This window comes from Colossoma macropomum, unplaced genomic scaffold, assembly GCF_904425465.1.
Source record: "Colossoma macropomum unplaced genomic scaffold, Colossoma_macropomum, whole genome shotgun sequence".
Taxonomy (NCBI): domain Eukaryota; kingdom Metazoa; phylum Chordata; class Actinopteri; order Characiformes; family Serrasalmidae; genus Colossoma; species Colossoma macropomum.
Window position 1 is genome coordinate 7404387 of NW_023494797.1, and position 144179 is coordinate 7548565.

At 38.8% G+C, this 144179-nt stretch overlaps 1 protein-coding gene across 2 annotated transcripts; it reads right to left on the bottom strand.

Annotated features, from left to right (window-relative positions):
* Window positions 1-7578: 7578 nt before the first annotated feature.
* On the bottom strand, window positions 7579-100589 carry plekhg4 (pleckstrin homology domain containing, family G (with RhoGef domain) member 4). 2 transcript variants are annotated; one of them, XM_036584168.1, is made up of 24 exons: window positions 100459-100589; window positions 77505-77702; window positions 70369-71320; window positions 62020-62223; window positions 61210-61333; window positions 60366-60459; window positions 54897-54983; window positions 54082-54198; window positions 53858-53956; window positions 50933-51081; window positions 44855-44993; window positions 42741-42863; window positions 40903-41094; window positions 20187-21106; window positions 16179-16428; window positions 15156-15245; window positions 14720-14944; window positions 13945-14115; window positions 12981-13161; window positions 12415-12531; window positions 11038-11286; window positions 10156-10352; window positions 8752-8814; window positions 7579-8606 (listed from the first exon to the last, which is right to left on the bottom strand). In XM_036584168.1, the coding sequence occupies exons 1-23, from the start codon at window positions 100459-100461 to the stop codon at window positions 8776-8778; spliced, it is 4920 nt and encodes a 1639-aa protein (XP_036440061.1). In that variant the 5' UTR covers window positions 100462-100589; the 3' UTR covers window positions 7579-8606; window positions 8752-8775. The 2 variants fall into 2 exon arrangements, with proteins under 2 accessions (XP_036440061.1, XP_036440060.1); XM_036584167.1 differs by lacking the exons at window positions 70369-71320; window positions 77505-77702; window positions 100459-100589 and adding an exon at window positions 69007-70361.
* Window positions 100590-144179: the final 43590 nt, after the last annotated feature.

Below are 144179 nucleotides of genomic sequence, written 5' to 3' on the forward strand. Positions count from 1 at the left end.
GTCTGCTTTCAACTTTCAGCTTGTGTTTAACAGTGGCTAAAACACAAGATGTCTTCAAAGTAGACTAAATAGTCAGCTGCTTCATTAAGTGTACAAATTTAACTGTTTTGTTGATGCAACTCTTAAATATTTTACCTTCCACCACATACACATGCATAAAGTTTATGTTTTTATGGAAGTCACCTCTCCACAGGAGCCAGTGGATGATGGTGAGCATCTGTCAAATCAGGAAGAAAAACCAGACAACACACAGCACACACTAAGAGAAGGACAGTGTATGTGCTTCTGTCAATCCATCTTTCTTGGGCACATCAGTTATAAAGGAACGGATACCTATGAGTGAAGAAAAAAGACAGAAAACAGAGCTCTCACCAGTATCCCTCGTACACCACTCATCTAAACCCTCTGTGAAGCCTGTATCAGTTTCCAGTCCCCCATCACCATGTGAGAAGCTGAGGAAACAGAATAAACATAGGCTTCCATCTGAGAAGACCACACCTCTGGAAGCCTAGGAGACAATAAGGTCAGTAGGGGTGCACAAAATGATGATTTATTATCATTATAAAGTACAACCCCATTTCTAGAAAAGTTGGGACGCTGTGCAAAATGTAAATAAAAATAGAATGCAATGATACGCAAATCATGCAAACCATATTTTTAAAGGAAAATACTACAAAGACAACATATCAAATGTTGAAACTGAGAAATTTTATTGTTAAATTTTTGAAAAATATCTGCCCATATTGAATTTGATGCCAACAACACATTCTAAAAATGTTGGGACTGGGGCATGTTTACTACTGTGTTTCATCACCTCTTCTTTTAACAACACTCTGCAAGCATTTAGGAACTGAGGAGACACTGCTGAAGTTTTGAAAGTGAAATGTTTCCTGTTCTTATTTGATGTGGGATTTCACTTGTCAACAGTTCGGGGTCTCCTTCGTCGTATTTTTCATTTCATAATGCGCCAAATGTTTTCAGTGGTGACAGGTCTGGACTGCAGGCAGGCCAGTTTAGCACCAGGACTCTTTTACTACAGAGCCATACTGTTGTAATACATGCAGAATGTGGTTTGACGTTATCTTGCTGAAATAATCAAGGCCTTCCCTGAAAAAGACGTCTGGATGGCAGCATATGTCGCCAAAACATGTATATATTGTTCAGCATTAATAGTGCCTTCACAGATGTGCACATCACCCATGCCATGTGCACTAATGCACTCCTATACCATCATCCTATACCAACTGTGTACTGATAACAAGCCTGATGGTCTTCAGCCCAGAGGATGCAGAGTCCATGATTTCCAAAAAGAATTTCAAATTTAGATCTGTTGGACCATCTTCTCAAATGAACTCTGGCCCAGAGAAGGTGGCGGCATTTCTGGATCCTGTTTATGTACGATTTCTTTTTTGCATTTTAAAGTTTTAACTTTAGTTAAAACTTTGACAAACTGTGTTCACAGACAGTGGTTTTCAGAAGTGTTTCTTCTGTTCATGTCTGTTTTTATTGCAGTGCCGCCAGAGGGCCTAAAGTTCACGGCCAGCCAATACTGGTTTTTGGCCTTGTTCCTTACATACAGAGATTTCTCCAGATTCTCTGAATATTTTAATGACATTATGTACCGTAGATAATGAAAAGTTCTTTGCTATTTTATGTTGAGAAACGTTATTCTTGAATTGTTGCGGTATTTGCTCGTGCAGTCTTATACAGAGTGGTGAACCCCTCCTCATTTTTACTTCTGAAAGACTCTCTGACATGCTCTTTGTATACCCAATCATGTTACTGACCTGTTGCCAGTCAACCACCAAGTTTTTTTTAGCATTACACAACTTTACCAGCCTTTTGTTGCCCTGTGTTGTTGGCATCAAATTCAAAATGGGCATATATTTTTCAAAAAATAATACAATTTCTCGGTTTTAACATTTGACATGTTGTCTTTGTACTATTTTCAATTAAATATATGTTTAAGTGATTTGCACATCATTGCATTTTGTTTTTATTTGCATTTTTCACAGCATCCCAAGTTTTTTGGAAATGGGGTTGTAAGTACATAAAACACAATTTTCTGTGTATCATGGGTGTTGTTAGTAGTTGTATTTCACTAAACAACTGCATGTATCATATAAACACCAGTGTTAGAGTCTGTAAAGAAAACAACTAGTGTATAGTAACTGCTTAAACTGCATAGTAACAAGATGCTAACTGGATGTCAGCCCTGTATGCCTTGATCTATATTGCATTCATTTATTTTGAAGAATTGTTTCATGTGGCCCTTCTGTTACTTCTTAGTTTATTTTTGCAAATGTTGATTTAAAACAATCTTAGCATTTTTAGATGCGAAACATCTCATGGATGTAGCTTATAACTCACTCACTCACATTTAGCATGCAGAGAATTCACCACAAGGAGCAGTGTTAGCACTCAAATAGTTTTTTAAAGATAACAGTGTATGCTATATAGTATGCTATACAGTGTAGAAAACAGCTCGTGACTTAGTCATGCAGTTTGCACAATGTTAATAAGCGCGTATAAGCTTTTTCTACTTGTTAGCTACATTTGACTCTTGGCTTCAGAATAAAACTTTTTAGACATTAAGTATGTCTTAGCTCATCACCTACATATCGTTGCTGTCCAAAGAAAACCGTGTATCTCCATTTTTTTTTGTCGAGAATATTTTTCTACATCCTTTCAACATACCAGCTGTCCTTTACGTTGTGTGAAAATTTCACGATGAATGGACCAATAGAAATGCTCCAGAATCACTTGGAATAAAATCTCTTTACATTACCTTACATTAAAAGGTAAGCGTGTTTTTGTGTTCTCCTGTAAAGTTGCTATTTTGGAGATGGTTGTTTTTCTTGGGACAGCAACGATATGTGGTTAGAGGAAAAATGTCTAAATATCTTTCTTTTTGTCTTTACAGCTCTCTGACTGCCTGACTGTGTATATTTGGTGCAGGTCAGAGGTATATGAGAGAGAGTGTGTTTCCTGTCAGTAGCTGCATGTTCTCTGTCCAAGGCTGCATGTTTAAGGTGGATAATCCTCCTGTCCTGGCGAAAGAAGAGGCACAAGGATACTTTATTTAAAGTGCCATCTATACAGGTCTGCTACATGTCTCATTCCACTCAGGACATATAGTTGTATGGTCAGAAAGTGCATGCTTCAGTTCATTTCATTAACAGAACACAATCTAATCTCAGAAGTGTAAGCACTTATTTATTATTTATACAGTATTGTGCAAAAGTCAGAGAGCACCCTTTATTTCATTCCTAGTTATTTAATAACTGAATTAATCATTTCTAATTATTTAATTTCTCTGGAAATATATATATATATATATATATAGATAGATAGATAGATAGATAGATAGATAGACAATCTACTTGCATAGGGAAGGGGGTAATTAAAGAAAAATAAGAGATAAATAAAATAAAAAAATTATGAAAATATATAGAGAAAATGGGACCCCTAACAACCATGCAAGACCTGGTAGACCACCAAAACTGTCACCAAGCCCCACTCTTGCTTCAGATCTGAAAAAATTCATGTGTCTGTCCATAATGGAAGCTGTAATAAAGACAAAGGGTGAACACTAAGTGCTGGAAATGCTTCTGTGTAATGGTCTGTTAAATGTATGTTTTATGCTTTTTTTCTGACGCTGAAAAATGAGTTGCACTCATTGGCTTTTGACTAAAAATGAAATAAGTGAAGGGTGGTCTCTGACCTTTGCACAGCAAGATATATATTTATTCATTTTAGAGATTGAAAGGCTGTCCAGAATGGGAGAGAGTGTTAATGTTCAGTTTCTTTCTGCTGGGGTTAGATTTGATTTTCTTCCCTTTGAACTCAAACTCTATAATTTTTTTACCAGGCGAGCCTAAACCGTTGCATATGACTATACCTTACATAGCTATAGCAAAACACATATTTTACTTATATTTATTTTATCTTATATTTATTTTGGTACCATAGCAATTACATAAAACAATGACAAACTTAATCTTTCCACAGAATGACTGTTGAAGATTTATGGCTGTAGATTGTAATTACTTTAGTATTTCTCCAACAGCTGAACAAATTTAGATGGTGCAGCCTGTCAGGAGAGAAAACAAAGGTGAGATTCTGCTTTCCTTACTGAGCTCATTCAGATGCAGATTTTATTATCTCAGAGTTCAGTTCAGTCGTAAGGTTCTGTTTGACCTTTGACATTAATGGAATTTTATTCCCGCATGACAGACACAAGGGGGCAATATAGCTATTCTCTTCAGCAGTCATCCTCTGTGGTATGTTTCCACCCTCATACATTGTACCATGTTTGGCTGCATTGTCGTTTAAGACTGATAGCGTCAAAGCTTTCCTGGTGATAGAGAAAAAAACAAACTGTAAAGGAACTGCAGAATCGTGCAAATGTTGGTGTGTTTACCCTCCAGCTCCGAAACAAATAGTAGTCCATCATTCTCACTCGCCCCATGCATAATTCAGTCCGTCAATTAGAACTCACTCTGGCTCTTGTTTCCCTGTTTGATTTGAGGTTTCTGCCTTTTCTCCAGAAAAAGGAAGATCAAACTTAAACTCTGGAGGAATTCTGTGGTATTTCCTCTAACGCTTCTGGCAGTGGTTCATGAGCTGATTTGTTATCTTCTTCTCCAGATGTTGCATTTGCATATTTCAGCTTGTCTTTTCAAGAGATGGTACCCTCACGAATGTCCTGTCTTCCTCACTGGCACCACCTTAGACTCCAGAGAGTAGTAAACCTAGTCTTCTACCTCTGGGTGAGACTGCAGGCTTCTTCATAAAGGTGGTAAAATATAAGCTAGGTAACACTTTACTTTGATAGTCCATTGTGGGTGCTTTATAGGTGCTCGCCTTGTCTGTAAATGACATTCAACAAAATATGACTATACTTATGATGTTCATTTAATACATTTACACTTTTACATGATGGCTGTGACCAAATAGGCCACACTGCCTTAGTGTCCCTTTGGGTGTGCTGCAGACAAGTCATGCTGCTGTGGAGGAACGGCTGACAGTGTTGTGTTGAAACAGAAAAGCAGCTGGAAAAGCAAGAGACGTTACTGCAGGGGTTAAAAAGGTAACTGACTATTCAGTATGTGTTACAAGCGTGTCTAAAGTAATGCACACTCGACCCTTTGTGTGCCAGGCTCTTTAACTGAGCACTTTCAAAGGTGCTGCAACCTTTGAGACAGTTTAGCAGCATCTTTTATTTACTTCTGAGGGTCTCTGCTGGGGCAGCATGCATATATCTAGCTCCTTTATAGCTGCGGAAATGTGCTTGTCCTACACAGAGTATTATACATGATTGCTTTGTTCATGTCCCCTGTGAAGTTCACTCTGCTGTTGGAAAAGAGGTACGCAGAGTATGTAAGCGACGTATTGAGGAAGTCTTCACTACAGACACATACTTTTTCCTCTGGACCACCATACAGAAGCAGCAGGGGCAAGTATATGAATCAACATTTAGACTGTGCTAATTAACAGGACATTTTTGACGCAGGAGTTGCACCACACCATAGTTTGCTTCAGAAAAAAAAACTTTCTCATCTGTTTCTCTTTCTCTGACTCAATTCACTCAACTGAGACGCTCTCTATAGCGTCCAGTGACTAACTAAACTCACTTTCAGCCCTGCATAAGGCCTAGATCAGGGGTGCACAAATCCGCTCCTGGAGGGCTGGTGTCCAGCACAGTTTGGTGACTTGACCTGCTTAAATACATCTGATTCAACTGATCTGTTAATTGCCAGGTTTAGTGGATGTGTTTAAGTAGGGCAACTACCAAACTGTGCTGGACACCGGCCCTCCAAGACCAAAGTTGTGCACCTCTGGCCTAGGTCAAAGATACCATGTAATGCAGTGTCAAAAAACATTTTCATGACCAGTGTCAGTTTTTATTTTAACCCTGCACAGTTCACATAATATGTTAACATTGAAGAGCTCGTACCCTACATCAGTGGTTCCCAACCCTGGTCCTGGAGGACCAAAACACACCCACTTCACCCACACCCAGGGCAGGGGGGTCCTCCAGGACCAGGGTTAGGAACCACTGCCCTACATTTTTCTTGTATTTTATTTATTTCCATGAGGTCCACTTATCATGTTGGTGTAGTTTTATGTACCAAAAATGGTGATAATTAATTTTTACTTCACCATTTTTTAACCTTTCTTTCTCCCTTAAAATTAAACAGGCAGTGCCTTTAAGACTGATACACAGTTGTAACACTCTGGTCAAATTATGTTTTGTTGATTTTCCAAGTAAAAAAATAAGTTAACACTTCCTCTACATGGAACAAATTCAAATATTGATTTTCTGTAAATTTTAGTGCATAATTTCTGTTAAACATATTGGAAAAAAAAATACACGTAAAATATAAATTGTGCCATAACTTGTGTTGTTAGCACATTTGATGTTTTTTTTTTCCTATATGTTAAATTTAGTAAATAAACAGTAATTGTGTATTAAAATGTGCAGAAGTGTGTTCTCTGCAGAGCACATGTTCCCAGCCTTGGTCCTGCAGAACCCCCTGCCCTGCGCAATTTAGTTTTTTCCCAGCTCCCAGCACACCCACCTCCAAGTGAAGAAGAGCTTAATGAGCTGATTAGTTGGATCCCGTGTGTTAGGCTTGTTCAGACTGCCAGCTCAAGTCCGATTTTTGGCATATCCACATTGCATCTGCAGTGATTTTTGACAGTCTGGGCAGCAAAAAACTACATGAAATCCGTTTTTTGTAAATTGGATCCAAATCACATTTGGAGGTGGTTTATTATATGATTTCAGTCGGACCTTTACAGATGGCCGCCCAAATCGGATTTGAAAGTATCTTTTGTGTCACTTGTGACACGACCTACAACGACAATGTCAAATCCAGAATGACGGAAGTGTTGGGATTCAAGAAGAGCACCAAAGGGAAACAGTAAAATGTGCAGGGCAGGGGATGCTGCAAGACCAGGGTTGAGAACTACTGCTGTGGAAAATGTGTAGCTGTTTTCACTTAGTAAAAACCAGGGGTGGCCAAACTTTTCTATATATCTTTATGTAAATGACCTCTGTTCTGATTGGATGTCCTGTATTGTGCCTCATTCAGAATGCATTCCAGGCTGAAACACTCCTTATAACTTAAGTGTGACTAAGTGGGGCTGCACTGCTGTGGGCTGACAAGGGTAAATTTACTGGTTGTTGTGACAGCAATGTAATGGACTGTATGGACTGGGGAGTGAACGTTTTGAAACATTAACAATGTTTACATACTACATGAAACTTTTGTATTAAAAAGGGAGAAAAGATCGGTTTTGCATTATATAGCCCCTTTAACAGCGAGCCATTGCTGGAGTTGCTGAAACTCTCCTCAATTCCTGTTTGGGGTCAGAGTGCAGTTTAGGCCAGCTAAGCAATTAGTAAATCCAATTTTGGGTTCCAGGTTTGAATGTCCAAGCCGCCAAAACATATCTGAAATAAAACTCACTCCCATTATGGATACAAAGCAATCCATTTTTATTAAATATGTATGAACTTGTTAGGAAATATGACACTTCTGAGTACACATTCACACTCCAGCTGTAAGTGGAAATCCAACATCTATCCCTTTTTTTTTTTTAGTCTTTCTTCTTTTTGAAGTCTGAATTGTTTTTTTAGCGATGATGAGAATGGCACTTTAGTGATTCCCTGGCTGGCTGACTAATGCATAATGCATGTACAAAGTTATCACAGTCCTTACCCTCCTACTTGCTATGTACTCAAAGCACCACTGGTGCAAGTATTTACAGGCAATGTACATTTTTTTATTTGTCTGTTATTGCTGTTATATCTGAAACACAAACAAGACAACTGAAATGAAAACTCCTGCCTCTCCTTCTTCAAACAGGGCCCAGCAGCACGACAAGGCATGACTGACCTGAGGTCAGTGGAAATTTCCCTCAGTTCTTCAAACTGCTGACTCTACAGGAACACTGTAGGAACAGGCCTGACTATCAAAGGTGGAGGTGACCACAGAAAGTAGCAAACAGCATTCAAACTAAAAATACTGGCCACAGGTCAGCTTCAAGGATATCAATAATAATAAACGAATAACGACTAAACAGTACACAGTCATTATAACAGAATGCTGGTGTAAGAGAAAAGGAAAGCAGACTGCTTTTGAACCTTTCGAGGAGCAGAGTGCTACTCATAGCCACAGGTTCTAGCTATACCTTCTGGTACCAAGGTATTTTTGAGCCAACTTGTTTGCAGTCCACAGCAAAGTAAATAGCCAACAGACAAACGAGAGAGAAGAAAAAACAAACAGTTCATAACTGCATTATAAACTAAAACGAGTTATTTACAGCTGTAAGAGTATAGAAAACTACTGTACCAGGACTTTTGAAAAGATAAATACAAGAATATTTAAATCAACTTCCTTAAAAACAATAAAACAAAAACTATATAAGCTATGCTCACAAGTGGCTTTTTTTTTAACAGTGCTATTTTCCAGCCCTTTCCAAAGTCCACAAGATGAGATTTGCTGGTGTTTCAGAGGAAAAATAAATACTGGCTTGAGTCCTCTTCTGCATGTGGTAACATTGTCTTCTCTTAAGGGAGCAGCTGGACTTTAAACCTGTGAAACAGAACAGAATTACATACACAGTATATGCATATGAACACGCCAAATACTTTTCACTAATGGTGAGGACACTGTTATGCATGCAGGTGCTTTGGCTGGGTGGTGGGAGCAGTCATATGAGAGCAGAAGCAGAACTTACGGCAGCAGTGGTTACAGCGAGCGCTCACACTATAGTGGATGGGCCTATAACCTGAGCACCTTTCTGTTGGGGAAGGAGATGGGGAGTGTGTATTATTACAGTGTTATAGGCTATTTTTTAGTGGTCTATGATAGTGTTTAACTGCTTATTAGGATCGTATGAGCTCATAGTATCATCATAAATGTTAGATATAAGGCAGATTTTGCAGAAACAGATTAAGCCTAATACAAACAGAATTTGCAATAGAAAGACCTATAGCCATATAAATTTACTCGGCTTAATACTGTGTTTGGAAAACCAGCCATTAGGTTTCTGTAGGTGAGTGACATTAAGCTTCAGAAAAGATAGCATAGTTTATGCAAATGCCCCAGATACACATTGTGTGAACTTAAGACTTAAATTGACTTTTTTGTACAAAGTTTAAAGTCCAAACTAAATTTCCAGTTGACACAGATTGTCTGATAGCAGGCAGTCATTTATCTTTGTCTTCCAAATGTACAGTACTGTGCCAAAGTCAGAGAACACCATCATTTATTTAGTTTCCAGACAGTCAGTAACCACTAGCTGTTCATTCAAAAGCAGAAAACACTTTAAACAGAAAATGTCACAGAAGCCGACTAAAAATAATTTTACGCTTTAAGTATTTAATGTGTCTACCATTTGCCTTTCTTACAGCTTTGTGTAATGAATTTCCCTTCAATTCCTTTTCAGTTTTTCAAAGAAATCTGCAGGGAATGGGTTCTTCACAGCTACTTAACCTTTCAGACTGTCTTCTCACAGTAGAAGGAGTTTGATTTTCTCCTGTCTCGCAAAGAAGAAAGCTTTACATACTGTTTGCCTGATGGTGACAGTTTTGGTGGTCTAGCAGGTCTTGCATGGTTGTCAGGAGTCTAATTTTCTATATATCAATCATTTTTGAACTCTAATTTGGGAACTCCTGTATTTTCACTTATTTTCCTTATGCAACTGAAATGTCTCTGAAAAATGAATGTTTTACTTAATGGCTGTTTTGACTGGAAATCAAATAAATGAAGGGTGGTCTCTGATGTTTATGCAGTTCTGTAAGTATTTACTGAGATGTTTAAAAAGAAGAGATGCAGAGGGAGAACTTCAGACAACCCACCACAGCAGGCGCTCACTGTGTGGGGGAAAAACATCCAACGGAATTCAACGGAAAAAAGTTGTACTTCTAATTCTGAATGGCTTAAAATTCAAGATTCAGTCAGAATGGTGTGTTTTATATTAACATGTTTCAGAGCAGAGATCCAGCTAATAAAGAAACACTTAAGAAACAGGAGAAGTACAGTTCTTGCCATCATCTTCTGTTGGATCTGGAACAGTTGGACTGTATTTCAAAGTCTTAAAAGGTGTCCTTGACAAATAAAAACGCACACAGATACTGACCGCTGAAATGTACTGGCTGTTAAAGTGTGGTTTGAGATCGGAGGGGGAGGCAATGGAGGAGTAGCAGGAGGTGTCACAAGGAGAGCTGGGCTCCTCAGATAGAGCCTCAGGGAGGTGACTGGACACACAGCCGCTATCTGAACCACTTGAGCCACTGCCCGACAGACAGTGTGAGGAAGATCCTGAGCTCTCAGTAGCTAAAAAAAACACAGTCAACACTATTCATTTTCAATATATAAATTATACTGGAACTGTAATATACCAAAAACGCTCTTCATATTTTTACGCTCTTGTATTTAATACACACTCTGCAAGCTATCCTGCTTCCTAGCTGACGATACCTACCATTCAAAAGATAGTCTCAGTAAATTTGTTTTCTGTGTTCTTTTATTTACATGACAAAATCCCAAATATGGTCAGAATTCCAACTATGTTATGTCCCTTGGTCATGTCTCATTTGAGAATGGTCAAAAAAATTCATTTTACAAATTCTCTCTCAACTCCCCTGATAAAATAATATAAAGTAAAATAAAAAAGAAAGTATGTAGACTGACTCTGCTTGGTGACAGGGTCTACATGGTGACCCTCACTTTACACTTTTACACAGTCCACTGTTATAAATTTCCAGGAAATTTGTATTTTTTTCCAGGACATTTTAGCAATTTTCCCATTTTCCATGTGTTTTCCAAGACTGGAAGACTAGTATGTATATATAAGTCTTATATACTTGCTGTATATAAGACTAGTATGTATATATTTTCTAGGACATGTTGAAACCCTTTCTGTTATTATACTAAATGGGTTAAATGTATTGGCATAGAGGTAGACACTCAGCGGACCAAGTACTCTGTTGCCATATTGCTAAGATACTAAAGTACCTACTCATAGAGGGCTGACTGCTGGTCTCGTGCTCCAGCTCGTCCTCCTCGATGCAGGGACTGATGAGGGGTCTGTCCCCTGGCAGCAGTGTCTGACTGCTGTACATGTGGAGGTTCAGGGGCCCCAGCAGCGTGGAAGAGGAAGGCCCACTTGCCACTGGGGGGCCACTTACAGGCGCGCTGACAGGAGCTCTTTTAAACGGATTGGAGTGATCAAACAGGGAGACGGCAATGGAAGCCCTCGTCCTGGCTCCTGCAGCAATGAAGAGTGAGTGTTTGTATATGTGGATCATAAGCATTGCTTGATGTGGTCAGAATTGTAGGCCTTGTGGTATCGTAAATGTTAGTTACAGGGCAGCCTGCCCAGAAACAGATTAAGCCTAGTTGCAGACAATAAAAAAAAGAGTCTGCAATAAAGTATTTACCAAAAGTAAAATGTATGATATTGTGTCTGGAAAACAGGAAAGAATAAGAATTCTATCAGCCAAAATTCTTTAAAAGCTCTAATTACAACTAAACATACGCTTACAAGCAGATGAGCTGGACAGACTTTGAATCATGTATCTTAAAGTAATTGGGTAAAAAAAAACCAAAACTAAATTTGCACAAATTTCCACTTGCCTCAAATGTAGTTATGGAGACCAACATTGACAAACACTGGAAGTCAATAGTCACTAATATTTTCCTTATAACTTCTCTCAACTAGCTCAACCTGCATCTGTGTCAGCATCAAGGTAGCACAGATTTGTCATTGTGGTTCAGGGCCCAATATTACTTACTGTGAACTATAAAAATGAACAAAACTTCACAGTGTATCTGAAAACTGTGGACAGTTATTTTAGGTAACTGGTGTTGAGCAAAAATCGGACTCTGTTTCGTGTAAATGTGCATAAATGTATCTTCTGTTAGAAAATTAAAATTTAAGTTATTTATAAACAGAAACTGTGAACATAATTTGTATCCTCCATATGCCTGCGAAAATGCAAAGGGGAGTCAGATTATAGCACATCTGTTGTCTAAAATCGCTGCCCCAGTGTGTAGCTACACTGTGATGTTTTATTCATTTTTTATGGTTCACTTCATCACACTGTGCTCCAAACCATATCAAGTCCATCTGATCTTAATGAAGAATGACAAAAGGATGACAAAAGTTTTAGTGATGTATTTACAAAAAAGATTTGCGTGACTATTGACTTCTAGTGTTAGCAACTTTTCCCTAGTAGCTAAACTAAAGATGCAAAATGTTACACTGAACATGTCTTGGCAGATGGACTACATCTAGGGTAAGTGTGTAATTTTGATTTTTTATGTCTTTAAATGATATAACGCAGTCTTAAAATGAACTGATTCTTTTGGCTGGCTTGTTTATTTCTGGACATACCTCTTCCCTTCATGATGTAATCAATGGCCCGATCATTGATGGCAGCATCGCTGGGTTTGATATCCAGAAAGGGCTTATTGCCCACTCCCATGGACACCATCTCCTGCATACGGATCTCTACACACACAAATTGAAAATCACACAAACTTGGCCAGCAAACTTGAAAAAAGAAGTGACTCCTATCAGCTTTCAGAAATCAGTCATTTATTACATAAAATATACTGTGCTAAGCCAGATTGTGAACTCGAGATGCTTTCAAAGGCCTAATGATTTAGATTTCCTTGACTCTTACAGATGCCACATCAAGCTGTAGTAAGACAATACAGGTGTGATTTCAATGAGGAGTGTTTTTAAAAGCCCGTTCCTGCAGGCCTGGAGTGACTACAGCTACAAACACAGAATTAATTATTACCAAACCTGCTGAGGTGCTAGGAAACAGGAGACCTCCTACACAAGACTCTCTCTCTTTTATTCATTCATTCTTTTCATTTGATGACTTGACAAAACCTCCACACACATGACAGCTCAACTCTTTTTCACACATGTACAAACACACACACACACACCTTTGTTCCGTGTGGCCTGTTGCCACAGTATACGGGCGATGTCTGAGGTCCAGGCTTGTTTGACTTCGGCCGTAGCAGCCTGGAGGATGTAGGTTTGGTTTTTTGATGTTCTCCTGCGGAACCAGACCTCGAAGCGCAGCCCACTTTCACCTGAGGTCTCGGTCATCCCCACATCTGCAGTCTACAGCAGTAGGAGAAACATATTCATGAAATATCAGGAGAAATGGTCACTGTGTGTCTCGTCACAGAAGGTTATTTTTGGTTTGGGGTTTGTAAAAACAAAACTACTACCTTTCTGAGCTCTCGGACTGTTAAGATAATCTACACAATATTAAGCATTTGGGAAGCTAGGCCCCAGGTAAGAAGCAAGCGTGAACAAAAATTCCACTCGGACCTAGATAAAGTTAATGAATCTTGTGGCCAAAATGTAAAAGTTTATGACCACAATAATAGAAACATGTTTACCAAATATACATTGTATTTACAAGCATGTTGTTTCATTACCCAGAAATAGTCAGGTGGTGTTTTGAAAAAGAAACATTATTTAGAACTATGCTGTGGTGACCATGGTGGTCCTCCCTGCCAATCTGATCTAGGTAATGTCAGCTCATTTTATATGAATCTGATCTCAGCGGTTATAGTTAAAGAATTCTGACAAAATCTGAATTGTCTAATCAATTTTGTATCCAACTAAACAAGTTTGTTAAAATGAAAAATGCAAAGAAAAAAAAAAGAATGCATCTTTAAAGCAAGTGGCCACTCAGGCTACAGGCTCTGCATTCTAAGATGCCAAATATGCATACAGGGCCAGCGGGCAATGGGCAACATCTGCCCCTGCTAAGCCAATTCCAGTCCTAAAGTCTGCAGGCCGCACAAATTTTCCAGATCACACGACCACTAAACCTGATAACTAACTGCCTATTTGCGCAAATACATCACACAGAAACATACAGGCATAGTTTACCTTAAATGAGTGTTTGTATATGTACACGTCAAGGCCTCCCTCGATGCGTTTGGGTTTGCTAAACAGCACCAGGTCCTCAAACAGAAATACGTGTCTCTGGCATTTCTTCCTTCCGTACCAGATGGTGAACTCATCCTGCCGCACCAACTGCCCCTGTTCCTTCAGATTCACCTGAGACAGAGAGAAGAGTTATATCAACAAATTTCAGAATAATGTAGATTTCGATAAAAAAAAAAAAAGTACCCTGCGTGTAGACCACGTTATTCTAATGAGATGCAGTATTATGCAGTATGAGAATGTTCATAACATGACTACAGAAATAAGTACACACTGCTTTGAAAATCACTATTAATATAAAACATTAAATTAATTTTGTTGAATTGTGCACATGAATAAAAAGATTCTATTATGATGATGCTACTTTACAACTTCATATACTTCAGCTAATTTTGACTGAAATTTAAATGTGTCCAGTAATGATGAATAGAACTGTGGAAGACTGCATAACATTGAGATTAATAACATCCAGAATGCCTGGTCTTTGAAAAGTGGTGATCAAATTTCAGGCAGCTAAATCCATAATAATTGGATAAGATTAATAATAAAATACTAATAATAATAATATACATAATTTAAAACTTCAAATTTAAAAAGAATTACTGTATACGTTATTATTGAATAAAATAACACCAATTACTAATATGACAAGTGATTCCAAACATCTGAACTGTTTTGGGAGCACTTGGATTGAGTGTGATAAGTGTACGTGACTCACATCGCAGTCACGGATGGCATCCATGGCGAGCAGGTCGTTGCCGTGGCGGAGCTGGAACTTGACCATTTCGGCAGCAGCACGCAGGTAGGAAAGCTCCTGCTCCTGAGCCTCACTCACCTCCTTAATCAGGTCCTTGAGGAGCAGAGCGTATTTACTCATCCTCTGAATGGGCTTCAGTAGGTAAGAGGCCAGGTCCATCTTATCCTCCAGCTCCAGCTGCTTATGCTGGAGAGAGAGAGAGAGAGAGAGAGAGAGAGAGGGAGAGAGGGAGAGAGAGAGAGAGAGAGAGAGAGAGAGAGAGAGAGAGAGAGAGAGAGGGAGAGAGAGAGAGAGAGAGAGAGAGAGAGAGAGAGAGAGAGAGAGAAGCATAAGACACACACACGCACAAACAAAGTGGAGCATCAGTGTGTTGATGTGTATGCAGTGGTCCACTCACCCTAAAGAAGCTGTTGCCATGGCTGGCCAGCAGTGCATCAGACTTGGGCTTATTCTTGCTGTATAGGGCGTACAATCCAAACTGGTCTTGCTGCAAAATTACAACAGAAAATCCAAAATCATTACTAGGGATTCATAAAGCAAGATATCTCACGGTGGATAACTAAACCCCTAAAATGGCCAGAGGGTTTCAAGGGTTAAACCCAGAGTCATGCACAGTCCAATAGGAAGGTTGCTGACCTCCAATTATACAGGCTTGACTTCAAACTTAGATTATCTGGCTAACTTAGAAATCCCACTTGGTGAAATATATATTTGCCAATCCAGTTCAGCGTTTCAAACCCTGTGGAACAACCTGTCACTTTTCATTGGCCAGGAAATGTTGAATGGAGTGGAACAGCCGTTCATTTTCAGTTTTATTTGGAAGGCGTTTTTCTGTGATACGGTGCAAACTGCTTTATAATGTGTTTTACATTCATTTGACACGCGTGGTGCAGCTTTCGCTGTGCCAGGAATGTGTCAGGTAATTTTAGACCCTGAGATGAAGGCTCTGCTGTAGGTCGAGAGAGTCTCCCGCACTGGCCTTCACTGAACACTGATTTTTTTTCTCTCTCAAACACTTCATGCATACCAAACCTTCCTGAATCATGGTGCTCCGAGAGGGCCACAGCTTTTGGATGACCGCAAATATGATGGACAGGATAAAGGAGAGACTATACTGGGGCTACACTCACTAAGCAGTTCAGTGCCTGTTTCATGTAGGTTACTTTGATTTCTACTTAGAGGTTGAAAAAAGAGGGAGATGTGGAGAATTTCCGAATGTTTTTTTACAGTTGTTCTCTGTAATATCTAAACAATATCCTTAGACCAACCTGGAAGTACCTAGTCTGAGAAATGTGTCAATACAGTCAGAATGTGTCAGTTTTGCCTTTCACATCTAAACACAAACATTCAGACAGATGGGAGATATCAATCAGCAGTCCTGCACTGAAACGTGCTATACAGTGCTGCAGATGGTTCTTACATGGCGCAGGAAGCAGTGGCTGACGCGCAATGGGTGGTTACAGCAGCTCTCCAGCTCCTTGAGGAAATACTGGCTGTGGAAGTCCACCAGCTTCTCCAGGTTGCCGAAGATGACGCTGCGCTTGCCCCGCAGGTCCTGAGGCAGGTCGGGTCGCTCCATCTCAGGAAAGTAGTGATCGATGATGTAGCGGAGGGAGCGCACATACTCGCGCTCCGTTGTCACCATCTCGTCCACGATGTGCCGTAATTTACTGAAAGAGAGAAAATGAATGACGATGCATTACTAATTCATTAAGAATTAAGTTAAACTTAAATGACTGTTCAGCAAACAATGTACTTTACATAATTTACTCCAAATGTAGTTGATCAGCCAAGACATGTTTTGTGTGCCAAGTGTGCTTCTTCAGTTTTGCACTTAAACTACGAGGGTAATTTAGCTGGCAAGTAATGGAAGCTTACATCCCACCAATCTGCATTATGCAAACCACATGCCTAAATCATCATACGCTTGCCTCAAACCACTTATCCCAAGCTAACTCATCAGCTGCAAACTAATATGCCAGTCATGATACAATAATACGATACACTGTGATGCAGTTTCATACAATACGATACGCAGCCAAACAATTCGATACAATACAATATGGCTCAAAACGCTTGGAGGAGAACGTTAACTGCTAATTCAGTTATGTCCGCTAAATGATGCTCACATTGGCTAGCACTAAGCTGAGTGATGGAGGGAAAGGGAAGTGGCATCCTAACCACTTAGAGAGAGAGACAGAGAGACAGAGAGACAGAGAGAGAGAGAGAGAGAGAGAGAGAGAGAGAGAGAGAGAGAGAGACCTTGGACCTTCAGCCACAGAGGGCTGTGGCATCACTGGGAGAATGTGAGATCGGCCAACGCTTAGATGGGAGACCAGCAGCAATTAAAACCTAGACTGTTTAGCTAACAATAAATCAGAAACCTCTTAAGTCTATTTGACATTACCCACCCTCTCAAGGCAGTCTGAGGCAAGTGTGTGATGATTTAGACATGCAGCCTGCATGATTCTAACAAGTGTAGTATAAACTTCCTTTACTCGTTATACCTGTTAGCCTTGTACTAAACTACAGAGGTAGGCTTCAGGCACCACATCTTGGCTGATCAACTACATTCCTGGTAAAGGCAAAAAAAAAAAAGTCTAAACTGCTTCACATTCAATTTTGAAATTTCACCCATGCCTTTTTCCCCCCAAACAAGTCATAAGACTCTACTAGCGAAGTGATGCATTAGCACTTCAAGCAGAGGTCAGCAAACTGACTACCCTTGAGCATCTCCTTCCCAATTTTGGAGTGGCTGAAGCTCTAAGGCTTCTCTTTAGCCTGTCAGTTTGGTATGAACAGTAAAAACACCTGAAAGCAATGCTGTATGGGTGGATCTTCTGTAAGCCAGAGTTATGATTCATAACCACACGCATTCAGACTGGAATTACTAGCACTGGGTGGTACTCCTAGCATATGAACGGTGCATGTGTTTATATTTCTTTGCATGGATGTACAAGTGTGTGCTACTGGGTACGTGCCTGCATTATCTACTCTAGCGTGTTATCGGTGTGTTGTGAATGGTGGTTGCCAGTTTCAGTCTACAGACTGTGATCCTGCATGTTTTGAGTAGAGCCAACTGCAATGCATAATGGAATACACACATACCCATACACATACAAACACTCCAGCACAGCAGAACTGTGGATCACACCAAACAACTTCAATCAATTTGAAAAAGGTTTTAGCTGGTTTTATTTAAAGGCTGTATTCATTTAGCCCTTACTCTGCCTCTTTGGCTGAAGTGCTGCCATGCCTTGCTTCAGTGTACTAATTTTTCCCCTCAATGCAGTGGGAGGGGGTAAGCTGTGTTTGATTGGCTGTTAAACATCCATTCCGATGGACAACAGGTCTCAACTGGTGTTATGTGCAGCAAAGCACAAAATAAAAAAGAAAACATGTGATGTCTATTGCAATTAATGCAGGTCTGAAACCTAAGATGGCTGACGATGTGGTCTGTACCAATGAAATAATCTTCTTATTCAGATAACCGTGTGCACAACAACCACAGTAACGGGTTAAACAGGGTTGAGGCTTAAGGTTCAACTCACATCTCAGAATTACTGGAAGAAAATGTTTTTCTTTTATTAGTACCATTATTATCTCCTAAGTACACCTGCTGATGCTTCCAGGAATATCACTGATGTTCAACCAGTGCAGCGCAACAGACATGTTTTTAGAACAATTTCATCTATGCTACGTGCAACAAATGTGGTATTAATGTAGGATACCACACAACATCTATAAAGGTTAAATTATGTCCATGTGTGGGAATCTTAGTATCTTGCTATGGTTTAAATAATAAATCAATAAATAAACAACTGGTAAATGACTTTTTATCATTTCTGGGGGCTGTTACCATAGTAACTTGATTAACCGTCACTGAGCACAGGCCTTGTCTGGAGTCCGGCAGAAGACTTCACGTCTAGGTCCATATACTCTATGGGCCTCTCCCTCATTCCCTCCCACCCTCCTCTGTGCTAATAAATGGCTAAAATGGCTTGGCCTAATTTCTGTGGTGTGTAAAGCAGCAGAAGACAAACGCTGCACATCAAAGCTGCACCACTCTCATCTGCGAGAGTCATCAGGGGCTGTGTTTTATCTCAGGAGGGTTAACAGGGGGCACAGGGCCCTCTCTGGAAAACACATCACTGCCTGATAGAGGGGGACTGATTACGGGGTCGAGAGTAAAGACAGACAGACACACACACACACACACACACACACATACACACACACACATACACACACACACAAACATACACATAGCTTATAGATCCCAACATTCACATGAGGCACTCACACACATGACTGCAGTCTGCAAACAGCTGCTCAGCATGAGACAGTGTGTGTTTTGGCCAGGAACGAGGGGCAGATATGTCTGTGTGTGTATGCTGTCAAGGTGACAGTTGGCAGTGTGTGTGAGTGAGGGAAAAAGCTTGTAAAGTATCTTGGCCTGTGAGACACTGAGAGAACGAGCGTGAGAGGGAGAGTAATGTGTGTGTGTGTGTGCGCACATGGCAATGCTGTTATTCACCCTAAACGCTGCTATGGCTGGATAAAAATACTGTTTTAATGTTTAGCCGAGTCAGCGTCTACCTTTGTATAAGCTCATATTAGCACATTCATGAGTGCATCAGAATATGATTATGTAGGACTGCAAAAGTGTTACAGTAGTGTGTCCTAACCCTGGCACCTTTTTGTGCTTTCCCTGCTTCTAAGAGGAATTCCACCCATTCTTCAAAATGTTTGCATAATTAATTGGTACAAATGTAAGCAAAGTCATTTGAAGTGATCTGATGTGAAATGCTCGGTTCTAGAGAAACAATTTAAGAACTGTTCACAGGGTGGTGATAGTGATAGGAACCAGACGTCTGAAGTGTTTAATGCTTCTAAAAGCTACCTCATAAAAGATTATCAACCTATTTTTAGACATTTTTATTTGCTTTAAGTCATTTTATCCAGAGAAACTGTCTTCTTGCAGATATTTTTGCTTGGTTAAGCATTATTTCTTGAAACAAACAAAATTATCTGCCAACAGAATAAATTTAAGTAAAAACATCTAGAAATAAGCTTGGTAATATTTTGTGAGCCATAATGAGACCCGTAAGATACAGACTTTTCCTGGGGTTGAAAAAGGCACTACAGTTCCTTCTTCAGGTTCAGGTCTTCTTCTAGGTTTCTTTTTCTTTATCTGTACATTCTGGTTTGATAAATGTAACACTGCAAGTCTGTCAACATTACCTGCAAGTAAGTATGCATGTATGAACAGCACGCAATGTTTTTCAGAAAACAGTAAACTGTGCAAAAATATTGATGGGTTGGAAATCCTGAATCCTGGACTGAATACATTTAACAGAAAATCACAAAATAAAGTTAGCAGTTTATGCCATGGAAATTGCAAGGTCATGTATATGTGAGCTCCTACCTGCCCTTGGCACGTGGTTCCAGGACGGGGCTCCCAGCGCGGTGCGTATCCACTGACACCCAGCCATGAGCTGGGGTCAGCCGTGGACTATAGGGCCGGTCAGCCACCTCAGTACTGCTAACCTCCAGGCCCTTGATGAAGACCCCCGTGTTGCCCCTGCGGGCTGGCTCGCTTAGTGTTCGCTGGCACGTCCCGTACCGGGACCCCACCTCACTTCCTGCAGCGTCAAAGCTCTGAGTCTTTCGCAGAACTCTCCGGTTCGTTTCGCTCAGAGAGGAAAGACTAGGGCTGTAGGAGCAGGACGAACTCTGAGGCGACTCCTCCGAAGAGGTGCTGCGGGTTAGCCGGTGGGAGCTGAGGGGAGTTTTATGTGGAATCCGGTTTTCTAGGTGATAGGGACTTCCTGTGGGAGTCCTGACTGAGTCTTTTGAGTCCAGGCGATTACCAACTGGACTGCAGGGGGTGGAGGAGGAGGTGCTGGACTGGAAGGAGAATCTTTCACGAGCCCAGCTGCTGCTGAAGGCCTTCCTGCAGGAGAAGGACAAGCTGCTGCTTCGCTCCTGAGGCTTGGCACAACCGTCTGAGTGTCTGCGAGGGGTGCCAGTAACTGACCTTGTCTCGGTCTGCTCACTGGGCAACGTGCGGCGGGCACGGAGTGCTGCTTCCAGCTTCTTCTCAAACATCTGCTTAGTCTCCTGACACTTGGACCAGGCAAACTTCCACTGCTTGAGGCCCTGCTCGCTCTTCAGCTCCCCAGCCAGGTCCTTCATCTCCTGGAAGCGTGTGTCCGGGATGGGAGGGTGCTGGCTCCGATAGCTCTCCAGACAGGCAATCACGCTCTGGCATTTCTCGGGCATGCTGCAGTCCTCCATAGTAACACAAGCCAAGTGCCTCATACCTTCCAGAGCCCACTCGTATGCCTGGGAGAAACAAAGAGAGCAAAGAAAGAAGCAATCAACCATTACATACTGAGAGTAGGGCTGCAACAATTAGCAAAATCAATTCATTGTCAGCAATGCTGACCAGTTAACTCATTGTTTACTTAACCCTTTAAAGCTGACAGAAAAACTGTCTTTTTCTGCCCTTTCTGCTAATAACATGATTTCTCAGTGCTTTTGTTGCACTTATTTTGATATACAAAGACTGCAATCTAATAACCTCAAAAATTAAGTGCACGTTTTATTCAGTTTGTGCCAAGCACTATCTGGAACACAAGAAGAGGAATATAAGTCACGCATCTATTGTGCTGATTAAACAAAATAATAATGAGAACTTGCTTGTCCAAACTGCACTTTTGCACTTGGCCCTCCAGGACCAGGCTGTGATAAGACAAAGCAATAGTCAACGACAGAAGGCATAATGGTTTGATTAACAAAGTTTGGAAACCACACCGTGTGACTCACTGCTATTGCCTGAGGCAGCGACGAGATGAGAAGAAAGCACAACGGCTTGTTAGCGAAGAGACAAGCGGAGAAGAGAGTCTGAAAGGCAATTCTCTGTCCTGCTAAGGAAGGCTCTATGTGGCTGTGTCTGAGGAAATCTTTGTGAAACAGGGAAAACAGAAGGAGAATGAAGATGAGTGAAACGAAGAGAAAGATAGTGAGGAAGAAAATGAAAGAAAGAGAGAGTAAGAGAGTGAGAGAGAAAGAGACACTCCACAGCTCTTTGATGTAAAATAAAGAGGATATGGAGGAGCTGGGAGGTCTAGGCAGTAAGGCTTTAACACATCAGCAGCAGGAGAGCTAATGGGTTTAGCACTGTGAAACAGCACTCTGCAGTTAAGACACAGTTTCCCTTAATCACTATAGCACTGCCTGTCTCTCAAACACTCCCTCATTCTCATATAGTCCCTCTCTCTCACTCCCATGCACTGAATCACATGTTCTGTCTCTCCTTAGGCCTGGCTCACTGTCGGTCCCGTTATAAACTCCTATAACACAGTCCTGCTTGTGTTGGTGAGGATTAAGGCCGTTCAAACATTCACTCATGGTCCTTTGACACGACAAAGCTCTGTCAGATTCCTGAAGAAGGAGACAAAACCCTTCATCCCCTCTCTCTCTCTCCAAATACTCAAAGTCCTTTTTCCCCTGTAGGGCTTTTCCTGGTTGTTAGCTGACATCTTATGCTTCTCCAGGCTTTTTTTGCCTCTCTGGCGAAGTAAGACTACAGTGTTTTGCGTCTTGAAGCTCTTTTTTCATTAGACGTTAGTAAATCATCCTGAGCTGGCACATATGCTCTCTGTGTGCACTCTGAATAATAAAAGATTAGAAATGATTTTAAAATTTATTAGGAATTTCATCAAATTTCATAAATTTTCAAGATGTAAATAAAGTCATTCACAGTACTTTGATGTGAAACGCGCCAAGACACTTGCCCAGTCAGAACTTTTCACAGTGGTGGTTATAAGAACCAGAGTGTTTCAGTGTCTATAATACTTCCTTGCAGAAAGTAATTACGAGAATTGGTAATGAACACATTGCCTAATGCCTGAGATACTGTTTTACAATAGTTTTGAGATAATGTTTTGGCCTAAAAGTCTATTCATAAAGAGGTAAATGCAGGGCATTCTAAGGCAAAACAGCACCCAAATCATTTTTTGAGATTTATGTTTTCAGATTTTCTTCTTTTTTACCTTCATCAATATTACAGATGATGTGTAGGTTCACCGTTCATTATGGATAGCAAATAAAATATTTGCATAGATACCATAACACCTGGTTCCTATAACCACCATTGTAGCTTCTCTACAAAGCCTCACTTCAAACCACTCTGAATAACTTTCACATCTCAACAATTTATTTATGCAGAAATTCTACTAAAACCATACATCCTAGCCAAGAACCATTTAGAAACCCTGATTTTTAAGGGTGTGTGTGTGGCCAGGGCAACACTGTAGCCACATACCAGCGTTTTGAGACCCTCAGCACCCAGATACTAAAGTCACCCAGCAGACCAGAGGTCAGTTCAAACTAACAATACACACTGCTAATGGCTGACACAATAAGAGAAAGAAAGAGAGAGGAGAAATAATTGATGACTGTGATTGGAACACATGGAAGGGATTCATTCCCAAGACATATTTTTCCAAAAATATAAAAAATGATTTTTTTTCTACAATTGTCATTGTTTTAACACATTTCCCACCATCATTACATTCCTAAGAAACGGAAACTGCCCTTATACAGAGCCATGAGGAACTCCATTAGCTCCTGCCATAAAAAAGAACCAACTGCTCGCAGTGTCAAAGCCACCAAAAGGCTTTATAGAGGCAAAGAGGTCATAGCCTCGAGGGAAACTGTCTTTCACGGCTTCCACTGATCTAGCACAGAGCATTTCTCCATTAGGGAACTCAAATTAAACACTTTATTTCAATGCAGCAATTCACTCTCTCTCTGATCTCCTATTTGATGCTTGTAATGCCATGGACAGGCTGAAGATGACATCATAGTTGAGAGTGCTTATGGTTCTTTGAAGTGTGAATGGTGTGTATGCATGTGTGTGTGTGTGTGTGGTAGGAGTGTTTGATTGGTGAGAGCTAGAGGAGGCGCCTCTAAAGGCCCCACTATTCAACCAGGCACAAAAGAGAGAGAGGGGGAGAGAGAGATACAGAGAGACAGTGAGAGAGAGAGGCTTCAAGCCTTTGTATGCACGCATAAATGAAGCTCCTGCAGCATTAGGGGGTCGAGGGGATGTTTTAACACTTGAAAGAAATCTTCTTTATTATTTCCTTAAAAATGAAAGAAAAGACAGAAAAGGAGGAAAAGTAGGGAGAGGATTTAGGACAACGGCCAATTTCTGATCTCATGCTCAAGTCATGCCAAGAATGTGTTTTTCTCAAAGTGTATGTGTGTGTGGTATGTACATCTTTTCAAACAGGGCACTATGCACACACACACCACTTTAGCTTTGGGAATTCCTCCAGGAGTTACTAACTCACCATTCCCTGAGTGCTTGAGAAAGTGGGTCCAACTTTAAAAGATCACATGATTGTTCAGTGGAGTTCTGTGCATTCACACCGTTAAAAACCCCAGTGTGTCTCCATCAGGATGTAAAGTAGATCCCTAAGCCTCTTCTGCAGCTCCAGCAGGAGATCAGAGCCTGTTATTCTTAATTTAAATATCACACTCTGCTTTCCAGATGGGTTGAAATGTGTGATTGATAACAGCAATGACAGGGTGAAAATGAAAAAATGTTGAAATGAGTAGAAAGAGGGCAGAGGGTGTAAGAGGTGTCGAACATCTTTAAAACAGCCTACAGGTGCGCGATATGGCTACAATGTAATATCAGGATACACAATATATCCCAATATTTTCTGACATTTGCCGAGTTGAAACAAATAATGTAGGGCCACATTTAAAATTACTATCCAAAACTACAAACACAATGCTTTGTGCCACACTAAATCGAATTAAACAGGACTAATTATGCAGTCAAACATGCAGTTGGGAAGTGTTTTCAAAGACTGGCAATGTCCATGATATGCTCAGAAAAGCATCAAAAAGCAAAGTCATATTGCCCAGCCCTAACACCGCCCTTGTATACTAGGGGTAAACAGTCATTCGGGCCACCAAGCCAATAAATCTTGTAGCCAAAAATGAGAAACTCTGGCCAGAATGTTTAAAACGTTTACAATATACAAATTAGATTTATAATAAAGAAACACACTTCAGTACTGAAAACTAGGTGGGTGTTGCTTTTTTTTCTTTGAGAAAAAAAAAAAAGAATATTAAAAACTTTCCAATAATAACAACATTGCCAACAAGATAGCTATCATGGTGGTTACAGTTGGCAAATTCTGACAAAATGGATTTGATGCAGTTAGATTCATATCTGACCAAACAGGCACCGGGTTTCACATGGGAAGGTGAAAAATAGTGATTTTGTTATTAAATAGTGGATATTTGTGTGGTCTGTTAGTTTATTAAAAAGGAAAAAAAAATAAAATAATAAAAAAAAAATCCAAGGCAAGTGACTACTCAGGCCACAGGTTCTGCATTCCTAGTGACCAAAATGTGAAATGTTGTGACCAGAGGACCCAAGGAATAGGCAATGTCTACCCCTGTTGTATACTATGATAGTAGTGATATGTGTGTTTATTCTTCATCTCAACTCATCTTAGTATTAGTTATTTAATCGTATATTACAATTAGGTTTGGAAATAAAAACTGAAATAAACTGTGCATTTACACTTTCGCTCAGCATGTGAAAGTCAGGATACAGGTAGTTGCAGCTCATGTTAAGTGAACATTAAGTGAAATTGTTTATGTACAGTTTAAATACGTTACAAATTTGTATAGTGGTATGACTCCATGTTGGTCTATTGTTGTAAATTTTAAAGTCATTATCTTCTTGATGTTTATGCTGGCTATTAGATTTATTACAGACTCAACAGGCTACAGAGTTTTGTATTTGTTTTATTTGGCATTGTATGGACTACAGACAAAGTTTGTTGGAACTTCTTTAAAAATCTTAACAGCTACTTGTAATAAATGACTGTTAAAGCTTTTATGTTTTCATTTTTTATTCATAACAAGAGACAAGATTTTCTTGTTAGGAAATTATAACATTGGCCATCTTTTTTAAAAGTGAATTCTTAAAGGTTAGTGTCTGATTTAAAACATTAAAAGATATTTAAAACAATCAAGTTTAAAGTGTAGTCTTCATTCCTTCACATTCTAAGCATGTAATAACACCATGTCAGACACCATCTGGCATCTGACAGCGCAGACTAAAGGAATGCTAATAAAACGAAGGCAGAATTAGTCACTGCAACAGAGCTGATAAACAAAGATGGTGATTATGTCCTGCACCTGTATGATAAGTAGCCGGAGGCAGATTTGACACATTCAAGCTAATTTCTCTGATTACAAATGCCAACAATTTATCAGCCGACATAAACAGCAAAGTTGGTTAATGACCAATCCGTCAATTTGAAGTCAATATTGTTGTGTGATTGATGAGGATGGCGTCACTAGCATGAAATTTGTGCTGATTATAACACCCTGTTGTGTGCTACAGAGTGAGGTACCACACAACACGCGTCGATTAGGCTGGTTCTGTGTTTGCTAAAGCTACATGAATATCAAAGCAGGAAAGACAAGTTTCTAAACAGAGTTTACACACGCGCACACACACACACTCTGTTTCTCCCCTGTCTCAGAGCTGGAGTGTGTGCAGTAGTGTAATCATATTGCTTATAGAGAGCAGTCTAAAAGGGGGGGCCAGCATTTGCAGCAGCTGTTCTATAGAAAAAAAAAAAGACGGTGAACCCTGAACACCCCCTGGGCCCTAAGCGTGCTCCTCATGTTTTGCATGTATTGTTTGCTACTGAGAGTTTAGAGCCGGTCAAGATTTTAGAGAGAGAGAGAGAGAGAGAGAGAGAGAGATGCAGAGAAAGAAGAGTAGAAAGAGACAGGTAAAGAAAAATAGAAGACAGTCAAAGAAAGAGAGATATTGAGAAGAGAACGAGTCAGAAAGAGAAGAGAAAGAGACAGGCAGAGAAAAAGTGTGAGACAGTGAGCAAGAGATCAAGAGAGAAAGAATGCGGGAGAGGAGAGAGAAAAAGAAGAGAAAGAAAATAAGAGAAAGGCAGTGAGGCAGTTAGCAAAAGCAAGAGAGAGCACTGAAAAAGTGAGACAGCAAAAGAAGAAAGGGATTGAGTAAAGAAAGAGGGAGGCAGAAGAGAAAGAGAGAGAGACAGGAAGGACAAGATAAAAAGAACGATAGAGAGCGAGAAAGAGAGGAAGAAAAAGAAGAAGAAGCAGAGAGAGAGAGAGAGAGAGAGATAATTGCATGTTCATTTCTCATGACCACACAAATACAGAACAGATGCTGAAAAAATTGACCTAATGAAGAATAAAGTGCTGTTTCTAATAAGAATCTGAAGTTTGGTTTGGAAAGTGCTGCAGGCATTAGAGCCTTGCGTTCCACCTGCCTGCATAAGACCTCGCAAGTTAATCGGACCAGAACTGCCCCTCGGCCTGTCTTTCAGTCCAACTTTACAAGCGAAACAGGAAATGAACCTGGTGGGAGAGACTGTGTCTGGACTTCTCTTTCTCTACTCAAAGGGGGAGGAATCTGAAAGGTGTTAATGAAGCATTACATTACCAGCTACAGACAGCTTTTCATAGGCTTCATATCCAATTACGTCTGCATGCTGCAATAAACTCACAATCTAATGATTTAGACATTATAGAGGTTTTAATATTTGTTGTAAGCAACCATCTTTTCACTGTTTTATGACTTTACATACTTAATGAGGAGATTACTTATAAGATAACTTTCATAAGGAAGAGGAAAATCAAAGGAAAATAAGAGAGAAAAATAGAAAACCTATTACTGACAACCAGTACTTAAAGCTTTCATCTTTGAGAGAGAGAGAAAGAGAATCAAGGTGTTTCTGTCCTTCCACTGTGAAAAGACAACTCAATGCTAGAGGTATGAAAGGATTTATAGGTGTCAAAAAGCCCTTACTGAGAAAAGAAAATAGAAAAAAAGAAGAGCATTTCCAAATTAAACAAAGAAGCTGCTGGTGTTCTCAGAACAATAGAACAGCCACCCCAGAGTCCAGACCTCAACATCCCTGAATGTGTTTGGGATTACTTGGATCGTGAGAAGCAAAAAATACAACCAACTTCTAAGACTGAACTTAGGAGGTGTGAAAAAATATCCCTGATGATTTCTTTGAAACACTGAAAGAAAATCTTCTGCAAAAAATGGAAGCAATAAGTGGACACACTAAATACTGAAAATATGATATTGTATTTAGCTGTTGAGTCTCCTCTGTAATTCTTTGTTAAATATAGTTTTCTGCTTTTTTCTGACAATGAAAAATGAACAATTTGTTCTTCATGGTCGTTTCGACTAGAAATTAAAAAAACAAAAGGTGGTCTCTGAGTTTTTTTACTGCGTAAATATAATGTAAAATAATAGCATGTGTGTTGCTAAGGTTGTTTTTAAGTGTGTTATTTGCCAGCACAGTGTGAGTGGCCCTGGGGCAGTGTGTCAGAAGGAGGGGTGTGTGCGAGTGTAATTTGACTGAGCTGGGCCCAGGAGGGGGCTGGGAAAGTAAAGTCTGCAGAGCGAGCCAATCAGGTTACATTAGAACCATTGAAGTAGCGGTTATCAGACCCAATCACAATACTGATCAGTGTAAGGCCTACTCAACCGTTTCTCTCACACACACTCACAGACATGCATGCACTAATATGTCAAGTCAACCACACACACGCTCCCCCTAAGGCAGTAAATACCACCATCCTGATGGAAAAGACAGAACCCCCAAATCTAACCCAGGCCTTTTGTTCACTTTGTTTACACTTTCACCCCATGCTCAGAGAAGCTTAACTGATATGAGAGAAGCCGAGAGGATGCAAACAAGATATATATCAGCAAATCCTAGTTTCTCCGTCACTATGAAAATGTTATCTGTACCTATTTTAATTCTTAGCCCTGGCGGATATGAACATTTTGTTACATGTTGATAGTCTTGCGATTCAACTTCATACCCACTTTTAACTGACTCACTTAACTCACAATTTGGCTCAGATTTGAGACTTGTGAAATTTTGAGTGAATAAAATAAGACTGCTAATATGGAGGCAGGAAACCTTGTGTGTTTCAGTTTTGCCTGTCAGTTTTGCTATGTTTATACACCCACCACTGCAATGTTGTTTTCCACAGCATGCAGCAGTATTACGTTCAATAAGACTTCAAACAACCAGCCTTCTACTAAAGAAAAGCCTTCAGTCTTAATAAAAAAGCCATATTAAAACTTCAGCCAGATTAGCTATTACATTATCTAACTAGACCACAGACTAGACAACCGTTTCATGTTGCTTTGCCTCCATCTTTTAAACACTCATTTACTGTGTGTGGTGCTTCAGTTCTCCTTCAGATGGAAGGCTGTTGTAATGAAATGCTCTTTATTTGAAACTTATTTAAAGCTCTACTTTCCTCACTCTTCAATCTCATGTTCACTTTAGTTTCAAAGTAACCTTTTTCAAACCTTTGTCACCTCATTTCTGATCAAAATAGGCAAATGTAGAGAGAAGGAGAAAAAGTGCCACTTAGAGTGCAGATGAGTTTGGGCTGTCTTGCTGTTGGCTATAAATTCAGCACATGCTACACAGGTGGCTCATTAGCGAGAGGTGAAGTGAAAGCATGCTCCAGTGATCAGTCAACATGTCATTAACAAGCTGTGCACCAAAAACCTGCCAGGCCTTTCTCTGAGTCTTTTCTTCCCCTGCTTCCTCTCCCTAAGTGCCACAGCAAAGGGCACGGGAGCTGCTCGGTCATATTCATTTGTTTGCCCTCCTCTGTTTCTTGTCCTTTAACGGGCGTGGAGGTCTGTGGTTGTGTGGCCACAGGTGTCCACCCTATGGTCCCGCTACTGCAGAGCTGTGCACACACATCTTCAGAGACAAATTAACACACACATACACACGCAAACACACAAACGCACACACTCGAGGACAGGAAACCGCAGTCAGTCACTACAATAGAGTGACAGGCCTATTTAAAAGAGCAAGGGCTTGTTTTTGTGCTTGTGTGACCGCTTCCCTGCCGTTTGCTGGGGAGTGGAGAAGTTGACGTGAAGGTGCTGTGGGGTGGGGGTGTGTGAGTGTGTGTGGCAGTTGCTGTGTTTTGGGGGTCTCTGTCTTCAGACAGCAGCCCTGAGGGGGGTGACATGCCTCGGGATCAGTGAAGCAATATGATGAGGGGCATGTCCACTACTGCGTGAAGGTTAGGGGTGGACTGCTAACCTGATTAAATTAAAACAGCCAGCACTTTTCTGAGGAGAAAAGTCTCCTGAGCCATGCAGGGATACACTAGGGAATGACCCCAGGAAATTGCATTTGGCTGATAAAAGCAGCCAATATTAAGGTTCCACTGAAGCACTGATGCTTTTGTTAACTAGAGTAGATAATGTTAATTTAAATCTGCTGTTGTTTGGGAGTTTAGCATTGTAATAATTCATGTTACTTATGTTTTGTTATAGTTTTAAGGCTTGCTTAATATTAACAGTATTTCATCTCTCATTGCTCGCTAACAGTTCATCACACAGTCACACACAGAGTCCTCCTAGTTAATTTGGAACTTTATTTTGTTATGGGCAACAATATCTTATTTGATTGTAATATTTTAGAATTTCCAATCAATGGTGGAATGGCCACTAGGGGATCTGCAGAAAGACTTCACTTCTGATGTTTTTGTGAGCTTCTGCTGTCAGAGTTTAAGAAATGTGACAATTGAGATCACATTTAACAACAGACAGTCACAGCAGTTTATAAAGTACTGTTTAACTAAAACCACTGACACAAGTGACGAGATTTTATATCAGTTGGGCCTACTCCTGGTTAATGACAGCTCTACCCAGGAGGCTGACCCCATCATTCTACCCCTTTACAAACTCCAAATTACTCTTACATAGCCCACATGTCTTTCACGGTCTAGGTATCCTATTCAACCAAACCCCCTCCCCAAAAATCCAAAACAGCCCCAAAACTAAAACAGACCCTCACACTACCCCAAAACACCATCAATTCACTGTTAATCGCAAAGCAAACTCTGTTATCTTTTTGTTCACTGGAATTAAAATAAACATCCTGTAGAACATCTGCTCAGTCTAGAGCTGCTGTCGGAACAAAACCTCATATCTCCATTTTTGTCATTTTTTAATTGTTAGCCTAATTTGAACGTACCTGTTGCCCTTTACACTGTGTGTGAATTTCATGAAGAATTGACCAACAGACATGGCCAAAATGTACTTTGAAAAAAGTCTGGTTCCACTGACTCACAATAAAAGTAAAGTTGTTTTTTCCTTCTCCTGTAAAGTTATCATTTTGGAGATACCAGGTGTTGTTCTAGCAGCAGAATATGTATATATGTGTATATATATTTATATACTATGAGATCTTTTAAAACAAAGACAAGGTATAACAAGTAAAATGAAGGAGAAGGATTCGGCATTATTTTTAGTCACTATTCCAATTTAATCAAATTTGCATCAATTAAAATTTCGCAGTTTGCAAGATTTTTTGCAAGTCTTTTTAAAGGCTTCCTAGTTCATTTACTCTCCAAAACAAAGTTTTAGAATCTCTGAAAGACTGTGCATGGTTTGTTATTGTTCACTGTATATGTATTTATACTGTTTAGTCTTTTTTAAAAACTCGCAAATTTGATGCTTTCTCTGTCAATATAAGCAGTTTACCAATTCAACAACACAATCAACAGTGACAGTGTTATACATCTATAACTGACTTAAAATACAATACACAAGCAGTCCTCATGAGAATCAGGATAATGCAAAATTGTTGCAAAATGATGTCAGAAAGATATTGAATCATTACTCACTCTGATACCATGCTCAACTGCTATCAGTTTAAGCTTTACCTTCCAGGGCTTCCTACAGAACCACACAATATCCTGTCCTGTCTCCTTTTCTACTACTGCATAACTGATGTAAAGTAATCCATATTCTGGACAGTGATCTGACTAACACTGCAGGCAGCTAAAGCAAGATAATGGAGAGTGCAAAGCTAGATGATGTGGCCTTTAGCCCAAGGCTATGTCAAGCATTGGCATAAAAAGCAAACCCCAACTTGAGCAGCAGTACTGGGTAATTTTCTCAAGGAAATAATATACACCTCCAGACCTGCAATATAAATCATAGCCACATCAAACTCACTGCTTTGCAGAAGCTGAGAGAAAGAGAAAGAGAAAAGCAAACAGAGAGAGGGAGGGTGAGAGAAGGAGGATTAACTGAGAGAGAGTTAGTCAACTATCTATGGAAACCCACTGAGCCCCATTCAAAACTGTTCTGCCACGATTTCAATTAGCCACTCAGTGGTATGAAACCTCAAAAACCTGTGGTTTGATAAGCAAAATACCTGACCACAAAAACCAGCACTTTTAACCATCACAATGTTAGTATTATTCTTTAGTCCTGGGTGATATTTATACATTTCTATTTGTCATTTTCCAATTAGATTCTACAGATTGATAATTAATTATTAAAATACTGCATTAATAAAGCTGCACCCATGCTTCCTGAATGCTTTTAACCTGAATGTTAAAAGCTTATAAACCTGACATCATCTGTATTGTTTGGACTGTTCTGTGTTTTGTGTCTTAAAATTATACCAACAGAAGGCTTACACAAAACTGTAAATGTTAATGTGAACATTTCCAGAAAAGAAATGTACCATTTATTTTGTTTTGACATATTGAAAACTGTTCTTTGAAAAAAAAAAATGTTGAGCGACACCGATACTGATATACCAGTATAGACAATACATTCCTCATCACTATTGCTATAATTAATATTATTATCATTATCATCATTATTACACACCAGAGTTCAAAGCCCTAGACCTGTGGTCCTACCTCCTCATGGCTATATCCATTCTCCTGCTCGAGTAAACCGCTGCTAGTCCCCTGAGCAAAGCAGGGAGCAGCGGCAGTCATCCTTTTCTCTCTCTCACTCTCCCCGTGTTTCTCCCTCTCTTTCGCTCTGAGTGATGGGCTCAGTGAGAGAGAGGGCCACTGGCGCCCACTCCCCTCCTCTCCCCACCTCCATGCTATTCACAGGCAAATGCTAGTCTAAATACCAGATGGGCCTGCCCCAGCAACTGAGAGAGGAGAGAGAGAGAGAGAGAGAGAGAGAGAGAGAGAAGGGGGGGATGGGGAGAAGTTGTCTGTCGTCGGCACTACAAAGCCCCTTAAAGAGTAGGAGGTAAGAAAGGAGAGAAAGGAAAGAAAGGAGAGAGAGAGAGAGAGAGAGAGAGAGAGAGAGAGAGAGAGAGAGAGGGGAAGGCAAGATTTGTAGGAAGAGAGTAAAATGGCACTACCTGGACTCTGTGAACCCTCATGTTTCATGTTAATGACAGAGAGTTCCGGAGTAGTGATAAATGAGCCAACATGGAGCCCAGCAAAACAAACCTGCTGCTTATTACAAATACAATATGTACACACAGACATGTGCACTTGACTAATGACCGTTAAAGCAAAAACGATTGGTGAAGCCCAAATGTGGGCAGGGAGATATCTGTAAGACTTACAGGAGAACACAAGGGAAACATGAATAGTTTAGTGTTAGGGCTAAAATGCACCAAACTTTTTCAAATGTTTAAAATTAGTGATGCATCGATCCAATCAAAGGTCTCCTATCAGTGCCGATTCTACCCTTATTAATGGATCGGATAATGGTCAGATGTGATCATTCCACACGAGATCCTGTTTCTTTGTTTACTCTATGGTATGTTAGTACTTTATTTATGTAGCTCTGGAATCTGATCAGTAATCTGTACCAGCTGAGTTTAGAGATCAGTATCAGTCCAGTCAACTTGTGAAAAGACTGAACTTTGCATGGAAAAAATGCTCCTCAAGTCTCCTGAAAAGAATGAAAACTGTATTATAGGCAAAGAGTGGACACAGTACATACAGAAATATATAATATATTTAATTGGCTTCTGTACAATTTTCTGTTAAACATTTATTTTCAGCTTTTTTCCAGTCTAACTGAAAAATTAATAACTAGTACTTAAAGGCCATTTTTATATTGAAAGTAAATAATGAAAAGGGTGGTTTCTGATTTTGACACAGTATTTTATGTGATAATGTTTTGGACAATGACAAACTGAACTGAAGCGAAATTAGAGATTTCATAATGCACTGTATTGTAATTCGTAAAGAACTGTAATCAAATCGAATCATTGTGAATTCAGAAATTTACACCCCTAGTTAGTGAGTGTTTATCTGAGCGAGTGAGTAAACATGTGTGTTCTTTAAATGGACTATATCAATGAAAAGCTTGGTCACACTTCTGGCTTGATGTTGGTGTGTCAGTGTGGAAGCTGCTTGGGCTTTGAGATGCTAATCTACAGTGATGGAGGGGAGGAGAGGAGGAAGTGGGCCGCAAAGGGACAGAAGGCCAGCGGAGAGAGACCTCGGAGACGCCGTGTATCGATAACCTGATCAATACCACACTGCTCACAGACTGTTGCGCACACATGCGTGTGCAGCTCTTGTATCAATATCAGCAGAGAATCACTCAAACAATAACCATATGGCAGAGGGAGAACTGAGGCATTAATGCCATAAACCCTCTATTAGTCTGAGACAGGATAAACGTCACTTCTTATTTTCACTTTGGAAGCTCTGGCACTGATATTTTAAAACCTCTGACATGTTTTGTCATCAAATCTACATCCCATGCATTATTTCTCTTAAGTTGCAGTCAGAGGTGGGTAGTAACTGTAGTAACATTTTGATGGATTTGCACTTTTTCAGATGGCAATATTTTAGTTCTACTGAAGCATATTTGTGCGAAAAGTAATGTACTTTTTACTCCTTTTAGGGACGCACTGATGTTGGAATTGTGGGCCAACTGTGATGTCCAATATTTTTCATGTCATATCTGCTGATGCACATTCATAAACATTTATAAAATGCAGAAACTGGGACTAGATCTACTTGGATTAGCATTATAGAGAAATTTAGCATTTATTTCTGCGGCGTTCCAAATGCAGTAAAATGAACAAAGTACAGATAATTTAGAACAGCAACATCTAAATGTCCTGCTCTTTCAGAGTACAGAGTCAGATATTTGTCATCAAATATCATTTTGACACATCAAACAAATGTAAACATCCACTGGGTGATGATTCATTTTTTTAAAACCCTTTTTGCATTTTAGTCATTCGTATTTGGTTCCTAGTTTTTTGTATTTGATTTCATTATGTTAGGTTGGTCATTGCTTTGTGATTGGTCACACCTGACTTTTGAAAATGATCCAAAAAGAGAAGGATAGAGCTAAGTAAACTTAATCTGTTGTGGTGATAGATGCTGGATGTACTAAGAGGTTCCACTGCAGTCATGTTAGTTGCTCAACACTTAACTTCATCAATTAGTTTTTGGATAAGTGCTTTTACTTTTTCTTGTGTTATTTCACTGAAGTAAGAATATTTTGCTACTTAAGTATGGGTTTAGGCTACTACTCTACCCACCTATGTTTACAGAGTCATGAGTCTGTCAGGACCTAGTTACTAATAAACAGAAAGTAAATGTAGGTACAGTCATGTTAATGAATGCTGGAACTGCTGACCATTCATTCTTTATGGAGCTGGAAAGAGGAGAACAATATGGAAGTGCCATTTCCTCTGTTCATCTGTGTGTGAGTGTGTGTTTTGGGCTGTAACTCTGCAACCTTCTCAGGCTACAGTTAATAAAATGCCAAATCTTGCAGTGGTTCAAAAAACAAAAAGTAAGAAAAAAAAAAAAGTAAGAGCTGAATTTGCTTTATTCAAATCAAATATATGAATATTTTTCGCATTTACATTAAATAAGCTTTGTCTTTCAGTTTACTTGCACAGTGTTGTACAATTGTGTCACTGTTGCACCTGATAAGTAATTAAAAAAAAAAAATAATAACTGCCTTTGTTATATATTTTTCATTTAGGGCTACAATATTAAAATTTTTGCTACAACACTTGCAATTTCATATCACCAGTGCTACATGCTTAAAAGGCCTACACATTGCCCTTTTGTGTTGATGAAATATAACACTGCTGTCGGCAACAACAAGAAAAACCCTTGTATCCCCAAAATAATAACTTTACAGGAGAAGGAAAACATGCTTTACTTTTAATGCAAGTCAACGGAACCAGACTTTTTTTCCAAGACATTTTGGGCCATTTCTTTTGTTCCATTCATCATAAAATTTCCATACATTGTAAAGAGCAACAGGCACTTTCAAATTATGCCCAAAACTAAAAAAAAGACAAAAATGGAGATACGAGGTTTTGTTCCGACAGCAGAGCTATTTTACTCATTAGGAAATGACCAAGTGCATCAAGTAGGCCTACATTCAATGTACTGCTTTTTTCCAGTGCAACTGGTATTTCCATTTCACTGGTTTTACCAAAACATTTTATACCATAAAAAGCGTAGAAAAGTATAGAAAGAAAAAAAAGCATGAAGTGGGTTCAAGTTGCAGGGAGTATTGTGGAGCTTCTAAAGAAGAGAGCTGTCTGTGTTACGGCAGAAATCTCCTGAACACCACCACAGTGAGCAGCATCATGGTGTGCAGTTGAATGTATCTAACATACTGTGTGTGTTTTTATGGGTCCTGCAGCTCCTTTTTGTTAGTGTAGTCTCTCCAAGTGCCATATATTTGTTCTTCTGTCTCTCTGTCCATCTCTCACCCCATCCTCTCTCTCTCTCCCCCTCATATCTGGGTCTGGTTGATCTGTCACTCTCCCTTTGTCCTTCCATCAAATCACAGAGACAAATCATCTCAGTGGTTCTCCTCTCTCTGTACTCGTGCATGCACACACCATCTGGACACAGGACCCCCCCTCATACTAACCCTACCCACTTACCCCACTGCCCGATGCCCACAGCTACAACACAGGAGAGTGTAGCACCTAAATCACATACAAATAAAAAACAAAACCTTACAGGCGGCTTTTTGTCATGCTGCGACTCAGCTGTCACTTTGCTCTTTGATTTCCGTTGATTTCTGCAGTTATGCCTGCAGGGCAGCGATAGAGGAGTGTCAATACTGTGTTTGTCACCTAATGTGCATCAATCGGCCTCTGTAAGGTTGACTGAGGCCAGACAGATTTGATTTACAGAACATGACAGCTTTTGTCCATTGTCTGGTTGTGTTAGAGCGCAAAAGGTATCGGCCTCTAACAAAATGATGTTTTTTTGGACATCATGGATTTGTGTTATTTTTGACCATTAACTATTACACTTCATGGTGTTTAAATAAACCAGGGCTGTCAAAACATTAAATATTAAATGCTGTATAATCACATTAGTCTGCACAGATTACAATTAGCGGTTTACTGTGTTATAGCTATACAACTGGGCAAAATATGCTTCATCAGAATGTATTTATTACTTTCAATAATTAATAACATTATGTTCATCATGTGAGTTTAGGATTTAAATGAACCTGAACATAAAAATCCTGTTATTTCCACGGGGTAAAAGCATTTTCCAATTTTAATCACAGATCTCCAGTGAGAGTAACAGTGGCTGCATGTTCCAGCCAATGAGTGTATATATTACACAAACAGTGAATGATTCCAATGCAGTTGCAGCCTCTCACTCTTGCTCACGCAGCTTGTGCAGTGGAGGCACTTGAGGGGACTGCAGGTTTCTGCTTTGCTATTATTTTTGTTAGTTTTCTGAGCATTAATTTATGCATAGGCCTCCTGCGAGCACCGTCCAGTGTAGTCTGCTGGAGGTGCCAAAGGTATCACCTTAAAAGCCATTTAAAAGCTGTATTTGAACAAGATTTTTTCTGCAAACACTGATGCAAAATTTGCTGAGTGTAACATATTGGGGAAAAAAAAAACAAAAACAAACATAAAATCTGCCATACCTTTTGCAGAGGCTATGTTTTATTATTGTTCCCAATATGTTAAATTCAACAAAAAAATAGTTGTGCATTAAAACGTGCAGAAGTGTGTTCTCTAGAGGATGTGTACTTATTTGTGCTTAGAAAATTAACTAAACATTTAATTTGACCAGGGCGCCCAAACTTTTGCATACAACTGTGCATGAGCCCACACACGCGTTCTCTAGTTCCGTATTAACATGGCAAATTAGAAAAAAGAAAAAAAAAAACAACATATATTCAGAACAATATTCTGAAATGAAAGAGTGACCTATGTTTCTTCAAGCTCAGAATGGGCATGCACTGAAGCGCTATGCCAACTCTATGCTCAGCTGTCATCTTCCACATTGTTTATGGTGACTATGAGTCTCTGTCACCGTTTCATCTGACCAGTCCAGCCTGGTCGCTAGGCATCCAACTCAAACAGCCACATTCTAACTCTAGGATGGGCCCACACGTCATCAGAGACAAATTAAGAACTGGGCTCCTAGACTCAGTGACTCCACACATATAAACATGTGCGCACACACACACACAAATATATATATATATATATATATATATATACACACACACACACACAAATATATAAATAAACAGAGGCCTATTTATTGATACTGAACTGTGAGCAGTGTGTTGACCGCTATCTGTAAATCAGCTGCTCATGCCAACACGAACACATAGGCTGCCACAAGTGTCACCCTGCTGAGTAAATCCTCACAGAATTAGCATTATTAAGCCGTCTGAATTAACACTAGAAAACAACATCTCGGTTTTATATACCTGCTGTACTAGGCAGAAGCGCTGAGCCGCCACCAGTGTCAAATACACACCCAGGTTAAAAACTGACTTAGGAACAGGACAGAAATACATATGAATTGATTAAACAAGCACTTGCAGGGCTTTTGTGTCTCACCCCTGTATATGTGGTGGGTCAATATGCCAACAGATGGCAGGAGAGGGCTGGGTGAATTAACAGGGAAGGGCTTTTGAGTAAGAAAGACAGAGATGTTTGTGCTAATGGTACAATCTCTAGAGGTCAGACTCCAAGGCCAGCTGCCCCTGCCACACAGAACGAAGGGGGTCACACAGCTAGAAGAAGAACTTTGATTAAACATCGGGGTTTTTCTTTTACATACAAAGAAGGATATATGTTGCTAGTTGCTAACCATACATGAGTGGTCAAAATGTTTTAGTCAGTGACTCCTGTATTTTAGAGGAAGGGTCTAGTCTGCACACAGCATCATGAAACAATGCAAACCAGTATCATACAGAGCAGTTATGCATACAGTGGCATCATTAAATAGTCTGTCACTGAAGGTAAAACACGAAAGGCTTAACCTGGCTTAAGCGTTTTTCTGCACACAGGACGGAAAATGGCACAGAAATGGCTTTTAAAGATCCCAGCTTTTCACCTTACAGTATCACTTCAATTCCTTTTTCACAGTTTATAACTAATCCATCCAACACTGACTTACAACGCATTCTCTAAATCAAATCAACAGTCAAGTCCAGATGTTTAATATTCTTTAGGCACATGCCAGAAATTTAGAGCAGCCGCCTTCATTTGTTTCTTTCTACTCCACATCTGATGACAGGAAAGACAATCACTTCACTGAGAGTGGCTTTCTAATTCGAAACCGTTCATTGTTACAGCATCCCCGTGAAGTCACCAAACCAATGAAAGACGGACACAGCTTCTCCCTCTGACTATCCTTCCATTCACAGAGAGAGAGAGAGAGAGAGAGAGAGAGAGAGAGAGAGAGACAGAAAGACAGAGAGAAGGAGAGAGAGACACACACACAGATCTTGACCAAGCCCACAAGCATCAAAAGACACCATTGTTTCCGAAGAGGAAAGGCTGAAAACTACTATCTGTAAAGTCACAAACGCAGATAGAAGGACATTTGCTAAAGCTTGATGGATCCATGGAAGGTCAAAAGCAGTTTCTTAAACACAATATAAGTAAAACTTTAACAAACCAAGCTGCACACTTCGCGAACTCTCCAAAAATCCCGTCTAAACCAGGGCTGGGTGATATGGTCAAAAATCTTGGTATGATACAATACTGTGCAGAAGTCAGAGAATACTGTTAATTTGTTTAATTTCCAGTCAAAAAAGCAATTTTTCAAATTTCATCAAGTATAAGTTGTTAATTTTTCAGGACATAGGAAACAGTACCTAACGATTCATCCTCAGATAAACAGCACTTAAAGCTTTCATCCTTGAGAGAGAGGAGAAAATCAAGCTCTACTCTTGATTTAGATCTAAGACTGAACTTTGGAGGTGTGGATTTCTTTGAAAAACTGAAAGCAAGTGTCCCACGGCAAAGTGTGGACATAATAAATACCGTAAAAAATGATATATTTACTTCTAAGGCTGAAAAATAAATAATTAGTACTTTAATTTAACTGAAAATTAAATAAATAAAGAGGGATCTCTGACAATACTCACACTGGTGCAATGTGCAAAATTATTTATTATAAGGATCTAAATCAAAAAACGTGATTTCAGTGACTATTGTTATAATTTTATTGCCCAGGCCTAGTCTACACAATGGTTCTTCAGTAAAGAAAATGCATGATTAAAGGGTTCTTTGCATCATAAAAGGGTTCTTCAGATTGATGGAGAATGTGCTGCAGATGGTTCTACATAGAACCTTTTTGAAAAGGGTTCTATATAGCACCAAAAAGGGTTTTTCTATTGTAACAATCTATGTAGAAACCTTTTCAAAAAGTTCTATATAGAACCATCCACAACACATTCTGAAAAACTCTTTCACAATGCAAAGAACCCTTTAATCATGCTTTGAGTGTTCATGGTTCTATATAAAACCTTTTTCTTTACTAAAGAACCCTGGAAAAATATCATTTTAAGAGTGTACAGGTCCACTCGTCTGGAGTTCTGTCTGACCGCCCACTGATGGAAAACAGCTCATGAGCATTGGGACAGAGCTGCATGACATCAAAGGCCAAGATAAAGATTATTTCATGTCAAATTGAGCATTTAAACAAACATCACATCCGGGCTCTCACTGCCAGCATGCTGATATATAGTACTTCACCCTAATTCCTTGTGTGCCCCCTTTCCAATGGCCTTTATAAACCTTTCAGCTCAGAGACAACTTCAGATTTCTGCATTTCCACATTTTATGACTCTAGCAGGCACTACATTTGCAGACACTGCAGCTTCAATGTTTGTGTCTAGAGAAGTGGTTTGGTGTCTGCTTATATATTTGATTGCACCAAAATTTGCCACACAAATCTGACAAGTACAACCAAGCAAGCAAGAAGTAAGGAAGCCTCACCTTGTCGAAGAACTCATAGAGGCGGACAGTTTTGTCGATACTCTCCTTGGTGTCCTCCACTCTCTGGGAGAAGCCTTGCAGGTGGACACAGAAGGAGCGCACTTTGACCTCGTACACCTGCAGCTCGGCCGACGAAATGTCCTCCCATCGCTCTAACCTCTTCAAAAGGGCTTCCCCACTCTTACAGTGCTCCTACAGTACACACAGAAGCACAGTACATAATGAGCAACTGTACATGCACATGCGCACACAAACATGCAAGGACCATAGCACTTTCTCTTTGTTTGCCGCGGCTACAGTCTCTACTCTACATAAAAAAAGACCCTAGATGTTGTAACATTACTGTGAGGATTTAAGCATTAGTGAGGTTAGAGACTGATGTTGGATGCTCTGGATCACAAACACCACTCCAACTCATCCCAAAGATATCAGATGGAACTCCATCACTCCACAAACTGTGGTTCCACTGCTCCACAGCCCAATGCTGGGGCATTTATAACCCTCTAGCCACTGGTCATGGTGATCATGTGCAGCTACTCCACAGCATCACAGTCTATCAGAATTGCTTTTCTATGGAGAGTATACAAGCTGTATGTGTGCAGCTGTTACAGTAGAGGCTGTTACTGTGACACCTGTGTCAGCAACAGGTGCAACTTAAAGTAGCTGAACTCACTAATTGGAAAGGATGTTTGTATATTTTTGGACATGTACAGTACTGTGCAAAAGTCAAGAGACCACCTTTCATTTATTTAATGTCCAGTCAAAATAAGTTGATTTTTGGGAGATATTTCTGAGAAGATTATTATTAAAAGACAGAGAAAATGGGAAAAGGAAAGAGATGAAGAAATTCTGCAAATCAAACAAAGAAGCTGCTGATGTTCTCAGAAAAATGGACTGACCAGCCCAGAGTCCAGACTTCAAAACTATTGAATGCGTGTTGGGATTACTTGCGTCGTGAAAAGCAGCAAATGCAACCACTTCTAAGACTGAACTTTGTAGGTGGGGAAATGGCCCTTGTATATTTCTCTGAAAAACTGAAGGCAAGTCTCCTGTAGAGAAAGGAAGCTCTAATAAAAGGTTAACAGTGGACACACTAAATACTCAAAGATTTTACATTACGTTAAGCAACCGAATCTTGTGTAATGTCTTAAATCTGTGTTTTCTGGTGTTTTTATGTTATGCTGTTAAATGAATAACTCAAGACATCAGAGTACTGAAGAGCCATTTTGACAAGAAATTAAATAAATGAAAGCTGGTCCCTAACTTGCGCACAATACTGTAGCGTAATTTATTGTGATTTGAACCTGATGAAACGTTAAAGTCTTGTTTTGTGGAAAGAAAACAACATTCTTCACATTTTTGCTAATTTTTTTATTTCTTGACATCAAAACAAAAAGTCAGAAGTAGAGAACCTGTCTATGCAGAATGGTAATTACATGTAAATATAATACACTGCACACCAGACTGTACTATTAAATATGTAATTATGTAATTAAATTTAAATTAAAAAAAGCAAAGTATAATTATAAAATATAGGTCAAACACTTGAACTAGCCTTCAGACACAGGATTAAATATGCATAGTCATCCAAATGTTAGATAATTACGCTAAATTTAATCCAACCACAATGTAAACAAACGTGAGAATGTGTACTAGTTTAAAATATAATGAGCATAGGTACAATTTAATGGTGAATTTCATACCTGTTGTGTTGAGTATGCTAGATATCAAAGGAATACAAGTTGGAATATAGATTTTTTTTAGAGCATGTACAGTAGTTGTACAATATGAAAGAGTTGAACTGTGATTTCTAAACAAAAGAAATAGTGTAGACATACATAAGCAGCAGTGTAGAAGTCTCTGAAGAGGGTCTGTTTGCTGCGTAGCTGCTCCAGGGAATCTTCCAGCTCTCCCAGGGTCTGTAGTCGACTTTCCCCTACCTCATCTATCCACTGGCTTACCTAAGAAAGGAGGGCACAAACATACAAGTACACACAGGTCAATCTGCAATCATAGCTACAAGACTATCAGGCACCATCTTGAAAACTTTGGCCATTGACTTCTTGTGCTTTTATATTTCTTTGAATAGCACAACACCAAGTACAGAACGAAACGCAAGTGAGAAAACACAATACTCTTCACCATGCTTCACCCAGCTTTCTTACCACAGCTCAATAACATATCTCTGTTTGAGTTATGTGCCTTGTGCACTTAGGCCAATGGATTTAACCTTGAATCTTATAACTTTGTGGGTTGGAATAGTGTGTCATTGTGTAATGGAAGGCTGTAGAATGACTGTAACTCTCCCATAAAGGATTTGCTTAGCTGATATTTTGATGGGCTGTTAAGGGAGAAGATAGACCATGACAGTCTTAATCTTTCGCAACATCAGTGGGCAGGAAGATACAGCAATCATACTTGAAAACATTTTCACAATACATGGCATGCATCACAATATTTTGCTTTTCCTGTTTTGCAAACAAAATGGAACAGACAAAAACACTAGTACAACATATATAAATGCCATGAAAAACAATGACTACAACAAAGTTTTTGTAAGTCATTTTTTGTAAGTGTTTATAAGAAGGTTTTTAAGAGGAGGAAACAAAAGCCAAACAAATGTAAGATTTAGGGATTTGGAGACCTCTCTGGTGGAAATGTGTAACTACATGTAAAATGTGGAAGAGCATTTTGTAATGTCGGTTTGCTTTGGGGCCCCTTCCCTGTGCAAAATAATCTGATGATTCTGAGTGCATTGAAAGAGAATTCAAAGAGAACTCAATCAAAACTTGGTGAAGGAAGTGAATTATCTACTACTGTCCTCAAATATTCATCAATATAATGTCGATTACAACATAAACTCGAGCTGGAGCCTGTGCGAGTGATCTTAACAGGTAAAGGTGCATGATTTGATCAGAAAAACTCCCCAGAAATCCGACCTGACACCTCTGACTTTTAAAGTATTATTTCAGGCTTTACAGGGTGACTCACAGCAGCGTGCAAACAACATATTTTGCTATGATATTTTGTTACCGTATGTTTTTTCCTCCTGTCTCAGTAATGCTGCTTCTGTCAATTTTAACAAAAGATCTTACACTGTGCTGCTAATTATCTGTGTTGACAGCCAACCAGCTTAATGTTACTATGTTTTCTATGCAGTTACTATACACTGGATGTTGTTATTTACAGGCTCTCCATTACCGATCTATTTTATGATACATGTAGTTGTTCAGTCCTTTTTTTGATGCATGCAGTTGTTTGAGTACTGAGGATACCCATAACATACTCAGAAAAATGTTTCATGATGTAATTTATTACAATAATACTAACATATCATCATATTGTTGACCCCTAGTGGCCTGTAGGGTTGCGTCATACGTACATCAAATGTAATGCTTGAAAAAGTTGTTGGATTTTGCTATGACGATATGCATTTTTAAGCAAACAGCAAAACATACTAAATTACATAAGCACCATTCATTATTGTTTTTAAGTGTAAAATAAAAATAATGTAATACTATTAGCTGCTTACATCACAACTGCAAGCACATTTTTGTGCATGTTTTTAGAAAAACTGTCACTATTCCCTGAACAGCTTTTTCTATATGACTTTGTTTTATATAAATAGTTGTAAAAAATAAAACATAAAATGTGGCCTTTGCAAAAGCTATGGCATACTTTATATTTTATGTTTTTCCCCAACATGTTAAACTTGGCAGAAATTCTGAAATTTACTGAAATTTGCAGAAAAAAATGGAATTTAAGTTGTTCCTTACAGAGGATGTGTTAACTTGTTTTCAACTGCAAAATCAACACAACATGAAATTTGACTGAAGGTATTCAAACTTCTGCATATGACAATATATGCACTGAATATACATTACATTAATTGGGAAAAAAAGAGAGTAAACTGTAGAGTCATGCTAAAACGGACATGAGGAACAGCACTAACCTCCCTGAAGCCCTCTTCAAGACTCTTAAACTCCATGACAAACTCCAGCTCCTGAGTGCATTTGTTGGACAGCATCACCAGCCTGTGGACCAGCTCGTCCACCTGATTATACAGACTGCCCACACCCTCGATGGCATCTCTGTAATGCAACACAATACAAACACAGATTATTACATGTAAAGAACAAGGACTGAGCACTGTGAGTTTAGGTCAAAGCAATTCAAGCCAAATTGCAAAAAAATATATCAATTAATATTTTTCCCCCTGAAATCTTACTGTCGAAAGCTACTGACTGGATCATGCAGGTCAGAAAAGGTGAAAATGTCATAAAGTTATTATTATTTCCTCAGAGACGGGAGCTCCTGTAGCTCTGTGAACTTTCCCAAGATCACAGTATCACTGGCCAAGTCAGTTGCAGCTGAAGCCCTGATTGGATGTGGGTTAAGTGGCACTGCTCTGACTGGGTGTGTTTTTTTGACTGACAGGGTGCTCCAGCAATGGAAGGATGTATAGACTGGTGTCTCTGATGAGGCCATCTATGCCAGCCCTCACAGCCAGCTGTGCCAGACCTATCACCTTAGACGCACACTGTGTGTGTCTTTGCCCTTTTCTCAGCAGAGAAACATTAGTGACGAGCTGTAATGCAGTGACTGGGCACATTGTGTACAGTGGCAAAGGTTGATGACTAAAGGATGACTTCATCTCTGCTGCAGCTCCGTAACACAAAGCTGGATTGTGTTCTGATTCAACTTCCACACAACATTTCCCTCAAGATCACAGTCAGAGAGTTTTCCTCTTTCTGAATGTCTCTTACACACACATATACAGTAACATGCAAAATATTCAACACCACCCCGGGTCAAAGATTTGTTGATTTCAGCAAAATAAGTTAATATATCCTCTATAAAGAACAAACATGTCATTGTAAATGTCATTTTTCTGCAACTTTTTTTTGCAACAGTTTGTATTTATTTGCTGAGACATACTGTAAGAAAATAAAACATAACATATAAAATGTGCCATAATTTTATATAGGCCACATTTTGTTTTCTACCAAATATGTCAGTAAATAAACAGTAACTGTATACAAAAATGTGCAGAAGTGTGTTTTCTGTAGAGGTTGTTTTATCTTCTTTTCACTTAAATCAACAAAACGTCATCTGAGGCACCCAAACTTTTGCATGACTGTATAGTTACAATCACTACAACAACAGCACAAAGCTCTTGTATGTAAGGAGTGTCAGATCGACACTATCTACAATGAATCATCAAAGCCTCAACTAACACACACACATAACCAGTGGTAGATCCACCCATGCAGTGGGAATTAAGTGAGAGTACAACCTAACTGTTGTGAATTGGTGTTTTATTATCTTTGACTTATCGTGATTAATCTAACTGGCTCTAATTTGACCCTAAGGAAAGATTTTTTTCCATTAAAAAAGGAGTGTATTTTGATATAGCTAAACGTGTGGACAAAAAAAATCATCACAATATAGTTATCATTTTGAATAAATAAACTTGAAGCTGAACATAAATCACACGATTGTAGGCTGAACATGAAAAGGTGAGAGCAGTTTTCAATTTTCATTAATGACGTCCAGTGACACCAACAGTGTCTGCAGGTTCTGGCATCTGCTGTATGTTTTCTTTGTAAATGACATTTCAAACTCTATGTACTTCAGTGATAAATTTGCAGAGCTGCAGTAGCTGCAAATAACTTTTATCAAGTGAGCCACCAACAGAACTCTACTTTTAAAAGCTGTATTATAAACGAGAGGACGAGAGGTCATGCAGTCATAGCAACAGTGCGTGAGCAGCCTAGCTTCAAATTGGAAGTGAGGATGGTTTGAAGGGTCATTACTTGTTGTTATTAACATGTAATGTGACACCATGAAATTAAATATAAACATCAAGGAAAATAAAGACACATGCAAAATTAGTTTATTAGTGTAGTGTAGTTTAATAATTAGTGTAAATTATTATAAATTCAGTATGTTGTTACACTACCACCTGGATTATGGCCAACTATTCACAATGTAAACAGAGACATTATACTGTTGCCACTGTGAACTATATGTAATTCGTGTGAAACGTCCAAACGAGTAGAAGTACTTTGAAACTGTCTATATTGTGTAAAATATTGCAGCGGTTACTTTGAATCTGTGTATTCTGTATGTAACAGGAAACACACACACACACACACACACACATCATGATTATTCCGGGGTCAGCTGGATCAATGCTGCCCTTTAATGATTATCCCCCTTCCAACATGATCTAAGGCAAACAAACAAACAAAAAAAAAAACAATCAAAAGAAACAATATAATAATCAGTTTTTTTTAAGCCAGAACGTAAATAGGTTTGCTTACATATAGTGTTTCCAAGCAATTTTCTAAAAATATCACAACCCAATACCAACAGCAACCCCTCTGCGTCTCTGTTTAATTTGAGATTATGTTATCATAATCTCCAGGGTGTTTTGGTAAGATGTCTGTGTTCAGTGGAGTGTGGGATGAAAGCCAGGGATTATCTGCCTTCAACCAACTTCATACAACTAACCAATTACTTCTGAAGCGCACTCACACACACACACACACACACACACACACACCCACACACACATGCACACACACACACAGGTGCACACACACTCACACGTGCCCACACACTCACATGTGCACACACCTACACACACCTAAAGCCAACATTCACTAATTTTCTCAACAGGCCTCAGATATCAAAGGAATTCCAGAGAAAGACAGAAAGAGAAAGAAGAAAGGCAGAGGATCTGCATGGTTGGCTGATCAGAGTGATAAAGAGCAGAGGAGATGCTTACTCACCTACACGCACACACAAGGTGGGCAGCACTATCCTACCGCCGAGAGCCAAGTTTCTACACTTGAAAATTTGCCTCACTAGACATGAGTGAACACTTCAGTTCACATGCATGCACACACATCTGCCTGAGTTTATGAAATGCTGTAACATGTTGGTGCTGCACATTATATTGTTTGACAAACCCTTAAAGCTGCAGCAGCTTACCTGTCTAAAAATATTTTTTGGTTAGATTTGCTAAAACTATCACTATATCCTGACTGTAGCACATGAGATCTGTGAAAAGATCAGGCTCATCTAGCTCTACCTAGTGCTCCTAAGGTCATTTGCAAGAATCCACTGCTCAATCAGAAACAAACTAATCAAAACAACCAATCAGAGCCAGCAGGAGTGTCTGACGGAGTGTCAATCACTGCTTGTGCACATGCTGCAGGCAGCCCCCTACCCTGCGCGCTGTCTCAGGAAACGCATTGGCCGATAAACAACCACCAGAAAGTAAAAAACTGCCCACCCCTTCTTTGCCAAGAACAATGTACACAACAAAGACAAAGAGGCAAATGAAGAAAAGCAGGCTAAAAAAGAAAGAATTAGACAGAGCCTGAGATAAAACAAAAGTAAACATTTTTTCAGCGCCTTTTCAGAGATGGAGGGAGCTACAGTACCTGCAAGGCTTCAAATCCAATGTTGAGTTAGCCACATTCCATTATCCATTTGAATTATGTATTGTGTGATTTAAAAAAAACAAACAAACACAAAGCGAAGATGGTAATAGTTACAGTAGCACTCCACAGCGCATCTCTCATATTACTGTGATGTTGCAGTCAAGCTAACATTAGCTTGTTTCTGATGCCATCTGGTGCCAAACATTTATTAAAATGTTTGACGTTGTACAGTAGCAGCATCTTAACAGAAGCATCTTACACATGTATCTTTAACTATTTTGTTGTATTTTCTCGAAAACAGTGATTCCAAAATTTTGAATGGTGGCATATATTGTAAGTCATACCCTGATTGCAATATGCAGTAGTAAAGTTGCAATATGATATTTTGCTAATATTGTGCAGCCATATTACAAATAATTCAGCTCAATTCAGAGGGATAGGAAGAGTGCACAGAGAAAGAGAAAAAGACGGAGAAAACATGAGAGAAACAAAAGAAAGTCCCTTTTTAGCAATTCAATTCCCTCCATGTGAAACCTCACTCGCATCTGTCCTGCCTGCATATCAAGCTCTGCTTCCTCTGAAACAAGGGCTTATTCATCCTTCAGTCAGGCTACACACGCTGGACAAACATTTCATCCATCATGGTCAAAGTTCACATCCAGGATCCAAGAAAAGTGTTGACCTCAAAGCAACCTCAAGGCCTAAAGCTGTGACTCACACACAGGAAAACAAGCTCACACACACCCATCTAAGGTTGTCTTTCACTGGAAGACAGAGAATAATGCGCCAGGTTTGACCACAAGCATGAAAGACTCAACATTAAACAACACAGAGAGCGAAGAAGAACAAAAGAGAACAACAGAAAGTGCATAAAACAACAAGAATTATCGCTCCTGACACAAGCTCCAAAGCAGTGACCCTGAAATGCTCTGGACCTCTGAGCACAAGAGGATGACCCTGACCGAAACTAAACATACACACATTTTGTCCCAGGATAGCTCAAAGAGAAAAACACAGACATATTTAGCTCACTGCATATATCTTCCAGTAATGGCACAGTAAGATAGACATAGAAAGAAGGTAAAAAGCCCACAGTAAACAGTCACGAGTCAAAAACAGTAACATTGAAACAAAACTAAAATATCAATAGGAATGTGGCAAAATTTCGACCACAGAAATTTTTAATTTGAAAATGGTAAAACCTTTGGTTTGAATAATAAAAAAAGATTAAATAGGCCTACAACAAAGTACCAAATTAAAAGACTCTACAACTTCCATGAAGTTGATAGCTTCTTGCTACTTATATCTAATTTAACATTCCACCAACTTCTTGTTCAAATTTTCCGTTTTAAGGTTGAAATGGAAAATTTGGACAAGAAGTTGGTGTAAGTCTCCAAAAAATTTTCACAAACACAAAGCTAACTTTAGCCTATTTAGCTTTCCAGCACTACTCTTCACTTATGCATTCAAACAGTTTGAGCAGCAGCAGATAAACACTGAAAACATCGGCCAACTATTTCACAGTTTCTCTGAGGGATGTTAGATAAGGGATTTGTAACTACTGTTCTTGTTGAATATCAAGAAGAGGCACAACAACTAAGAGCTTTTTCTATTACAAGTTTGATTCCACTTACAAAACAATATTTCCTGCAAGCACGCTAACGCCTCAGTTTTTGAAAAGCGAAAAAAATCACAGCCAAAGTGCAAAGTATGACATAACAGGATTCAAAATGCAATTATTTTGATGCATTTTGAGATTACCATATTGATGTAACATTCATATTACACATTTAGGTAGTTAAGTATTTATGGGATATACTGTAGACACCACATCCTTACATTGTATAAAAACAAATGTTTTTGCATGTGAATGAGTGACGGTGATAAAGTGTGTGATATAGTTTCAGGGTGCACAGAAAGCTTGTGTAGATAGTCATTTCTCTTGGCTGGGCTATAGGAAAAACACTCACACATCACCTGTACTGTGGCACATCAACGGTCTGGACACGCTCACTCACTCTCTCTTTTTCTGACAGCTTTTGTTCTGCCTCCCCATCTGTCTGCCTCTTTCTAAAAGCTCTGTTTTGGCAGATTGGCGGATTGTCCCGGGCTCTCTTTCAAGCCCACCCTAACAGTCATAAGCATTGCTCCGGTCCACTGCAGGAGAATGCCCCAGGGCAAGGCCTTATTTTGGTTGTAATGGGCCATTTAAGGCAAACAAGCACGTTTGACAGAAGAAGAACAACAAATAATATGTAAGAGCCTGTGAAAGCAAGAGTGCTTCTGATTCTGATAGGAGGTATAAAAATGCATCAATGCTTCTTATGTATGGATTTGATGATGGTGATTCCACTGCATTTATGCTGGAATGTTAGGATCGATAATAATAATAACATTTATTAATGTAATAAATAAAAATCTCAGAAAAGAGGGAACTCCAAATACTAATTGCCTTTTGTAAAACTGGATAAAAATAAATATATATTACGTAAATACATAAATTTATAAAGTAGTTACAGTGGTAGTGATTGTGTGAGACTGGTGTGTGTGTATTCACAGGTGATATCTGTGCTCACCTGTAATCTTCAGTCAGGCTAATGCTCGTCTCCTCTTTACGGAGGCGAGAAAGAGCAGCTCCACCCTCCAGCTGCAGTCGGACCAGCCTGCTATCCTCCAGCACACTCCTCATCAGCTCCTTATATTTACACAGCAATGCCTGCGCCTCCTGCAGCACACAGACATACACAATTATACTTTCTCAAACACACACCTCTCCCTGTAACTATATTTATGTGGGTGATGGGCGCGTCAAGTGAAAGAAGGCATCCTTTGTCTTGAATGTTATTAGCAATGCGAACGTTATTTTCATTCCACACAACCAAGCCAAACTCAGAATGAAGAGTTCTGTACAATACTCTACCACTGATGAGAAAACCAAGACAGGCACATTCAAACAGCAGGACGCACATGGCGACAGTGTGAAAACAACCTAATTACTTCAATCTTTCAGCACATGGCAATAAACACCTACTGCAATGACTTCTTTAATTACTATGTTAGTGTACAGGAGTCTTTGCCAAAGATGAGCTGAGGGTTTCAGGCTTGCAGGTCCCTGAGGACTGCTTCTCTGCACGTGTGCGTGTAGAGTCAGCACTACAAAAATGAAAAAAGAAACAAGAAGAGTTGGCTAAGGAGAACGGGCAAATAAGCAAAAAAATAAATAAGAAAAAACAGGATTGAGGAAATATGTGGCTAGACTAAGACATTAGGCTAAGAATTACAGGTTGAAACGATGAAGAGAAATTTAGCAATCAAACATTTGGGGCCAAAAATGCTAAAATATGGCACTTACATTTCTTTGAAAGAGCAAAAAGATCAAGGGAAAAAAAAACACACAAAAGACGACAAAATATAAGAGTTACTGGTGATGAAAATCACGTTCACATTATGAGACTCACTGCTAAATTTTTTGCTCAGATCCGATCGTTGTAACTTGATGGTTCACATTTGTGTAGGTTAGTGACTCAAATCTGTCCATAATGTGAACAAGTCTGCGTCCTTAAAGGACCCCCATGCACACATCCTAATCAATAAAGTCATGTGAGTGAACCATGTGCGTCATAAACAACAAACAAACTAACCCGCACATCATTTGCTCTGAAATGCTCTCAGCTGCTCATTGTTAGAGAAAGACGAAGACGACAAAGGGTCAGATGCATTGCTTGTTTATGAGTGCTACCTTCAGGTGAGGCACTGCTCCCACATTAACACTGAATGATGGGGCATGTACAGTGAAACAATTGGTCAGGACTACATATAAAAACCTCAGATCTGATTTGCAAAGATCAGATAAGTGAGTCCAAACAGCTCTAAAAAGCATCAGATCTGTGTCACATCAAGAAGAAGAAAAGAAGAAGATTTGTGGCACTTCAGCCTGGAAATGTGAACCTAGCCTTAGAAACAATGTATTCAAACAGTCTGAGCAGCAACAAACCAACAGTGAAAGTTTAAGCCATGTGGAACTATTTAATGATTTCTACAAGGAACATTAGACAAGCATTCCAAGTATCAAGAGAGGCAACAAAAACTTGGCCACTACAGGTTTTGTACAACATTTGAAAATACATGACAGAGTACTCAGAAATTAAATGGCAAAAGTGCAAAGTGTAACTAAAAACTATGGAATTCATTGGCTTGGATGACCAATCATTTCCTGTTGTTGAGAACATTGTAATTCGTGTCACATACTGTAGCCTACAGACTTGAACAATTTTTTACTTATTTCACAATAACCGTTTTTATTTATTTTATTCATTATTTGGTTTTTGTTGGCCCAGCGTGTCCTGATTTTACCAGGAATTTTCATTTCGATGCATCACTACAGAAAACCATTTCACTCTCTGTGCCATGATATTTGGAAGAGTGGGATCTGGGGTGGTCCCCTCTTTAAACATTTAGCAAAGAGAAATCCATACCCTCATCAGAAGCCCTTTTCGATCAGAACGCCCCACCAAATAGTCCTTGTTAGTCATTTCAAAGATGGGCTGTGATACACACCCCTCGGGGGGGTTTTCCTCTCCTCTTTTTCAACTCCCCATGGACAAGTGGCGTCCTTCACTGACCTAAATTGACAGCTAGAGGTCAACTCAGTCAAAGTCTAGCACGCTAACGCTACAAAGCTATGTCCTAGCTCCTTATTTTACTTAATGCATTGATTTTATTCCTCGTTAAATCAGTTTAAGCAGAATTAACTTATACTAAAATTAAATCTCATAATTAATATTATAATTAAATCAAATATTAAAGTTAAATAGAATTAAACTACAGTTTGCTGGGCAGAGTACACACAGACCACAATTTTATAATGCTGGCAAGATGGGTTTGAGCAGTAGGCAGGTTCAGGCAGTAATACAACACTCCTCAGCAAATATATCTAGACCTAGTGCCACACAATAGACTCTGAGCCAGACAATTATACATTCCTCTAATTCTGTACAGAACTGAGTGAAAAGAGCACAGCAGGAGAAGAGAAGGTACGCAAAGAGAAATCGCAAGCACTCCATGTTGAGCTGCTAGTGAGCAATGAGGACTGAAAGAAAAGAAGTGAGATTCCCATGCTGTGAAAACAATTCACAGCTCCAATTCCACAAAGACACATATAGATATCTAATAATAAAGACAATAAAAACGTTTAAATGTTGTCTTGCTTGCTCAACTACAAAGTTGAAAATCCAGCTCCCTTTTTGTGTTGTAAACCCATACATTTCCATTGAAATCTATTCTATCACAGTACAAAAATGTACAGTTCACATTAGGGGCCTCCTCCAAAACCAAAAGAAACAGCTTTTTATGGCTACTGTGAAAAGAGGTTACACTCTCTACCATACACAGCACTTGACACAAACAAGACTGTACAAGTATAATTTAGGGTAGTATCTACAGGACTGTGCAACTTCTGTATTACATAGGTTTGCTGTGTATAAGAGGGTGCAGTACTGTACCTCTGCAGTAGGAGGCAGAACTGCAGACTCCAGATTGCTGATAGTGCTTTGCAGGAGATTCACTGCATCCTCACAGTGACTGGTTAACTGCTCCAACCTCTGAGATACGGAGAGAGAGAGAGAGAGAGAGAGAGAGAGAGAGAGAGAATAAATAAATCAATTCTGAATAAGCTCAAGCAAATAAAACAGGAATTATTTGATGGTGGTTGTAATGAAGATCTTACCATCCTGAAACAGATCCAACTAGCGTGAGAAAAAGGAAAAGTGCCATCAAACTCCGTGGGGAGCTGAGAGATGTCTATGTGCTTATGGAGAGACTTTAGAGAAGTTAACAGCTCCATCTGCCAAACACAGAAGAGAGACCACATATAACTGTAAATGAACCTCATTAACCATCCAAGCCTTATTTGCAGCATTCAAAAACACTGCAGATACAGTGCAGCCTACAAATACTGTAACCACTAACCAGGGCAAATACTCTCATAAAATGAATGGATGTAACCTTTCAAAATATCACCACCTTTCTTAGAAAGAATTCATTTTTTAATCATTCTGGCATTTTAAAATACATGAAAGCCAATACTGTTCTTGTTAACTGAAATACCAATTCAAATATAAGGGTTTTCTACAGCAGCAATAATGATACTACTCTGCTGTCATTGTGGGAAGTATTTGTGGCTTTGTAAAGAGTGTTTCAGCTGGCTGCGTCCTTGGCAGTCTGCTCTCTGTCCATCAGCAGAGACACTTGTGTTTCAAACAGTCCTCCAATCTCTCAGCGCAAGTACAAAGCAAGGGGGTGCCAAGGTCAAGGCTACAGTCCAATGCAATGTATTTTTTTAAGTTTAAATAGCTGAACAGATAAAGTGGGTGCTTAAAATAAAAGAGCTGCCTCAATCGTTTTGAGTGCAATTTTAGTAAACACTGTATTCACACCATAACGCAAAATTTGCAATACAATGCCACGGTAATCTGTCACCTTTGTTCAGATGTAATTATAAAAGACAGGGAATGTGAGTATGTGTGTATGTGTGTATATTACCTGTATTAAGATGGGCTTCTCCACGCGCAAGGCCAAATCTCTGTCAGCCAACAAGAGCACAGCATGGATACAGCCGGGCATGGCCTCCTGTGTACACAGATTAACACAAACCTCAGGAAATATATTGCAAACTAGGTAAAGAACAGCTTCTGGGACTCCAGAGAAGTTCATTCATCTACACGTTCGCCCTACCTTCAGAAGATCATAAGTTTGATTCCCGGCAATGCCACAAATAGCTATGTTCATGAGTGTAAGAGAGCATAATTGTCCTCGCTCTCTCTCTATGTGGGTTGGATGGCCCTCCTTCTCCACCCAATAACAAGGCAATGCTAGCCAAAGTGAATGTAAAAGATCTGGTAATTAGTGTTCTCCTCCCAGCTTGGTAGCATCGTGTGTTGGGGGAGACCTAACCAGCAGGTGAAACTGGCCATGAGAAAATAGCATAAATCCTAAAAACCCTAAAGAACTGGCTCTCACACTTTAAGGATTCATTAAGTGATGCCATAAATAAATTGTATTTTAAAGAACCTTCATGTAATGCAAAGGTACTATGCCAAATTAAGGGTTCTTCCAAGAACCTTTAAATAATGTGGAGGTTCCTTAAAATTTGAAAAGGTCTGTCACAGTCCTGTGTGACTAACCCATCAAATTGAACCTAACCCCCTTTAAATTAAGGTTCACTAAGATGAATTAACATTAACTTTATTTAAAACACAACTTTATTGCTGAAATACAAATACAAATGAGAACTTTCCACTCAGCAACAATAGAAAAAAGACTTTCATGCTTTTATTGAAGAAATTCTTTTTATGCTTTTTAACGGGAGTTTGTACAACAAGATTATATTAAATATCGAATATAAAAACTCTAGAATCCTAGAAGCAGGAAATCTACAATGGCTGACGTCATAGGAAGTTTATAAGGAATGTTCTGGAAGCATCAATAGCTTTGCCTTGGAAAGGTCCTTTTTTGGTTTATTTTTTCACTACCAGTAACACAAAATTGCTGGACGGCTTCTATTACAGTATTCGGCCATTGTTCATTATGTTCAGAAGTAAATTTGTGGATATTAGTCATATGTGTGTCAGGTTTCCTCGTTTTCCTTCCATGTTGGGACTCCGGCATTTGTCTTCCTGCCATGCATTAGTCTCTCAGACACTGTGATGGATGGACAGAATGATAAACATACGGTTTGGTCAGGGCAAACAAAGAGTCTGGAGAATGGCAGGATCCAGGTGAAACACCAACACACCTATGCAAACAAGAACCCGTCTTGGAATGCTGTGAGCTAGCGCAGGCTTAAAGCAGTGATAGATAGCCAGCCTGAACTTTCATGTTTGAAAAATATCTATTTCCTGCTTGGAGCTGGAGCTTGCCTTTTTTTTATATATATATATCTCATTTAAAGGCCAGCTTTTATCACAGTTCTGCAGAACTGAGAAACCACCACCATTTAGTAGATGCGATTCAGTATCAAAACACGCTTACATGTCTTTACAGTGCCAATCATGCAACTAAGGTATGGCAACACATTCTTACCTGTCTTTTCTAACCCAGACATGCTCAACCTGGTCAAGTCACAGAGGAGGGAAGTGTTATTCATTCCTACTTCAATCCACATCTTTTATTTACACAGCAAATCTTGAGTCACACTTACATTTGAACCACTAAACCCTTTCAATACGCAGTAACCAAGCTGCCTACAGCAAAACAAAGCCAAAAATGACATTGCAACATCCTATTTTCATACCTGGGTCTTTCCTAGGGTGCAGAGATGGAAAGGCTGTCTTTCTCAAATTCTGCAAGCAATTAAAACATGACAAATATTTGGTTTCCATCCTGCATACCTCAAGCTAAGACTCGTGAGAATCTGGCAGCAAAGTGCTATAATGTCTAGCTTTGCCTCCCAGCCAAGAATTTACACCTTATCAAACGCCACAACTGCGAGGGTATGTGCCTGTATAAACAAGACAAAGTCAAAGTGCCTGGACGAAAACAGTGACACTACTGTGGCCAAACTGATTAACAGAAAAATTCCATTCTTCGGCTGGCCGCAGTTCAAACTCATCAGATTGGATAGACGGCCTTGGGGGAGGCTGCAATGTCAGCTTGATGAGAGTATAATAAGATGATGGTATCTGCAACAGCTATTGTGGTGCAAAGCTGAAGCTTGAGGCTCTTTACATTGGACTATTGGGCTGGATTGCTGCATTCGTTTGAATGGGACATATAAGTACCTCTCAATCATCGTTAGTACTGACCTAGAACAGAGTGAAGGGCACCTTAATGCATTAAATTGCTTTCCTGGGTGTGCTCAGGCTCGCCTTCAGACAGAGGAATCTCCTAGCACAGAATCCTCAGGGCTAGCACCATTCATGAAAGCAAACTGCATATTTATAGCTCTAAACTGTGTGCTAAATATGGTGCTATATTCATAGTTCAAATCAAGTCACACCATACGAGAAGATGCCAATAGAATTTTGAGAAAATTCTGTGATATTTACACTCAGATTAGGTGAGAAGTATTCTAGGATGACAGGCCTATGATGCAGGAAATGACACTGGGCCATTCACCTGTGCCATAGCTACTGCCTTCTTCTTGTAGTTGAACTCTAACTGATGCCTTTTTAGATAAATGTTATCATAAAATTGGTCAAAAATGTTGTCCAAAAACAGCATAGAGCTATTTATTTACTTATTTCTTACAGTTTTCTCAATTTATTTTCCAAGCATTTTTTTTACTGTTTCTCTCTCTTTCACTTTGCACATTAGCTCTTTCCATGCAAAAAAGAATCTAAAAATGAGAATTAAGTGTATTTATCAAATACATATGAAAATATATGAAAACTTTTTATGAACTTTTGGGATAACACAGCTATGTATTCTTTCTCCTTTCTCCCCCAAAAAAACAGTGTTTTTTTTAATGACTGCAATTTTTTGCAAGGAAGCAAAAGAGCATTATTTTTGGTGCGAGGCATTATAGAAACTACACATGAAATTTTTAGTCTGCACATATTTTAATTATAATGTTTTAATCTGAAAAAAAGAGAAATAAACTACACAAAAACAGCTTTAAGCTTCTCCTTTGACTTTCAAGTTTCAAACCTTTGATTTTTGGGACTGTCCTGCAAAATGCTGGTTGGATGGCCACCATGATCTTTTTTTAGTTCAGCCATTGATCTTCTGGTAGTTCTAATTGTATGTACTTTATTCACTATAATTTCCTAAACATTCACCTCCTTCGTCAGTACTTTCACCTTTGATAGAGAGAATTTCTCATTTTGCTGTCTGCAACTGCTATGACTCTGTTTAACAGCACCTCCTTAATTCAAAATAGCCAGTCTGCAGCTGACGCCATTTAAACGGCAAGTCATAGATCATTCAGAAGACTAGAGCTAGCTGTGCTGAAATTTGAGTGCAAGCTAAAGGTTTGGCGTGCTCTTTAGTAAATTAGACCCTGAATCAGGTAAGCATTCTAAGAATCTGAATTTTAACTCATGACCAAAGAATTCTTACACGATTTTTTTGTCTGTAATAGCGTTATTATGGCAAAAATCGTAATGTGTATTCCTACCTAGGGTTTCACTACTGCAGGGGGCCAGTCCTTTCATATCCATCGTGTTTATATATATTAGGTCTGCAATGACTAATCAACACATTCAGCAAAATATTGTTGACAACGAATCACTTTATTATGACCTGAAAACATCTGAAAACATTTCACTTTAAAGTCATCTAAAAAGACGGTTTCCAGTGTGGTATGTACAAGCTCAGCGGCCAGCATGACTGTTAGGCATGAGTATGAGAGAGAATGTACATTGCATACTAATATCTCATTAAAACCACAGAGGAAAGTAAAGAAACAGTGCCTCACTGTCTGCTTTTCAGCTCATTCTGTTTTAGTTTAGCAGATAAAACAAGCAGTCATGGCTGAAGTCGAGCTGCAGTTTGAAACTGTTGGTCTAAACTGTGCAGCTAAACTACAAGCCTATCAGAGCTGCTTATACACTAATGCACACAGAATAGCTAGATGTTTTTAGTTTTTTTCTTTGGGTTGTAACCTTCCAAACACACAAAAATTGAGCTTTAGGTCAGTGAGACTTTGTAAAATTCCACTTTCAGTACTTGAATGTGGACTGATTAAAAATTGTGCACTTGACTGATCTGATATCACATGCATGGTTTTTGTCATCAAATTTCATTACATTATCGACTACAAAGAAGCTTTTTATTTGTTTTTGCTTTAGCATTTGAGGATAAATACAGAAAAACAGCACGTCATTGACGGCCATGAAAGATCAGTTTGTGCTGAATTAGACCTTAGGTTGTGTTTTATGTTTCTGTTAATTATAAAGGATGAATAATCCTTGCTAAATGGAAATTTTTTGCCAGGCTGTATCTGCAGGTTTTCATTTCCCTAATAATCGATAAATTGAAGTCATAATGGACCATTTAATCAGTTATTAAATTGTAATTTAATGTAAAATATAACAATGTTGTGCGAAGTCTATTGCAAATGAAGTACTTCATGACAAATAATCATTTCCACCTAGTTTGCTACACCAAACACTTAAGATAACTTCAAAAGCACTGGAGTACAGCAGAAAAAACACTGTTGCACATTGTGTATTGGTCCTTCTAACATCACTCTTATAATTCCTTTACTTCGCCCATGTCTATGTTGTTACTGGTCACGGCTACCGTTGAGGTACTGGCAGTAAGTTTGATAATGTGGGCAAAACATACATAAAAACCAAACCAAAACAAAAAAACAAGCAAACTGGCCACGCTACAATGTTGATTCCCGCACTGCACATCTGATGGGTATAAACAACCTCCAAAGCATGGATTAATTTACTCACAAACACACAGAGTGGCCTCTGTTCCCCTATCTGTCACATTCTCTCTTTCTCTCGCTCTCTCTACAATTAGGCTTTTTCATTTGTGAATTCACTGATGGCACGCACACTGTCCAGGCCTAAGGCAGGCTTTGGCAGACAGGGACAGTTTTACTGGCAGGGGCATAAACATGTCCCTCTCAGTGTTTCTCTTGCTTTCTCTTGCTATCTCTGTGCTAACAATCTCACCCCCGCAGCAGACAAATCATGTTTACGACTTATCTGACTGGCAGGAGCTAATTCTGACCTTATTTCTGCTTTGCTTGATCAGCTGCATATGCTTCCCTGTTTATGAGGCGGACTGAGAAACTCAATTAGACAAAATGCAGGTGTTTAACTTCCAAGGCTCACTTATTTTAAAGCAGATGCCTAAGTGGCTGTTAAAGGTTAAGATTTATGGAGAGAGTGCATTCTGGGCTAATATGCTTTAAAGTAATGCATACCTGAAGATATGAAGGGTATGTGACAGTGAATATTTATAGTGAGGTGCGTAGGGGTGATAACAGTAGGAACAAAAACAACCTGATGAAACATTTTCTCCTGGAGGACAGTTACAGGCATGCATTCTCACCTGTAGGATGTTGAAGGCCTTGAAGAGAGCAGGGACAGGTGAGCACCTGCGGGCGTCCACTAGAACAGTCAAACCTAGCGCCCGCACTTCCTTCCTAAAGGACACACACATACAAAATGCCATGTAGGTGAACAGCAGGAATGTAAAGGTGCACAAATCATCCCTCATATTAAGAAATCATGCATAATCGCCTTTCACAAACAGCACAGAACAGTAAATGTCTGATTTCTCATTGTTACAAATTACCAGCAAAACTATCTATAGTAGTTAAAAACAATACATATTTTCTCTGTCATAAGAAAGTCTGGTATCTCTGAGAGGGTGACTTCACATATTGTCAGTTCCACAACAAAATCTCTTATCTCCCATGAAGTAACTTTACAGCTTGGTAGTTTTTAATTTTTTCTCCAGTTAGAGCCTCCTGTCCACACGAAAATGGAGGTTTAGGTCACTGAGACCTAAAAGTCTCAGTGACTTAAGGAGAATAAGAATGAGGAGAATGAAAAAACAGTCTTAACTTTCAATATAAGTTAATGTAAAGCAATTTACTTCCAAGCCAGTTTTGGATCATTTATATAGATCCACTTGTCATGAAATTCTTACACATTGCAAAGGGCAGCTGACATTTTAAGATGAAATGTCAAAAAACATGAAAACGACAAATAAAGAAATAGAAGGTTTTGTTCCAACAGTGATGAGATGTTAATAAGGCTTTATTCCCACATTTCTATTGTAATGTTCACAAAATGTAATGGTTGCTGGCATTTTTAAACGGTAAAGAATGTATGGACTTTTCTATATCAGAGACCTGATACAATATGAAGAGCTCTGTCTATGGTAATACCTAAGAATGGTGTAAAAGTAGACCATGATCCGCACAAGCTCGCCACTGTTGCAGTTTGGGTTCAGCCAAGCCGTGTTTCTTGTTGTCACTGTTACAACTGCATGGCCTGACTTGTCTCGCGTTCCTAGAGACAAAATGAGAACACAGTGATTTAATATCTTTGCAAATGAGGCAAAAGCATCCCTAGCACCTGCATCCCAATCATACTTATTGTAACGTATGTGCCAAGCAATTTGGGAAGTCATGCAGCGGAGGTCTGTAACATCAACAGATAAATCATGAGCCTTCGTCTTACAGACCTCAAGAAAACATGAAAGGATGGTTAAGTGAGAACAAGCCAAATTCATGGTAATACCTGCAATATAGCATATACAGCACTGTGCAAGTCAGAGACCTCCCTTCATTTATTTAACTCTAAGGCAACATGGGCATTAAGTACAAATTATTCATTTTTCAGCACTGGGAAGAAAAGCAGAAAACATATATTCAACAACAAAATAGAAACATCATTTTTTCAAGATTTAGTGTGTGCTTTGTCACACATTTTCCTTTGAGTTTGACCTTATATAAGTGGATTATCTTCGATTATCGTCCTCAGAAATATCTCCTGACAAATTAATAACCTGTAGTTAATGACTAATAATTGCACAGTACGGGACATCTTGTGTGAAGATATAACAACTAGAAGTGGCAGAAAAACTGTACAATGCTGTAGTCTATGGAATGGCTACGGTAAGTAAGCCTCAGCATGACAACAGAAGATAAATGCATATATTTATTTCTCATATAGATAAAAATCTAGTCCCTCACCAGGTAGGCAGAGCACTCCTGAGCTCAAGATGTCAGCATTGATGTTATGGGCTTCAGCGAGAGCAGGCTGGCTCCTAACAGACATTGATGGCACAGGGAGAGGATCCTGGAGCTTTACTGCTGGCGGGTCCTCTGTGTGGATTTCACACAGAGAAGTAATCACGGTAACAGGACACAATGATGGGTTCCCTGCCTGAATGGAGTCTGGGAAATAGAAATTCGTTGAGAAGAACGGAAAAAAAAGATAGACATCATACTCACAAGCACACACTCAAAACAATAGCCTCTTTTCCACTGTACAGCCTAATGGTAACCATACATGCACTGTTTTATTCCACTCTGGACTGAACAGTTACTGGTACATTCCACTCATCCATCATTTATATAGATCCAGTTGTCATGAAATTTTCACACAATGTAAAGGGCAGTTGGCATTTTAAAACTGTCAAAAAATATGAAAATGAAAAAAAAAAGGAGCTAGAAGGTTTAGAAAGTACTAAGCTTGGGTTTTGAAATGATGCTGGATGAGGCGTCATACAAGTGACATAAGTGTAAAATTAAACAGTGAATATATACATTATTTAGCTATCTCAGCTACACTTAGCACAGTTAGCTAACAATGCAGATGAATCCACAGTTTATAATTGTTCCGTGGCAAACTACGTCCTGGCAGATATGCTACACAAATGGTTACTCTCCATGCGGCCCTACTAGGAATGTTAATGATTAATTGTAAACCTACAATTAAGCAACTGTTCGACCAATGTTATGAATTAACAAAACATCAATTTAATTTTACTTAATTTCAAATAAACCTCATATTATTTCTGAATAGGTGGGTTTTCCTTTGAAGTTATTAGCAATAATTTCTGCTACAAAAAATTGGAGCACATAGCTAAAAGCACTGGTGTTCAGGACCACATTTCAAGAGGGCGACAGCATAACTATAACAACGTTATAACTGATAGGACAGAAAACTATTTCGTAAATGTTTTTTGAGAGAAAGTGTGATGCATGGCAGTGTGAGTACATCATATGTGAGTGTGTAAAATTAGAGTGAAGAATGCAATGGACAGCAACAACTTTCGAGAGCTAATAAGGTACAATCAGCCAAAGCTAGACCTGGTCATGACATTTTGTTTTAACTTGGGCTTTAAATGTGTGGTAAAAATAACTTTAAAACTTTAAAATCTAGAACTGTCAGTAGTCCATCATTATACATTCCAGTCACTCTGACAACTCTTCAGTTGTTTAGGCTTTTTTTTAGTTTTTGGTCAGCACTTTAAGTTAAAACAAAACCAGAATATGAAGTAGTGCTTGTTTTATATGGTCTTGGGCCACACTCTCATGCCTGGCCCCATCTATTTGTACTACTTTCTACGGTCCATACAAGAAACACTTTTAAATATCTCTTTTGCGTTAATACAGAATTTAATTGAGGTGTGAACTCAAGTGTGATTATAGTAAGGAATTTTACAAAAGCTTCGACCAAGTCTCAGTGAAATGGATTTAAAAAGTGTAACCATCTTGTAAATTATATTTTGATGGGTCGCATCCCTGACTGTACACTGCTGATTAGCGTTGAATTGCCAACTAATGAATTTCAATTATAGGTCAAAAATTTGCAAAAATCTGCATTGCTAGACCCTACAGTGAAAAAGAAGATTATGTGTTTAATAATAAAACAAAACTAATAAACATCCATTTCATTCATTACAACATCAGGAAGCAGGAAAACAATCAATCCTATCAGCAGAGAGAGTACCATCACAAGTAGATGATCAGCGGTACACTTTCCTCCAGCCTTTTGTTATAAATAGGCTGACTTTAATCACATGGCCAGTGGCTTGTTGAGCTCAGCCTATTGATGGCTGAGCGATTTGTAGCGATTGAACTCTTTTTAGCTCTGATTCTCGAAAGGTCATTAACATTCTCAAATCTCTGGGTCAGGAAGTACAAAGCTATTGAACCTCTAAACTCTCTAGCCTTTTCACATAATAACTGGACAAAGCTGAGCGATCTACATTCCATGGTCAAATTCCCCAACCAACACACACCTTCACAGGGATTGTTAGACCACATGTGATTTTGCAGCAGCGCTTGCCCTGGGTCTCACTCTTGGCTTGCAAATCCACAACATTCCAGGTGTTTTTTGGAGCGTTTGACCACGAGAGGGCTCGGATCCAAGGTCTCTGACAGTGCTGAGGAGCTTGGAGATAATGTTTAGCTGAAGATATGTTGAGTTTGGCTACCGAGAACCGTAAAAACAGAAACACTCATCCCCAGTGCACTGCCACTGCAGAAAACAGCTCAGATCAAAAGCAGATGAGATACAGCCCAGGGAATTGCAAATGCAGCCTCACGCTCGTAAACCACAAGGACAAGGAAAACAGGTATAAACTGTTCAGAGATATAATCTGGCAAAGTTTGCTGTATTTCAGAAAGGGATTAGAGTTGGTATGGCAGAGGTGAGGTCCTGAGGACCGGGTTCCAGAACATAACAGAATGTTATTCTTCACAAAGATAAGGCGGCAGTCAATTTGACAAATCTTTCACTCTTTCTCACTTTCTCTCCCTGGCCCATGCTTTTCCTCTGTCAAAATAGACTCGCTCCAGGAAAGCCAATAATATCAGCAGCTCCAGGCCTTGGCTGGGACCCTCGAGGATTTGAAGTGTTGCAGAGCATGTAAGGATGAGGTTTCGCACTTCTCCCCCTCCAGTCTGGAGGGCAAGTCTGGCCAAAGCCCCTGAGCCACTCTGCTTCTTTCTTTTTTTATTCTCCATCACTTTTTTCTTCCTTGTTTTCGTTCCACCACAGATATGGCTGCTGACATCAGGATAGGCAGTATGGTGGTTTATTTTAGCTGCCCGGCAAATTAATTTATAGCTGTATAATTCTTGCTGTAGACATGCTAACTGCCTGAGAAGTGCACATGCATTTGTTTATGTCTGTAAGATGCACATCACATATCATGCAAAAATTACAGACCACCCTCCATTTATTTAATTTCCAGTCAAAATAGTCCATTAAGTACAAGTTATTCATGTTTCAGCATCAGGAAAAAAAGAAGAAAACATATTTAGTAGAAAAAGCCTCAACAACTAAACATAAGTCCACTCTTTACCTTTATTATAGCTTCCATTCTTTTTTGGGAAACTTGCTTTCAGTTTTCAAAGAATCCACAAGAATATTTTTTTCCAAACCTCCAATATTCAGAGGCATTTTCTGCTTCTCACAATTCAATTCCAAACACATTTAATGATGCTGAGGCCTGGGCTCTGGGGTGGGCAGTCCGTTGTTCTGAGAACACCAGCAGCTTCTTTGATTGATATGCAAACGTTTTTCTTTTTTGTTTATTTCCATTTCACAGTAGCGGCTTCTTGACAGCTACACATGCTTTTTGAGCCATAGGTTTGAGGTGTCTTCTCACAATGGAAGGGTGGACAGTAGCTGTGGATATTTTTTGGATCTGGAGGAAGAGTGGAGCTTGATTTTCTCATGTCTCTCAAAGATGAAAGCTTTAAGTACTGTTTATCTAAATAGTGACAGTTTTGGTGGTCTATCAATTCTTGCTGTTGTTCAGAGTCCCATTTTCACTGTATCTTCAAACAGGTTGTTGGTAACTCCTGTTTCTTTACTTACTGTCTTGTGACTTTCTACTTCTTTATGCAAGTGGATTATCTTAAACATAGTTTCCTCAGAGACTACTTATAAGATAATCCACTTGCATAAATAAACTCGCACAATTTGACATTTTGACTAGAAATTAAATGAAGGGAGGTCTCTGGCTTTCGCACAGTACTGTAGAGAGTTGGACTGTATGCTTCCTCACTGTTGAAAACTATCCATAACTTTATTCATCAAAAAGTGCTACCTGACTTTACTACTTTCTGTGTTCCATCTATGTGCATGCATGTGCTTTAACCATATACTGGCTCTCCAATGTGCATAGCTCATCAGCACTCCTGCACAGGCTGTATAGTCATCATGCTCTCTTAACAGAGAGGGAGATAAATTAGACCTTTAATCTACTTTCCAGAGGTGAGTTGTCTAAAAAACTTGAGCCCCAACTCAAATTCACTGTGCCTCACAAAGAACCGGGTTGCAGGACTCCTCTGTCTTACCTGTTCTTTTTTAAGGTTAAAATGCCCTAAAACTGTCTGCAACATTAGAAGAAATCATTCTTGCTTTTAGAGGAAGCTATCGTGTAAGGCTAGACAACTCAGTCATTGTAGCTCACAGGGATGGACAAGTAACATGCCAAAAAAAGTAAAAGTTGAGTAATAGGTGCCAGCACGGATGTAATTACAGCATCATCCTCATTGTAGCAGAGAAACCCAAACACTGCTTAGTGTGTGTGTAAACCACCCACCTGGATAGAGACAGTGGTATCAATCACAGCGAACAAACTCACAACAAACAAAGACACTGCCACTGTGGCCTTCAAAACAGCAACCCCCACATCCATCCACACCATCTCCCACCTGCAGCAGCCCACCCACTTACCCCCATTCCTGCACAGTACTGTTCACACCTGGACATTGTAAGAGCAGGAGAACAACATCTAACACTCATCCAAACCATTATACAGGTATACTTACAGACATGAGGTGGTAATAATAGTTTGGAGCTGACAGGGGGTATAATTCAGTAGCTGAAATGTAAACAAATTCATTCAGAGATGTCTAATGTGAGAAAGTGAACTGTACCAACTCAAATTTCTTTATAGCGGTGGTGACAAGAACCAGGCATTACAATGTCTACAACACAAATATAGCCATATTATTTACTATCCAACATGATCAGTGAACCTACTTGTGTTCTGAGTGTTTATATGTAATATTCAGAATGGTGAAATTTCTTTGTGTACTATTTTGCATCAGAATGCCCTGCATGTACCTCTTTTCCATGAAAGTACATGTTTTATTACAAAACTTTCATCTCAAAACTATTGTAAAACAATGTTTCAGACAGAAGGGAGGATATTCATTACCATTTCATGCAGTAACTTTCTGTGACAGAGCTTTTAGAGGCAATACAATCTTCAGACATCTGGTTCTTATCACCACCCCATGAACAATTCACCAATTTTTTTTGGAACTGAGTATTTCACATTAAGCCCATTTGAATTACTTTGTTTACATCTTAACCAATTAACTATTACAAATTAGTGTAAAAATCAGTGGAATGGCACAAGTAGTATTCAAATATCTCAACAACAACATATTTGATATTATAATAACTAAAAAAATAAATGCAGAAAGTTTTATGTTTACTTGTTGCATTACAGCTACAGAAAAGTCTTATTTACATTTCCTTTAGACAATTTAAACTGTTTTACTGTTTTAAACCTGCTCTTAGTATGAATTAATATATTCTTTTTTTTGCATTTTACTGTATATTTTTGAGTTTTATCATATGTCCCACCCTAAATAAATAAATAAATAAATAAATAAATAAAAGATCGATTGATGAATGATAGATGATCTGTACCTTATCGTTGAGTTGATTTGGGTCAGTTTATTTAGATCAGCTGATTTAAGCTTACCTTTGCATTTTAGGCACACCTGATTTCACATACTACCAGCTGACATACAGAACATTAAGTTGGAGTGACATCTTTATACTGTACAAAATTTGTCATCTTTTTGTTTGAAATACTTCCATACAGTTCCGCTTAGACGTTGCCATTTTGCTTAACGTCAGAAACAATATAAGCTATAGAATAGTGACCAGATGCCTTAAAAATATCTGGCCAACAAATATCAAGATGAGTATGGATATCTGTATATTCAAATAATCAGGCTCATCCCCAGTAAATACATTTATATTCCCACAAAATAAGGCCATGTAACCTGTTGTTCTAGAAAGTGTCCTTTTTTCCCACTGTCTACACACACTCCATAAATCTGTCTTACTTCGTCCAGAGTCTTGACTGTTTCCAATAGTTTGTCTGCAGACAAACAATCAACAAGGACTCTTAAGCAGACACACCATCACCAGCCAGCCAAAACATGGTCAAATCAAATCTGCCATCAACATCAGCCCAAGGCCATAAATGTTCACAAACACAATTCAATCCCAAATGAAAGATATTAAATTACCAAATACACAAACCAGAGACACAGGGATTGCTGCACATGACCTACTCTTCCCTCCAGCTCTCTCCGTTTCCAGCAGGGCTCTAAAAATCAGCCTTGGCCATTGTTCAGCAGAGTCACAGCTAAAACTGAAAACAAACTGTCTAGAGACCGGAATATGACCTGCAATGAAGCCTGCCCTTGTAAAATGCTCGGACTAAGCAGAAACAGGCCCCCTCGCTCTTCCTCCTTTCAGTGTTTTTTTTCCCCTAATAGGGGATGAATAGAAGGGCAGGTCTCTCAGGCTGTAGCATGGGCCATTTGAGAGCCATTTGTAGGCTGTCAGTAGGCTGCTGCCGGAGATCCCTGTGCAGGGAACAGCTCAGCGCTGAAAAGCTGCCACTCCATGCTGGAGTATCTAAAGCAAACACAACCAGGTGGACATAGTGCTGGAGAAACAGCAACTATATTATGTCAAACAGGCTAAAGCTAACAACACCTGGAAACAGTAGTGACAGTTTGCAAGGTGGCACATGATACATGAATAAAACATTTTTCAAAGTGTCATAAAATGAAGAAATGCAAAGAAAACACAGGGTCAAAATTAAAAAAATAAGTCTGAATTAAAAATTGAGATGAGAGAGTGATGAATAGAAAGATGAAATAAGGATGAGAGGACTGAGGCTAGAGAGGGTGCTGAGAATGAGGAAAAGGAGGTGAAAGACGAAGAGTGGATGCTCCACTATATTGAGTAGAAAAACAGCTGGAAAAGCTGCAGCTTGGTAAGTGGAAAAGGGTCAATAAAAGGGATAAATCCAATGGAAAGTTAACAGGGAAAAAAGAAAAGACTGCAGGGTGACAGGATAAAGACGAATGGGTGGATTTTGGGATGAGAATGGATTCTACCTTGCGGTTGCTGATGAGGATGAAATTCCATGTCTGATTCCAGCTGTGAGGAGCCATTAACACTAACAGAAGATGCAAGCTCATCCACCGTCCTCTTCTCTTCTATTTTTTCCTCCTTTCTTTCCTCCTCCACTCTCTCCTCCTCTGGCTGAACCACAGTAGGAGTGTTCTCTCCTTCCTCCACCGGTGTATCCAGAGTGTATGTGTCCGCTTGGACTGGGGGCGTGCCTCCATTTGTGGTTGGCACATCTGAGACTTGACAGATTGGCTCTGTTTTGATCTCAGAAACATCAGTTTCCTCACTTTCAATAGTACCACCCTGCTCAACTCTCTTGGAGCTAAGTGGTGCACTTTCTACTTCCTCAGCCTTCTCTGTTTCAACCCCTTTCTCCTCCTCTACCTTCTGCATTCCCTCCTTCTCTTCTCTTCTCTCCTCTGTTTGTTCTGTCTCCTGAACTGGAGTGGTGCCAGATTTGGGTGTGGAATCCACCAAACCTGTCTGAGGAGTCTCTCCTTTGTCTCCTCCATCAACCGCCACTCTGTTTTTGTCCTCCTCACCTTTGCACCCTCTCTCCATCTCTTCTCCTGCAACTCCTGTCTCACTCACCTCCTCATATAGTGTCTCACCCTTTCGTTCCTTCTCTTTGGAGCTTACTTCCTCTACCTTTACCTCCTTCTCAGTTTCTGTATGTGCATCTCCCTCACTCTCTTTCTCCTCACATGACTCTGTCCTCTCTTGACCTGGTCCGGTAGTTGTAACTTGACTCTCCTCAGGCTCTGGAGGGACAAAGGCACAGTCTACCTGCAGCCCCATGGGGCCTGCTGACCCAGGCCTGCCCTTTTCAACATTACAGAAGCTGGGGCTGCTTTCGCTACCACATGGATCATTCTTAGAGGCTATGGGCTGACCGACTGGCCTGTCTACTGGATCTTCCTGTTCAGACTCAGCTTGTGCTTCTATATCTGTGCTATTCTGAACCTCACTGGCGTCTGCCTGTACCTCTGTCTGTTCCTCAACAGACTTAGCAACTTCTATAAGCTCTGGTATGCTAATGTGTTGAGCATCCCTCATGCTACTGTCCATTTCAATCTCACTTTCAACTCTCTGCTCACCTCCAGAAGTCTTTTCTAAGTATGTGGTAATGCTATTTTTTGTAGGCTGGTCTTGGTTAGTGTTTTCTGGCTCTTGAACACTAGTTACTGGACAATGATGGATGCCATTTAACGTTTCAGTGTCTGAACTTGATATGTTATTCATTTTTGAGTCACAAAGTGCTGTGTTGCTGCAGTCCGTGCTTTCAGGCACACATTCTCTGTCAGATTCATGCTCAGGCATACTGTTGGAGGGAGCTGTACATGTACCTGTAGCACAGATGGCTTCGCATTGGTTCACCTGCTGCTGCTGGTTGTGCAGATCTGCTGGAGTGGTGCAGGTTATTTGAGGCTGAAATGGGTCACTCAGGTTCTCCTCAATCAGCATGGCACACACCATGCTTTGAGAGCAAAAGGTGTTTTTTATAGGGTTCTGAGAGGGATTAGCATTTTGTTGCATTAGTGAAGGTCCTGGAGTCTGTGGCTTGTGCAGGTTTCTGTAGTTCATGCTTATGGACTGGGTCAAAGAGCCTTTCTGTGGCGAAAAGCGAGGCAGCTCAATTTCCGTCAGCTCCACATATTCGCCCTCCGAATCGTCAGCAGCACTGCTCGAACTCCTCCCGCTGCTGACCTTACTGGACTGTTCTTTCAAAGCAGGGAGGAGCTTAACTCCCTTACTCTGATTCTCTCTGTCTTCTGACTGGCCCATGGAAGTGTCAATCAAAATCCCATGTCCCGACTCGAAGATAGTGGAGCTATCTTCATGCTCTGTATCAGAGTCTTCTCCCCTACCGTCAATGCCCTTCAGCCTTCCATTCCCCAACACCGCCTGGGTCACTTTTGGGGGTTTGCTAATGAACTCTGGTTGCACAACATCCTCCCAGGGGACCCTGAAAATATTGTTATCCGCAGAGAGGAGGCAGTGTTCCAGTGCAGCTCGGCCATCATCACCCCTCTCCCGGTTAATGGAGTCCAGCCAAGCCATGCTAAAGAGGGAGGTGTAGGCTAGCTCCGGAACCTCCAGCTCCTCCACATGCTGCCCATTCGCCGACAGGCAGTTGAGAGTGATGCGCGGAGGACGTCTGGTCGACGCCGCCACCTGCAGGTAGAAGTCTTCGGGCCTTAAGACACGGCTGTCCAGAGAGGACAGCTGGATTATGACCTTCTCATGGACACAAAGCGGCCAGCCCTCGTGGCGGAACAGGAAACCACAATATGGGAACTGCAGAGAGAGAAAGAGAAAGTTATAAAATTGAGTCTGATTAAACTAATTTTAATGATAGATGAGTGAATACAAGCAACAAAGACAAGGATAATGTCACTTCAAGAAGACAACTCAACGTAATGGGTCCGAAAGGATGTGTAGCTGTCAAGAAGCTGTTACTGAGAAAAGGAAATAGACAAAAAAGAATATAATTTACAAATCAAAGAAAGTAGCTGCTGGTGAATCAGAGCATTAAACTGTTCACCCAAGAGCCCAGACCCCAACAACACTGAATGTGTTTGGGATTACTCAGATCACAAGAAGCAGAAAATGCAACTAAAATCCAAGAGTGAATGTTGGAGGTGTTCAAAAACAACCCTGGATAGTCCTTTAAAATACCAAAAGTAAGTAACCCGAAAAGAATGTAAGCCCCAATAAAAGCTAAGGGTGGACATGAGCTGTTTCATCTTGTCTCATGACAGGGTCGGACAGTGCAGAGGAAGAATGGACAATGAAATCCTTCATGCCAAAAACTGTTCCAAAAAGAGACTTTCTCTCTGACTCTACATACATACAAATGAATGAATTCTGCATAAAACTCTCACTGTCCATTTACGAAAAACAGGAATGACACAAGGCTAGAAACTAGAGGCTAGAATCCCAAAGAACTGCCTTAAAAGGTCCATAAGTGCAGTATAGTTAACTCTATTTCTTTCTATAGACTGTGACAGTGTGCCACCAGTACACTTAGCTGCTCTGTAATGTGATGCAAATGGCCCCAGATATGCCAGCGATGGATCGAATATTCTCCTGGAATCTGACTCTGGGGCAGCCAAAAATGACCCAAGGTTCCCTTTCAAAGCGAAGGCTTGAGGAGTCTGGAGAGGATGTAGGGTAGCGTGTCGCTGGCGGAGGCCATGAGGGGGGTGAAAAGGCTTTTTATTCACAGAGCAGTATTCCTGCTCAGTCTGCTGGTTCCCATTATGATATCCTTATGTGCCTTCATAAGGGCCCCTAAATGGCGACCCCTGTGTGCTGCACATGGTGGAGAGATCATGAGGCACCCCACTGACCCCAGGTGCAACAAGGAGGAGATTTTCCCACACAGTCCAAGAGACAGGATATGTACACACAGAGAATGGACAGATAGAAACATTGCAACATACACAAATATATGTTAGACATAGAAAGTGCAAGGAATAACCAGGGTCAAAGGGCAACAATGCACCATGTTCAACATTTCCCTTTGATACAGAAGGATGGGGGCAAAAAATGTCTCCAAAAAAACTTGTTTTAAAAAGAATAAACATTATGAACAAATTCCATACAGTTGTGTGCAAAAGCTTGAACATTCCTAGTCTATAACTATACAAAACATAAAATATAAAATGTACCATAACTTATGCATAGGCAAAATTTTATGTTTTACTTTTCTCAATATGTCAAATTCAGCAAATAAACAGTAATCACCCATTAACATGTGCAGAAGTGTGTTCTCTGAAAAGGATTTGTTAACTTATTTTCACTGACAAAATCAACAAAGAGCAGCCAAATTTTTTTCATATTACTGTATATTAGAGATGTCACGATACCACCTTTTCTTTTCCAATACTAATACTGATACTGAAGCCTTCAGCATTGACTGATACTAGTTCAACATTTTTTCTTTAAAAACTTCCGTTCCGGAATGTCCTACCCAATACCAATGTCCATCGATACTGATATGCCATCTCCAATAAATGCAATTATTCAGAGTAAACATTTCATTTTGAATTTCTCACAAGACGTGCCCCCATTTCTGTTTAAAATGAGGACAAAAAATGACCCTAAAAATGCAATATTTCCATGGACACAGAGATGTCTCCTTTCTCTAGTGAAAAAAACAATAATTATCAAACAAAAATGCCAAAATAAATACATTTGTATGAAGTTTCCTAGGAAATAGGACTGTGTAATATATCATTTGTTAATGATTATTTGTTAATGATATTAGCCTTTTCAATACTGACACTGCAAAATCCATTAATATGCAAATAAGCCCTGTAACCAATCACAATATATTTTTAATGTACGCTATAAGCATCTTGACCAACCACAGTTTCAGATGCGTGTTTCTGTGGGCGTTTTAATGAATCACAGAATTCATCTTTTCAAACTACAGTCAATTATATGTTGGTCAAAATGACGCTGGCCAGGACATTACTGATTCACCATTGAAGTTTTAATATAATACAAGGCATATCGCAATCGTCCATAACATTCAGCCCTGCTTGGATCTAGTATTAACACTGAGCAGTAGCAGGGACTGAGACAGACACACACATGCCCGCACACACACACACATAAAAGCATGGGAGAGACTATAAACAAACCAGTGTCAAGCAGCTTCCGTTTTAAAGGTCACCTTTCAGCCTTGTCACCAGAATGACCCTCTCTTCCCCCACAGGTGTGTGTTTCTGAGTATGTATGTATGTATGCGTGTGTGTGTGTGTGCGCGTGTGTGTGTGTGTGAGGGAGAAGCAAAAGAGATTAGAAACAAAGCTGTGGTCACTGCGCTATCGGAGCAATCAGGGGTCAGGGGTTGGTCTCTTTCACTGCTTCAATGGCCAAAGCAACACAGAGGCACTCTACATTCAAAGCTTTCCTGCTGTCTTTAATGATCTATTTATCTTTTTGTCTCTGTTTTCAGAGCAAGGGTGTCACTAATGCTAGCATTTACAAGTTTGGAATCATTGTTTTCAATAATATTAAACCAATTTGGTTGCAGACAAGTACATAAAATTATTTGATTTAATTAATTGATGCTAGAAAATAAATATTTCTTGTGTCCACAGTGATAAACAGAGTTGTAAAATGGCTAAGAAATCTGCATCACATTGAGAATTATGTTATGATGAAATTAATCTTAGACTTCATCATATCTCAAAAATGGAGCTCAGAATTAAAGGCAGATAACTTGACAAAACATTTAGTGTAAAGGGCCCATATCTGACACTTTTCTTTTTACATATATATGGATGGTGGATCATTCTCAGCACTGCAGTAACACTGACGTGGTGGTGGTGTGTTAGTGTGTGTTGCGCTGGTCTGAGTGGATCAGACATGGCAGTGCTGCTGGAGTTTTTAAACACCTCAGTGTCACTGCTGTACTGAGAATAGTCCACCAACCAAAAATATCCAGCCAACAGCGTCCTGTGGGCAGCGTCCTGTGACCACTGATGAAGGACTAGAGGATGACCAACACAAACTGTGCAGCAGCAGATGGGCTATCGTCTCTGACTTTACATCTACAAGGTGGACTGACAAGGTAGGAGTGTCTAATAGAGTGGACAGTGAGTGGACACAGTGTTTGAAAACTCCAGCAGCACTGCTGTGTCTGATCCACTCGTGCCAGCGCAACACACACTAACACACTACCACCACATTAGTGTTACTTCAGTGCTGAGAATGATCCACCACCCAGATTCCTGCTCTGTACTGAAGAACAGGGTAAAAGGGGGCTAACAAAGTATGCAGAGAAACAGATGGACTACAGTCTGTAATTGTAATTAACTACATAGTACATCTATATAGTAAGTGGAGCTGATAAAATGGACAATGAGCGTAGAAACAAGGAGGTGGTCATAATGTTATGCCTGATCGGTGTACATATTTTATATAAATTATTATTGTTTATAAATTAAAAAGTATTTACAAGGCACACAATTTCAAACATTTGAACACTAGTGTTAGCCATCCAGCACTTACATCTAACACAAATTTATCTGAATACTTACATAATAAAACAAATATTTTATTGACAATAACAAAATGATAAAATACATTAGGTTATTTTCATTTGAAAAAATGACAAAGTGGCAGGTGGGCGGGGAATGAGGTCTCTACAGTTCTTTCATTACCTGTACTCTTTAGGGCAAAGGCTCTACAGTTTTGACAGAAAATGCATAGCTTTTAACCATTAAATGCCTGTTAATAGTGGTGATTTTCCTGTCAAAAGTGCAGAGAATGGAACGCAGGCAATGAAAAGCAAAAAGTCACAGTCTCTCTCTCTCTCCCTCTCTCATTTGAAAGAGCACATCATGGTTAAAGAAGCTATTACTGTAAGTGCGCGTGGATTAGCTGTTTAGACAGTGAAGAGGGTGTTGCAGGTTCTACTTTGTGTATGCGTGTGTGTATGCAAGATGACAACAGCACTCAGACATGCACAGAAAGGCTTCCTTCCTTTAAGGACGCTACCCGTTAGAGTCAGCACTGGCTTTGTCGAGCACTAAAACTGTGCTATCCCTGTGCAGGGTTTTTTGGTCTGGTCTGCAAATGGGCAGGAACACACACAAGCACATTTTACACTAGTTTCAGTATACACAGTCACATCACGTATTACTTCTTCTGGCAACTGCAAACAAGTCGCAAGAGACAAAATGAGTTTTGAGGTTTCCCCCAAAACTAACTTATTTATTTTATATTGTATTATTTTTACCATTAACAATAGCAAATATAAAATGTCAAGGTTTCTGAATGGCCTTGTTTATATGCGAATGGTTCAATAAGGCAAAAATTTAGAAAAATCACTGCCCTATGAAAATCTGAGAAAAGTATGATTTTTAAAATAAGTGCTTGCAATAAACTATTTAAGAAGAAACATGCATCTCTGTGTGAAATATATAAACCAATCCAATGCCTTGTGAAGCGGAACTCAAAGTAGGGGGTGATGGTGGGCTTGTCAACATTGTCCCAAGGACAATATGACTGTCATTAGCCCCATGAGTAATGTAAATTGCCACCGCTGAATCCCCAGAAAAATCAAATTAAGCATGCAGATGTCTGTCACATGTGCCATTTCTGTGCTGTGACCTGTGTATGCAGCTGGAATCCTCTTTTTAAAAATGAGCTTGCTCCTCTGTTACAGACAGTAATGGAAAGATAGCCAAAAGTATCAATTTTTTAGTTTTAAACATCAAATTGTAAACAGTTGGCTAAGTCTGGTAAACTAAACTTCTCTTGAGTTAATGACTTCAAACAAAGTATCTGAAGTGGTTTCACTGAGTAGATCTTGTACATCAAGCACACCTCTGACTCAACTAAACTGAGAAGCGTTTCGAATAATAAATGTGAGCAAACGACAGCATTTCGCTAGTTAGCTTGCTTCGCCTGTGTTATTGATTATACTCCGGATATTAACAGAGCATGTTTTTAAGTGATTAGGGAGCGAGATTTAGAGGGGCATACCCTTACTTGCAGCGGATTTGGCCGCAATCCAGGGCCAAAAGTTTAACAGTTTGTCCCCAGACATGTATTCTCGGTACAAGATCAAGTCTATGCAGTTTATGCAGTTACTTGATTTTAATTGTTGTTTACAGTTTTTTCACGACCTATGCAGTTAATTCAGTATCCTACAAGTACTGATGATAAACACAATATACCCAGAAAAGTGTCATGTGAAGTTATTTATTATGATAACATCAAAAAATATTGTTGTCATATTGCCCACCCCTAACTACACAGACAGAATATGTGCCTGTGTTCAAAACAGCTGCTAAGTAAAGTCTCTAGGTCAAGTGGGTGGTATATATAGCTTACAGCCACACGGGTTGCCAAAACAGGGGGAACAGTAAATGAAATCAAGCCTGAAGCATGCGTGCATGTGCGATACAGGCATGATAGAGAGGGACAGCGGGGAGAGGGAGGGACAGCAGGGGAGAGGGAGAGAGAGAGGGAGAGACAGAGTGAGTGTGTTCTGGCTGGGAAAAACCCCTAAGCTTTGAATCAATGATAGGGCTTCTGAAGCTGCTTCTCAAATAACCAAAACAAGCAGCGCTAACAAAAACATTTGAACTTGGTGGCAGCCCAAGTCTTTTGTCTGAGGTGTGTGCGCATGTGTGTGTCCGACTGCGCCGACATGGTGACTAATAGTGAGTGGAGGGAGAGCGGCTCATCTAACCAAACATGACACACCACAGCGCTATCTCAGGCATGACACTACACGACTAGAAAGAGAGCGATAGTGTGGCTTTACCGTGACTGAAAAAAGATAACAAGCTACAGAGAACAAAAGGAGAAAAAGGAAAAAATGACGATGAGTAAGTGTAAAGAAATTCACTGGAACCACAGTGCGTCATGCACAGAACGCGAAAAGCTAGCATCTAAAATGAAAGACTTCACAAAGAATAAACAGGAAGAGAGAAGAAAGGAAAAGCTCACTTACACATGCGTCCTGCTGGATGCTCTGAAGGATGTGCTTGGCGGGCACCAAGAAGTCGATGAGGTAGCGCAAGCCGTCTCCACGGTACAGCGACTCCACCACATCCAGGACCTGACAGAGCACAGTGGCCCCAGTGGCCTCAAACGGTGGGTAGAGGGCTGCAAGGGTGCTCTGGATGCAGCTGTCCAGAGATTCAGAGTCCTGCAGACATACAAACAGAGAGAGGGAGCACACCTGTTAACTACAGACAGCACAATAACACTTTTTCTTTTTCATACCACTAGGCCTACTTCGTGTTTCAGGTTTGTCTCACATCAATGAAGTGCTTCTTCTTCTCTGCTTTGAACACACTGTGACTTAAATCGTTAAGTGTGTTACAGCCAAGCATTCAACACTTTTTGTGCAACTAGTTTATCAAAAGGTTGTTTTCATAAACAATTTGATGGCTAGCTAAAATTCAGAAACGCTGGCATTGTAGATGTCCAGTTGGTTTGTGTGTCTCATTGCCACAAGTTGTGAATAATGTCTCCATATGTCACCTCAACAACAGTGAACAGTGAACAGTGAGTCATAATAGAAGCAAAGAGGTAAAATAGCCATAACAAAAAAAAATCATAATTTGATCAGGCTTAATATAGCAGATACCAACTCAATAAAACACCCCTTTATCAGCTCCATTACAGACCTTTCACAACAAACTGGAACACCCCAAACGACAATATCAGTGAGAAAAAGAAGAATCAGAACAGCCCCATTGGCAACCAAAACACTACAGCTGTGGCCATGCAAAAGGGCACATCTGTACAAACAGACACATGCATCTGTATATACAAATATGGATATACAGAAAGTATAAACACATTCAAACAGCAGAGCCACAGTGGTGCTGCAGATGGAGTGGTCTGCAGCACTTGTCATTAGGCTCTTTTCCTCTCTGGAGCTGAGGACAGTGCAGGAGCCCTCGTTGGAACCTGACTCCAGAGTCCCCAGAGAGCCAAGGGCCAAAATCTGCTAAAAATATCAGCCACCACCAGCCACTCATTAAGGCAAAGGCCTCAGAGGCTACCGCCTGCACCTCTGCAACACTTCATAAAACTGCCTCTATTATAAAGGGCATTAAAACTGCCCACCTTTATGATAGCTCCAAATCTGACGTTTGCTGAAAAGGCTAATTTACACTGTTTCCCCAGAGGAAAATTCTGAGAACTCAAGAATTGCAAGTATTACAGTGTTACTCTTGCTTCATTGTTAAGTTTTGCTTGGAAACAAAAGGGTCAAATTCTTAAAACGTCCAGCAGAAAACTGGCCAATCAGGAATCGTCTTTCTCCATGGAATCTAGGTAGATATCTAAGCAAGCTCTCCTATTGGTTAGGATTTAAAGTTGAACAGAAGGCCTAACACATTAGATTAACCATCAGCATAGTTACAAAATGACAAAGAAATCAACAACTGGGACCGATTTCATTAGGAAAAAAATGTCACTCTCAGACTCCTGGAAGTCCTAGATACATCACTGTGAATATAAGTAGCAGCCTATTCCAAGGGTTGTTAGAAATGGAAAACAGCGGTGGCAGCTCTATGCCTGGCTTGCTACATGCTAATACGTCTGTCACAAGCTTCAAGTAGAACACCGAATGACTTTTAGAAGCTTCAAATATCTGTGTTTAATTTTGAACGGCCAAAAATATATTCATTTGAATTGGCATTGGCTTAGCACTCACAAACTACTAGAATCCTTTAGGGGCACTAGCAGATGTTAGCATTATTGTAGCTCATGTTTTGCCTCATGTTTTGACTGAGTTTTGACACTAATATCCTGAATTGAAGAACTAGCTCTAATAATTACAGGTTGCCATTGAATTTCTCCCTTAGCCCAAATGTCAATCAGCCTAGGCATGGTTTAGTGTTTGCTTCAGTGATTTCTAGAGCTATAAGGCTAATGCAGCTAACAAGTCCTTGCATTGGTGGTTCAGTGGTAGAATTCTCGCCTGCCCAGAGACCCAGGTCCGATTCCCGGTCAATGCAAGCGCACAGTGATCTGTGGGCAGTCGTGGGCTGGAAGTTAGGGAACCAGCCTTGTGACTGGAAGGTTGCTGGTTCGATCCCCTCAGTACGTGACTGAAGTGCCCTTGAGCAAGGCACCTAACCCCCAGCTGCTCCCCAGGTGCCATGGATAGGGCTGCCCACCGCTCTGGGCAAGTGTGCTCACTGCCCCCTAGTATGTGTGTTCACCTCTGTGCATGTATGTGGGTGTTTCACTGCATGGATGGGTTAAATGTGGAGGTCTAATTCCTCTGTGTGCAAACACAGTTGGCCAATGGTTCTGAATTCAATCAATCAAGTAATGGAAGCTTACAGCCCACCAATTAGCACTGCGCAAACAGTATGCCTAAATTCTCATATACTTCTTTTAGTGTCAAACTCATACGTAATTTCAAAGAGACTTTGTGTTTTTTGACACTGTATGAATTATCTATACAATGAACAAAGAAAGAGAAAATCTGAGCTTCAAGATGGCTGCAACTACTGTAGCTATTCATTGATCTTGTTACTGAAGCTTGTGTCTGATTCACTGTAACATACCAACAGTAAACTAAATCTAAAGTAAATCTGTAAGGTAAATCAGTAAAGTAAATCTGAGTTAAAGAATTTTTTCCCACCTCTCAACTATATTGAATATTTCCTATTCTTTTTACATCTTCTTCATCTTGTTCTCTCTTCTGCTCTCACATTTTACCTTTACTTCTTCATTTAAAGCAGTCTGCTAGCAAGAACTTGAAATGTTTTGTTGGGTTCTATCGTGTTCTGACACCATTTCCCAAATACGTGTTGGATTCAGGTCAGGTTCAAAATTCACTGTTAGGTCCTAACAGGCCACATCTCACTTTTAAAAGCTCTTTACCCTGCATTTCCGTCTGCTTTAGTCCTACCTTATATTCTTCCTCTCCCAACTTTCTATCTGGTCTTTAAAACAGTCATCTGACATGCTGGAGTCAGCCACTCCTGTTGTACAGCATGTGAGTAAATGGATGGAGGGCAGCCAAAATCACTTACATATTAAATTTGTTGGGCCAGAAATATATTTTACATAGTTCAATATGTTATTTGTAATATGTTCTATGTAAAGAATCAGCATTAATTTTGGACTGCTTTGACATATTCATCCATGATCTAATGACAGCCATTACTGTCTCTATGCAGCACTCGAAATATCACAATATGTTCTTAAGCACTTTGAGTGATGACGAGCTGATATGGGTCCATTTTGGACAGAATTACTCGGGTTTCGGACTCAAAACTTGACGTGGGGGCAGGTAGGATCAGGTTCGGACAAAATATTATCTGGGCTCGGGTCGGGTTCAGACTTGCAAGTTCATGTAGTTCGGGTTGGAACAAGCTCAGACAAAGTCATCATTCTGTCCTCAGGATAAAAAAAAAATCAGGCCTGATTAAAGCTCTACTGTTAGAGTGTATATTAGGATTTGTTTTAAAAGACTTTAAAGGGCTCCCATAGGGTCTGATTTGTAGGCCAACTGCAGCCTCAGCTGTCAAAGAACATGACACAGGTGAGAAATAAAGAAATGTAGGAAGGAGCAAATCAAATTGTGAAAATATAAAACTTATTTAATTTTTAAGTAAGGCAAGCCAAAAACCTCCAAACACTCTTCAGTCACCCTTGCCCTACTATCTCATAGCATAACTATTTACCTCAAAAATATCTGCCCTAAAGGCAGTTCTGGCCCCTCACACCTCCTTCCTCTAGGTGGATTTAATTAGTGTCTTTCCCAAATGACTGAACATCCCCCCATCAGCCCCGAGGCCTACAGTTGGAGACGTTGCTGTACTGAGTGCTGTGTTATCATGCCTGCCTGATGGAGAAAGATGACTGCCCTCGGTGCTGGTCACAGGAGGGTGTTGGATCTTCATGATTACACTGAACTGATACAAGGCCTTTCTGTGTGTGAGACTGAACTGATGTCTGGGAATGGAAGCGATCACACAGTGAAAAACATCAACATGACACAGCTGCAGAGAGAAAGAAAGACTGCCACAGGTGCAGCATGGGTAAACACTAGACTTTCAACATCAGTGAGAGTAGAAAAGACAGGAAGAAACAGCAAAAGGAAAAATATATCATTGCTGTCAGAACAAAATCTTGTATCTTGTTTCTCAATTTTGCCAGCTGCCCTTTACATTGTGTGAACATGGTCCAGAACGACATGGAACAATGTCCTGTGACATTAACTTACATTAAAGTTGAGAACTTTTTCCCCTCTTCTGTACAGTTGCCATTTTAGAGATAGAAAGTTTCCTCTAAACAACAGCAATGAAATATTCTCCAATGTTTTTCAACATAATCTCTATCTGTCGAATCTGTATCATAAATCAATTGCCACATACAACTATTTTGACATTTTCCTCTATACTAAAGATTTGTTGATTTGAAACAAGTTTACAATAGAAGCCAATGGTCAGGGGCTTCTACTGAGTATATTTCAAGTAAACAGTTCTCCTGTTCTTTTTTCTAAGTACAGGGAAACTGTTCTCCATGCTATGCTACAGATGTGGCAGATAAAAATTAGGTAGACAAACACTGGAGTATTCACTGAAATAGGCCTTCTGTGTCTTGTTCATACCTACAAATTGTAATACAAAATACTGAAAACACAAGGACATTAGCTGGAGACCCAAAAGTTTTTTCCATTGTATTTCATTGGATATATCAGGATGCAGAGTTATATATATGTCCCATATGTACTATAAAGGCCATGATATACGTAAGTATTAAGGGTGAGAATCTCTAGGCACATCACAATTTGATTGGCTTTTAATTTTATAAAACAATTCTCAATGTATCTTGATTTTTTATTTCTACGCCCAATATGACAACTTTCCCCCCCCGGAATTAACAGGAAGTGTTACCTTACTTGAATTTGAATAAAGAGTACACTCTATACATTGGTGAGTCTATAAGCCTGTTCCAAAATCTAAAAGAAAAAAAAAGGAAAAAAGTCAGGTAACATATTTTTCACTTTGTATGCTACAGCTTTAACTTAAACTTAAAGCCCAATCTTGCATATTACTGGATTAGCCTGTTCACAGTTTGCAGAGGTGGTTGTTACATGAAGCTGCCTTCTTCTGTATGGTTATGTTTAAAATAATTTTGGGCCTTTTATTTCATAAGCATAAAAATTGTGACCAATTTGTGACTGCAAACATGCGTGCTTGAGTGCGAGAAAGTCTCCTATTTTATGATGTCTCTGGCTGTGCATCATTTTTTTTTTACAGTAGGGGAAAATGCAGTGCCTGTTTAAAAATCTGGTTCGGGTCCATTTTGGACAGAATTTTCTTGTGCTCCGTCAGTTTCAAACTCAAAACTTAATGATATGGGGCAGGTTGGGTCAAGTTACGACAAAATTTTGCTCAAAACCCTGATGTGGTTCAGGATGGGATGATCTCAGACAGAAAGTCATCGTGCTGTTCTCAGCAATCAGAAAAAAAATCTGGCTTGATTAAAGCTCTACAGGAGTCTCTATATATCAGGGTTAGTCTTCCCTTTAGAGGCTCCCAGGGGGGTCTGACTCATAGGACAATTGCAGCCTCAGCTGTCAGAGAACATGCCACAGGTGCGAAATAAAGAAATTCTATGTTGGCAGTGAATCAAACCCTATAACCACGCTGTTTCTCTCAATAATATGCAAAATGCTGTCATGAATGTGAAAATATAAAACTCTACTTTTTAAGTGAGCCAAGCTAAAAACCTGCAACCACTCTTCAGTCACCCTTGCCCTACTTATTTAATAGCAAAAATGTTTAACTCAAAACTAAAAAAAAATAAAAATGTGATTATGACTGTGTGTGAATCGATTCAGTATGTTTCAAGAGAGAATCTAATGCATCTAAGAATCGCACCACTAGTAATTATGCATATGTATTACTAACAAATTTCTAAGCCTGACACTAAATCTAAAGTTCTAATAGTCTGTATAAACGAAACATGTCTAAAAACAATTCACAAGAACAGGATCATTTTGCAGCTTCTGATATTGCAGGTTAGGCCTGTTTTTCTCTACTTTTCCTATAAAGTCAGGACATTTATCTCTTGTAAACTTAGAGAAAACACACCCACAAAAACACACACACACATACTCCCCCATAGCTAGGAGGGTGATGTGAAAGGCCATATCTCTGCAGGTGACTATAGTCCTAGGGGACAGAAAGAGACAGTCGGGAGAACACAGACGCCACACCGGCAGATAAGACACACTGCCAGTCTGAACTCCAAGGCAACAATGAGCCTCCATTATCTTATGTTTGTAGTTACATCAATAAGGGTTACACACACAAACAAATCACATCATACTCCAGCATAACGCTCAGAGATCAGGCATTGATTGGCAAAAACAGGTTATCAATTAACACTGGCTGAGAAAACTGTCAGGTTAATGGTTGCGGGGGGAAGACAAACATGAGACCATTTTTTCTTCTTCTAGGTGCACAAATGAGAGGCTTACGCTAGATTAACGGGAGGAAGCTGTTTAAGCTTGGCCAGTCACAGCTTCTAAATGGACTGCCCCTGTGTTTGTGTGTGTCTGTGTGTGAAAGAGAGTTTTATTATTTCAGATGGTTGAGCTATGTACGCTTTAACACAAAAGAGCACACACAAACGCACAGATGAGTTCCCAGGCCGACTGTGTTACAACATGAGACAACATACTGTTACTCATCTACTCTGAACAGCTGCACATATATGCATAGATTTATATATAAAACACCCACAGATGCCAACTAACAAAAGATAAATAGAGCACCTTGTTTATTAATTTTCAGTCAAGTACAAGTTATTATTTTTTAGTGTCAAGGCAAAAGCAAAAATACAGGGTGGACACAAACTAAATACTCAAAAAAATTAAAATGTATTTAGTGTGTCCACCCTGTGTCATTATAACAGCTTCCATTTATTTTGGGATAACTGCTTTCAGCTTTTCAAAGACACCTACAGGGCCATTTTCCCACACCTCTAAAGTTCAGTCTTAGAAGTTCGTTGTATTTTCTGATTCTTACATCCAAGTAACCCCAAGCATATTCAGTGAGGTTGATTTCTGGGTCCTGGGGTGGCCAATTCATTGTTCTGAGAACACCAGCAGCTTCTTTGCTCGATTTGCAAATGTTCTTCTTTTTTGTTATTACTTTTTCACAGTAAGGGCTTCTTGACAGCTACACATCCTTTCAGACTCGTAGTACTCAGTTGTCTCCTCACACTGGAAGGATGGACAGAAACACCTTTGCATTTATCAGATCGGAAGCAAGAGTGGAGCTCGATTTTCTCGTCTCTCTCAAAGATGAAAGCTTTCAGTACTGTTTATCTGATGAGGACACTTCTGGTGGTTGTCCTCAGTTTTATTTTCTCTGTCTATTAATAGTTTTTAAACTCTAGTCTTGGAAACTTCTTTTTCACTGATTTTCCTTTGGAAATTAAAACGACAGGTGGTCTCTGACTCTTGCACAGTACATACACACACAACATGTATCTGGACACAGTTTATATAAGTTCTGAACAAGTACAGCATTCTGTCTGTTATCAGTCTCTCTCCCTCACTCTCTCTCACTCTTCCTTTCATTTCAGCAAACTTTCATTAGCTCTAGATCTCTGTCCGCCTTACACTGCACCTCCCATCCCCATACACTTCACTGACCACTATCTCAGACCATCACTAACACACTCTCATTCAGAGCATCCGGTCTCTCCCCCTCTCTCTCCCCTTCTCTCTCTCTCTCTCTCTCTCCCCCTCTCTCTCTCTCTCAAACATTTCTGTATGACGAATTGGGCCCATCAGTGTCAGAGTATTAAAGCCTTGAACCTGTTCCAGCTCATGTTTTCACAATCTACAAACCTAAATATTGTTTAGCTTTGATGTGACTAATGTTTAGTTACATACATGCCTATCTGTTCCTCATCAGCTTCAGCTGTAAATATAATGTGTTCGGTCATTTCTGAAGTGGGACGCATAGCAGGGCCTGACCAACATATCAGCTAAACAATAATACTGTCCCTCTACGTTATCTAAATCTGTGAAAATAATACAGATAACGATTTAAAATTTAGCAACATTTTTCGTTATAGAAGTGATGGGATTTGAACACACGATCTCCTGATATATGTATCCAATGACAACTGAGAACTGACAAATTATATCCTGCCAACAATGCACTGTTTATCTAAAACTACTAAAGTATAAAATACTAATCTAGAATACAAATATAAAATTAAATCGGCTGATCATTTCAGAATGTTTAGCCCCTTAAAATCGGTATCAGTCTCAAAATTTTCATTTCAGTCAGGCCTGAATACGTATATACAGTGGTTTTACCACAATTAGCAGGTGTTAGGCACACAGCGAATACCTTACATAATGGCAAAAAATACAATAGGATAAAATATGCCAATGTTCACTAAATAATTTAATTATTAGTAATAATGACTACAATAATAACTTTTCGTCCACCAAGCAATGTAGTTCACTTACTATGCTTTATGGCTGCCAGTCAACATAAAGGTCAAAGAATATTGCATGAAATAGTTTTTCATAATTTGCCGCATTAAGGGGAGGTTCACATTGTGTTTTTTTCTGAAGGCTGAACATTTTTGTTTCTTTCACTGTGTTTTTTTGAACACTGCTTCTCCCTGTTGCTAAACATGCCAAACTGCATCATGAGTGTTGATCAGATGTGCTAGCTAGCTTTCACTTGAATATGTACAGGCAGAAAGCTCTAGCACATATCTTTTTAGAAAATGATCTACTATTACCTAGAAAGCATGGTGGCCAGCAGAAAAAATGCTCATGACTGAGGCTACTTGACCACTTCTAGGTGACCCTGGAGTTCTGCACTATGAACAGCCACGCAGAGGGCATGAAACAAGGCTTTCAGCACACAAAGACAGAGAGCAATTAAAAACTGGGGAGAAAAAAAGTATCTTGTACTTGACGTACAAGTATCTGGGTGTGCACTTATACAACACACTGGATTGGAATTGTAACACTTGTCATGCTGTGTACAAGGAAGGCCAAAGGCGCCTGTATTTCCTGAGGAGGCTGAGGTCTTTTGGTGTGTGCATGAAGCTCGTATGGACATTCTACCAGTCTGCTGTAGCGAGTGCTATGTTCTATGCTGTTGTGTGCAGGGGAACAGAATTAACAAAAGTGCTCTGAACAAATTAAACAAACTCATTAGGAAGGCTGGCTCTGTTGTAGGAGTCAAGCTGGATTCTTTGAAGGCTGTGGCAGAACAAAGGACTCTCAACAAGCTGTTAGCCATCTTGGACAAAACCTTACACCCCCTGCACGCTACACTGGAAAAACAGAGAAGCACATTCAGTGGCAGACTGAATATATATATGTTATAACTGTGCTGTGTTAAAGAGCGCCGTGTGAGATCCTTCTTACCCACTGCTATAAAACTCTATAACGAGTGACGGTGCTGATCTCCTGCTGTCTGAACTGTGCTGAATCACATCACTATATCACCTCTCTTGTTAGTACACTGTGTAATATATCATAACCTGCTACTGTAATGACACTTTCATTACGCACTTTAGACTGTAAATACTGCTGCTACCCCTAGTTATGTTTATATTCATTGGGCCTCATTCATCTTCACATTCGATATCTTCCTACGTTTTCTAAGTGTGTCTTATATGCTTATGTAAATATGCTAATAAATATCCTTCTATTCCTATTCTCTTGTATTTTTGTTTCTGCCTAATTTATGTCTATTTTTTCTGCCTAATATATGTAAGTTTATGTCCAATTATATGTCTTGCTACTGTAACACTGCAATTTCCCTTCAGGATCACAAAAGTTATTTCTATCCATCCATCCATCCATCCATCCATCCATGTAAGCATCCATCCATCCATAAAAAAAAAAAATGCATACAACATATATTGATACATGCAATCATGCGTGTGCATAGCGTACTATGGAGTATTACACAACAGCTTCAAATGTGGATCAGCCAATCAGATTTTAGAACCAGAACAACATCTTTTAAGAATAAACGCCAGTAGGCAATGAGAAAGTAACAAAAGAACTACAGTGTTCTTTAGTGTGGCTATGGCTATTATGCAGAAATCAAAAGCAAGAGAAGGGACTTTTTGTGTGAGGTAGTTTGGGACCAAGTGCAAAAAGCACATAAAACCCTCAACCTCACCATTAAGTTTCACATCAGCTCAACCTGTACTGATAGTGAGAAAATACCCCCCAAGCGTTTTACTCTGAGCTGTCACTTATTAAAACACTCAAGTTCTCATGCTGAAAAAGCACTGGTCACACACGTTCATTAGAGTGGGGCTTTTGAGCTAATTACTCAGGAAGGAAATGGGATCAATACGCCTTCTCCATCTCAAACTCTGTGAAAGCAAACACATTTAGGAGAAAGTAAAATACACAAGTCTTCTTCAGACTTTTATGTCTATAATTTTCTGAGTTTACAGCTTTCTCTGCATCTCTCTTGATCTACTATTACCTAGAAAGCATGGTGGCCAGCAGAAAAAATGCTCGCTTCTAGGTGACCCTGGAGTTCTGCACTATGAACAGCCACGCAGAGGGCATGAAGCAAGGCTTTCGGCACACAAAGACAGAGAGCAATTAAAAACAATGTACAAGTATCTGGGTGTGCACTTAGACAACACACTGGATTGGAGCAAAACGGAGAGGGATTTGGTGCTGGTTTACAGCAACTGCCTAATATGAATGGCCACACAAGCAGCCATCATTTTCCCCTGTCTATCCTTGTTCGTTAGTTTATTCTCAGAGACATTAGCATGTTGGGTTGGAGAGGTTTACAATGGCATTGTTCTACAGAGCTCTGTAGCTATGCCTACCAAGCAAACACACTTTCTTATAGGAAAATGAGAAAAGTAGACTGTGCACACTTTGTCAGTGAGTATCCAGTGAGAACACTTCTCTGAGGATTTGAAGTTCCATCTGGTCTACATTATATAGAACCTTCATATACCATATGATTTTTTTAGGAATTGCTAACCTCAGCATGAAAGCAATCTGAACTGTTCCACAATAAACACGAGTGAGTGGCCTTTGAGGTTCCAAGCAGTTAAAAGCTGATTTCTCCTGAGTTGCAGATCCATTTCAGTAACGATCCACATGACAGGAAAAACTGCAGCACTGAGAGCTACTCGTAATCAAGCATCTGGCCTCTAACTGTCCAGCAGACCGGCCCACAGCAGCATCATATTAGATTACTTAACTAATCCTGTCTCTACAGGCCACACTCTGGCAAATGAATAATCAATCACATCATCTGCTCCCAAGGGTGCAGTGACTCTGCTAACTGTGTTAACCTCCCAGTAGTCTTCACAGAGGACAGAGATGAACACTTTGCTTAAAAGACCAAGGGCCACTCTTGACTAATGGCTCAGGATGATTGTGGAGGAAAGGCAATAAAATAGTATAAATGATTAATTGATGCATGGACTAGCAAGCCACGTGCTAATCAAATCAGATATGAGAAGGCACTAAGAAAAAATAATAATTAGCTAGTGAGAAATGAAAGCCCTACCATTTAGAATGCAACAGATGACCACCTAAAAAGTCTAATGAATAAACAAAGCATCAGAACTCTGGGAACTCTAAGTTTGGGAACTCTAAACATTTGGTGGAATGGCCCGCTGATCGCTGTGGTAGGCTTTTGTTACTGCTGGCAGTGGCAGAGTTTTCCGTCGCTGCCCCATTAAAAAATATAGAATATCTAGATTACCATCATACTGTAAATGCAGCATAAGACTTCTTGGGCAAGATTCCAAACACTACTACGCTTACCTCTTTAACACAAATAAGTCGTTCTGGATAAAATTGATTGATAAATAGATATATCTTTATTGTCATTATTAAAAACAATGAAAAACCATTTTGCAGCTCTAGAATTGACAGCAAAGACATAAACAAAAAGAAATAAAGATAAATAAGGCCAGAGACAAATCTAAAAAAAATAAGATATACAACCAATATAGAATAAGAGCATTTACAAAATGCCACAAATGTAAATGTAAACTGGGGAAAAAGTACATGTGCTCAGTGACCCAAAACTATGGCAATGATAAGTCACTTATGAGCCTCCTGAGAAGATGATCATCGAAGTAAACAACTCAGATGGGTGGAGAAATGCTTATACCTAACAAATGTGAAATAACAAGAGACACACTTAATGGCTGCACTGACTGACAAGAGCGTGAGCACACACAGAGCAACAGACAGTGTGGGGGTAGATCCGCAGGGACCTAACCTTTCACCCTAACACAAGTGACAGAACGAGCCAGCTGTCCATCAGAAAGAGGGTAAGAAAAAAGAAAGAATGAAAAAGAGAGTGAAAGCTGCTATTTTAATCATTAAAAAAATGAAACAGAATATTTTCAGCTCCTACATTTTTCTGAACCCTGGTCAGATGAGGGCTATTGTCTAAGGGTGTGCTTGTCAGAGAGCTTAGCGACACAGAAGCTCTATAGCAAATGGTAGTCAGCATGAGCTGACCATAACTTGGGAGGTTTGTACAGCATGAACAAAACGTTAAAAACCTCTCCCTCATCACCTAAGCACTTTTATCTCTGTCAATTGAATACAATGACCACAACCTGGCAGCTTCTGATAAGCAGAATAGGTCCTGCACTGGTAGAAATGTTGAATTTGCCCTTCTTCCTGTAAGAGTGACCTGTCCTTGAATCATTTGCTTCAACATCATGTATTCCAACTTCCCACCCTCACTCGTACACATCTGCCTTTCCTCTCGTCACATTCGCTATCCTTACCTGGAGTGCCACGCCATCTCAAATATAGTATCTAGGCCAAAAGAATAACACTTCCAGGACATATTTATCATTTGAAATTGGATTACTCAGCAAAAATTATCTATATTCAGCCATATTTCCATGAACATGAATTCCCTATGAGAGCTTTAACGAGATGAATCTGGGGGAACAACCTGGAAATATGTCTGTTTAATCTGGCAGCTTACTAGTTAGATGGAAATTTCATAAAAATGTGGTTCAGTCTTGTTTAGATTACTGATTTGCTATTGTAAAACTTTGGAAGCTCCGCCTATTCAGCCTACAGCGGTTTAACCCCAATATAAGGAGTGTTTCACACTTTACTGCTATTGGAATAAGAAACAATACAGCAAATTATAACAGATATATATATAAGTCTTAAAGGCACAGTAATTCTAGGGAGAAGAGGTTGAAAAATGATAATGTACAAATTAAGACTTTCAGGTACATAAAACCACACAAACGTACTAAAAGGAAAAACATAGGATATGGACCCTTAAAACGTATGCCTCTCTGAACTTTAATGCACAAAGATTAACATGATTAATGACCATTCCCGGTCAAATGGTTTTTTGGTCATTGGTTGCAAAGAAATAATGCACGTTACTGGCTTCAGAAACTCTTGAGTAACAAAACACTCCAGAACCTGTTCAGTCTTGTAACTCATGGCCAACACAGGTTACATAAATCAGAGATAGTAGTTTACCTTGAAGAGACACGTATGTCTATATGCAGAAGCAGCAGAAGCACTGCTGAAGTTGTAAAACTGTCTTGTCACATTCCTGGTGTGAGCAAAGCGGAAAACAAATGAGCATTCAAGAACGCTATAGAGCTGAGAAGGCTCATCAACAAGCACAGAAAGAAGAAACAAATCACAGATTCAGCAAACGATAAAACCTGATGTAGCTTCACAACTCTTAACCGTCCAACCTTTTTGGCTTGACTTCATAAAGCATGTTTGAAAAAGCTCCCATGAGTTTAGAACATCCTCCCCAGTTATTGATGGGCCTGAGGGAATGAGAACAAGCCTGCTTTAAAAACACTGGCTGAAGACCTGGATAGAGCAAATATCTCCCTGAACGCTTTACTTTGCTGTACTTCTTCAATAAAATTGATGCCGAAGCAGTTCTAAGAAACCCAGAAACCTGTAATTAGAAACTTTTCAAACAGAAAATGGAACAAAATGTCACTATTCAACAGTACTTGCAAAAATTACATGACGACGCAAGACAGTTAGGTAATCCCTTCTGTGCTAGAGGCATTCAGCAATCCACTTGATCAGATTGACAGGGTAATACTGATAGAGTATTGTTGATCCTCATGTTCTAAACTGAAGTAAAAAGTGTTCGGGTTTAGCAATGCATTGCAAAGTTCACAACCAATTCAGTCTTTAAAACATGCAATTGAAATCAAAACATATTTTCCTTCCATAAAGTCACAAATTTCCAAGTAAAGGAGCAGTGTTAAGGAGGATCTCTGAACTAGCAGGCATTTTCGTCAGTGCTAGATGGAGATGAAACAATATTGATACATTATTGGTTAATGTTATTAGTCTCCGCCCAATAATCAAGACGTTTTAGATGCATCCAACAATCATGGGCTCATTTTATTTGGACAGTACATTACGGACCCCTATAGATTTACATAGATCTACAGATGTTCAAGTTATTAACAAACTGTAGTAGTATCATGGTTATGACTTGGAAAAGCGTCAGGGTTAGGAGCAGTGTTATGATTAGGTTTAGGTTTTGGGTTAGGTTAAAAGACATTTAATACATACATATTTTATTTTAAACAGACAAGTTAGATAGTCAGTTGAATGTCAGTTAAAGATAAGTATCTACAAAATCATTGAAAGTATATTAAAGCATTATTAAAGTCACCATGATTTGATGGAAGATGATAAAACAAAGACTTTAAAAATAAAATATGATGAATCGTACTTGACTAACAAGGTAAAAATAATGGTCCATTTTGATTTCAGATTGATTTTAAAGGTCTATAAATGGATAATTCCATTTGATGGTTTAGACTGCAATTAAATTTGTTTATTCACTCCACAACATTGAGGTGGGAAGCCGATCCCTTTTCAAACCCCTACAAAGGAGAGACAGAGCCAGCCCTTCAATACTCTGTTCCACTGGGTAAGAAGGTGGTCTAGAGATAAAGAGCCAAATTGCTTTTTCTGTACTTCTCTCATTACTGACATAGTGCCTAAAGGGAGATCTGCATTCGTATGATATTAAAATCCCACTTTTCATGGACAAAATGCACATAACCGTTGCACCACACACTGCCAGATTATTTGCTCAGAAGACAGTCAACATGTTAATCTTTCAGAAGTAAGCCATAATTACACAAATTAATCTGTGGATAAATCTGGTTTCCATGGCAACACAAATGAACCCTGTGAAGAAGAAAATGAAGATGCCATTTAGAATTAAAATTGGGACTGGACCTGCCGTGGCCACACACACAGCAGACTTCCAGGACTCTCTACACTCCCCACAGCTTCAAGTGTCTCCTCAAAATAATCCGGGCTAATTTTAATCAGTCTCTCTCTGAAATCCAAACCTGCAGAAGCTCCGTCCGAACCCACAGGAAGATATTCGCTCTAATACACAAGTCTGAATCCTCAGAGTGCCCTGCTCTTTCGGGTTAATCCCCAGAACGCTAAATAACACCAGAGCCTGTCCATTCACATCAAAGCCTATTCAGGGCCTGAGTGGAAGCTACACAAAAAAGTTGACTTTTGGCCCAGTGCCAGTGATGGATAGAGTCCCAGTCTGCTCTATTGTAAGGTGCTTGTCTATTGGCTGAAAGCTGGACTGTGTGGTGGCGCTGTCTGGGGCTGAACTCAGCAGGATGTCACAACGTAAGGTCAACTGGGAGGAGCTTCCGGCGGTCTGGAGTTCTGGGTTTGTTTGGCTATGCATGCATGGGGCATGATCATGTAAATAAACAAAATTATAAGAGCATGAAATTACTTGGGTGTTCAAATATTCAAAAATGATTTGCTTAATATATTAGGTTACATTTTATGCCTACTTTTCTTTAGGGTGGTATTAATAAAATTCAGTATTATGATACTGGTACTCTATGTTAAAAACACTTTACAAAATAGACACTGTGTATTTTGATTGGCCTGTTTTGCTCCAAACTGTTCTAAAAACAATTTGAAGTAGCTAGAAAATCATTGCAGTTAACTAAGAATTCATCATCCATCTGTGGTACTAACACTGATTGTGTGATATACTAGAATAACAGCATAGACAATCAGTACTACCCAGCAGTAATTTGAGTTAATCCATCACATCAAGCGGCTTGTCCTTGAAGCTGGATCTATTATAATCATTTTTGTTAGCATGTGTGGGTCAAACTGTGGTAATTATAGATGCAGATACACTTCTGAAGCAATATGCTGCTTTGCATTCCCAAGGGAAGTCAATTACAGTAGGTTACAGGCTGTAATATGAGGAGGCGATACCCAACAAAGACAACCTGTACATGACTTTCCCTACCTGCTGTCAGAGACTCACTCTCAATACAGGCTGTTATGTCTCTGTTCACAGAAACAACACTTTCACATGCTTTAGTAGGTCACAGACCGTAACAGGCCAGCAGGAAAGCCCAACACATGGTCACTGAAGGGTTTGTATGTGTGTGTACATGAGAGTGAGAAAGAGGGACGTGTCTGTGGTCATTCCTTTTCAAATGGACTATTCATAGACAGGGGGCTGCTTCCTGTCCACTATAACTAAGGTTACTGTCACAAAGCAAGGGGGTGTTAAAGAACAAGCTCAACCAATCACAGGAATGCATAAGGGGTCCATAATCTACTTCACCACTTACAGCTGCCTTACCAACTCTGGGAAAAATAACTGTGATTAATGATTTAATGATCTTTGTCTGTTCATTATATGCAACTACTAAGGCACAAGCCTAAAGTGGCCAAACTGTCTTGCTGTCATAGGATCACAGGATCCATTATGTCTCAAAAAAATGCACATTCTGTATGTTGAGACGCAAACATATGATTGTGAAAGCTAACAGCTGTGCAGTCATCTTAAAAACTGTGATCAGGCGATGATGTAATAATTGTGATGGCCCTAAATACATGTTGCTGTCATGAACAAATTGCTAACTTTAATCTACGTGAAAGCTATGAGAATTTATTCCAAGTAAATCTAGATAATTTCTATTGGCCCAATTGCTATGATCAGACAATGTAAGGGGTCTTCAGTGTTTTCATGTTGATGTAACACTGGCAATATACACACACATGGAAAAACAAATTTGCCGTTCCTGAAAAGACAATACAAAGGTGCTTTTCAACCACATTGCATATTTTGCAAAAGAGGAGGAAGTCTAATTTTGACATAAGGAAAGAAAGATGAAACTGAGATAAGTCAGTGCGATACTCAAATCTATGCCATGCACATGTCTCTCAAACAAATAAAAAGCCAGCGCCGGTATGCACTGAAATAATCCATTAGATTTACGTGTTTCAAATGTGCACATTATTTCCACATGGATACAACATATTACATTAACACAAGTTTACTTACTTTTGGCAAGAATGCACACATTTGAATCAAGTACCTCCACTGAATGACATCTTCAGTGTAATCAAAAGGGGAAGATTAGTTTGTGTGTTTGTGCACAAGAAATAGCGTCCTGGAAAAAGTGATGAATCACTTATTGTTGAGTCCGTGATGGCAAACAAGCTTTCAAACATTTCATGCGCTCACTCACTCTCCTTCTCTTTCCCTCTCTCTGTATAAACTCCTCCACATGTCTTTAGTTGTGCCTGTATGTCACGGCTGTCAGAGTGAAGGTGTGCAGGGTCTTAGCCTAATGCCATGATTTACTGCTTTTTGCACAAAAATTAACCTTCATGCCTTTTCATCAAAATCCAACCTTCACCCCTCTTTCTCTCTCTCTCTCACTCTCGAACAGTAAAAACACTGACACTGTGCTTCCATTCAAGCCATTCCCCACTCTCTGCCTGATAGTTCGCGACTCTGGCTGTGTCCAGCATTAGGGGGTCAGAGTTCACGCTTCATAAAACCCAAAGAGGATGAAGCCAAATTGGCCTAGGTATTATGCAGCTAGTCACCCTTAGGCATGTCCGGTCAGTTTAGCACTAGCAGATAATTGATCAAACTGAGTGAGAGCGAGAGAGAGAGAGAGAGAGAGAGAGAGAGAGAGAGAGACAGAGAGAGAGAGAGAGAGAGAGAGAGAGAGAGAGAGAGAGAGAGAGAGAGAGATTTTCTAAGCATATTGTGGTCAGTACTTGAACACTGACCAACTGTATAATTTCATTAAAAAAGCAGTTGTCTTAAAAGTGACTTTGGGGTCCAAAATTAATTTCACATATGCACTTTTATATGGAAGTTTAACAGTAATTAAACGGGAAGAGCTTTAGCGTGAACACAAGCCAAAGTCTTAATCCCAGGAACACTGAAGCAACAATTTATCTGGATGAAACCATGTACAATTCCCAGGAAATTACTGAGAGGGTTCACATAAGAACAGATGCTGGTGCATTATTGAGAAAGACAATGACATCTTGTTTACAGATGGCATTACAAAACTTTTCTGCAACACTTTTGTTTTTACAGTCAAGGTTTACATTTTTGTGAGGGAAAAACATCCTGGCAGTGTATTGTGTTTGATTCAGAAAATAAGGCACTGTTAGTTATTTATGCTGAGGATGTTACATGCTGTTTAATGGGACTTCCACAGCATGGTGTATTATTTGTGCATTAAATGAAATAGCCTGAACATTAGCAAGCTGGTAAAATCACCCATTACACAAACACTGCCTTATTGTGGGTGAATTGTGAGTTTGAATTTCAACAATAGCATGAGTTGTTAGCTAAGTTCACACTTTACCAGGTGGAATTTGTTTAGAAAACACAACATTATGGCTGCATCTTTAAACATAAATCTTCAGCGATCCCATAGTGATAGTGATAAACCCACAGACCTGACTGATCAAAGCCTGATGAAGATGGGGTCTGACTAGGTCATGAAAATCGAGGATCTCTTAATGTCATTCACTGGTTTGACTGATATAATGAAAAAAACAGAATGGACATGAGGGACTCATAGCAAAAAGCAACACTTGGCTATTTTTTGTACTGAAGCATTTTTTAAATTGTAAACGCAAAGTGTAAGTTGTATACAAACGTTTAAACACCCCAGGTCAAACTGCATACTTTGCTGATTGATTTGTTAAACTGAAAATAAGAACACATCCTCTATAGGGAACAAAGTTAAATATGGCATTTTCTGCACATATTGGTGCACAATTTGTTTTTAACATATTGGAGAAAATAAAACTAAACATATTAAAGGTGCCATAACTTTTGTACAAGCCACATTTTAGGTTTTATTTTTTTCTAAATATGTTAAATTCAGCAAATAAGCAACAATTGTGCATTATGATGAGCAGAGGTGTGTTCTCTGTTGAGATGGACACTATTTTCCACTCAGAAAATCAACAAAAAGTTTTAAGTCGTTTTCAGAGAGAGAGAGCGAGAGAGAGAGAGAGAGAGAGAGAGAGAGAGAGAGAGAGAGAGAGAGATACGCAGCACTGAGCAGGTCTGATGAGGTGAGGCTTAGACAGCAAAATACATATCAGCCAACCATGAGACCTGTACTGCTCCACACACACAGACACACACACACAAAACCTGCTCTGTTAGATTTGTTATACCAACACACACAGATAAAACACCCTCACACATCCACACAGCACAGCCTATACAACATCTAAACACTCAAGTCTGCACTGACAAACACAAGAGACGTAACTCCAAACACTGTCCCACAATGTGTTTGCTATTAATGTAGAGCACCTATCCATCATTAAACACATTAGACTGTTTTTCATGAGTTCTATGCTGCTCTGACTGCAGCTGATTTCTTTACCAGCACAAGCAAACAGACTCGCACACTCTTTCCTCTCTGATGAGTTAACCAGTAACACTTCACACACCACCTCCACTTTGAGAACAGACACACTCAGGCCTCTCATCTCTTTAAGTAAACACACACATCTGCTCACCATTCCCAAAACACCACCTCTTCAAAATAGGACCCGATCGATATGAACATTTCACAACTAACACCGATTTTAAGGAGCTAAAAATTCCAATTGGTGATATCAGCTGATATAAATTTATTTGGTGCAAAAGAAAACAGACTTCAACTCTTAGTTAAACGGTGCTTTATTGACTGATCTGACTGTCGGTGCTCAACTGTCAGATTGTCTAAATTCACTATATATATATATATATATATATATATATATATATATAAAATATATATGTATATAAATATATATATATAAACACACACACACACACACACACACACATATATATAAATAGCACGAATTCACAAAAGGTGTCAATGATAAATGAAAACGCACCAAATGTGCCACATAAAAAAAAAATAAATAATGACGCTATCAAAAACTAAAACTACAGTGATTTCTGTTCAGTGTGTCAAATACTGCACTACAGTAAATTCAGCTGAACAGGACTAACTATGCTGAAACTATTGGAGTATGTTATATGGTATAATTATACTAAAACTAGTGGAGTATAAGATAGTAAATGAATAAAATATAAACACAAAATTATAATCAGCAGACATTACAAGTTGTCAGGATTTTCATCCCCTTAAAATTCAGCACTGGCCACAAAATTGTTATATCACTTGGGCCCTTCATAGACTTTTTTTTAAATGTTAAACTAAGTTATCCGAAATTCATCCTAAAGGTTACCTCTGGATGCATTTTGCATAATTTTGTTAATCTGATCATGATAGTGTTTTCTGGGCCACTTTACCAGTTCAGTCTGTATCACCGAAATAGACATGAACAAGTGGTGAGTTTCAACCCAGCAGTCTCTGTAAAGTGACTGCTTTCCTCACATCCTCACAGCAGTTTGCTCCTTACAACATAAAACACATTTTAAATGACTGTTTCTCAGCTGGATACTTGACGATACAAACAGGACCTTAGTATCGGCCAGGTGACGTATTGGTCGAGCCGCACTTCAAACACAGGTACAAGATAACCTAGTGGCTCTTGGACCACCTGAACTAAAGCAGTGTGGACTGAGTTACACACCATACACTGTGCCAAGTCATGCAGACACAAAAGCCTAAAGCTAAAGCTGAAGAAAGGCCAACAGTCAAAAGGAGAGGTGAACAAAAGGCACCTATTTAAAGACACTGACATCATGAGAAACAGCCTGGGCCTGAATGAAACACTGTTAAGGGCTTTATGGAAGCATTTGTTTCCATTTACTTCGTCTTCCTCTGATGAACAGACACTAGTAGGAGAGAGTTAGCTTTAGCCAAGACTGCAGCGTTTCCTCTGGCGCTCTGCAGGCCAACAGGTCTATTAAAAGGAGCTAGGCTGATTAATGCTCTCATGAATGCATTAATACTACTATGAACGCGGTCAGGCAGTGCAAGAGTGTCCGTCTTTTTCTCCTTCTTTCTTTCTTTTCCAGGCCCTGGTTCAATGTCAACTAACATCGGCCCAAACACAGAGCAAGCTAAATTAAATCCACACATGTTTTCTTCACAGAGAGAGAGAGAGTGAGAGAGAGAGAGAGAGAGAGAGAGAGCAAGGGAGACTGAGGAAGAAAGAGACAGATGGAAATAGATAGATATATAGATAGATAGATAGATAGATAGATAGATAGATAGTTAGATAGATAGATAGATAGATAGATAGACAGACAGACAGACAGATAGAAAGATTCTTTTTCTTAGATTGAGTGTTTAAACAGACAAATAAACACCGCTGATAGCAACACCCATCAACACACCCACTCTTCCCTCTCAGGGCTGCACTCTCTGCAGACACACTCCAGTGTGTAAGAGCGGAGAGGAGGGCAGAACAGCTGCAGTATGACACATACACACACACACACACACACACAGCTCTCAGTGGAGCTCTGTGCTGAGTCTCCAGTTTAGCCCCGTGGGTTTCTGCCTTTACCTGCTTCAAGGACACAAGAGCCAGCCAACAGAGTGGACACATGGCACAGGCTGCCCACTCATTCACCTCTCTCTTGCTCTCTCACTCTCTCACACACACACACACACACACACACACACAAAACAAAAAAAAACAAACACACTTTAATAAGCAGCCACAGTTAACTCACATTACACAGCTATAATTAATAAAATACCAGTAATTACCCATTCTCTCTCTCTCTCTCTCTCTCTCTCTCTCTCACACACACACAAACATACCCATACACGCACACAGTTTTAACCAACTGATTCACCTCAGAAACCTCATTCTCAATGCATAACACAAACTCACTTTCAGTACTACCACACACTTCCACAGTTCTAACTCTCCTCTGAAACATTCATTCACTGCTGTTCTCACTGTGGATATTTCCTCACTTAAAGGATTCATATCTTGGAAATGTGAAATTTCCTCACTGTTCTTTAAATAAAAGAGTTTGATGTAGTATATAGACACTGTTAAAGCTTCAAAACATACAATAAACATACACTTCTCTTAACAGTCCGTACAGTTCATATACAGAAAATAAGCTGCAAAAACAGCCCAATTTGAATCAATTGTTTTGTGATGTCATGAAAATGAATGCATTTAAATATATCTGCCAATTCAGTCTACAGCAGTTTAGCCCCTCACAGTCAGACTGAACTTTGCAAAGAGTGATTCAGCTGGAACTGCTTTTCTGAATGAGGTGCAATAAGGACAGCCAATAAGAGCAGAGCTCATTTACATATCTCAACCTGTTTAATTCTAAAGAAAAACTATAGAAAAAAAGTATTTAAAACATTAATTATGGCCATTTTTTTGGTATATAACCACATAGACACATCATAAGGGAATATCAGAAAAAAAATAAAATCAAGAATGTAGGACACAGGCTCTTTAAGGTAACCTCTCACTACCAGTATACACACACACACACACTCTCCCCACCCCTCCCCCCTCAGACCCCGTAAGGTAAAGCTATTAGCACCTCAGCACAGTTCAGCTCAACCCCCGATCAACTCCTAAAATCTCAGCAAACACTCCAGTCAAACTCTAAACTCACCATGGTGGGAATATTGTGTCCTGAATAAACTTCTGCTTTCGTGGTTCATTTTCTTGATAATCCTGAACTCCACACGGGCTGTATGCATGTGTATGTAGTGCTCTAAACAGTAGGTCTCCGACACACTGACACACTGCACACACTGCAGCAACTCTCACGAGGTAGAGACCGCCCTCTTTTAACCCCGCCCCTCCGACTTCTGTCTGCCATCCCTTAGCCAGTTAGGACCACCTCCCACTGCCAGTGTGCTGCTATTGCTGTACTGTGCTATGCAAGGAAACATGAGAGGGACAATTTAAACTACAACCTACAGTAAATGAGATGGGAGATGTTTTTGAAAACGGCTCTAAAGACTGCCTTCAGAAATAAAATGATAGGACTTCAACAGGGAAAACAGCTATTGAGACAGTCTGTATAAAAAAGTTAATATACAGTTAATATAAATCACCATCCCCCTACAACAGCGGTTTATATCTTTCTCTTCTTCTGAACTGTAATAAAATGTGACAGCAATCTAATAATCAATCACTGGAAATCGTTTCTCACATTTTACAGCTATTTTTCCAAGTTTCTGCATAATTCAATTATTAAAATGTAAGCAAAGTCATTAAAAATGGCTTGATGTTAAATGGTTCCCTGTAGAGAAATTTATAGAAAGTTTGCCTTTCAATGCCCTGTAGGTACCTCTCTGCCATGAATGCATTTAACAATATATATATATATATATATATATATAAACAATGTCTCAGGCACTATGCAACATATCACATCACATTTCACAGAATAACTTTGCGAGGCAGCTTTCAGAGCAATAAAACTCAGACATCTGGTTCCTATCACTACTGGTGTGAACAATTCTGACTCAGTAAAGTATCTCTAAAATGGCACATTTCACATCAAGTCACTTTGACAAATCAGTGGATTTCCACTTTAAATGAACAGTTTAGCCAAAAATTAAATTAAGTCAGTCAGCCAAGACATGTTCAGAGCCCAAAGTCTGATTTTAGTTTTGCACTGGGGCTACAAGACAAATGTATCTAACAAGTAGTGGAAGCTTAAAACCCACCACTTGCACTGTGCAAACTGCATCAAGCAAAATGTTCCAGAAACACACAGCAACATACTCCAATCAAGTATGATGATGGCCAGTTAACAACTCAACGCAGCATGTGGCAAGTGTGTCATAATTTAGACATGTACAGTAGCATGAAGTTTTTCTTTTTTTAATTTGTTGATATCTTAAGTGAGAAAACATAGCAAACTATTTAAAGAAACATTTCCTACAACTGTTAGCACATAATTGCTATATATTTAACTTCAAACACAGAAGAAAACAGTAATTACGACGTGCAGAATTCTGGACATCCTACTAGGTCAACTCTTAGTAACACCTTATTTGGCAGAGATCACAGTTTGCAAATTTTTTTTGTAGCCAGCTAGGAGCCTTACTATACTTGTTTTAGTCATTTTTACCCATTCTTACTCGCAGAATGCTTCTAATTCGGCGATATTCCTGGGCCGTCTCGCATGCACAGCATGACTAACTACTCACAGATTCTCACTAATGTTCAAGTCATTGGGCCCTTCCAAAAGCTTTAGTTTGCACCTCTTGAAGTAGTTCATGGTGGATTCAGAGGTATGTTTTGAATCACCGTCTTGTTGTAGAAGCCAGTCTCTTTTAAGCCTCAATTTGCTGATTGTAACACATTTGCTTCCAGAATTTATGACATTCAGTGGAATCCATTCTTTCTCTACCCATGCAGTTTTTCCTGGGCCACTGGCTACCACACACCCCAAAGCATAATAGTTTTATCCCCATGCTTAATAATTTGCAAGGCGTTCTTTTCATCAAATGCTGCTCCAAAAACACCTTTGGTAACTGTGGCCAAAGAGTGCCATTTTAACTATGTCAGGCATCAAAACAGTGTTTGAATAGTCCAAACATTTATTTCACTCTGTAACTGTCATCAGCTGATAATTTCAAAAGAGAATTATTGACCTACCTAACTAGTCCTAACGTGCCAATTAAGGACCAACGAATTAACTGGGTTTTGAGACTTTACAACTAGAAGACTGTGCAACCTTTTTCACATGCCATAATTACTATTTTACATTTTATCCTATCTTTGAGTTAATCAACTATAAAGTAACTGTGCATTACCATTTGCAGAAAAATGCCTAAACCTACATACAGCTGTAGTTTGCCTAACGCTAAATGGTGGGGTATAACCTCTCATCACTTGTTAGCTACATTAGCCTTGCAACTCCAAGAAGCAAACTTTAAAACTAACTGGAACTAATCTCCCATGTTATATACATCCTGCTTCAGAACGATTTCGCAGGGTTGTCAATTTTAACAGAATCCCTCCTGGCATGTATTTTTAACTTGAGCATTACAAATGAGCAAAATACACAGCATGCTGCAGCACTTAATCCCAATAAGTGCCAGTGCACATCACTTCTTAATTTCCCACGCTCATGAATGAAGATCACCTAACGTCTGATAATTACACTACTGACATACTTCCCTCCCATGTTACAGTGTAATATATAAAGTTAGAGTTATCCTATTTCATATGAACCAGTTTGGAAGTGAGACAATTTCAGGCTTGTCTGGCTGACACCGCCTTCATTTTATTTGTTTAACTGTTCTTGAGCCTATTTTGTTCTCACAGCACTGCCACAGTGCTTAAACACATGCTAAGGACACGTGTGGTTTAGAGTTGAGCACCAGTAACATACTGGTAAATCCTCTTTTTATTGAAAAGAATGGGTGCAGAGGGGTAATGCAGTGCTCGTTGACCTTTACACAGAGCAGGACCTCAAATTCTTCAATGACTTACAGACTGAATTCAAGTTGCACAAACAACAATACTGGCAATGTATGCAAATTTACAGTATGCTAAAATCAACTTTTAAGACTCTCACAGCCCCCCAAAGTGCAGGCTACGGTAGGGGATATGAAGCATCACTTTATTACTCAATGCTATTACAGAAACATAGCATTATCAGTTCCCTGAAAACTGTATGGGAAATCACTTTTACAGAAAAAGAATAGGCCAACATCCTACATAATTCAAAGAGCATGTCACATGATATTCACACTCGGTTAATTCAATTTAAGACTATTAACAGAATGTACTGGACGCCCTCTAGGCTGTATAATGCTAACCTTAAAAGAGATCCTGGCTGCTGGAAGTGCCCTGATGAGGGTATGTTAACTCATGTCCCTATAGTGTTGCCCCAAAGCACAGGACTTCTGGACATTAGTCCATGATTGTATACAGAAAATTGTTGGCCAGTCCCCTTTTGCATTTGTCTTTTTCTTGGGCGGACCCATCCACACTAATAGACACAATTCCTTCAATCTATACTGAATAGGTTCAGATTGCTATCATGTTAGGCAGGAGACTGTTCGTCCAGCAAAGGAAATCAGCTCATGCACCATCAATTTCAGAATGACGAATCTGCTTGCTAACATGGCAGCATATGAACGGGTTTCTTTCCCTGTTCTTCTCTGTCGACAAGTTGGAAAGGTATTACTTAAAATGGAAAAGATTTCTTCACTACATTAAAGGCCCTTAAAGACAAACTCATGGCTTAGCTCCCCTCCTTGTTTATACACGCATATGCACACCATGCATCTGCTCACTTGGTCCCAATGCCACACAGCCCCATCTATTTTTACTTGTATTCCTCTTTTTTACTTAATGTCCTAGTCCTCTTTTTTGAGTACACATGTACATTGTGCCATTGTTCCTGTTTTATGTTTGTGTACATTCTTATGTTCTAAAATACAATAAAATCGCAAAGAAAAAAAAGTGTTGAGTACCTGTATTTGACTGGAAATACTTGAACAAGTGAGCAGTGTTCAATTATAAAAACAGTACTAGGATTTAACTGAAGTTTAACTGAATTTGTGTAGGCTTTGTTACTGAAGCATATGCTTTTGCCCAAAATGACTCACATTCACAAATTGTACAGATAGTTCTCTCAGAGCAATGGAAGCTCATACCCCACCAATTAGCATATATTAAAACTGCAGGGACAGTACCGAGGTCTACCAATGCACGTGCATTTAAAGCCAAAAGTTCACATACATCTAGGCTAAAGACCTTCAAACTCAACTTTTCACAATTCCACACATTTCACATTACCAAACATTTCCTGTGTTATGTTAATTAGAGTGTGTATTTTTCCATAAGAAGTAATTTCAAAATAATACATTTATAATAATTTATCTCCAATTTTATTTTTTAGATAAGATTTCCAATGGGTATTTCCAGTGTTTGGTGGCATTGCCTTTTAACTGCTTAACTTCAGTCACATGCTTGGGGTAGCCTTTAACCTGCTTCTCACAATTATTTGCCTGGGATTGTTGCCCATTTCTCCCGACAGAACTGGTGTAACTTAGTCAGGTTTCTGGGCCTCCTTGCTCAGACATGTTTTTTTCAGTTCAGTTCACAAATTTTCTAGGGGGTTCTGGCTTTGTGATGACCACTCTAATACTTTCACTTTGTTGTCTTTAAGCCATTTTGTCACTTTGGAGGAATGTTTAGGATCACTTGTCCTGCTGGAAGACTCTGCTGTGACCAAGTTTTACCTTTTTGGATAAGGTCTTGTGGTGTTGCTTCAATATTTTTAGATCAGTTCAGTTTTTGTTTCATCTGCTCAGAGAAAACTCCTCTAAATGGCTTGGTCTTTTTCCTGGTGATCACTTGCAAACCTTAGTCTGGCTTTTTTTTCATGCCAGTCATGGAGTAGGGCCTTCTACGTGAGAGCGTTTCAGGCAATGTAGGACTCTCTTAAATGTGGCCGTAGATGCTTGGTTACCTGATGACTCCTTCACAAGTTCCTTTGTTGTTGTCTGGGAGTTAAGATTTGGACCAAAGTTAGTTCAGCCCTGGAAGTTAAGTTATGCTTCCTTCCCGAACAATCACAACATTTTTATATTTGCATACATATATAAAATGATGCTTGTGGTGTCTTCAGCTGACTGGAAATCGCTCCTAAGGAGGAACCAAACTTTCGGTTTTTCTGAGGTCTTGGCCAAGTTGCTTGGATTTTACCATGGTAAAAATCTGGTGGAAATCTTATATAGTGAATTAAAGCTTAAACTCTGAAGTGAACAAACCAGATACCCTAAACTTTCTTGCCAAAAGAAATGTATGGTAATATGAAATGTGTGGAGCTGCGAAGAGTTTGAATGTCTATGGCCCAGGTGTATGTAAACGTCTGGCCTCAACTGTACAATGGGACTATACATGTGTTGGCCGTGCATCATCATTTGCATTTGCGTCTGCCAGTCTGAATGATGCAGTTTGCATTACATTACTCTGAGAGAACACTCCCTACAGCAAGGGACCTTTTTCAAATCAGTAATGGCCCTCAGTCATCAGCAGGAACTGAATTCGTAACCTCGAGTCTTAGCCAAGGTCTCTTATCTCTTTTAAATGGGTGCTAATCAAATCTACATTCGAAGAAACCATCAAGTACGTAGAAAAAATACTTCTCAAAGACAACACAAAAGAAAACTACAGTTTGATAAACAGGGTAGAAGTGATTAATCTAGTCCAGAAAGTGGGCTGTGCTAATATGCAACAGGGCACACAGATAGGGTACACAGAATGCGCTTCAGCTCATACATTTTGCCACTGTCCAAAGAAGAATAATTCTCTCCAAAATGGTCACTTTACAGGAGAAAACAAAAACATTCTTTACTTTCAATGTAAGTTAATGTAAAGAGATTTTATTTGAAGCAATTTTAGAGCATTTCAATTTGTCCTATCATCATGAAAATGATTGAAAATTAAAATTAATTTATCCTTTTCTGTTCATTTTGTATGTATCAGCGTAATGCTCTCAGATTCATCAGACAATGGTGGTCACACTGCTGCACTGCTAAACAGGAAAAACGGCATTAGAATCATTTTTCGTTCTTTATTACTGTTTAATGATTTCACCCATGATTTTCACTTGCTGAAGCAATTAAACTTTTGCTCCACTTTACATTTTTAAACAACCACAGGAAGAAGAGGAAGAAGAAATGGATCCATTAGGAAGGTGATGATTTTTTTATTTTAGCCAGTGCAAATCAAAGATAGACATTGGATAAGAGCCCATTCTGCTAATTAAGTTCATCACAGAGTCACAGGAGCTGAAGCTCTGCAGCAGCACTGTGTGAGACAGACTCTATTTCAGCTAGGAGCACTGAAAAAAGCAAACAAATCAAGCAATCATGAGCTCTGATGTGAAAGATGACAGTGTTCATGTGGATGTTTTTAAAACTTGTTTTGACATGCTTTCTTATACAGTAAACTCAAGACTTGGTGTGACACTTGAACTTTGTTGACCCCTATGGCCCAAATGGGAACTGTCCTCGATATACTGCATGTTACTGTAAAAAATCAGTTAAAAAAAAGAAAAATATTAATACTTATTGATCAATTTGTTTCAATTTATTGTCCCAGCCTTAGCATTCATTCCAATTATTATTAATAACACATTCATTTATTTACTGAATATTTGTCATATTATATTATGATGCAAATTTTAGAGCTTAGGAGATGGTTCAGCTACTTTGTTTTGCATTGTGCAAAACCATTTAAGATCACTGAAACACACAGCCTACACTACAGGATTTTCAATGTAATTTTCAATGTAAAATCAATAAATTGATTTAATCAATGAAAATATGACATTTTTCACCGTTTTTGTCCTGGATCGCTGTTAGTCATAGTCCCGACACGACAAGATCTGCCCTGAATGAAACACCACACACTTTCAGCTTATGCACAAGAGTCCCAACCACTGGTTCCGATTCACAAAACCTCACGGGAGTTTCACTCAGTCTGCTACACCCAGGGACTTCATGCAAACTAATGTGACTTTAGATCTAAACAAGCACGGCAGATGACAGCAAGGCTATTGTTATGCTGGTGGTGCGTGCTGTCTGCACAGAAAAAGCCAAGTGGGAGAAAAAAACATGGTATGTTTTACAGCGCACATTATACAAGTCAAGTCAAAGTTTATTTATACAGTGTTTTTCACAACAGGCGTCGTCACAAAGCAGCTTTACAGAAAAGATTTCGGGTCCGAGCCCCCAATGAGCAAGGGAAAATTCTCTAAGAGCAAGAAACCTTGAGAGGAACCAAGACTCAAAAGGGGAACCCATTCTCCTATGATCGACCCCAGACAGCAAACAATAACAGCAGAGAATAAGGTCTGACCAACAGTATAAGGTACGCAAAAGGGGAAAAGCAGAAGCAACTATGATTAAAAATGTAGCAGTTTCATCAGGAGGGTCTGTGGCATGCAGGTGAGGTTTGCATAGCATTGTACAGACATTCACGCTGTTGCCACAACTCAACAAGTTTATCCTCCTTCTCTATAGTCCCCTTAGTTCTCGATTTAGCCACCATGCTTACAATTTGTGCCATAAAACTGACAGCTTAGCTTTCACTGGTTGACGGCCTTTCAGGTATGACGTCAAAACCGGGTCTAGACCAGAGAATCGGTGCCCACCTCACACTACAAAATATTGAGTCGTAAATAATGAGCATGTTTACTATTTATGATTCACAATCGGTGCAGCCCTGACTGGACTAGGAGAAAATTGGAGAAGTAAAGATTGTGTTATAGACACCCTACACCACAGGATAATCTGGGAAGATAACAGTTTAAGATCACTGTAATATCGGGGGACCTTTTGTGATTGTCAGGAGGAGCAAATTGGCCTCAAAATTGGCCCGATTATTCTGTAGTTCTAGCCTGTGATGAGGCAGGGATGAAAGCTGATTAACATATTTATGTTGTAGCTATAAATAGCGTGTGAACTCAAGCAAAATTATACAACAGTAAGGTACTTCCAGTTTGGATCACAATGGTAACAGAGGGCCTTCTCATACCCTGCATAAAAGTGTCCTCACACTCTGTGCCTCTCCTCTCTTCCCATCCTCTACGCATCTTTCCATTATTCCTTTCACTTCTGCCAAATATATGATAATTGGTTTACAGTTCAACATAGTTCAAGCCTGCAAATAAAGATACCATCACCTTCTCATGTCATCTAAACTAAAAGCAAAGCATGGTGGGTCAACCCAAATAGGACCTCCTTACCTGTGTGCAACGTGGCTGAGGGCCTGATGGCTGCCAATGCAAGAGCAGCTTATTCTTACAGCTGATTAGAGCTGCAGGAAAAAACACAGCCTACACCTTGCCTCTGCAGTGGCACAGCATGTTAACATGAAAAAGCTTGCTAAGTCAGTTAGCCTGCAGATATCAGCTTAAGTTAGTTCTGAAGTTATGATCAAGTGTCTTTCATATAATCATTTATATTTCATAATAACTTTTGACAAATGATAGCAATGCATTAGTTATCATTAAGAAAAATTACTACTAAAACAAATACTAGTAAGAAATCACAAGTGTAAGTGTTCACTGCAACAAGAATGAAAAAATAAATAACATTAGTTTTTGTGTTTTCAGTGCAAGGACAGTCCAGAAATCCAGAAACGGATTCATTTTATGTCAAACCTTAAATTCTCAGGAGATAAAGATGCTTGAGTTTCAATATAATATTATAAACCAAAACTAAGACTGAAACTAAATTACTAAAAACTAAAAAAAAAAAAGTAAACTCTTAATACTCAGAAAATAAAAACAACACAAAATTTATTAACACACTCTTAAAACTGAAACTGAACACAAAAAAAAAAACTTGGTCAAAGTTTGGGTGCCCTGGCATATCTAATATATCATGTTTTTTTACACTATGTTAAACTCAGAAAATAAACAGAAATTGTGCACTAATGTTTGCAGAAAAATGCCATGAATTTGTGCTCTGTAAAGGAAGTATTAACTTATTTTCACTTCATCAACAAAAACAAACCAAAAAAACCAAAAAAACAATAAAACATTAATAATCATGTTTTAAAATACCAATATTAGACATAAAGCTTGGTTCCCTAATAAACCTTAAAAAGACGGTTCTTTAAAGATCCATTTTTGTAAATGAGATATGCGAGTATGAATAAAACGGTCAAATAATGTTCTATATTAAAATTTGTTTAGTAGAACTACACATTCCAAGCCAGAAACAATTTAGGAACCTTTGTTTTCAGAGTGTAGAGTGTAGACTAATTTGTAGGGACTAGTTTTTCTCCTTTTGCTGAATGAATCATGTTTTCATAGTGCAGTGAGTGTAACTGCCAAGCTAATAACAGGTCTATCAACCCTGACACTTATATATCAAAATATTGCTAATACCTATCATGTTTAATTTGTACTTAAAGGTGATTGTGGTGAGGGTGTGAGTGTACGTTTGTATGCCAACCTCAAAAAGGTTCTTTGTTGCTTTCATACACCCACACATGCCTATTGAACTGCAGTTAACCCAAACTTAACGCGGGTATGTGTATCGGTACTCAATACACCACACTGTTTGGGCTAGAGCAGTGTATTTATATGGGGGACTGACATAATTAGTGTAACACGTGGCCTATGAGTAAATCCACCTTCTCTAACTCTAGACCATTACAGCAATCCTATGCCCATTCTTCAATTACAGGCCATTTAATTTTAACGCTCACTCCTCCAGCTCCACACCATTTTGAGGCTAGGTGTCTGAATCTATTCCCTGCACGTGCTTCAGATGGTTTGAACTCCAAATCTGACCCATGAGCAGCAATGGCTATAATAATAAACTCTATGGAGAGGTTTGGCAGTAAAGAAGAGAATGTCTCCACCCCCTTTTCTCTAGGGGGGTTTATAGTCTGTCTAGACACAGCTAGGGAACCTAGTATGGTATCACGAGCCAAAGAATAAGTGGCACACAAATGTTCAAGTTAACCCTATTATAGATAATAATTTTGTCTGCGACATTTAGAGGCTTTGCATTTGTCCCCTTTAACTCATTAAAATCTGCCCCAGAAAAGCTGGGCAGTCAAATGGATGAGCATATGCAGAAACAGAGTTTTCTGGGCACTACAATGTTTTCTAGTAATGTATGAAAAAGGCATGATGCAGCCTAGATTCTGAGCTACTGTGTACACACACATAATTAAGAGCTTATTATTGATTTGTTTCATCAGAATAACAATAAAAGACCACTGAAGAGTGACAAACAGTACTGTTTAAAAGTCAGACACCACCGTCATTTCCAAACAAAACGGCCATTGATTACAGAAAAAGACAAGGCAAAATAAGCAGAAAAACAGCAGTTTCCAAAACTGGAGTTAAAAAAATTTATTAAAAAATGTGTGTATATATATATATATATATATATATATATATATATATATATATATATATATATATATATATATATATATATAAAGAAAATGTGACAACACCCATGCAAGACCTGGTAACCCACTAAAACGTCCACCATTAGATATATAGCAAAAAAAAGCTTTCAACTTTGGAAGACAGGAAAAAAGCTTGCTTCAGAACTGAAAACAAAACACAAGTGTGTCTGCCTATCACTGCATGGAGAGAAGGCAACTAAACACCATGGGACTGAAAGGATGTTTAGCTGTCAAGAATAACTAAGAAAAGGAAATAGACACAAAAGAAAAACTTCTGTACTAGAACACCAAAACTGGACATATGAGATGCTTGAAAACCTAAAAGTAAGTCTCAGAATAAAAGGTAAGCTGTAATTAATACAAAGGTGGGCATACTAAATACTGGAAAAAATGAAGACATATTTAATTGTTGAGGCCTCTGTGTGATTTTCTGTCAAACTTATTTATTGGTTTTCTTCTTTGTTTGATTTTTTTCCTGACATTGAAAAATGAATAGGTAGTACCCTATAGCCACTGGAAATTAAATATACAAAGGGTGGTCTCTGAATTTTGCACAGACCTGTATGTCCTACTTATACATTTGCCTGGTCAAAACAGTAGTTTGTGACACAAAACAAAACTATAAGAATTTATTAATCACATTATTAAATGAGAAGAGTAGATTAGAGGGCAAAAGAGAGGGTTTTGCATCTGTATTAAATGGTTAAACACTAAAACCGCAATAAGCAGTACAACTGAAGCGTTTCTTTATTTTTTTGCATCATCCCTTTCCCCTTTCTCCTTGTCTCTTTACATGTAACCTTATCTGACACCAGACAGTTACGAATTACATTTTAGGCCTAAAGCAAGTGAGCTCCTTCAGGCCTAAACATACATTGTTCGAGAGAAAACAGCCATGACCGGGGCAGGAAGCAGAGTGAATTCAGTTTCATCTGTAGCTGTTGTGGTAGAAAAGTGGAAAGTTTTGCCATTAGGCAAGCAGCAGACCTACTATTGTTCTCTGGGTGAATGGATGACATGTTATATTATCCAGTATTTCAGTTTAACTGCCATCAGGAGGAAAGGAGAGGCCCTGCATGTGTGTGGGTATACACTGTCAGGACTTGTATTCCTGGCCATACAGGCCTATATCAAAGAGCCTAAGGAAAAGCAACAGCTGAGTTATTCAAGCCTGATTTTTTCTCAGGCTGGAAGGACATTGTTACTCAAGACAGTGTGTGACAGTGTTAAAGTGTTTCTATGCCATGAGGAAGAGCGTACAGTGTAGCGAAGGAAAAGGGCAGCGCTGCTCCTAATTGCTGCATAATGGATGTGATGAAACGGATAAGACGGCACCTAAAAATATAACAAGGAAATCTGTGAGAGCGATAAAGAGATTCAAGTGAAAGCAAACACATTTTTTAACTTAAAAGAACTACAGCAGGCAAAGTGAAAGAGGACTATGGCAAGAATTTTCAGACATGCTAGAGATTACAATCTATCTGTCCGTCTGTGTGCGGGTAATAAATAGGACGGCAGCAGGTTCAGGCCTCAGGCACTGACCTCTGTCTGAGCTCAGGCAGGTGAGGAGTAAGCTACGGAGTAAGGCTGTCTCTATCGATTATATGAGTAATTGACTAAACTTGGGTGATGTAATCAAATATCAGTGATGACAGACAAGTAATCTGATGACAATTTTTGTAAGTGATAATTGCTGTGTTGTGAAAGCGATCTGACAGAGACTAATTTAACTTTAAATAGCTTGCCAAAAACATTTAGTAATATATACATGCAGTATTTTATTCCCATTTACTGTTAAAATAATGGATTTTTATGGTAATGGTATTAGTAAGCCACTCTGGTAAATTCCCCAGAGTAGTCTAAGCTGGGGAACATACCGTCTGAGAACAACTCTAAGCAATTTCCATTCAGCTCAAGTGTCCTGGTTGTTCAGATGAGCATCATGAACCCACACTAGCAGAGGCTCAAGAACACATGAATTTTCAGCTTTTAAAATTAGAGGTGGGACAGTTTATGAGCAAAACATGCTGAGTTGCTCAGTATTATATTATTTAATATGAGGTTTAAATAACACTAAACCACATAAGTTCATGCTAATAAAGCAAATAAGCAAAAGATAGCACAGAAAGTATATCTAAGCTGCAACAGACCGGATGTGTGTGTGTGTGTGTGTGTGTGTGTTAAGAACAAAAATTGACGTAACTGAACGATACCAACAACGCATGGTCTTTCAGAGAGTCTAAAACACTTTTTTGGATAAACTTGGAAACCTTTAAAAAAAAAAACGTAATTAAAAATAATCACATTAAAATTGGATTTCACCCACACAAGGCTAAAAATACACACATGTATAAATACAAACAAAAACATTTTTGCTTTAAAAGAGGCCAATTGCAAAATTTAAATTATGTATCATCAAATCATCAAACTGTCACTTTTCATTGCCGATGTATGAAGAACATAACTTCACATAGGATATATTTTTTAATTATGCAATTATTTAATTGCATATTTGTCACAAACCTACTATGGACACACAAACACCAACCATGAGGAACAGTGGCAAACCCTTTTTCTCACTTTTTCTCCCTTCACTCTGCCTCTTTACCCCTCTCCTACACCCACTGCCACTCTCTGCAGGGTTTACACATTAGAGCTGTTTTTTATGAACCCTAAAAGACTCTGAGGCACTGATATTACTCACTGCTAAAACCTTTTAACATATGGTGGAGTGGAGAGATCCCACAGCGCGCTCTATTGTCTATAACACAGAAATGTCTCTTTCATCAACCTCTATGTCCAAGCGAACCTCTTGATAGTGATCAGTACACGCAAAACCTCACTAAGGCACCTATAAAGGAAAGCACAGAGTCACCACAAACACCATAAACTTCAAGTGCTGTTTCAAGAAACATAATCTAATATTTCCGAAAACAGACTTCTTCTGAGAAGAATATCCACTGCAACAGCCAAGAGACTACAACAGCTGGTCATCTGGTACAATGCTAAATACAGCATATAGTGCTTGCTAATAATAAAACATTTGACCCAACTACTGCAAGTATTGCAACATGTCTAGCAACACATTAAAACACAGTGGTGAATCAATGTGACATTAAAAACTGCAATGAAAAGAGCTGCAATGAAAAATAATCATGTTTTCACAGATAATCCTGCATGTAACTGGTGGTAATGTGACTCCAGTGACCCAAGCACATGTTTTTGTCTTGCGCAAAACTTGCAAAATGTTGGTCCCTGATCTTGAAAGCTATTTCAGGGGCCTAAGGTGTATTCATAGATCCAAGCCCACTGGTGGCATTTTTGGCATATTTCTGAATATGGTCCATTTAATGCCGCAAAGACCGGATTTTGTTGCCTTTGGTACACAGTTCACAAGGCATTTAATACTTTACAATTCACTTAATTCGGTTAGAGGCTCTACAGAGACACTTTTCTGAGAAATAGAACTAACTAGATAACTTGTCAGCTCTTACAGCTTCTAGTGTCTGTATTTCGCACTGATACCAAAAGCATCCTTTCTTTTGTTCTCATGCCTGAGCTGTGAATATAAATTTTTGTGAATATACAGCAATGTTTTAGTATAGAAAAAAATAATCAAATATATTTAAAAAAGACTGTTCTGCATTATATTGACCAAAATGATTTACCTTTGCTTATTCACATGAACATCTAAATTTATCAACAAAACAGAACACTCACCTTGAACTGTGCGTCATTGGCATATTATAGCCTTTTGCGAAATTAGTACTGGAAAAGTTAGTACCATGATAATGATTAGCAAAATGTATTTCACCCAGCCCTAGACACAACCCAGTCTGCAAATCAATTCTACATAGAAATATGTGATTAATACGCTGTAGCAGGTGTGGGTATCATGGCAAAAATATTATATTTTTACAATTCATAATATGCATCACAATATTTAGTTGATCTGACTTTTCCATATCTAAAAAAATAATATCAAAAACTATGCAAAATACTAAGTATACAATAATACAACTGCACTACATCAGTTAATTAGGACAAATTATGGTCTATTTGTAATAAAACCTGCAGTTGGTCAGTGTTCTTTATGTTCTGATGGTATCATGATAGCTTATTGTGCCGCGATTTATCACACCAAACAACGAATATTCTCATACTGCCCACCCTTAGGGTGCATTATTTTAACCTGGCTGGGATCCTGTTTTTGTCGAAAGCCACTAACTTACAAAGTTCATCTAATAGTAAACACAGCTGGCCTTCCTGTGTTTCTCCAAAGCTCAATTAGCCTAAGTAAAAAACATCAGACATAAATTAAAGGCAGAGTGTTGCTATCAGAGGCTAATGCATTTGTGATACGTAACAGCCGAGCAGCATCTCCAGGTCTCAGCAGAGCTTGAGTCGGGGGTCAAAATTAAATTAGATTATGTAGGCTGCTTAAAAGGGTGAAGGGGCCACAGTTGATCAAAGGCAGGACAGGCTTGTCTGCTAACATAATATATAGAGAGAAAAAGCTCCAAACAAACACGGCTGACCTCTCTTCACCTACAAGTGAACACAAAGGAAGAACGGGATGAACAGGGATGCTATACGTTAAACATCGCCATATGTTCCTATGATAATTATAATTATTCATGTCTTTGTCTGGCGCAGGCAGCTGTCATTAGCAACCTGAGGCTCCACTGAGACAAACACAAAGACATGACAATGTTATATGTAATTCATTTAGGACCTAATGTATATGTCCTTGCACTAACAAGATATTTAGCTGATAACAACGGACACGTGACATTAAAGTAATGGTTCACCAAAGGAAAGAAAGAAAAAAAAATTCAATTTACACAATTCTCTCCTTACCCCGAATGCTGTCAATCAGTATGTTAATCACTGGCGCTACAAGGCTAATGTGGCTGAAAGGAATTTAAGTCATATTACATTATATTAGCCTCATAATTCCATTTAGAAACTGCAGAACCAAACGTTTGACAGAAACAGATCTTGGGTGAGCATTTAAGGTACCTGATAATTTAGTTTTTCATCAAACTAACACTTTACAATAATTTAAAAATGGACCACATTCTACATTTGCTTGCATAATCTTTAACCCTTACAAACAAAGAGACTGTTACTGTGTCTTTAAGACAGATATCTATTAGCGTTTGAAAGTTTCAGACCTGAGAAAATTATATCTAAAGAGCTATTCATCAGGGTAGTAAGCATTTGCTTACAAAAAACACTACTATATTTAATAATATTAATACACTAGGCAGTGACCTGTGTTGCTCAATCTAGGTCACAAGTTACCAACTACCTAAATAAATGCTTCTTTTTTGCTGTGTTGATGTTTATTTACATTTATTCTAATGACATACGGTAATTTTACAAGCAAAAACACACCTACCGCTAAGACAAATGGTTTTAAATATTGTGCTTAGGTGTCTTAGACTTTTGCACAGTACTGTATGTAAACAAATTCCGTCCTGATTAACTGCCCTGTATGGTGCCTCATTCAAAAAGCAGTCCGGGGTAAAATACTGCAACATGAATAGGTATATAAGAAATCTGTGGCATCACAAGGTAATCAAAACAGGCTGTTTTTCTCAGGTTAGGTTTCATATACAGACTGGAAAATGAATGGTACTTTTAAATTTTCTTATTGTAGTAAGTAGAATTCTCTTCACTTTTTTAAAATAAAAAGTTTGATGTGGTATTTAAACAGTGCTAAAGATTCAAAACATGTTTATTCCTCAGACCACACAATTCACATACAGAAACTAACCTTCAAAAACAGCCTGTTTTGAATTCATTGTTTCTGTGATTTCACAAAAAACAATACATTTACATACACCCCCCAAGGAGCATTTCAGCTTTGAGTACTTTTTGAACAAGGCACTTTACAGAGTACATGTAAGAGCACATTCAGAAAACGGTCATGTAAAAATGTGAACTATGATGTTTTCGGTACGTAAAGCCACACAAATGTTTTAATTTGACTTCAAGGGGAGAAAATATGCAAAATTCAGTTTTCCTTGCTATGAGCACCTTAAGACGTCAAGCACATCAATGGTTGCGTAACAGGTGGGCTGTTCAAATGAGGTAAAGCTTGTACTGCACTGGTTCAACACACAGACACAAAGCTGAGACCTGTACCGACATGATGGGGGAATGATGGGTATGGGGGCTTCTGTTTGTTGTCATGCAGCTATGATGATGTATCTGTAACAGTTCCCATGGCCACACAAATCTTTCTCTCTTTCTTCTACACACAGTGATGGAGATGGGGTTGGGCTGTCGTGTGACAGAGCACCTCTTAATCTGAGGGAAGAATTCTTGGCATTTAAACTAACATACAGGACATGACAGGACTACTATTATGACTAGAGACAGAAAGGCAGAAAGAAATTCACCACCATTTATCATGGCTTATTGCTGGTCACCATGCTGTTGTCAACATCTGGTTAGGTTACAACAAAATAACTGGTTCTCCAAAGAAAACCAGTGAAGTAATCAAACCCAGCTGAAGTATCTTAGTGCGTCAAATGATCCTGAATTTTGTCACAGGTTTGACAAATCTAGGTCACCTGTGAATTTATTGCTAATATCATTTTCCCTTTAGCTGGCACAGACTTGCATAACCTACTCCATTATAAGGTAATCTGTGGTATAATAATGCCTGTGACCATCATAACACTGTAACACTGCTGGAGCCGGCAACAAACAGATAAGGTGATACTGCACACAGACACACATATCTATGCCTACTTCCACTGCTCCCAGACTGACAGTTTCCTGTCCAACTGAGCAATTTTAATCAAGCAGTTCAGTAGAAGATGACTTGCATGGGTAGATAAATTATAGATGATTTTGAAAAGATAACAGGTCATTAATTGCTGGCCTGCAGTACAGAGCCAAACCACTGAATCTGATTTACAAAGCAGGCACTCAATGACCCACTTTTAGTAAATCAACACAGGATGAATGTAGCAGGAGTCTAAATTTGAATATATCCATCATATTGATGTTAGGTACATTTAAGCCTCTTAAATGGTCAAGACCTGATGCCTGGTCCGAACTTTCATACACTCTTTCATAAAATACAATGCTGTGTAAAGACGGCAGAGCATATTCCAGATCTGAACCGTCATGAATCTGAGTGAAGGAGAAGGAGTGAAGCAGATATTTCTGGACAGTCTTACGGGCGAGAAGTTGAGAAGTAGGAGGGATTTGAAGTGATTAAATACTCAAGGATTTCCATTATTAGAATATTTTATTCCTAGATTAAATTATGTCTAGCCATCTGTTACACTCCAATGTAACCTTTTTCGTGGTTTTTGTTATTGACCTTAACTGTTATGGTGCAATGTAGGGCAAAAAAGTCATTGCTTCATATATAGATCATCAAGGTATTGCCTTGGAAATACAGATTAGGAATATTTTTCCATTGTAAATCAAATGCAACAGTACTTACACCAAACCTGGCACACGAAAGAAAAAAATGGATCATGTCTATAAGAGTAATCACACAGTAAAAAAAAAAGAAAGGAGCAGCTCCTGAGCACAGCAGAGTGACTGCAACTGCCAAAGTGAGTTGGATTAAGTCCCCCAGTGGATTGCTGCAGACAGCAACATATGTTTTTCAAGTCAGATTTAGAGATTTCAAGAGCAGTCCATCTTACATCACTAATCCTCACTACTGCTTATTACATGACTACAGACAGTTGCCGGGAAATAGTAATCTAGCTAATTTACTCAGGCTGGTCACAAAAAGCACCAAACTGACATATATTTTAACAATACGTCTGTATGGTAATGTACACTGCATTCTGAGTCAACAAGGCCTAGGAATATGCCAAACTTTTTACCTCAGTGCTACAATAAAAAAGGACTACATTTTTTACTAAAAAACAAAAGTGATATTAGGAACTGGGTGAAGAATGTTAAGTGAAACTTCAGCAAACTGGTGTCTGAAGTTTGCTTTCTTAGTTTTGCACAGGAGCTGTGAGGTTTATGTAGCTAACAAGTAATGGAAGTCACCGGTTAGTACTGTGCAAACAGCATGTCTAAATCATCAAAGATTTGTCTAAACCAGACTGTAGTAAATTAGAATTGCTTATGTGGTTTCTGATACTGTATGACATGTTATCTACAAAAATAAAAAAATAAGACATTGTCTAGTTAAAAACAGTAGTAGCAGCCATCTGAATTTTGAAATTTGTCTGTCATTTTGTCCTTTTACTTTCTTGCTCCAAATCTTGGCCTGACACCATCAGAGGAACCGCCACTCCAAACAAAGAGAAAACATATACATCCTTCCATTCTGTATTTTAGGGCTGGCTTTACATGGTGAAAGTTACATGCAACTTTAGTTGCCTGCAACTTACGTGAAACTCAGTCGCAACAGTTGTACCCATCTCAATTTCGTGACACAACTGAACAAAATGCAAATAATGCAACACATGATCACACTGACCAATGACTGATCTCACCGGATCAGTGGACAGGAAAATGAAAGAGAAAATGGTTTATTGTATGATTGAAAAGAAAAATCTCCTGATCGACTTTATATGAGGTTGGTAATTTTTCAGTTTTTCAGCTACCTGAGGCATGAAGGCAAACAGGTTTCACAAAGCTAATGTTTCTCTGAACTAGCCAGCTAACAGTAACAGCTGTTTAAATGTCTGCTTGTGACAGCAGTTATTCCTCTTTGTAAGACATAAGTTATTGTGATTAAATTTAGTTAGCTAGAATATTAATTTCCTCTTTTGACTCCTCTTTTAATGTGGATTGGAAAAGGATGAAAATTACTACAGCAGGGGAGACTGATGTGCAGTCCTTGATGATCTTCTTGTGCTCCTAGAACAGGATGAGCAAGGCATCAAGTACAATTGTAATGGCTCTTTAAATATTCATTTTCAAAACATTAACCATACACAGAAGGGGTTAAAAAGTCAAATATACAGTAAATAACCATGGACAGACATACAATTAAACACAGCTCCATATATATAGAAAAAAGAACAGCAATGACAGTTGGAAAAATTATACAAAGACAATAAAAACGCTGCACATATGCAAATGTAAATAAATTTACAAATAAATGTAAATCAGATGATTTTATACAGCAAGAATGTTACAATGACTTAAAAAGTACAAGTCACTATTTGGCTAAGTAGTGATCTAATATCTTGTGTGCGACTTTCATTTATTGTGCTTCGGAAATTAAGTTGCATGCAACTCACAATTTGCAATTTGCAAAGATGCAATTTGCCGGTCTTAGGTAATGATTAGGTAAGAGAAACCTCTAACATGGGATTGGTTGGTATTCCCAACACTGTGGATACAATAGATACAGCTACATGAGTGTAGAACCAGCCTCTAACGACTGGCCTGAATCAAACCTCACTAAGCCTATTGTAATGGAGGAATTCCTACTGATAAAGTCGTTACTGCCGTAGGGCAGCACTCAAAGCAGTCTTTACTATTGACTTTAGCTCCACCAATCGCCAAGGCTGTACTTGCCAATGGGCCATGAACTCCACAAAGGGAAGATTAGCAAAGTGCTGTCATAATCATATTCTCCACAGTCACATGAGAGCAGAGCTACTGTAGTTTCTAACACAGTCAGGCAGACGTGTAAGACTGCAAAGATTCATCTGAGACAACACATTAGCTCAAGTTACAATGAAAACAAAACATGCGGCAACTTTCGCAATTCAGTATCACACATCCCCTTTAAGTCAATAAAAGATGGGTTTCCTTTCATCCTGTTAGGAAAGGACAGACACTGATAGCATAGCTGACAGACTGGAAAAAGTGAGAGAGGAAGAGAGGAAAAAAAAAGCTATGCTGGCACATCCAGAATACTTTTTTGTTTAGAGCAAAACTAAAACAGTTGGCCACAACACAAACTAAAGACCAGCTGACATCATTACCACAACTGCCAACGTACTTTGATAAGAATGTCTTAATTGGAGTTACACCCAGTTCTGTTCTATTTGTAATAAACATTGTTGCAGTGTTCCCTGAATAGAACATTAGTCAGAGCTAGCTCTACATAGGTTAGAAAATATCTAGACTTCAAAGGAATAGTTTACTTTTTACCTAAAGTGCAGTTGATTGGCAAAAACGTCTTTAAGTCCAAACTTTACTTCTTTGAAGTTGTATAATAGTATAGTAATAGTGACAGTAATGGTATAATAGTAGGCTACATCAACTAAAAGATTTTAGGAGACAGAAACTTCCATTATTTGTTAGTTACATTTACTTTACAGCTCACTTTCCAAAAGTAACAAAGCAAAGTTTGGACACCAAGGTAAGAGGAAAACTGTGTAAGGGTGTAATGGGTCTGTGTAGACCCACTCCTTTGAAAGACTGAACTTTTAGGGCTAAACATCTCACACTATTCACAGTTCTTCAGTTGCCAGTGAGATACTACAATATGTTAATGGGGTTTTCGAGTTCAGAATTATATTTACTTTGACATGTTAAATCAACAAGAGGAGGGATTATTTTTCATCTTTGTTCATGTAGTCGATTTAGAGGTGGTATATACACCCTAAGGGTCAAATATGTTGTGTAACAAAAATGTGCATATGATTTTTAACACAGTAGAACCTTCATATAAAAGTCCAATGTGTTTTTCAAACACTCTGAGAACAAAGAAAGAAGATGGAAAGTGGAGAAATCTAATAGTTTGCTGTTATTCCCTAGCAAGAACAAACTAGGATACACCTAAATAAAAACCAACCAACCAACCAACCAAAAAATGTCTAAACAGTCACTATGTTTTATATATTTTCCTTTGCCCTCGTACAGCCAACACGTTGCTTGCCACTGCCTGGAGCTCAGATTGGTAAGAATGATTAAGTTAAAATCAAATTGCCTATGATAAAAACTTTTAGGTAGCCTTGCAGTCTATCATTTTCACACACAACTTGAAATACAGCATTTACGTGTGTTAAGCTTTCAAAACATGACATGTTTCCGTCCATAAAAAAAAATTTACTGTGTGAATAAGCCTTACCACCTGGGGTTATGACTGATAAACATATTTTGGCCAGCATCAAGAAAGATCATGGTAAAAAGATTATGCCCAAATGTATTCACTTGATATAGTCTCTACATTGACTACACAGGCTATTGTATATTCACCTGCTAAATAATCTATACTGGATGATCAAGCATCAAATTTGTTTTTTTTATTTCCAAGAGTTTAGCTATAATATGAAAGAGTAACACTATTCAACCATATTTAATAGTTTTACTGATCATCTCCCAAGTAGACAAATTTAAGGGCTTCTGAGTATACTACCCTCTAGTCATTTCTTTCACAAATAGACTTTTTCCAAACTCTAAATCCATATCTTTTCAAGCCTTGAAAATGGCTATTTATATTCACTTTCAGTACTTTATCCAGGATTTAAGACTTGCATAAATATACTGTAGAGAGGCATTTGAAGTGAAAGACACACCTGAACTTCAAAGTAGGAAAAAAACACCTCTAAACATTTTCATGAAAAGTGATCTCTGTGAGCAGCATGTCATATTGTATATACCCACCTGTAATCTGAACAGATGCACTTGAATAAAACAGACACACGCTTCAAATAAAGACTTCAACAATAGCCAGTATAACAACTGAGTGGGTTCTTAAAAGGGTTAGCTGACCTATATTAAACATTCATCTGCTTGTGGTTTCTCAATAGGTCATTCTCAATCGAGTAAACATAGTGTTTTCTGTTGCGTGAGTAAACGCAGATGTTTTTCACTCTCTCTCATTAGATGGAGCCACACAAGCAAAAACTGTTTCCAGAGCTGAGCTGAATGCATTTAAAGCAAGCTACAAATGACCCATCTCAGCATAGAAAGAACCCATGCAATGATATGTGACCGTTAATACCTACATAGGAGTCAAAATGTGACAATTTAAGGAAATAACAAAATGGATGAACAGTAGGTCAGTCTTAACATTATCAAAAGTTAAATGTGTCTTAAGCTGCACAGTGTGTGATAGACTAAAGCAATAAGCCATGACAGGCCATACATTACAGTGTTTTTACTCTTAGTGTGCCTAATGAATTTCTATAACACCACTAACATATAGCGCTTTTGCTTCTATCAAACGGCAAGAAAATACAACCTGATAAATTACACCAAGGCTGAATAATTAATATTCTGTTTACATTTTGTTCTCTGCTGTTCTTAGAGCAATGGACTGGCCACCCCAGAGTCCAGACCTAAACATCATTAAATATGTTTGGAATTATTTGGATTGTGAGAAGAAGAAACTGCAACCAACTTCTAAGACTGAACTTTGGAGGCATGGAAAAATATCCCTGCAGATTTCTTTGAAAAACTGAAACCAAGTCTCCAGAAAAGAATGGAAGCCTTAATAGATAAAGCCTTAATAAAGGTATTGAAAAAATGATATGTTTAGGTGTTGAGGCTTCTGTGTAATGTTCTGTTAAATATATTTTCTACTTTTTTGTATAACTTTTATTTAACAGTCAACTTCACTAGAAACTAAATAAATGGAGGGGTGGTCTCAACAACAACTGTGAGTGATCAGATTTCGGAACTAGAACCATCCTTTTTATAATACGCTAATGAACGCTGCCTAAACACAATCACTGAAATAAAACCTGTCAGTCATAACTTGTCAATGTCACCAACTGTCAAACCTCCAAAAAGAACCACAAGCGTAGCTGCCAGTGATAAGACATTTTTTGTTCTTTTGTTCCATTAAACGTTACTCAGTTCAGATTCATTTGCCTACAAGAGCATGGACCCAAAGAGGGAAACACCCCAATTCTACACCCTTTCAAACCTGACAGACGTGTTTGTGTCACAGCATGCAGCGCAGCACAGCACAGTTAATGTGCTAATACACAAACTGCATAAGGCTTTTTGTGCACCTAAGGGATGCAGACAGATCAGGTATGTGCTATTAAGCAAGACTTAACAAAATCATTAACCTCTAACCTCCATTTCACAACAAAGACAAGCATCAGATAAATGATTTCCAGGCTTCACACAAAATGAGCCATGCATTCTGTCTTTCATAAATATCTAATGAAAAAGCTCCATCATTTACCTGACATTAGAGTGTGTGGCTGGGTCAAAGGTTTGGAGGTTTTGCTGCATTGCATCCAGGTAAATGGAGTCCTGCTTTTTATATTTTATAAATGCTTATGTATCAACATTGGCAGGTGTGCACATGAAAAATATGGGACCAAAATTTCGGCCACTAAAAATTCTTCGGCCGAAAATGTTCAAAAGTGGCACTTTCGGTTTTTGGCCAAAAGGGAAAAAATTTAATAAATTTTGGCTGGAAAAAGCAAAAGATTAGGTCCACAATGAAGTCTGAAAATCTAACACTTAACAAATAATCTGAATAATCTGAATGAAAATGAGAAATGATTAATGAGATTAAAAACGCTTTTTCTTTCTTTCTTTCCTTCACTAGTTTTCAACTGGTCAGCACAGATCAGGAAGTTTGAGCAGTGGATCAACAGTGAAAAAATGAAACATGGTCCACTGCAGCTACACTCAGTCTAGACTTGAATGCTTTTTAGCATTAACTTATTTAATGAAATTCTTTAATGGAAATTACATAAATAATACTGTGACTTCTTTACCTCTCGTTTTGAAAAAATGTTACATTACATCCTGCTGGGGTTTTATGGCTGTTTCCTTTCTAAATGACAAACACTGAAGCAAGTTGTGTGTTAATAATGCCCCTGTTGGAGAAACTCCAGACTGCTAGGCAGGAGTTCCAAAGCCATGTCTATCATCTATGTGCTTTACACAATGAAAACGTGTTTTTTTTCATATTTTATATATATATAAAATGTATGTATGTATGTATGTATGTGTATGTATTGTTTTTTTTTTTGTTTAAAAATGTTTAATGTTTAAAAAACATTTATATCACAAAAAAATAAATGAGAACTGCACCTCTAAAGATTTTCCCTAAAAGAGAAGTCACACAGATACAATAAAACAGACTATATATATGCCAAATCTGACACTAAATAAAAGATCTGTGAAAGCATTCTGGTGTGAAAGTACAACCGCAGTGGACACTCCGGTCATTTTTGATAAGAACGATCTAGACATGCCAAGAGACAAACTCTCTACTTCTAGACTATCTTGCTGTGTGCATCAATGGGAAGGAATAAGAGAAATCTTGTCTGTATTCAGGCTTGAAGGAATGCTGTCTGGCATGGACATTGTTATTGTGTGGGTTTTGAATGGAGACTACAAGGAGCTGCCAATCATTCTACTCAGGATAAAAGGAAGTCAACACTGCTGCTTCTCCCTAGAAAAACAGTGCTTCAGAAGATTTCCTGCAATTTGACAAAACAAGCAAGAGTGACAGGAGCACAATTATGCCTTTACTGTGTTAAGTGACGAAATGCTCAAAATATGACCCTTCAAATTAACCATTTGCTGCCCATAATGTAGAATTTGTGTTCTATTGAGTTAATTCTAGACACGCAGGCTTTATTTTCCATCAGATTTAGATATATTTTGCATGTATCATATAGAAAAGCTTAAAAATGAAGGCTACAAAGAAGCAGTTGCAGTCACGTTGGAGTCTATGAGAAAATAACACAGACAAAAGCCAGAATTTTGCTGACATAATACTTCCCATGTCTAACAACATGGTCAACTGCTTGCATTATGTAAGAGGAACATGAACAAAGATCTTCCCAATTGATTAAACTATGAAGAAAGCCTATGACAAACTTGCTGTGGTACCCTGCACTCATAAAAGTTACATCACAACAGGAAGTGATGCAGCTCCACCTGGCAATAACACTAGAAGGAGTTAAATGGAATAGAACGAGGGGAGAGGGATAGAGGACAGAAGTAAAGAGAGGTTGGGAGAAAAACAGAGCCAAGAAAGAGCACGTGTGACAGACACAGATAAAGAGCAACAGAAAGACAGACTGAGATCGAATACAACATGTAAGCTGTCCATAAATACAGAGAAACAGTGTTGCATAATCAGTGGTAAAGAACCCACCCAACCCCAACAGAGTTCTAAACACGTTTGGAAATGGTCACAGAGCATCTTCTCTCTCTTTTCATTTCATAGCTTCAAGGTCTCTTCTCATTTAACTGTTAAAAAGAACACCAGCACTTCAATCATCTTCATTTACAAACATTAATCTAAAAAAAAAAAAGTTTAATTATTTTCAACTGTGCAGTAGAGGTGTCATTATCGACTATATTAGCAATTCATCAAGTAATTAGGCCTGTCACAATTATTATATAATCATAATTATTTGAGATGACTGCAATTATTTTCCACAGAGGTTAACATTTACAGTTGTTCATTTATGTCACAGCAAACAGAATCTGTTATTTTGAGGCAAATATATATAAACAAAAGAAACCAGAAAATGCATTTACTGAGACACCAACTTCAAAGTTTCAACTGCTGACTGTTGCTGTAACACATTTAGAGGGCAGCAGGGAGCAATGTTTATTTATCTGAGCTCGAGCTGTTTCTGTCTTCAGCTGGGAGCAGCTAAGGCTATGTTCACTTTACAATCCTCATTGGTCAGTTGAACTTTGTGCTCAGATCTGATATTTCTAACTTGACGGTTCATATTTCTGTAGACAAGTAACTCAAATCTGTCATTAATATGAATAAACTTGCGCACACCCCAATCAATAACATCACACGAATGAACCATGTGCGTCATGAACAAATGAACCAGCAGAACAAGCCTTTGTCACAAAGATAATTCGCTCTGAAAAGCTCTCAGCTGTTGATTATTAGAGCAAGACAAAGGTGAAAAGGGGTCAGATGCATTGCTTTTGCACTGTATGCAGGCAGCAAATTTAGGTTAGGTTGCTGCTACGCTAATTCAGAATGGTGCATGAAGTAAAAAAATAAATGAATAAATAAACAAACGAAAACAAACTCCGATCTGGCAGTTCTCATTAAGGTCACATGGCCGAAAAGTTGAATATGTCTCAGACCTAGAACCACATGTTAAAGTGGCTCAGATCTGATTTGAAAAGATCAGATTTGTATCCACACAGCTCTGAAAACATCAAATGGTCAATTTTGGGCATTTTAGGCTTGTGCTAAGAGTTCCATTCAGTGAACAAAAAGTCTATTAAATTGTTAACCATACTTATTTATATGGCAAGCAATTATGAACTAAAAATCACATGATCATGACAGGCCTATGCATAATCTGCATTGTATAAAAGACAAAAAATAAAAACGGTCAACTTGAAATTCAAATGGACCTTTTTTCCCTCATTAATTCATGTCTCTTGTCATATTCAATTCATCATATCATTTTAAACACAAAGCTTTTGTTTTCTATTAATATTTGATCCAAACATCATGAATTTTGCCCATCTTGAAAATGTCTTTTGAGTTTTAGTTACTTCACCGTGCACCAGCAGGTGGAAAAACCACTAATACCCATCCACCCCACCTATCATCAAACAAAAAACTAGCTGAGAGACCCTCCCTGACACCCTGTTTCACTCAGAAACACATCACAGTATGGAAGGAAAATGCTTTATGATTTCCAATTCACACTGACAATAACTGGCCAACACATAATACAATCCCAAATTTGCATAGCTTTTCAAACCATGGAAGCCTTTAAAAAGATTTGAACTCTATGTGGCATTTAGTCACTGTCATGCAAAAACCGTCTATCTCCAATTTAGTCGTTTTTTTTTTCATTTTTGCATAAATTGAAAGTTACCCTTTACACTGTGATTTTTCTTATGATGAGCAGATAAACAAATGGTCCGAAATTAATTGGAAATAAATCAACCTCCATTGCAAATTTACTTTTTTCTTGTAAAGTTACTATTTTGGAGATACAAGGTTTTATTCCAACAGCAAAAACATTATTTATCTATTATAAATAAATTTTCATGCATATTTTAAATTCTTCTACTGATCTTACTTATATTATATCTTACAATATCATTATGCAATTTATTAGCTAACCATTACCAATTCACTGAACATTATTTTTATTTTAAGTAACTGTGACAGCTCTACTGCACAAGTGACATTCATATAAATTGCACAACAGCAGTTAGGAGTTTCGGCCCACAGAGACATCGACTACAAGGTGCTAGAAGGTAATGTAATGTTGTTCATATTGCAGGTTTATAAAAGCAAATTCTCATTTGTTCTCTGGCTCTGTCAATAAGTCTGTTTCCAGTTTAACGCTCTGGAAACTTTCTTAATGAAAACATGGAAAGGAACAGAAAAATGTGTACATGAATTCATAAGCATGTTTATTTAGCTTTTCTGCAGATCATTACTTCCAGGAAATAAGCTTCTCAACTGTGACTGTGGAAAAACCTGGACTCTCCCCACAGTACAGATCTGATTTCCTTCACCATTAAGAGTCAGACTAGCATGAATGGCTTGTGGTGTTATTGACTGAGCATTTGACAGTGTGAAATCATTCATCTCAAAGCTAATCGCTGAACACAGAGCATGTCAATAGAATACCTTAAGCTGATGAAGAAGCTGCATCAGAATGAAGTGTGATAAAACATGGCGTGACAGAGTGCATTCATTTTCAAGGCTGAAAAGGACATGAAACCGACCATGTCAGTTAAGAGATGAACTGTATTGATTTCTGTGGAGGAAGTAGCTTGTGACTGAGAAAACAGACAAAGTCAGGAAAAGTGATGTGAACCTTCACCTGTGAATCATACATTTTTCTTTTAGTCAATTTAAGCCTGACCTCAGTGAACTTACACCACAGCAAATGTAATATATTTGTTTACTAATTTACTAATGCAGGGTGTCTGATGTGCCTGATGTCTTATATACAGGTCCTGAATTTGGACTATATTAGTGGCAGCAGGTATCGCACTTACAATATATCATTTGTTAACTGTTGAATATTGAATTTTACAGTACTGATATTACGGGTTCCAAGATTTATGTGAGCCTTCTAAACAATCACAATATGTTTTATTTTGTGCGTAAAGCATCATGACCAATTACAATTCCAGAATATAGCCGCAAGTGGCAATGAGCGGGTTCAAGCATGCAACAGCAGTATGGGCCCTCCTGCAGGTTTAGCCCATTAGGCCTAAAAAGGCCTCAAGCTTTTGGTTTAGCCCATTAGACCTAAAAAGGCCTCAAGCTGTGGGTCTTATTCATAGGCAGAGTGAATAGATCTGATAGGAAGTCGGTTCATCAAAAGGCCTTCAGTTGCCATAAACAAGAAGCAGTGGTGTTTTAAACACATTATAGGTTTGCATTCATATGTACTGATCTACACTGCTTTGTAGAACATCCAAGAAGTTGCACTTGCACAGTGGATTGGTTCTATATTTAAGCCACTGATTTCATGTAGGCCAATAATGAGGCCCAATGCACTCATAAGAGGCCCTATTGGTGTGAGGAGCTCAGTGAAAGTGGTTTAGAATTAGTGAAAAGGCCACAGTATGGTATCATTCTTGATCAGGGACCATATCCAAAGATGTTCAAGTTTTGGTCAGAATGACCTTTTGACCTTTGTATAATAAGTCTTTGTATAGTGAAATCTTTGAATGAATAAGCCAAAATAAAAGACAAGCAGTGCAATTTTTGACATAACATGTAATTAGAAAGTTGCTCATGTGAGTGAACTGAGTCACATGGCACCAACTGTTTATATGTCGACCTTGTAATAACATTGTAATAGCATTTTAATTGATTTTTAAGTGTTTTGGAGTGCTAAAGCGCCCTAAAGGCCAATCTGGACCAAAATTGGCAGACACCATTGAAGTCTAAATATGTAAATATCCTTAAAGTTTGGAGATGATCTGACCAATGACTGTTGAGTTATAGCAAATCAAGCTAGCAATGCCATGTTTGCAGTAATTTATTGATTGATCCTCAATACACTGAGTGGAACAGTCAAAATGTTTTTGATAATTATTGGGATCAGTGTCTTCTGAATCTTATGGTACTAATTTGATGAAAATTGGCAAAGAATCCAGAGACTAGTTCGCAAGAATAGGTTTTTCACATTATGCAAATTAGCTCAAAAACTAAGGGGGTGGGGCTAAAAGTGACTGTGGTGCACTTGTTCAGCATGTCCCAAGGAATCAGCAAAAAAAAGAATTTTGTCTCTATCTCACTCTGATCAAAAGTTACAGGCAAAAATATGAGTAAAGTTGAAAAAGATGAAAAGTTGAAACATACGACTAAAGTAAAGTATGAGCTCAGTGAAAGTGGGTCAGAATTAGTGAAAAAGCCACAATATGGTATGACTCTTGATCAGGGACCATATCCAAAGATGTTTACCAAGTTTTGGTCAGATTGACCTTTTGACCTTTGTATAATAAGCCTTCGTATAATGTAGTCTTCGAATGAATAAGCCAAAATACCAGACAAACAGTACAATTTGTGACAGAACATGTACTTAGAAAGTTGTTCAGGTGAGTGATCTGAGTCGTTTGGCACCATTTGTTTATCTGTCGACCTTGTAATAACATTGTAATAGCATTTTTATTGATTTTTAAGTGTTTTGGAGTGCTAAAGCAAACCCCCTAAAGGCCAATCTGGACCAAAATTGGCAGACACCATTACAGTCCAAATATGTAAAAGTCCTTAAAGTTTGGACATGATCTGACCAATGACTGTTGAGGTATAGCTAATCAAGCTAACAATGCCATGGTCACAGTAATTAACTGATTGATCCACACGACCCTGAGTAGAAAACTCAAAATGTTTTTGATAATTATTTACCTACACATGCCAAAGAATTTTTCCAGACCAAGTTCGAAAAGATTGGATCAAAATCCAGGGACTAGTTCGAAAAGTAGGCTTTTTAAACAGTTACCGATTACAAAAAAACAATGCAGTTTTGTAATAAATATGCATTTGCAAAATTGTTTGGAATAACGTACTACATATGATACACAAGGATGTTCAAGCAAACTTGTAGTAAAATAGTAATAATATGTAATAATATGTTAATTTTTATGAATACCGCCCCCCAGTGGTCAAATTCTTTGGTTGTTAGAAAGTGGCTATATGTAGAGATCATTCAAGTTTCATGGTGATTGGTCAATGTTAAGCCTGTCAAAAGCCTGCTAAATGCTGATTGGCCGATGGCGACCATATACTTCAATGAATCAAATTGTCCTTATGGATTCACTTATAGTCTGGCCATCAGATGGTAGCTGCAAAGTTTCAGCCTGATCAGATGTACGGATGCTGAGAAACAGCCATGTAGCATTAACTCCGCCCCCTAATGACATATGCACACAAAAATCGAATGGCAACCTCAGAATCTACTCCCAAATGTGTCTGTCAAGTTTGAATTTTTTTGGCTGAACGGTTGTCAAGTTACAGAATTTTAAATTAATTCTGAATTATTTTGAATTTATCCAGAAAGGTTCATTTGCATATGGCAGCCATGTTGTTTAGAAAAGTCAAAATGTTTTTGATAATTATTGAGGTTCAGGCTCTTCTGATTTTTTTGACACCAAAAACATGAGGATCGGGCAAAAATTGTAGGACTAGTTCGCAAAAGTAGGTTTCGCATATTATGCAAATAAGATCAAAATCTAAGTGGGCAGAGCTAAATGGTCCAAATGGCAAAGTTGTTTGGTTGGACCCAAGGAACTAGGAAAAAAATATGGCTTGTCTGGCAAAATCTTGTTTAGGAGTTATAGACCCAAACGCGTTGACCAGCGCCCCCTTGTGGCCGACTGGGCTGATGCCTTGCGACTGAGTAGCGGGAGGGACTACTACCTATTGACCAAGTTTCAAGTCTCTAGGACTTACGGTTTGGGCTGTGCGTTCCGTTTCAGGGAAGAAAAAGAATATGAAGAAAAATCTTGACAATTACAATAGGGTTCAATGCATTGCATGCTTGAACCCTAATAAGTGTTTCTGCGAACATTTTGATAAATCAAGGTATCCATGTAAGTCAATTATTTCGGACAAAATATTTGAGGCCAATATTTTGGGATCACCAGTACATTTTTAGTATATTGCAAGGCACACAGCAATCCAGTACTAGTACTTTGTCCATATTGTGCATCCCTACACTGCAAGAAGTGAAAAATGATGGCATTTAAATGTAGTCAATATATCTAATACTTCTATTTACAATTTAAAATACTGTACAATTATTCGACTTTTTTTAGACAATTTTCTATTTTTTAAGTAAAGGTATCTAGAGAAATGATCTTGGTCCACTAGTACACAGAAAGCAATAAAAAAATAAAGCTTAAAACAACCAAAACTGTAAATGTCTAGAAACAGGTAGAAATTAATACATATGAATCATTATAGAATGTTCTTACAATAACATGCATTTCTTCTTCAATAAAACATTTATATGCTTAAAAAAACCCAAGCCCAACTAAAGTAAACTTAAAATAATTTTATTGCATATTATAGATAAACCAATGCACAAATAAGCAAGCAGCAGCTTCACTGAGCTCTGTAAAAATGTCAAAATTTTTAAAGTCGCTTGTTTAAAATGTGCAACCCATGCACTCATGCTTATATCTAAGATCTCAGACAGTGCTGGAGATTTATTACAAAGCATTCACGCTATCAGCATCAGAAAGCAGCACAGAGAGCGTGGGGATGAGGTCAAAACTGAAATTAAACTGGACTAATACTACCTGAGACTGCAACTAACTACATAGCCAGTAAGGGTAAGGTAAGGGGTAGCTGAAACATCCCTAACACACCCATTCAGCTAAACGGAATGACTTTAGCATGTTTTGCACTGAATGTACATTGCGTTATCTGTGCTTATTTGTGCCATAACTGTATAAAGGTTATGAGCCAGTCTATTACATAATCTTGATGAGAACTCACTAGATACGATCATAAAAGAAAACACTGCACTGTTTGTCTAATTTCAAAAGTGCAACAGAGAGACACAGAGTAAAAGTGAGAGAGACAGAGATAGGACAGAGAGAGTGAGTGGGATGAGGTACAGAGGCACATGCCATGTGTTTGAACTGAAACATGAAGGGTTTAACCCATGAGAAATAGCCCTTTTCTCAGCTGCCGGCATTGCAAAGCTTCTGCCAGAAAGATAAAGTAAAGGTGCTGGTGAGAAGGAAGAAGGGCAGCAGACAGGAAGGAGTTCCTGAAGAGGAAATTAAACTATGCAAGCAGCACTGACTTAGATTTCAATCCATCGTTCTGTATGGATGAGCTGTAATATCCTGTATCTCTCCGTGCCCCTCTCTTTCTTTCTCACTCCCTTATCCACAATCCTTGCCTTTATGAGGATTTAGTTAACTAAAAAGAAAGAAAGATAAACACAGAAAGACAGAGGGAAACACGAAGTGTGTGAGAGAGGGATGGAGTGTGTGAGAGAGGGAGAAGGGAGAGAAACAGAGTTCCCATACACTCTGCTCCCCGTGTGGTCTAGATTACAGGCTGTATATTCAAATCCAGCTGTAGGCCTTTTATAAATCACCCAGCTGAAACCTCCACCTCACCACACACGTACACACACACACACACACACACAGGTTTTTATACAATGTCAGGATGTGGGGTCATATAACACGTATGGGACACCTATATCATCACGGTCAGATCAAAACCTTTTTTTTAAGCACTGAAAAATACCAGTTGCCCTTTACATTGTGTGAGAATTCTATGACAGACCAATAGAAATAATTCAACATGATATGGAAAATAAAATCTTGTTACATTACCTAACATAAAAGGTAAAAAGGTTTTTTCCTTCTCCTTTCCTTTTCCTGTTACCATTTTAAAGGTACACGGTTTGTTCTGAAAGCAACGACACATAACTATCTGTTTGTGATAAGTCTAACCCTAAATCTAATCCTAACCTTAACAGGTCCATATCATGCAAAACTGAATTTTCCTCACTTCTGGGAAATAAAAGAGTTTGATGTAGTATGTAAACAACGTTAAGGTTTTAAGACACTGTTCAATTCCCAATCCTTACAGACCATAAATGGAAACTAAGCTACTTGTTTTTATGATGTCACAAAAACTAAAACCTTTACATATGCTCACCTATTAGGCCTAAAACAGTTTAGCTCTGTCCATTCATGCTAAAGCATCAGCCAATCAGAACAGAGCTCATTTACATACAAGAGTCTTAAAGGCACAGCTATAAAAACAGCCAGTTTAATCATAAGAAGTTGAAAAATGGTCGAATTGTGACTGTTGTTTGTATAAAACCTCACAAATGCGATAAATGGACTTCAGGGAAAAAGTAAACTATATGACAAATGTAGGATACGGGCCTTTAATCTTAATTTGTAAAAATAAAAAAGCACTTTCCAAAAGCAAAACTTTGTTGTTCCTCTAAATGTACACTAAGCAAAAACGACTCTATATAGTATCTAAGAATGTACTATGACTTACAACTACAGCAGAACCCTTTAGGTGCTATATAGAACCATTTTAAAAAGGTTAAAAGGTTTTAGAAAAGGTTCTTTTCCTACCACAGCCATGCAAAAAAGCATTTATGCATTCAAATGTTTCTTTGAATTGCCATGGTTTTATGTACAACCACTGCCTTTTACTAAAGCACTGCTGAAGAACCACTTTTTAAGGGTTTAGGTCACTCGTGTTTTCCTCAGCTAGGTGTAACTGGGTGCTGAGTACTGTGATTCTTGTGTAGTCTGTGGCTGTTTCAGTGGATTATTTCACAAGCAGCTGAGCCAAACTGGGGCTGAATCAGAATGAATGAAAAGCCCAAGGAAGGTCTGGTGTAAATAAGGCAGAGTAAAGCAATGAAGCAAGATCTACTCTATCCTCCTGTGAAATGCAAAAAGTCAGATGACATTTATTTCAACTCATTATCATTTCAACTACCTATTTGTTTTGCTTCTCTCTTCGTTTCTGCTCCTCTCACACCTGCCTTGATCCAGTGGTCTTGCTCTCTCCAAGTATGTTCACCTCGTAGCGTGTGAACTTTACACCATATAAAGTCTCCACAGCATTAGTTCACACAACAGCACAGAACAGAGCAGAGTTACATAATTATCTGTTAACTGCTTATGCATACACACAAGCACTAAACCACAGACTAGCCCTGCCTGTCCCCAGGCACAAAACATTTACAGAGCATTCCAACACATGAACATCACAATAGCACAAAAACTTTCTTCATCCATGACCATTATAACATACTGCAACACCGTCACTGGGGTGAAAAAAGATTTACAGCGACTTCAGTAATTACAGGGCAAAGACATACATGGTGGGGGTGTAACGTTACACAAATTTCATGATAAAATATATGTTTTTGCGCTAAAATATGATACAATTGAGATATAAAAGTAAAACAAGAAAATTAATTTTGCTTTTGTGAAAGCTATTCAGTTAAAATCTCTTTTAAGAATATGAGTTCTGTAACAGAACAGTGGAAACTAGAACTGCACAACGATTTCAGAATCAATATTTAGCAAATATTTGAAAAACAATAGCATCGGACAGACGCTTAGATTTGCCTGATTTTTTAAATCAATATTTGCCGACGTATTTATTACACTCTGGAAGATTAGAACATTTAAGTGAAACTGGGCTACTGTGCAAAAAGTTCTGTACTGAATTCATTTTACTGCATTTGTAACACTGAAGAAGAAAAGTTACATTTCTTTGTAAAGCCAATCCAGGTAGATGTAGTTCCAATTCATGCACTTTATGTATTGGCATCCATAGCTGCATGGGCAGACATGTACATAAAAAACAATGGATATCAGCATCGGCCCACAATTCCCATAACTCTGCATCCCTAATGGAAACCAATCTACTTTATTCCGGTTTGTCAGATATCACAAAAATTTTACTCATATTCTCCAACAAAACTGGATTAGTAATAAAACTTCTATTAAACACATTTTCTGAGAAAGAGAAGACAGAAAAAGAGTTTATATAACTTTACATGATTTGTGGCAGAGTGAGTTGCTCAGGAGTGATATGACTAGAGGCTGTACAGGCTGAATTCCACAAACAGGTGGAGGGATATAAAGAGAGGGAGGGAGAGAGCGAGAAAGAGACTTACCCTTAGTGATTTCACTGGAGCCACAAAGCTCAGCAACCCAGTAAATCCAGAGCTTTCAGACTTCAACGCAGCAGCAAATCACTGTACCAGCACAAATGCTGTCACCACACGCTTTTCTCCAGAGACCTCTTGCTGTGTGTGTGTGAGAGAATAAATACACACTTAGAGAACACATACAGACTTACTCACACATTCACACTCCAGCTCTACAGTGGTAATGTCAGTGGCTCTGTTGGCTCATCCCAAGAATGCTCCTCCCCTTTTCTCTAACCAAGTGCGTCCAAATCTCTCTCTCTCTCTTTCTTTCTGAGGGGGTAAATCTCCCCTGCTCTCCTCCCCCTCTTCCCAAACTTGCCTGTCGGAGCACGTGAGGCTCCTATCTGATCCTGTACAAGGACTGAAGACAGCTGTTCTCAAATTAGTCTCTCTTTCTCACTTTTACACGTATATACACAGATTCTTGTCCCACCAAGGAACGAAATCTAGCTATGTTTCCATCCAAAGATTTTTTTTGTACAAATAACATTATCACTTCAAAACATTTGATGATGAAGGCTATGGAAACAGAAATCATCTGTAACATTTCATTCAAAACTTTGCTCCCCATTCAAAGAGGCTCACATGCCTCTTACAACAAGCACAAACAGCATGGCAGAGAGGTACAGCTGGCCTGAGGAGGAGACGTTTTTTAATACAATAAAAAAAGTATAATACTCACATAACATAAATATTGTATATAGTTTTATATATACATATATTTTTTCTTTACAGTGGGGTATTGGGAAGTCAGGGAAGGCAAAGCTACACAAGGTGTGACATACATGAAATTAGAGTTGGAAACACGTCAAAAAAAAATTTATATTGATTAACCAAAACTTATGCGTTAGCAGGTTTTGTTTTTCAGGAAATTAGATCATTAGGATCGGGTGGTATCCACTTTTTTTGATACCTTCAAACCATCCCTGAGTACTACCGTGGTATAGCATATTGGGGGTCAAGTAAGTGACGTAAAAGTATTTATCTGCGAGTCCTTAATGAACGGGAGTGAATTCATTCATTAAAGCTAAACGGCTAAAAACAAAGTTAAAATAGTTTCTAATCACTTAGAACAACACTAGCATTACTGCTACTGAGTGCCAACTGGTTGGCGTGAACACAACAAATGCAGGGCATGATTTTCAAGCCATTGTTCAATAAATCTCCAACCATCCATCTAACAACTGCTGAATATTAAACCGTGCTGCTAAGAGCTGGTTAGCATTAGCTTAGTTAGCATAATAGCTCTGTTCACCACAGAACATGTTCGATTCAGGCTGACTTAAGCACCGATACATGTTCAGATGTTGAAATAAAAGCAGATGATAAAAACTAATGTCTGTGAAAGCCGAAATCAAACCTATTCTGTGCTGTTTGAGGCTGTAGCATTTTGGCAAAGCTAACGATAGCTTAGTTAGTAGGCCCAAAGTGCCACACACCACAGCACAGGCTTGGTTCCAGCATACTGAAGCTAAAATGACACCGGTTTAGAGGATATCTGAGAGAGCAAAGTCCAGTGACTGGTAATGGAGTGATAGCCAAAATCGACTATTCTGTGATGCGCGTAGCTTGTAGCTGTTGGCAAGCCGCTATCATGCTTAGTTTTTCACAGGTTTTTCCTGACTCTGATTTGTGCTTCTTTCTATCAACGACAAGCTCCCACAACACACCACATCGTCGTGGAGCAGAAATAAGACATAATTTTGAAATAATGGCATCATTTTTAGAAATCGGAATAATTTTGTAAATGTCTAACTATGCCTTACCTTATAATACCTTGTTGACATTTCTTAGCATACCTTATTACTGTTATACTGCCCAACCCCAGACAACATTATGTAAAGCATTTTATTATGTTAAGCATCATTATGTATGCCATTTTGAAGCGGTCTGATGGAGACAAGCTGCTGGAGGTAAGGAAGAGGAAGGGCATAATCTTTTTTATACAGCTGCCCCTGTTTCCTTGCCAGTAGGCATTTGAAGTTGTGCATCGCTTTGTAGTTGGCGTCATGACTATATGAGGAACACCTTGAGACTAAGCAGATTTGTCTAGTTAAAAAAAAAACTTCTTAAAAACTGCCGCTGTCACGCCCTGTGCTAAACAAAAATGTTCCAAAGCCAATGTCTTGTTCAGCATACTTTTCCCATGCAGCTAAATACAAGTTATAAGCAAGCTAATATTTTGATAATTAGATTCCTCATCAACTAGGATAAGGTAACATTAGAACAAAAATGTTTGTGAGGCAAAATATATCAGCTTTAAACCAATTTTGTTACCACTGGGTTTGAGAACAGCAATTTTATTTTTTGAATGCCATTCATTTTTTTCAAGAAAAATCTGCTTAGACCCAGAACTTCTAATATAGGCATGATGTCAACTACAGAACAAAGACACAACATCACAGGTCTATGAGCTTTTAACCTAAAGTAAAGAAAATTAGGTTGATCTGTTTTACTGAATTAAATTTCCAGTGGCTGGAAATCGCTGCTGAAAAAGGTTTGCCGGTTCTGCTGCATGTAGCCAAAGATGTGACCAGTTTCACAAAATAATTTTAAAAATGTACCTGTATTCCTAATGATAAGCTAAAATAGCACAACAGAGCACAGTGATATCTATAAACCACTCCTATTACACAATGTGCCCAACATTTAACATTTATGGCATCAACATGCTCCTTCCTTTAAGCTCTCATTTCTTTTTTAATACAGCTCTTTTATTTCTTGGTAAATGGCTTTCCCATACAGACATTAGGCCACATATACTCTTTTTATCCAGTGCCAGTCAGGAAAAGAAGTGCCTGATTTCCTCCCAGGACAGAAAAGAGGGTGGAGTTGCTAGAATGAGGACTACAATATTTTAAAAATAGGGCTGAAAATACTCAATAAATGTGATCATTGTGAAAAAAAAGTATGTTAAAGTCACATTGCCTGTACATACACTGCTATACCTGCAGTTCTTTCTCAGCTGTCCAAAAACCTTGCATTATAATCCGAAATGGTTTGTGAAAGTAAGTTTAACTGAATATTTTCATTCATGACTTTGGAAAGGGATTGAATTACTGCTAGGATGTTAAGTAACACAGTGTTATCAGTTATCCCAGAATTATGTAATGGAGTTAGTTTCACAAGAGTCTTTCATATGCTACTGAGAATCTTTCAAAATTATCAGTAAACTACTTTAAAGCATTTTGAGCATTCAACCATGCACAATATTCACTAGAACATTTAAAAATGAAAATATTTAACAGTTCCATACTTATAACAAAGTTCAGATGTGTAATTTTGAGTGATTACAGCAATGTGTGGATTATGTATGCTTTTTAACAGAAATAATTTCTCTCAACAGCAAAGTTAAATATATCATGTTTGCTTCTCCTGTTTAATACCCTGGACAATACTTTTGTCTGAGCTACTTGGCAGCTGGTGGGCTGCAGTGTTGACAGTTGGCGTGTATGAATGGAAGCAGGGGGGTCAAGGCAGCACGTGTGTGCGCGCTGGTTTTCTCCTTAAATCAGTTCTAACATTCAGAACGCTCAGTAAGCTGGTATTCACATTAGCAGAAATTTGGTGAAGATTTAATGTTGCCTGAGCATGGCTTCCTGTGTGTGGACCCCCCAGTGGGCTAACTCAGACGCAGAGCAAATACTCTCTACAGAACTATTTACTATTTATCTGCTACACAGTTAAAGCTTTCTTATGGCCTGCTTTACAATAGCGACTGCATGTGTACAATGACCACAGAGTGCTGAGAGGGAAAAGAATCATGACTACACAGGAAGACTTTTTCAGGATCTCTGTGACAGAGGGGCCCAGACAGAACAGTGCTGTCGAGTTTATCACCACCTGGGGTTACAGGCTGAAAACAAATTCCGGTAGTAATGCATGTCATATAGCGGGTGCTCTAATAGCAGCTTACAGTTCCGTGCCCTTCTCTCTTAGCTAAGCGTTTAAAGGTTTAAAAAATATTTAAATAAAGGTTTAAAATATTTAAACACACCTATAATTTTAGTAACATACTGTGGCCATCTAGCCATATTTCGGAAGTCCTTTGTAGCATTATGATCCCTGATACATTACTATATGCGGCCCGGGTCAGCTGAAATCATCAGGTGAAATGTCCATGTCAACGTCAGAGTTTTATGTAGTCTAAATATTTCACTTACCTGGCTATCTACAGTTTTCACTGCAGTAAGCTAAATCAAGCTAGAAACTAACATATAGCCATCTAGTATCTTAGAGTATTATTTTCCTTACAATGACCTGCATGTACCTCACCACAATGAATGGGTTAAAAATGTACAAAAACCGTCTCACAAAACTATAGTAAAATAATGTCTTAGGCATTAGGAAAAATATTTGTAACCATATCATTGAATAAATTTCTGTGAGCTTTTAGAGGCATAATGGATGTCTTGTTCTCATCAACACTCATTTCACACTTTTACATAATTACAACTGTCTTACCTTCAGTAAGATAGAGGTCTGCACGGGCATGAAAATGAAGGCCAAACACAAGCCATACACCGAAGTTTGAGAACCAACCCGACCAGGCCCGACTACTAAATTTAAAATCCACACAGAACCTGCTCACATGCACTAACAGAGATGGGCCATCACAGACAGTTTTACAGCGGGTTTGCTTTGTCACTAAGCATTTATGTGAATCGACAGAAAATGTTCTTTTCAAATAAACTGGTATTTTACACTTTTGTAATAAACTAGCAGTATATTTTTTGTGAAACTGCCAGTCGCGCTTGACAAAGAACAGCTCTTATCTGCTGTTAGCTTCAGCCCCATTGTGCTTCCTTTCGTGACTGCTGTTACTTGCAGGAATTCAGCAAGAGGAAAGATCTGCTGGCACCTTTCCACCGACCAACACGTCCCTCTCGACATCCATGGTGTTACTGTGACTGATAGTGTTGAACTTCATCCCCAGTTTCATACAGGGGCACATTCACCCACTCCTCAAATTCCAGAGCTATTACGAACGCAGCTATAGATTGTAACATCAAAAGAGAGAGAGAGAGAGAGAGAGAGAGAGAGAGAGAGAGAGAGAGAGAATGTGTGAGAGTGCACAGAATTTATGTAGGCATATTTCTTCAAATAAAAATGAAACTACAACATAAAAAGATCTCTCATTAGAAAACAAACCAAGCACAAAGCTGTATATGAAAAATAAGCTCAAACCTGGCCCTGAAACACAACGTTCTGTCAGACCCTGTCAGGCTTGGGTTGGGTAGCAGATTTCTAAAGTAAGGCATTAGGGTACCTTATCCATCACTTGCGTTTCTAAAATGATCATATATTTATTAACTTGTAACCCCATGGACATGAGAAGCTATTTATAGTGTAACACTATAAAATAGGCCTGATTCAAGATAATATTTTCACCAATATGGAAACTACAGGTCATCAATATTATGCCACATTATCAGCCAACCGATACACTGGTCAGGCTCTGTAAAATACATTCTATATGTAAATTGTAAATCATTTAAAGCACTGATTTTTTCCATTTAATTTCATTTTCATTTTAATGTTGTTAATTCCAGTGACTTCAAGAAATAGCTTCAGTGGTTTTTGTTATTTCACACAAAGCCACCCACAAAGAGGATTAGTTGAATCATGAGACCTAAAACTTCATACATCACAAGCCAAATGCAACTGTAAGAAGAACAACGGCATGATTGCACCTACCAAACATATTTGAGAGGGTCTCAAGGTCAGGCTCACCCTAACAACTAACAGTAGTTCACTGGAAAACATGGCATTCAAAAACAAACATGAACAATTCTGTGCTGAGCTCTAAAATTTCAGTACTGTAACCCATTATAACCTAACTAGACCACAGCAGTAAAAGTATGGCTGTCTGTAACACCGATGATGATGACTGGGATGGTGTTAGAGCCTTTTCAGCCATCACACTGAATGTCATCAACTGTCACAATTCAAGACTTAGATCTTGGATAACAAGCTGAGGCTCACAGAAAACATGCGGTCAATCTAACCAAGCTTGTCCCAAAATGTCATTCGCCAAGCCAAAATCAAAACCTACCTGTGACTACAGCCTGTCCCTCATCAAGCTAAAAGCAATTAACACAGAGAGACTCCAGCGCTGAATAAATCCCTTTTATAGTGAAAACCAGTCAGTCCCCAAAGCATGAAGACCCTTTAACCCCGTAACGCTGGCCCTGACAGCATACACAATGAGGCTTCTCCTTAGGGAGAGCCAGTCAGTGACAGCTAGATAATAATTAATTTCTATGAATATTAAACGTCTTTAAGAGTGCAGGTTAACTATTCAGTGCTTTAGTGCTCCTGAATAATGAACTAACCTGATCTTTAGGTTCTGACATACATAGAATAGATAACAAATTTTGATTGCTTTTCAGTAAGCACTCAGTCTCTTGATGTTGTGCATTATTTTACCGCATTACAGATTGTCTGGACATTGGTCATTTTCAGGTTTAACTTCAAAAACAACTCACCAACTGGAAAGCAGGTTGTCAGTGTATTCTCAGCTTAGTCAGTTCCTTCATCAACCTGTAAGAAAAAACACAGACAAAAGTCCAAAATTACTTCAAAAGAAAATTTTCTTTTACATTAACTTCCAATATAATTTAAGAGAGTTTTTTTCTTCTTTTGTAACTTTATCATTTCGCAGAATCGAAAGTGTTGATCTAATAAAATAATGAAAGAAGACATGATTCAGTTACAAGCAACCTGTACAATGCAGAGCAGGAGAGAATGCAACATAGAAAAAACAAAGACTCTCTCAGTAAAATCAGTTTTGGCGAGCACCCATACCTCACGGCTGGAAGCACTACAAGACCATTAAATCCCTTCACTGCTGCTGAGCTGAACTCAGTACCAAATGATTAATTAACCTTGGCTCGACACAATTTTCAGCCCATAAATAAGAAGTGCAACTATAACTCCAAATTCTCAGCATCTGACTGAGTTTGAAAAAAAAAATCTTTTTGAGTGCACCTTTTCAGTTTCATTCCAAGATAATTATGCATATAATAACATTAAGAATACTTACACAAGTCCAGTTTTATAGTGTATCAGCAAATGTTGCACTTGAAGGTTCTCACAGAATACATGGTGCATTTAAGCCTCCTTCCTAAATGTTTGATTTTTACTGTCTTCTGATATTACAGAAAAACAATATTTATTTTTTACTGTCTGTTTCTAAATGTTTGGTTTTGTGGTAGCCAGTATGGCCGAGACCATTTCTCAATAGAACAAATAAAGTTATCAGATCTTTTAATGGTTGGTGAAAATGGTTGGTGGGACTGGGGACAGTCACTTGGGTTGGTCTGATTATCCAAAAAAATGTGCAATTTTAAGTTTTTTTTTTCCAGCTGTTTTTTGCCTATTAGAGCTCCAACACCCACAAGCAAGACAGCTTTTATGTCAGTTACTTGAAGAAATCCTTAAGAATTTCAGAATAGTGTCTGGCTCATTTCCAATCTAACCCCACCATCACCCCACCAAATATGAGAGGTAAATGAAAAGGTGCTTTAAGTGAAAGGGTCAGACTCCTGCACCATTATTGCCACCTCTTTGACCAAAGCCCTTTCATATGACTAATAAATGCACATTAATGTAAGAGGCCATAACCTCTGTATGCCTGTGTGTCTAGGCACTGAATTAATAGCTTTCTGACTCTCCATACCTCCAGCATGGTGCGTTGGACAGTGAAAAGTATGTTGTGCAATAGTGAGAAAAGATTTCCCTCCAGCGTGCAGACACATGCACGAATACAAACACTGTTTCCAGGTGAAAACCTGAAGTGGTAATTATGTTCATAGCAAGGCCTAGACCGTTGCACACTGTGTTTCAAAAAGCCCCAGAGTATTGGCAGATGTCATAACAGGGTGTTTTGCTTCATAAATATTTTTATAATATAATTTTACAATATAATACTATCACTTAAGACTAGTTTGAAAGCACCCACGCTAATCTGCTGAGACTAGAGGTCTCATCTGTTGAGGTGAGCTCAGATGGAAAGGATTAGATAACATACTTTAGCATTGCACCCACACTTTCCTTCTAATAATACAATTAAAAGTCCTTGTACTGCATTCATGACAGTCTAAGCCCTGTTTCAGCTAAACGCTCAGATAAAGTTTTCCATGAAATAAAGACAAAAACATACTGATGTGAGAAAACTCACGCACTGCTGTGATACATTATTAGTGAGCATGCATCAGAATCTGCCAGGATCACAAGCAGCTGATTTATTTTCTATTTTAGCAGTTCTGTTTTTATTTCGAATTTTTTGTGGGCATGGGTGATATGGCAAAAATACAACACCACAATAAAGACATTTTTACACAAC

Coding starts and splice junctions, on each gene's coding strand:
- plekhg4 (XM_036584167.1), bottom strand. CDS start 70,342: ATGCCTGAGCATGAATCTGACAGAGAATGTGTGCCTGAAAGCACGGAC. Junction 51,082..53,857: donor TTCTGCCTCCTACTGCAGAG/GTACAGTACTGC, acceptor TGTGTGCTGCAG/GAGGCGCAGGCATTGCTGTG. Junction 21,107..40,902: donor TCTATGAGTTCTTCGACAAG/GTGAGGCTTCCT, acceptor TGTTTCTCCCAG/GCATACGAGTGGGCTCTGGA.